The sequence below is a fragment of the Pituophis catenifer genome, unplaced genomic scaffold (genome assembly GCF_029215685.1).
Source record: "Pituophis catenifer annectens isolate HBS135680 unplaced genomic scaffold, rPitCat1.0.hap2 SCAF_7, whole genome shotgun sequence".
In the NCBI taxonomy this organism is placed as follows: Eukaryota; Metazoa; Chordata; class Lepidosauria; order Squamata; family Colubridae; genus Pituophis; species Pituophis catenifer.
The window spans coordinates 1,446,867-1,591,045 of NW_027256887.1; the positions used below are offsets into that span (position 1 = coordinate 1,446,867).

At 41.9% G+C, this 144,179-nt stretch overlaps 3 protein-coding genes and 1 long non-coding RNA gene across 4 annotated transcripts in view; 2 read left to right on the top strand and 2 right to left on the bottom strand.

Moving 5' to 3' along the window:
- The window catches only part of HSPA14 (heat shock protein family A (Hsp70) member 14), a 15,245-nt gene extending 13,348 nt beyond the window's left edge, over window positions 1–1,897 (bottom strand). Inside the window, exons 1-2 of the mRNA XM_070946956.1 lie at window positions 1,834–1,897; window positions 49–129 (exon numbers count right to left, since the gene is read on the bottom strand). Of these exons, the coding sequence (XP_070803057.1) occupies window positions 49–129; window positions 1,834–1,890 (138 nt within the window). The 5' untranslated portion in view covers window positions 1,891–1,897. The remainder of the gene's footprint in view (window positions 1–48; window positions 130–1,833) is intronic.
- Window positions 1,898–2,025: 128 nt separating this feature from the next.
- CDNF (cerebral dopamine neurotrophic factor) lies at window positions 2,026–10,075 on the top strand. Its single transcript, XM_070947037.1, has 4 exons — window positions 2,026–2,227; window positions 5,694–5,821; window positions 6,201–6,342; window positions 8,451–10,075. The coding sequence occupies exons 1-4, from the start codon at window positions 2,113–2,115 to the stop codon at window positions 8,627–8,629; spliced, it is 564 nt and encodes a 187-aa protein (XP_070803138.1). The 5' UTR covers window positions 2,026–2,112; the 3' UTR covers window positions 8,630–10,075.
- A 23,816-nt stretch (window positions 10,076–33,891) lies between these two features.
- Window positions 33,892–51,036, bottom strand: LOC139319700 (uncharacterized). Its single transcript, XR_011600643.1, has 4 exons — window positions 50,665–51,036; window positions 44,013–44,075; window positions 36,894–36,975; window positions 33,892–34,121 (listed from the first exon to the last, which is right to left on the bottom strand). It is a non-coding gene; the product is annotated as an uncharacterized lncRNA (long non-coding RNA).
- A 310-nt stretch (window positions 51,037–51,346) lies between these two features.
- Window positions 51,347–97,302, top strand: FAM107B (family with sequence similarity 107 member B). Its single transcript, XM_070947445.1, has 4 exons — window positions 51,347–51,460; window positions 90,125–90,308; window positions 94,812–94,962; window positions 96,854–97,302. The coding sequence occupies exons 2-4, from the start codon at window positions 90,181–90,183 to the stop codon at window positions 96,968–96,970; spliced, it is 396 nt and encodes a 131-aa protein (XP_070803546.1). The 5' UTR covers window positions 51,347–51,460; window positions 90,125–90,180; the 3' UTR covers window positions 96,971–97,302.
- Window positions 97,303–144,179: the final 46,877 nt, after the last annotated feature.

The following is a 144,179-nucleotide window of genomic DNA, read 5'->3' on the forward strand; positions in this document are numbered from 1 at the left end:
AAAGTTACATAACTTTGGCTCAAAATGTTTTTAAAAAAAGAAATTTACCTCTTCCTTTTCAGAGAAGGCAACAACAGCAGGAGTTACTCGGTCCCCAGCGTCATTAGCCACAACATCTGCACGGCCATCCTATAACATACAAGCACACTTACTAAGACTTATGTTTAATCAAGGTCCTTATGTTTTGTAAGGTTAAAAAGGAAAGCTCAGTGATAGAGCCAGGTTTTATTATTATTATTTTAGAAGAAGAAGGTATAAGACCACAAATTTAAATCTCTGTTCAAAAAGATACCAGTGACTGATCTTCTTTACTTTGGTAGGGAGAAAAAAATAAACAGAAATCCTTACAAACCAATGTGATTCAAACTTAATAAATCAATTTTACAATTCAATCAGTACAAGTATCTGAAATAAACTCAATGAGTTCAGATACAGCAAGGTAGCATCCAATATTCGCTCTTTGTGGATCGTAACAAACTATAGTTAGTTAACTATTAAGAGGCTGTTTTATAACAAATGGGATTATTTTTTCCCCTGGAAGGCGTATTACACACAGTTCTCAAGAAACCCCCTTCAGAAATCAATATTATTTTTTTCCTAATTTTACTTTATTTTTTAATTATTTTTTCCTAATATTGGCCTAATTTTAACTTCATCAGATAAGCCGCCTTCGAGGTACTGAAGGATGAAAGGAAAGCAGCTCCCACATCAAAAGCTTGGAAAACTTTCCAGGCTCATTAAAACCCCATTAAAAATAAGCAGCCCTTCCCTAAAAAAAGCTGACTGGCATTACAATCCATCTATCTCCCAGGGACAGACAGCGCAGAACAGTTTATGAGTTGCCCTTTTATGGCTTTTCTGCTTTTGATTTAATATATATATATATATATTTGGTGAACTGCTCCCATTTTTGCAACTCTTCCTATATATACGCACACATACATATATACATACACACACATATACATACATACATATATATATGTAGGTCTTTGGTTATTCGGGTTTTCTCCCGCGTAAAATTGGAAGTGTCTTGGCGACGTTTCGACAAAGTCTCATTTGTCATCTTCAGGCTGGTGTTTTCGGCTTCATGCTTCTAGGAGCAATGTGTGATCGCAGCTGTTTCTTCCTTTTAACTGCCAGTTAACTGCGATCTCACATTGCTCCTAGAAGCACGAAGCCAAAAACACCAGCCTGAAGATGACAAATGAGACTTCGTCGAAACGTCGCCAAGACACTTCCAATTTTACGCAGGAGAAAACTCGAATAACCAAAAACCTACATACAAACATATATTAATTATAAGGAAGAGTTGCAAAAATGAGAGCAATTCACCAACGTGGTGCAACTTACAACCCCACCCAAAAAAACCACAATTGCAAAAAATAAAACCCCAATTTTTTTTTGCAACCTCCCCCAAACCTTTTGCATTAGACCTCCTGAGTCTAATTCAAGCCCCCAGCCCCAGCTTCAACATGCAACCTCCCCCCATTTGCAAAAAAAAAAAAAAAAAAAAAAACCTCCTTGAAAGCAGAAAGCTAGCATCTCAGCCTAAGCCTTCTCTATAACCCTGCCTTCTTTTTGCAAATGAGCCCCCCCCCACTGACTTTGATGCAGGAGAGCCATGGACCCCCCCCAGGAGAAAGACGCCCCCCAGCCCTCCCCTCTCCCTGCCCCCTCGCGTAGAAAGCTAGCATCTCAGGGTCTCTCCGCTCCCAGGACCCTCCTTTTTCTCCCAAGGCAGCTTTTACCCCCGTTTCCTCCCTTTTTAGGGACAAAACGACCCCCCCCCAGTAAAAACCGCCCCCCCACCGCCCTGAGCCCCCTCCTCGCCTTATAAACGGCCGCGCAGGCGCAGCTGCTCCCCAAGTGGATGCCGATCGCCGCCATCTTTGCCGCCCTCGCCTACCCACAATGCACCGGGAGCGCCGCCCCATTATCATCATCATCTTCTCCGCCTCTTCTGTTGGCCCAGGCGCCGCGTGGCCAATCCAAAAAAAGGGCATGCGTGACGTCACTCCACCTAGCAACCGAGGCAGATTTTTCGCTCAGCTGGCCCCGGGCAGCTGCTGGTTGGTCTCTTGCAAGGGAATTGCAATTCTTTTTGCAAGCATGGCGCGTCGCGGGCCGTTGCACGGTTGCATTTTAGCAACCCTGCTGGTGGCGGCGCTCTGTTTAAGCCCCGGGGCTAAGGGGGCGCCTTCTGCCACCGAAGCTCGGTGCGAAGGTGAGGAAGGGTGCATGTGTGTGTGTGTGTTGCAACCCGCGTGCAAAATGAACTCCTTTTCTGCTGCTATATTTAGCCTGTTGTGAATTCCAGCACGGCTTGCTTCCTTGCATACACCTCCGGAGATTCTGAGAAGGAAGACCGGCCGTTTTTGCAAACTGCCTGGAGTTGTGGACTTTTGCATATATTTTTAATTTTTTTTAAAAAAAAAATTAACTTCCCCGACGAAAATCCTCTGCCTTCGCTTCCTTGCACGGTTGCAAATACTGACTCACCTTTCCAGATGTGCTAAGCAGGGTTTTTCAACCTGGGTTCCTTTTTTAAGATGGGTGGACTTCAACTCCCAGAATTCTGGGAGTTGAAATCCAAAAGTCTTTAAAGTTGCCAAGGTTGGGACCCCTCTTCCCCCCCCCCCCCCGTTCTAGGCAGATAAAGAGAGAGAGAGAGAGAGCGACTTAAGAACATTTTTTCACACTTATGACTGCAGCAACCCCCTGGTCACGTGATCAAAATCCAGACCCTTGGCAACGGACTCATATTTATGACAGTCACAACATCCCAGAGTCATTTGATCCCCTTTTGGGAGCTTCTGACGAGCAAAGTCAATGGGGAAGCCAGGTTGACTTATAACAGTCTTAACAACGGCACTGATTCGCTTAACAACTCTGGCAAGAAAGGTCATAAAATGGGACAAAACTCATTTATCTGTATTGCTTAGCAGCAGGAATGTTGAGCCTAATGGAGTACGACTCATGAAAACATTACTTCAGCTTTAATTCGGAAAAACAGCTCACTTTAGTTACAGGAATGGATGCAGGTAAGCCCAGGTGACCCCCGAGGACATTTAACTGGGCATCCCCGACATAAATTAAGGGATATATAATTTAATTTAATTTAATTTAATATTTATATTTATATACCGCCCTTCTCCCGAAGGACTCAGGGCAGTAAACAGCCATAGGTAAAAAACATAGAATACAAAATTTAAAAACAATTTTAAAATATATGAAACAATTTGGCCCGACAGTTAAAATCCCCCATTTAAAATTCAAATTAAAATTACACCATTGGAGAGTTAGGCCAGCCCGCTTGATGAAATAAAAAAGTTTTGAGGGCCCGACGGAAAGTACATATATCTAGAATCATCCGTATCTCCGGGAGGAGCTCGTTCCAGAGGGCAGGTGCTCCCACAGAGAAAGCTCTCCCTTTGGGGGCCGCCAGTCGACATTGTTTGGCCGATGGCACCCGGAGGAGCCCCTCTCTGTGGGAGCGTACTGGCCGGTGGGAGGCTCTCGGTGGCAGAAGGCGGTCTCGTAAATATCCAGGTCCTAAGCCATGGAGCTCTCTAAAGATGGTCACCAACACCTTGAATTGCACCTGGAGGACCACTGGGAGTCAGTGCAGCTCACGCAGGAGAGATGTTACATGGGAACACCATGATGCTCCCATAATCCCCCGCGCGGCCGCATTCTGGACCAGTTGGAGTCTCTGGGTGCTCCTCAAGGGGAGTTCCATGTAGAGAGCGTTACAGTAGTCCAGGCGGGAAGTGACAAGCGCCTGAGTGACTTTGCGTAAGGAGTCCCGATCCAGAAAGCGACGCAACTGGCGAATCAGGCGAACCTGATAAAAAGCCCCCCTGGCCATGGCCGTCACATGTTCTTCTAAAGACAGCTGTGCATCCAGGAGGACACCCAAGTTGCAAGCCCTCTGCGTGGGGGCCAACGACTCGCCCCCAATAGTCAGAGATGGCATCAACTGACTGTATCGGGACGCCGGGAGCCACAGCCACTCGGTCTTGGATGGGTTGAGCTTGAGCGTGTTCCTCCCCATCCATAAGTGGTCTCCCTGTTGCATCCTGAACGTCAGTATACATTTGTGTTTCCTGTACGTGGCATAAAGCCATCGTAACGTTACCAGATTAAGGACAGTCTTGCTTCGAAAATTATTATCACGTGTAGGAAAAGTCCTGTTCTTTATCAGGAGTCACTGAGTTGCTGGTTTTGATTACAGCAAGAATACCCCAAACAGCCATGTCTCCAAATGTACAGTATATCATTTTTTTTTAATTATTTGGAATGCGGGATCAGATTTCAGCCTCTGATGGCAGGAAATTCAAATGTCTAAATATCTAAAATTATCTCGCGGCATTCGCGTAAAGCTTGATCTCACTTTGTGGGATGGGTGAATAAATAATGGCAGATATAACTATATACCCGAGCAAGATTCAAACAGCTTGATGAAAGAGAGAAGCAACCTGGAATTAAAGAGAAACTTCCTAACAGGAAGGGGACAATCAATCAGTGGAACAGCTTTCCACCAGAAATTGTGGTTGCTCCATCACTGGAGGTTTTCAAGAAGAGACCGGACAGCCACTTATCTGAAATAGTAGAGGTTCTCCTGCTTGAGCTGGACTAGAAGATCTCCGAGGTCCCTTCCAGCTCCTATTCTATTCTATTCTATTCTATTCTATTCTATTCTATTCTATTCTATTCTATTCTATTCAAGTCAACAGGACACCAATGCACCTAAAGGTGCTTTTTTCAAAAGGCAACTGGACTTTCTTCGTTTTTCCTTGAAGACGTTTCACTTCTCTTCCAAGAAGCTTCTTCAGTTCTAACTGAACTGAACTCAGAATTGAAGAAGTTTCTTAGATGAGAAGCGAAATGACTTCAAGGAAAAACTTAAGAAAGTCCAGTTGCCGTTTGAAAAAGCACCTTTGGGACAACTGTGACCTGGAGGATGGAGCATCTCCATGGACATAGGCCCCAAATGCCCCAAATTATACTAAAATTATACTAATTATACTAAAAATGCACTTTAAAAGAGCTCCTGGCTGTATAAAATTTGAATATAGGTAGTCCTTGACTTACAACAGTTAGTGACAGTTGAAACGTCATTGAAAAAAGTGACTTATGACTGTTTTTCACACTTAATGACCGTTGTAGCATCTCCATGGAAATGTGATTTACATTCAGATGCTTGACAATTGATTCACATTTATGACAGTTGCAGTGTCCCGGGGTCATGTGATCCTCTTTTGCAACCTCAGTGGAGAAGTCCGATTCACTTAACAACCATGTTACTAACTTAACAGCTGCAGTGATTCACTTAACAACTGTGGCAAGAGAGGTCGTAAAACGGGGCAGAACTCACATAACAAGTGTGGGGGAATGGCCTACGCTTACAGGAGTTTGATATAATAAAACTGCAAGCATATGATAGTGTCTTTTCTATATTTAGACACTGAAAATTCAAGGAAGGAAGGAAGGAAGGAGGCAAGGGAGAGAAGAAGGAAGAAATTTCAACCTAAAATGAGTTTTGAATTTTATTTGCATTTGTTTTCATTTTATGAAATACTAATGAATTCTACCCTTCAAGCTGGAAGGTTTTGGTGATCCATTTGTTTAACTTAACACATTCTGTGCATTATGTGTGTTTACTTTTTCACTTCTTGTTCTTTTTACAGTGTGTCAAGATTTTTTGGAAAGATTCTACAGTTCTTTGAAAGCAAAACATTCTGATTTCTCCATGGCTTCTATAGAGGAGGAATTAATTAAGGCCTGCATGAACGCAAAAGGCAAAGAACACCGCTTGGTATGACCTGCTCTCTTCTTCTTTCCACCAGCTCAGTTTAGATAAAAATGTGTGTCCTTCAAATCCGTTTTGACCTCTAGTAAATTCACCCACACGACCATGCCGTTTACTTTCACAATACTACAGAACCGATTTGCAATTTTTTCCTTCTGGAGTGCATGTGGGTTTTTTACACACTTTTGTCTGAACTTACACCCCCGGTCTGTCTGGTTTTCCTTAGTGGTCCCCTATCCAACTCCTAATGAGACCTATCATCGTGCAGCTTCTAAGTCCTTGAGATAATTTCGTTCAAAGACTTCCGGCTATGAAAACTCAGGGAAGAGAACAAGGGTGCCCTGGTCCCTAACCATTCATTTCGCCTTTGTGTTATTTTTCGTAGTGCTATTACCTTGGGGCCACCGAAGACGCAGCTACCAAGATCCTCACTGAAGTCAGTCGTCCAATGAGTGGTCACATCCCTGTGACCAAAATCTGCGAGAAACTGAAAAAAGCCGATATTCAGATTTGTGAACTCAAACATGGTATGGATGAAATCAACAAATGTAGGACGGTTAAGCCTGTGATTAAGAACCTTCCAGCTCTTGGCACAGTATTTACAACTCGTTTACTCCTCGTGGAAAGGCACTGAGTCTGTGTGTGTGAGAGCAATGGAAAGAGAGAGGGGGGAGAGAAAGAGAGGAAGAGAGAGAGACAAAAGAGAGACAGGGAGAGAGCGATGGAAAGAGAGAGAGGGAGGGAGAAAGAGAAGAAGAGAGAGATGGAAAGAGAGAGAGGAAGAGAGATAGCAATGAGAAAAGAGAGATGGAAAGAGGGCAAGAGAGAAAAAGAGATGGAAAGAGAGAAAGAAAGAAGGAGAGGGAGAGAAGAGAGAAAGAGATGGAAAGAGGGAGAGAGAGAGAAAGGGGAAAAGAGAGATGGAAAGGGAGAGAAGAGAGAGGGAGAGAAAGAGAGATGGAAAGAGAGGGAGAGAGAGAAAAGAGAGATGGAAAGAGGGAGAGAGAAAGAGAGGGAAGGAGAGAAAAGAGAAAGAAAGAGGGAGAGAAAGAGAGAGAGAAAGAGGGAGGGAGGAGGGAGAGAGAGAAGGTAGTGGTTCTACTTATTGTATTAGCAAAATTCTAAACATCTGTACACAGGCCTGTGTCCAAATAGTATCCGTGCCCACATGTTCAGTCCAGAAATATAAACCTAAAGGAACTTTAAGAAGGGAATGCAAGACTGCTTGAGTTGATCTAAAGTTTTCCAGAGGGTTTGGCATTTCCCATTAAGAAGGGTAACCCAACTGCATTCAGAAAAGAAAAACGAGAATGAGAACAATTGGTGAGGCTGTGTGTGTATAGAGTTGTGTTATTAATTATTTCCATATTAGGAGGCACCACATCACTTGAGGTTTTCTGCATTCAAAACCTAGGAATGGAATGAGCCAAGGAGAAACATTTGGGAAGTTGTAAGCTAGTGCAGGGGTCTCCAACCTTGGCAGCTTTAATTTTGGGAATTTTGGGAGTTGAAGTCCGCCAGGCTTAAAGCTGCCAAGGTTGGAGACCCCTGAGCTAGTCAAAGCACAGTGACCAAAAAGCTTTCTTCCCCATTATGCTAAAAGATACAGGTACAAAAAGAATGAGGATGCCAATGAATTCATAAAACAGGATCTCTGCAGCATCTTCTAGCTGACCATAAGGAGGTCGTCAGCATCTTCCAATTCCTTTTGTTTCTCCTCCAACCATTCCATCAGGTTTGCAGTTAGGTGACCTCTGGGAGGGAGGGATGGGTGGGTCACGTCAGGCTCATGATCCCCACCCCTTCCGTCCAGTTCCTGGGTGTGGTCGTGTGGGGCCATCCCTGCAATGGGGGAGAAGGTCTGAATTCCTCAAATTTTGAGAAATCACCATGGAAGGTGGCTCTGTTGCTATGAGGCCTTGTGATCTTCTCTGAACATTTCACTGTTTCTCTCTGCAGCATTCAGAATAAGAAAGTTAGAAGGGACCTTGCAGGTCTTCTAGTCCAACCCCCTCCTCGAGCAGGAGACCCTATATCATTTCAGGCAAATGGTTGTCCAATCTTTTCTTAAAAGCTTCCCGTGATGGAGCACCCACAACTTCTGGAGGCAAATTGTTCCACTGATCAATTGTCCTCACTGTCAGGAAATTCCTTAGTTCTAGGTTGCTTCTCTCCTTGATTAGTTTCCACCCATTGCTTCTTCTCCTGCCTTCAGGTGCTTTGGAGAATAGCTTGACTCCCTCTTCTTTGGGGCAGCCCCTGAGATATTGCAACACTGCTATCATGTCACCCCTAGTCCTTCTTTTCATCAAACTAGACATACCCAGTTCCTGCAACCGTTCTTCCTATGTTTTAGCCTCCAGTCCCCTAATCATCCTTGTTGCTCTTCTCTGCACTCTTTCCAGAGTCTCCACATCTTTTTTGTCTGGCCTTCTGGTTCTCTAGGTTGACCCTCTCTTCTTTGTGACAGACCCTCAAATATTGGAAGACTGCTATCATGTTGCCCCTTTTCATTACACTAGACATATCCAATTCCTGCAACCCTTCTTCATACTTTTTTTGGGTCATCGTAGCAAGTTGGTTTGGTGTATATATGTATTTGTAGATATCTGACTTGGCTTATCTGCTTTTACAGAAAGACAACTTGATTTAACTTCGGTAGATCTATCCAAGATGAGAGTGGCTGAGCTGAAGAAGATCCTGGATAGCTGGGGAGAAGTTTGCAGAGCTTGTGCTGAGAAAACAGATTTTGTGAACCTGATTAAGGAGGTTGCTCCCAAGCATTCTGCTCCTCCTGCTAAAACTGACCTTTGATGGATGCTACTTCCCCTGAATGCTTTCCACACAGCCTTGAGCCTGACTTCACGGTTGGCCTTCATTCACTGAAGAAACTTAGGAAATTGCTCCTAGAACTCCATGGATCTCAGGGACTTCTGCAGCAAAGCAGAAGGAGAAAGAATCCAGTCAATGGACATAATCCGTGACTGGGCGAAAAAAGATTTCTCAGTCATAAAAGCACAGAAAAATAGTAGAATCTTTTTGCAATTGGATTAACGGAACCAGGCTTGAAGGACAGTAGAAGACTGCTGGGGACGGGGATTATTCTCAAAATAAGAAATGCTTTCTCGAGATTTCAATCCCTGCCTCCACTTTGACCGGGTGATCTCTTTGGATCTCAGTCAAGGTGTTCCTCGATTGGTCGAGTCCCCTATTTATTTTCTCCACCCATCCCTGCCAGGAAATATTGATCTTGGTATGTGTGTGTGTGTGTGTATGAGATCAAAATCAGCTAGAAGTCAGAGGGCACGTTACAACACAAATCCTCCTGGCTTTTGGGCAGGTGTTGACCTCACATGCGTGTTTGAAGAGGGCGGAGCTTGCATGGTGTCCCTCCATCTACCACACTGGTGGGATTCACCGGTTATAACAACTGGTTCGCTGCGTGTCCATTTCTGCACATGCTCAATACGATCAAAAATTACTTTCTACTGAATCCAGAGTGAGTAAAACAGCTGAGTCACGGCAATCCGCTCTGCTGCACCTATCAGCTGGGCTTAAAACAAAATAAATATAGGCAGGTTATAGTGCAAGGGTGGGCAGGCAGGCCCAGCTAATTGTCAGAACTACCGGTACGCCTGAACCGGCTGAATCCCACGCCTGATTTACCACCTGGTCAAGGTTGTCCCTTCCCCTCCAGGTGCCCCTGCCAGGAAAACAAAGGCCACCTGCTTTGCCTTCCATGGGAATGTCGTTTGTGTACCGGAAAAAATGCAGCCATCACCACCATGTAAGAGTCCCTTGGACTGGAAGGGGAAACTTGACAGAATCTTTATCAATTTCTCCCTTCTTCAAAGAGAGAGAGAAGAAGGGAGAGAGAAAGATGGTAGAGATGACAGATAGACAGACAAACAGATGGACGGATGGATGATAGGCAGATGATCAGCAGATAGATGATAGAGAAAGAGAGAGAGGATAGGTATATGATAGATAGATAGATAGATAGATAGATAGATAGATAGATAGATAGATAGATAGATAGATAGAGATAGATAAATAGATAGAGATAGATTAGAGATAGAGATAGAAATAGAAATAGAGATACCAGTAGATAGATGATAGGCAGAAAGAAGGAAGGAAGGAAAAAAAGGAAAGAAGGAAGGAAAGAAAGATATGAGGATAGGCACATAGACAGATGGACGGACAGACAGACAGATGATAGAGAAATAGAGATGATAGATACTGTAGATGTGTGTGAGAAAGAGAGAGAGAGGGAGGAGGGGGAGGGAGGGAGATGGCCAACATTTCACCTTTCAACTGCTGACTCTGTCAAAAGAGGAAAAAAGCCTGGATCAGCCTTCTGGGCTGGCAGCCAAGCTGCTCCCTGTGAAACAGCCATTGAAGGCAAAAGGCAGGGAGGGGATTGTGAATTTCTTCAGATCTTTGTCACTGAACATCATCCAAGTTTCCCAACTCTATGAAATCAGGTTCAAAGGGGGAATTTCTTTATTTTCACCCAGTGCTGTGGATTTACCAGCCAATGAAAGAAAAAGCAGACTTGACATTTGCAAATACATTGCAAGAAGAAACTTGGGTCAAAATGGGTTGGTTGATGTATTTGAATTTACTAATGCTGCTTTAAAGGCTTGAATAAATTTTCTGGGTGCTTTTTGTATTCTTCAGTTCAAATGGAAATGGAAATATTAAAATGTCAGTGTTCTCGAGAAAAATTACCTCTGTGGAGAGTCATTTTTCAACCCTCTGACAATCCAGGGGGGAAGTAACAATGGCTAAGTTTATTTGCTGTAGCCCAAAGTCAGAGATAATTAACCTGTGCTTCATGAAAAGTTCATCGTTCTCCGAGAGACGGAGAGCGGTTTCAAAATCATTCAAAGAAGTTGTGGAAGAAATAGGACAGCTGCTAAAATCCATCTTGGAAAACCTCAATCTAAGAAGCTCAGTTTGTGATGTGCCAACGGGGAGAAAACCCGTGTGCACCTGCAGTTTTGTCATAGTTGAGTAGATCAACTATGTTGAGTAGATCTACTATGGTCGTTTTGTTGTGAAAACAAAACGAACGTCCATCAAAAGAAGGTGACGTCCATCCAGATTGCAATAAACTTGCCATGGGGTGCGTTGTGGGCCTTCAGAAGAAACGGGGCAATGAGAAGGCCAGTGATGCTATTGTCGTGTTGTCCAAGATAGACACACTGAAGTTCTCACAGCTCAAGCTATCTTTGTTTGTTTGTTTGTTTCTGCCACTCCAGCCACGTAATTTGACACTCCAGTGCCACTGAGTAAGCCATACCTGCTCAGGTAGCATCTGTTCGGCTGCGGATTGTAACCTGAGCTTGCTGGCGAGATGATGGCCCTTTTCTGAAAGCTCCTCATTTGGAGGCCGATAACAATGCCGTGAAGAGTTTGCATCTACCTTCTGAACCTTTTTCCTGGTCCTGACGCGTCTTCTACCCAAGGAAACCATGCCACATGTGCCGTTGAATTCTGTGGCTCTCCATCCCCCATTTCCAACGCAATGAAATACACTGAATCTCACGTCATGGAAGAGTTATGGTGGACACCTCCTCAACTGCCTTGGATTCTTCCTTCTAGAGCCATTTTAGGATTGTTGAGCCCATGAGTAGAATGCCAGTCTTGCTATGGGATAAACTGTGCAATCTCCCGGCATTCGTGATGCATCCGTTTCCTTGTTCGACATTGCTCAGCTGCTTCGGCAGTGTGACAGAAAGCACACCTGTCGATCAAAGTCAGCCCACCTGCCTAACCCCTGAAGAGCAACAAAAGCTGGAGCCAGAGGTCACCGTCTGTGGGCAGCCACTACCTTTAAGGTGCACCCTGAGGCACCACAAAGATGCAGCTAGAGAAGAAGTCTTCAGACCCAACAACTGTGCAGAGGGACACAACACTGCAAATTGCAATTCCAGCAGACATGTTGGGGTCCCTTCCGTGGCTATTATGCCTCTGGATTCAGCTCTGTTTCCTGATGAAACTTTGGGACGTGACACAACTACGGTTCTTACACAAATCCCAAGACCGTCCATCATCAAAGTGCCAAAGGTAAGTCCATCTTATCTTTAACCAGCCAAGGTGTACAGTTCCCGTCAGGTAGCTCACACGGAGGGTTGCCAGGCAAATTCTGACCTTTGATACACCTCATACGACCTGCCTTGTTTTCTTAGGGACTGAACAAAAACGGAACAGGATGGGTAGAAATGAAATTCTGTCTCTTCAACTAAATAGCTCGAGGGGCTGATTATTTAAAATTGAAACGCCACCATCCCCTCCAGAAAAAAGAAAACATAATTTAACATTTAAAAAATGTAGGTCGTTCCTCAATCATGGAGGATAAACATTGATGTGACGGGTTTTGTTTTTTTTTTTAATTTGATTTATATGCCGCTCTTCTCCGGAGACTCAGGGAGGCTTACAATGCATTAAGCAATAGCCTTCACCCTTTTGTATATTTTATACAAAGTCAGCTTATTGCCCCCACAATCTGTGTCCTCATTTAACCTACCTTTGAAAGGATGGAAGCTGAGTCAACCTTGAGCCTGGTGAGATTTGAACTTGCAGTAATTGCAAGCAGCAGATGTTAATAACAGTGCATTAGTCCACTGTACTACAGGCTCTTACGTTCCAATGAATATCAACATGGACCACCTATCTAAACAAAGAATGATACTATAAATGCTTCTGTATCAAAGCCATAGTTTATTAATATGATTTTTGATGACATCATTCTATAAATATAGACAAAAGATAATTACTAGGAATAAATGCATCCCATGTTCCCTCACTAGGTTGTAGCAGAAGCCGAGTCTTCTAACACCAAGAAAAGCTTTTGATATAGGGTGGCTGTATGATGCATTACTTCAGATCCTTGGCCAAACAAATTTAAAGCAGATTTTGCCAAGAAAGAATTACAAAGCTGTAGCACCCTAAATAAAAGGAATGGTTGCTACTTGATTATACTCAGCTTAGGTGGAAAAAGCAAGCAAGATATTACATTAAAAATGCCTGAATTGTGTATGGAGATTCTCAGTCATCCAGGCCATGATTGTCCCAAAGGTGCTTTTTCAAAAGGCAATTAGCCTATTTCTTTGTTTTTCCTTGAAGACGTTTTGCTTCTCATCCAAGAAGCTTCTTCAGTTCCTCAGTTCAGAACTGAAGAAGCTTCTTGGATGAAAAGTGAAACATCTTAAAGGAAAAACAAAGAAAGGCTAATTGCCTTTTGAAAAAGCACCTTTGCGACAAGTGTATGAATTGTTTATCATGGAGTAAATTAATTCTCATGAGTTTAGATTTCATTCCTTTTGTATTGTTCAACTTGGCTTCTACTTTTCCTGCTAAACAGCTGTCCTTGGCTTTTTAAAAAAGCAAAACAAAAAAATATGGATATTTCAGATAATCACCTTCAATGAAATTAAGCTCATGGAGATATCCACAGGGTATGCTTATAAAAGTCAATGTAGGAATCCCATCAAGGCCATCAAAGCTCTACATCACTAATGGAAAAACATAATTTGACCCAGTCATGCATTAGTTTTAAAGTTCTCTGGAAAAGAAATGGACAAAACAGATATTTATAGAAAAAAGTATAGTTTTGCCCCCTTCCTGATTCAGTTAGCAGTATGAATGGAGAAAAAATTATTTAGTTCATATCCCAAAATGGTTTATCTATTTTCCATTTTTCAATCCAAGTCATTTAATCGTCATTTGAAATTCACTAGTTCTTTGAATTTTGCAATTAAAAAATTCCCAATAAGAAGAAAGTCCCCTAATTTCTATCGCTATAAACATTTGCATGTCTATGTATATTCTAAAAATTTATAAAATATATATAGATATTTTAAAATATATTTTAAAAAAATAATCTGGAAATGCCTGCAAAAACTATGCGAGCAGGTAAAATTGCAAATAATAAAAATAAATAAATAGATAAAATGAAAATAAAAAAACCACCAATGAGGCAAATTTGTTCTAAACCCTGACCTTTTTCAAAATTCTCAAACTGAACTTTGACATATTTGCAAAAATTGGAAACTCCTTATTTTTAGGTTTTAAATTACAGCCTGGGTACCAGCTAAACCAGTTAATCTGCATTCATGATGTTTAATATTGCAAACGAAGTCTGAATGAGATTTTTATCAATCTAGAACAAGAAGAATAATCCTCATAGCTGCCTCTTGAATTATCTAATAAGCAAGAACATTAAGCGGTGTTTTAATAATGTCGGCAAATTAATAGTCTTTTTCCCTTCAGCATTTCCATTCTGCATGCTCACCCTCATGAATATATTCCGCTGTATTTCCATTAATGTAACAGGCATTTCATTCTCAGTTTTTCAGTGATCTTAACACTCAAATGTGCAAACTAACTTCACTCCGGGGAAGAATGTGGTGTGAACAGATGCTCTGAAAATCTTGTCCGGATATTTGATCTGTGGTGCATGCAATCATATTCGTGTGCATGCAGTAATGTCTGAATGATACAACTGCCCAGAGAAAAACACCAAAATATTATTGAACTCTGATTTTTCTTCATTCAATGCAGACTTCCCACTCGGTTCCGTGTCCGTGTTATGCTCAGAATTCTTATTATTTGCATGCATTAAATATTCCCTTTGCCAATTAGACACTAATGTGGTACTGATTTTATGTGCATATTAAACGAACCGCAGGAAACGCTTGAAGTCCCACACAAATGAAATCCCAAAGGAGAAGCTGTTTCCTCTTTAAAGAGGGAGGAAAAAAAGGGAAAAAACATGTAATCCTAACCTTGCAAAATCTTATTTGTTTGGACTTTAAGCATCGTATCATTTCAGGAAGCTGGCCAACTGTGTTTGCAGAGAAGGGATTCTAAAAATTGAAGATACTACAGACACAACCACACACTCCTTCTTTTTAACCTGTGTTGTAATGACATCAAAACCTCATCTTCTTGATTCTTTGGGGTTTTTTATTAAATCCTCTCCCTACTAAACTGGAGGGTAGATCCCGCAACAAATAGAAAGGAGATTGGCGAACAGGGAACGAATTCGAAAGATCCAAGCATTTGCTTTCTATCCTAAGCTGACAAAATCGTTTTTCCTCTTTTTCTGTTAATGCACAATTGAATCGATGTTTAACACTAACAGAGTTGGAAGGGGCCTTGGAGGACATCTAGTCCAACCCCCTGCTCACGCAGGAGGCCTGTACTAGAGATTCGAACTGCCGAACTGCCGACCTTTCTGATCAACAAGCTCCGTGTCTTAGCCACTGAGCCACCTAATTTTATTTGTTTCAGTTTTATTTGTTTCACTGCAGAAATGGGCGTTAACGCTTGGCTACCGTGCCTGGCAACAGATCAATTACAGGCAGTCCTCGACTTACGACTGCAACCGAGAGCCCAAAATTTCTGTTGCTAAGCGAGACATTTGTTAAGTGAGTTTTGCCCCATTTTGCAACCTTTCTTGCCACGGTTGTTAAGTGAATCACTCCAGTTCTTAAGTTAGTAACCTGGTTGTTAAGTGAATCTGGCTTCCCCATCGACTTTACTTGTCAGAAGGTCGCAAAAGGAAATCACGTGACCCACAGGGACCCTGCAAACCATCATAAATATGAATCAGTGCCAAAAAATCCAACATTTAATCACATGACCACGGGGATGCTGTACGTTGTACGTACGAAAAACTATCTCTTTTTCCAGTGCCGTTGTAACTTCAAACGGTCCTTAAATGAACCGTGAAATGGAACATAACAGAAACATTTTAATTCCGATGGACCAAGATGATGCTACAATAATAATAATAATAATAATAATAATAATAATAATAATAATAATAATAACAACAACAACAACAACAACAACAACAACAACAACAACTTTCTATTATTGTGGCACGTGAAAAGTGCCTTCCTCTTTTAGACTGTCCTAATTTTCCGGGCCGCCTGTGCTTATTCCACAACATCTTTTTCCAGCAACCAAATATATATAAAAGGCAAAACCTTAGAAAGCATTTTGGGAGCAGGAATGGAAACCATTCCGCTCTCTTCTTTCCAGGCCTGTGTCTGCTGTAGGTCGAATTCTGCTGCTGGACGGAATATTTAAACTGGACGAGGTTGGTTGAAATTTGGGAAAAGACCAAGACTCCCAGCGTTTGCTACCCTGGAAATACTTAATTGGGAGGACGGGGAGAAGCACAAAACACAATTAAAAATTGACGTGTTGGGAGGCAGATTACATTTAACTCATTCTGGGGGGAATTTAAGGGCTAGTGCTAACCAGAGATCACATTTTCTTCTCAATTTTCATTGCCAAGAAATAACAGAATTGTCCTAATACATTACTATTAAGAAGTAACAATAATTTAAAGCCTGAAACTCTTGGGAGCTTTGTCGACATAAGCTCCTTTCCCATCATTTTTTCCCCAGTTCATGCATCTTTCATTAGTCTGTTTTCAAAGCGGCTCACTGTACCACTCATTTCAAAGGGGCCTAAAATCTACCTTTAAAGGGGTAACAAGGCAATTAACCACATCTTCCAGCTGACTTATTCCACGGGGGACACATTCTCAAAAGATTTAGGACTGCAAAGAAATCCATTTTTATACCAGTCGTGATGGAAGTCCTTGGAGCGATACCTAAAGGACTTCTTCAATATCTGGAAATATTGAATTTATCCAGCAAGAACACTCCAATTCTACGGGGGAAAAAAAACCAGTCCACTTGGAACTGCCTATATTCTTAGATGCTACCTTAATCAGGTAGGACTTGAATTATTAAATTCCCACCAGTCTTAGACTTCTGATCCAGTAGTGGGATTAAAATCCCGTCACTATCACTTCGCTTGCAGGCGTGCCTGCATGCACATGCCAGTGGTGGTTTTTACTACCAGTTCTGTGGATGTGGCTTGGTGGGCGTGGTATGGCTTGGTGGACGTGGCAGGGGAAGGATACTGTAAAATCTCCATTCCCTCCCCCCCAATCCAAGGGAAGGATACTGCAAAATCCCCACTTCCTCCCGATCAGCTGGGACTTGGGAGGCAGAGAATAGATGGGGGCGGAGCCAGTCAGAATTTTTACTACCAGTTCTCCGAACTACTCAAAATTTCCACTACCGGTTCTCCAGAACCTGCTGAAACCCACCTCTGGTGCACACGTGTGACACTTCTGCGCATGTGCAGAGACATCCGGGTGGGTGGGCGGAGCCTCCAACGCTGCCGCTACCTGTTCACCAAAACTGGGGCAAACTGGTAGCAACCCGCCACTGGTCTGACCAAGCTGTGTGTGTGTGAAGACTGAGGGTGACTTTTAGAAAACGGCCACGGGATTTTCTTGGCTGTGAGATTCAAGTGGTTTCTCATTGCCACATTGTGAAGTTTTGTCCCTTGATTTTGTTGTTGTTGTTTACTTCCCAGTCTACCCTCCAGCCATACAATCTTCAGGCTGTCTCCTATCAAAATACTAACCAAGTCTGGTCCACATTACTGGTTCTCTCCCAGATCAATTGTTGCTGGGAATAAAGATGACGATTTACCCAATGATTGTTTACTTAGGAGATAGGCAACTTGTTCAAGGTGGTGTCGTATTGTCTCTGTAGGAAGATAGGGGTCGGTTGGCGATAACCTCTGATCCTCTGTTATCCACTTTCCTTGAATACCGAGCTTGGTGGAATGCAAAAGTGTCTTTCCTAATGTTTGTTAGTTCGATAGTGGCAACCCTTATGGGAGCAGACCTAGCCAGGATCCATTTCCTAGTCACTTCCAAGCTAGTTCTGTGCAAATTTACAGGCTGTCTCTTTACAAATTAGGGTCTCTCCAGTCGGTCTCTGTGTCATATAATATATGTGGGCATATGCACAATTTATTTATTTATTTAGTCATGGTTATACATGACAAAATATTGGGTATATTGGAGGTGGTGACTCTTTGAGAGCTGTATGCAATGAAATTTCATTTTAATGTATTCCAATCAGTATACATTCAAAGTGACAATAAAATTATTCTATCATCTATCTATCTATCTATCTATCTATCTATCTATCTATCTATCTATCTTGCATTATCCATCTATTTATCTTCTATCTTCCATCCATCCATCCATCCATCCATCCATCCATCCATCTAACCATCTATCCATCTAACATCTAAAATCAACCTATCTATCTTGCATTATCCAACTATCTATCTTCTATCATCCATCCATCTATCTATCATCTATCTATCATCTATCTATCTATCTATCTATCTATCTATCTATCTATCTATCATCTATCTATCTATCTATCTATCATCTATCTATCTATCTATCTATCTATCTATCTATCTATTCTATCATCTCTGTCATGTATTTCTATCATATTTGCCTATCTACTTATCCATCCATCCATCCATCTAACCATCTATCCATCTAACATCTAAAATCAATCTATCTATCTATCTATCTATCTATCTATCTATCTATCTATCTATCTATCACTGGTTTTTAAACTGTATTTTTGTGCTGTCAATTGGTACTCTTCTCCTATTGAATTTGTTTTTACATCTGATGGGGTATTTTCCCATCCCTAAGCCAGACTGGTTGTTTTAAAGAAAAAATTGAGATACACATCACCCTAATGGATTTCCTCTTTAAAAAAAATTGCTCTTTACTTTTGTTACTTGAACATAGCCGTTAAACCAGGCATGATTTAATGCTTTATAAAGAAGCTGGAGGCATCTACCTATTGTTCCTTGAGTAAAATCATAGAGGATGCTTGGATTAATGTAAGAATAGAATTATTCTTTCCTGATTCTAATTGTTCTGGCTCAACCACAGGATTTCCTTCCTTACAAGCAATTACAGAATATCTGCTTCCTTTCCATCTCTTTTTAACATTTCAAGAACTATTGGAATCGTTGCATTTTCATAGCATTCTGCAGAAGTGTCAGTTTTTTTTCTTTCTTGTTCCAGATTTAACCCATTAGTTCTGCAAGTTGTTAGGATTGCTCAGTTTGAACCAGACAAAATTCATTCAGGTACACCCAACAAAATTTCACTTTCATGTGTGCTGATTGGTGTACATTCAAAGTGACAATAAAGTTATTATTCCTATTCCAAAACTTGAAGTAGGATGATGCTAAACAGAGTAACAGAATAACAGAGTTGGAAGAGACCTTGGAGGTCTTCTAGTCCAACCCCCTGCTTAGGCAGGAAACCCATTTCAGACAAAGGTTATCTAATCTCTTCTTTAAAACTTCCAGTATTAGAGCATGTGCAACTTCTGGAGGCAAGTTGTTCCACTGATTAATTGTTCTAACTGTCAAAATTTCTCCTTAGTTTAAGTTGCTTCTCTCCTTGATTAGTTTCCATCCGTTGCTTCATGAACTATTCTCCCCAATATAATTTTCCAATTCATTTACAGGAGTTTTAAATTAAATTTAAATTTGTGGTAGCCTTTTTTGAAAAATACTTTTAAAAATTAAAAAAATGCCTTTAAAAAAAGATTATGAGGCATCTCCTTTTATCTCTTAATCAGTCATAATAGAGGAAGCTGCATATCCACCAACTGTACCAGAAGAAAGTACAGATAATACTATTTCCCCCACCCCCCATTTTACTTTCCTATTTCTCCTGCTTTCTGAGTTCAACATCCTGGCTCCTTTTCACAAAAAAACGAATAGTTTGATGATTGAACGTTCTTCTTTCAGTGTACTGGATAATGTGATCCAGAGTCCAGTTACAGAAGAAGGCCACAATCAGTAAGTTTGAAACTGTACAGGTAAATTGGAGCCCATTTCGTCCGTGCATGGAAGTAGATGGTATCATTGAACTTCACCCATATTTGCATCTTTATCCCAGAGTCCTTCCCTTTCTCCTTGTGGAGTAGGAAATATCAACAAGCTATTGAGGCTTTTAGATTAGATTAGATTAGATTAACAGAGTTGAAAGGGACTTGGTAGGTCATCTAGTCCAACCCCCCACTCAAGCAGGAGACCCTACACCATCTCTGACAGAGGGCAGTCCGGTCTCTTCTTGAAAGCCTCCAGTGATGAAGCTCCCAGAACTTCCGAAGGCAACTTCTGCTCCATGGGTTGACTGTTCTCACTGTCAGGAAATGTCTCCTTATTTCCAGGTTGAATCTCTCCTTGATCAGTTTCCATCCATTATTCCTTGTCTGGCCTTCAGGTGCCTTGGAAAATAGCTTGACCCCCTTCCTCCTCTCTGTGGCAGCCCCTCAAATATTGGAAGGCTGCCATCATGTCTGCCCGGTCCTTCTCTTCACTAGACTAACCATGAGGTTCTCCTCATGAATCCCTCAATTGGAAGATTCCCTAACAAATAGTTCTCCGTGTCGATGATTAACCAGGATATGGTGAAGTTTATTTATTTATTTATTTATTTATTAATCAAATTTCTATACCGCCCTACTCCCGAAGGACTCAGGGCGGTGAACAGCCAAGATAAAATACAGATAATCCAAATATTAAAAAAGTTTGGCTCCAACCTCTTTCCCTGTGTGATAACCACAGATTGTTTCAGTGCTGAAGAAGATTCAAAACATGGTGAATAGCTAGTGTGACAGTTGTGCTATGGCTATGTATTAAGCAAGATCCTACGGCCTTATCTTTACGAGTGAGGGACTGGCCCAAGTCACCCAGCTGGCTCTCTTGCCTAAAAGTAGGCTAGAACTTACCGTCTCCTGGTTTCTAGCCAGGTGCCTTCACCACTAGTCCAAACTGGTTCTTCTCCATGTGAAACTGAGCTGGGTTTTTTTTCCCCCCAAACATTTCATCCATCCTGTTTCAGAGGGAGGAAAGGAAAGAGAGGTAGCTGCTTGTATCTTTTGATCTGTAGAATGAGGAGATGTTGTGTTGAGGGCGCAACATGCCACTTAATCCTGTAACAGTGTGTGGTCCAAAAGAGGAAGCCCACCCTGCCTTCCACATCCCGTCATTACGGGCATTTTGCTAGCATGTAATAAGCCGCAATCAGGACCTCCATGTGTAGAAATTACATTAAAGACGATCAGCTGTAATCTTCCTGCACGCTACAGTCGGTCCTTTAATTAAAGAGAAGCCATTGATAGAATAAAAGGATTAATTCCACCGTGGCCAAATGGCCAATACAACAGAGACCTCATCAAAGGCTGGCCTCATTTGGAAAAATTAGAGAGAAAAGGTTTATTTTTGAAGTTCTGCGCAGTGCATGAAGGTGGAATCAATGCAGGGAAATTATCGGAAAGATGCTCCATCGGGGGTCTCTTTCCTGACTTGAGATTCACTCCAAGGGTATTTTTAAAAATGGTCATCAAAACATCAGTTTGAGCATTTCGGCCACTTTCCAACTTTGAAAAGACCTATGGAACCTATAGTTTCTTCTGGTTGACACATCATCTCGACATAGAAGTCACAGAAATAATGCTCTCTTTATAAAGATGGTGTTTCCTTAGTAGTCCTCTACTTAAGACTGGTTGCTTAGTGGTCGTTTAAACTTACGACCGGTCTCCCCGGGGCTGTTTGCAACCCACTTCTGAAGTTTCAAAGGCTGGATCCCTCCAAGGTCACACGACATGACATTGGATGTCAGTAACCAGCCTGCCTTTTCATACCTGTTTGCAGCATCTGTTGGTCCTGTGTCCATAATTTATGATTTTTTTTTGCTGAAAACCAACATTTATTTCTGGTTTTGGGTAAAAAAAAATGGCCCATTGCAAACAATAGATTTGTTTAATGACCATGGCATTCTCTTAACAATCACAGCATTCACTTTAGGATGACTGCGTTTACTTAAACCACCACTGCAAAAAAAAGTTCATAAAATTAGATCGGTCAGGTGGACAATCTGTTTTAAGACCATCACAGACCATGACTATAAATGGGCAGGCTCAGAGGTGAAATTCAGCAGGTTCTGACAGGATCTGGAGAAACGGTAGTGGAAATTTTGAGTAGTTTGGAGAATCAGCAAATACCACCTCTAGTTGGTCCCAGAGTGGGGTGGGAAGGGAGATTTTGCAATATCCTTCCCCCAGGAGTGGGGAGGGAATGGGGATTTTGCCAATTCCTTCCCCTAGAGTGGGGAGGGAATGGGGATTTTGCAGTATCCTTCCCCTGCCACGCCCACCAAGCCACACCACGCCCACCAAGCCATGCCCACAGAACCGGTAGTAAAAAAATTTGAATTCCACCACTGGGCGGGCTCCATTACAATCGTAAGTTGAGGAATACTTTTATCAGCCAAATTCTGAATATACCTATTTACACAGAGAGAGACATGCATGAATGAACATAAATCCATCCAGAGGCTGGGAGGAAAAACAGAATTTCTTGTTTTATAACATTGATACCACAAGGAGGATAATCTCCCACCAGAGGATGAAAGAGTTGATAGACAGCATTATTTGCCTGATATGATTACTTTCACTAATGAAAACGTTACGGCAAAGCTCCCAAGGTTCACATAAGTTCACAACGAAAGTCCTTTCAACCTCCCTCCCCCCAATTGACTTTGGCCAAATATATTGTCAGGATAATCCATACAGAGTCCTATTAGACTGAACAGCCAGCTAAAAGCAATGCAAAGTATTATCTGGAAGAAAAGCAAGAAGAGAGGTGAACAAAAATGTGATTCTTGAGAAAAAAAATATATTGAAGAACGATAAAATCAGAGTTCTGGGCTTAACACCAGAATTCTAATCTAATATTTAATCATTATTAGCTGTTTTCCTCGCTGGTTGGTGCTGAATGTCTGGAAACACATTGTAAAATGATTTATGAAAACGGCACACATTTCCTTATCACTTCACACCTCACGTTGCCTTCCCAAACAAATGAACATTATCATTACTTGAACAATTACTTTCCTTCGGCTGCTTTCCTTATTTTTAGTATCGTTCTGATTCATGACCCAGGATGATTTAAAGAACATTGCATAATCTCTGGCTCGATCATGAAATAACATCATGATATACTTGGATTCGTTTCAAGAGGATTTCAACAGAATTAACCTTCTCTCAGGAACAGGATTTCAATTACAGATTTTTGGGAGCATTTCCTCGCTATTTAGCTTTCTAGCAGGCTTGTAACAAAATCGGCCCTTGGCGTAGAAGAATTATACTTCTACGTAGGACCTCACTAAACTCTAGGTTGGACAAGGACATCATGGGATAGAGTTGAACGATCCTTTATCACATATTCCTTTCAGCCTCATACGAGATGGAGCCACACAAGTCTCGTGCTTAGACTGTTGGGTAGATCCTTCAAGTTCAACCCTTCAAAGCAACTCTGGAACAAGGAACAGTAAGGAAGGATTTGGAGAGGGCTGAACAAGAAGCAGAAGAAGCAGGAAGAGGCAAGAGAAGACATAGACAGTTGTTGGGTGATGATGATTGTTTCTTGAGTACTGCTGATTGGGCCTGATTAGAACAAGGCTCTAGTTCAGGGATGTCCTCCAACCTTGGCAGTTTTAAGACCTGTGGACTTCCCCAGCCAATTCTCCAGATGAATTCTGAGAGCTGTGAAGTCCACAAGGCTCAAAATTGCCGAGGATGGATATCCCCTTCTACTTGAGGGGCTGCCACAGACAGGAGGGGATTAAGCTATTTTCCAAAGCACCCGAAGGCCAGACAAGGAACAATGGATGGAAAGTGAACAAGGAGAGATTCAACCTAGAAATAAGGAGAATTTTTCTGACAGTGAGAACAATCAACCCGTGGAATAGAAGTTGCCTTCGGAACTTGTGGGAGCTTCATCACTGGAGGCTTTCAAGAAGAGACTGGGCTGCCATCTGTCAGAAATGGTGTAGGGTCTCCTGCTTGAGTGGGTGGGTGAGGGGTTGGACTAAGGTCCTCCCTTATTCTATCCTATTCTATTCCCTGCTCTACTTGAAGCAGCTCAAGAGATCATATAAGGAACCTTACATCCATACTGGACATTGTTGTATATTCAGAACTTGATAAAAACAACATCTCATATGGAAAATCCAATGCATTTTTTGGGGGGTTGGGTTTAACCAGCCTTCGCTCCAATATATCGAGCTGTAACATTGATAAATGAATAAATGTTTTTCTGCCATTTTTGCTTTAAATCTTCATGCCTTCAAAATGTACTGAGCACATACTTCAGTTTCCTTCCTGCTAGCCTTTCCCAGGCTGAATATGTATAAGCCAATCTGGCTTTATCTTTTTCTTCCTTTTTTGCAAAGATTTCTCCTGCCAGAGGAACTGTGACTTTTTCCTGGACCGATGTGGAGATAATGTCTCAGTTTATTTGACCCATATGCAGTTAGTGTACAAAAAAAATGAATTGTGCTTTCTTTAGCTTCAGCTTGTCTCTTGGTGTGTTTTGTGTGTGTGTGTGGATACAATCAATGAAGAAATAGTTTACTATTGACTTATTTGGGGATTTTTTTTTAAAAAAAATATATTTTCCAACGTACAATCTTGAGGTTGTCTATTGATGGACTCCCGTACAAGGATCAACAGCTACAAGCCTGCTTCATTTTTTAAAGTCCAGCCAAGTATAGCCAAGTGCTACCACCTCTTTTGATTTTAATCCAAATCAAATACCGTTAGAAGGTTGTTTGGAAATTCAGTGCCTTCCTTATTGTCCTGTCATTTCAGCAGAAAAATCTAATAAGCACCTTTAAAAAAAAAAAATTGCATGCTCAAACACTTGCAATCACAACATTAGCTGGCATCACGGAAGATTTTTAATTATTCCTGTGAATTTATCATCATAATCACCTTCCCGTGATTTCTTTTTCTAAGCAGCAAATAAAAATGTTATTTATTGGAAAAGAGCTGAGTTAGCTAGCTTTTGATAATAAAGACCACCAGAGCTAAAGACAATTAAGGATTGAACAATAATTTATTTGCTTTTTGTTGTTGTTCAGCCTTTAAAAGGTCTTCTGTGGGTATAGACCACAGGTGGCACATGGAGCCATATCTGTGGGCACGTGAGCATTGCCCTAGCTCAGCTGAAGAGCACCAACTAATTTTCAGGCCTTCCGGACCCACCGGAAGTCGGGAAACGGGCCATTTCTGGACTCCGGAGGGCCTCCAAGGGTGTGGGGAAGGCTGTTGTTGCCCTCCCCAGGCGCCAAGAAAGCCTCTGGAGGGTGAAAAACAAGCCTACAAGGCCCACTGTGCCATCGTGTGCCAAAAGCGGGAAAAAGCACGGGGGGGTCGCGCACGCATGTGTGGGGCGCATTGAATTATGGGTATTTTTATGGATGCCACGCTTTTGGCATGCGACGAAAAAAGGTTAGCCATCACTGGTGTAGACTGTTGGGTGATCCCAAGCCAGTAGCTTCAAATTGGTTAGGAAAAGAAAAATAATTTTCGGCTGGGAGGAATTGGTCTACCTGCTCTATCCAAAGGATCTATAAAAGAACAGACAAGGCCCTATAACATCAAATGGACAAGGGTGCTCTTCACTTGTGTATCTATTTTCTTTTAATAGAGGAAGTAGGAAGGACTGCCAGGGATTCTCAACTTACAACCATTCATTTAGTGACAGTTTGAAGTTACAACAGCACCAAAAAAAAGTGACTTAGGATCATTTTTCACACTGCCCACCGTTGCACCGTCCCTACGATCACGAGATCAAAATCCAGATGCTTGGCAGCTGACTCCTATTTATGACGTGTGTCCCAGGGACACATGATCCCTTTTGCGTCCTTCTGACAAGCAAAGTCAATGGGGAAGCTAGATTCACTTAACAAAACCATGAGTGTTTTTTTATCAGGGCAACCTGGTCTACCCAATTATGGGACGGAGCATAACTGCTTCCACTTTCGACTTTCAGCCCTAATCCAGGGGGCTTCCCAGGCAGATGCTTCCGCAACAAACTATTTTTGTGTTAAATTTATATTTAGCGACAAAGAGATAAAGGGAGACTAGTACAGATCTATTTCAAGCTATTTTTAGTCTCGTCAGCTAGCCGGGTTCGAATCCCAGAAGGGTATGGTTAGCTGACGAGACTAAAAATAGCTTGAAACAGATCTATACTAGTCTCCCTTTATCTCTTTGTCATTAAACATAAATTTAACACTTAACAAAACCATGTTATTAACTTAACAACTGCAGGGATTTACTTACCGGTAACCACTGTGGCGAAGCTCGCTTAACAAACATCTCACTTAGCAACAGAAATTTGGGGTTCGATTGTGGTCATAATCTGAGGACTGCCTGTACTTGTTATTTCCTCTCAAAGTAAAACTTCGAAGAAAGAGATCTCAGGAACTGGGATCCATTTCAAGCGGAGGAGAGAAACTCTGGTTTGCATTTTCCCAAGTCGCTCTTTGCTGCGTCTGGTTCTCTTCGTGAATTCCAGGCCTCCCTGCCTATAACCAGCTCCAGGCTGGAGGCATCTTCCCTTTGTGGAGGTTCCAAAATCAGAAAAACGTGGCTTGGGTTTCAATTGTGTTGGGAATCCTTTGCAGATGGGACAGGAGGAGAAGGCTGGCTTGTCCCGTCCAGACAGGAGTTGAACAAAAGAACCGGCTGCCTGCAGAAAAGAAATAAAGGGAAAGACAAGCTTGGGATATTTTTAGTGGGGGAAACTATAATGCAAAACACAGAGGAAATATTTTCTGAAAAAGGGAAAAAAAAGTCTTCAAAAACCACTCGTAGATGGTAACCATAAAGAATATGGTGATGTCAATGCGTTAAACAAACATGATGAGCTCGTGTCACGTCCGTGTTGACGCAGCCACGATATTTACCACTGCATCTTTTAAAAGGCATTTTTATGGGCAAATAGGTAGCAACGAATTCTTAAATCTCATCTTTCTTTTTCTTTTTCCTTCTTATGCAATGTGATTGGCTAAAACATCGATGTTTTGGGGTAGAAGACAAGTTAATTCAATGTACCTGTTGAATTAACTTGCTTGACTAGTTAATTCAACATGCCTGTAACTTCCAGCTGGTTAGAATAGAATAGAATAGCAGAGTTGGAAGGGACCTTGGAGGTCTTCTAGTCCAACCCCTTGCTTAGGCAGGAAACCCTACACCACTTCAGACAAATGGTTATCCAACATCTTCTTAAAAATTTCCAGTGTTGGAGCATTCACAACTTCTGGAGGCAAGTTGTTCCACTGATTAATTGTTCTAACATTCAGGAAATTTCTCCTTAGTTCTAAGTTGCTTCTCTCCTTGATTAGTTTCCACCCATTGCTTCTTGTTCTACCCTCAGATGCTTTGGAGAATAGCTTGACTCCCTCTTCTTTGGGGCAGCCCCCTGAGCTATTGGAAGGCTGCTATCATGTCTCCCCTGGTCCTTCTTTTCATTAAACTAGACACACCCAGTTCCTGCAACCATTTTTCATATGTTAGTTTAGTTTGTACTTTGTTTTCCATGTAAATGTATTATCTGGGGAGTTTGGAAGTGTAGATATCCCGGAAAAGCATTGTGTGAACTGATGAAGGAGTAAACTTACGAACTCATTTCTGGGCAGATTTATTTGTGCTTGACAAGGATATAAAAGATGTTCACTGTATTGTAAAACTCTTGGTCAGAACTCAGTAAATATATTTCTCGTTACTGACAAGTTGAGAGATGAATTACAGCTGCATCCATCTTGAAAAATACTCCACTGATGAAGAATGTAGGCAGATGTGCTGCATATAAAAATGCCGTAATATATTTTTTAGAGCAGTTTTCTGAGTTTGTGTTTGCTTTTTTTGGACTAAGAACCACAAAAAGACAACAGTCTCTGGGTAGAGTATCAAAATATCAGTAGAAAATAAGCTCTTTCTATATCGCATGCGGCCTGAAGCCATATTCCAAGGAGCAGGAATTTCCATGCCACAATCTGTTCTAATCTAATCCACCCCAAGTTTATTTCCATTCCAGGAAGAGACATCATTTATAAAATTCAGATTAAATGTCACAATTATCTAAGGTTTTTTTCCCCGGGAATCCGATCTGCCAGGATTCCTTCTGAATAGTCGGAAAAGGAAAGTACTTTAAATCTGTCAAGGGTGGTATGACTTCAAATGATGTTTGGGAGGAAATGCCTCAGTGGTGGGTTTCAAATTTTTTTACTACCAGTTCTGTGGGCGTGGCTTGGTGGGCGTGGCTTGGTGGGCGTGGAAGGTTACTGCAAAGTCCCCATTTCCTCCTGATCAGCTGGGACTCAGAAGGCAGAGAATAGATGGGGGTCAGAATTTTTACTACCGATTCTCCGAACTATTCAAAATTTCTGCTACCGGTTCTCCAGAACTGGTCAGAACCTGCTGAAACCCACCTATGAAATGGCTGTTAAGTGGACATCCAGTTGTGTTGTGACAGTGTGCTCCTTTGACTACAGGTAGTTCTCGACTAACAACCACAATTGACCCCAAAATTTGTGTTGAAGGAATTTTGTTGCATTTTGCAACCTTTCTCTCCACATTTGTTAAGTGAATCACTGCTGTTTAAGCTAATAACAATGGTTGTTAAGTGAACCTGACTTCTCCATCGACTTTGCGTATCAGAAGGTCACAAAACCCTGGGACACTGTATGAGTCAGTTGCCAAGTGTTTAAATTTTGATCAAGTGGGGATGCTGCAACGGTCGTAAGTGTGAAAAGCGGTCATAAATCACTTTTTTCAGTGTTGTTGTAACTTTGAGCGGTCACTGAATGAATGTTGTAAGTCGAGGACTACCTGTAGTAGTGTCTACTACATTTAAACTCCTGAGGCGCTAAACCAGAGTGCCAATTTTGTCTCATCTCATCCTGTATTTTCTTTCCAGCTAGTGAGATGCCAGTGGGGAGACTATAATTGGCTGAGAATAATACAGTCCCATTTTATTCCTAAAAAAAAGATAGCACACACGTCTATGGAGATTCTCATGACACAGGACGGAAACTTCCTGCAGAAAGCACAGCTCCACACCGCCAGTCCTTTCAGCAGCCCCAAGAAGACTCCACCCCCATTTGCACCACTCAGGTGACCCTGAGGACACAGTCGGACCTCTAAGGGGCCTCAACGACTCTCTAAAAGGATGCAAATGACCAGTTCTGTTTGCAAGGAGCACCAATCCTTCCATCTTCCATCACCCAGTCATAAACTTCCAAGTAGCCTCAATGACTCTTGGAAGGATGCAAATGACCAGTTCTGTTTGCAAGATAAATCCTTCCCTTCTCCGCCATCCTGTCAGAGCTGAAGAAGCTTCTTGGATGAGAAGCGAAACGTCTTCAAAGAAAAACCAGAAAGTCCAGTTGCTGCTTGCAAAAAAGCACCCTTGGGTTACAGATAGCACCTTTTCAGATTAATACATGTTCTTAAAAGAAATACACTAGGAGTGGTGCGGTGGCCTACAGGTGGCGCTCTCACCTCACAAACAGGAGGCTGTGAGTTCGATCCTAGGTAGAGGCAGATATTTTTTCTCTCTGGGCACAATGAGAATATATGTGCTGAACAAAACTCCGCATTGGCGACAGGAAGGGCATCCGGACATTAAAACACTCTGTTGCTCCATTCGGTTGCCCAGACTCCACCCCACAAGGGATTATGGGGTCATTAAAAGAAGAAGAAGATGATGATGATGATTAAAAGACCTACACTCCTGTGCACTGGTGTCTCACTTTATCTAATGCACAGAGCATGGCTACCATGAAGTAACTCAACTGTTTTCCTTCCAAGGAATCCATCCTGACTCAGATCCAGTGCGGGCCCATCGACTGGCTGCAATCCATCTTCAAGCACTGCTTTGATGCAGATCAAAGCAATTGTTGGGAAGATCACATTCTGCCTCTTCCATTTAGCCAGCTGTTTTGTACATTTGTGCTTTCTTTTTTTTTTTTTTTTTTTTACTCATCAAGCGTGGATGAGCTCTTTGCATTTCCGGAACTGAATGCAACGCTTCAATCCCCAGGTTCCGACTGATTCAGCTGTTTCTTTTCAACCTGAACTCTGAGCAAAGCTTTGTCAGACGAAATGCCTCTCTGAAACACTGCACAACCCTCAGAGTGAGATGCGTAGGTTGGTTTGGCCGGACGTAATGCCCTGATAACGCTGAACGAACTGGGTTTTAAAAGTTGCTTTGTTCAGGAAATCATTTTGCAAGCAAGTGTAGATACAGAATTATACATATACAATCTTGCTCGCTCTTTATTTGCCTAGAAACTCTGGCGACTTGAAGACTTGAGGACTTCGACTCCTAGAATTCCCCAGCCAGCATTCCCCAGACACCCCTGGCCTAGAACAGGTTAAAAAAAAAAGGAAAAAAGAAATGGGAATCCAGCAATCTTTTAAAACTTCTATCCGACTTCAGTTCGATTCTTCTTTTCTTCAGCCGTACCAAGATTTCCACTGACGTCACATTTCCCGTGAAGGCAGGAAACGAATGACATGGGAAAAAGACTTGAAAAATGCTAAATATACAAAGATGTTGTCTTGTGGTGGAAGATGGAGTTTTTTTCTTTCTTTTCCCTTTCTGGTGACTTGAACTAAAAACAGCAGTGCTAGCTCCATTTTTTTATTTTATTTTTTGGTCAATCTCTGATATTAATTTTGCTTCACTACCGAACCGTCATAAGGGAATTTAAACTGTTAGGGATATATGATAACCCAATGCTATTTGGTTACTCTTCGAGCTCTACAATAATTTTTTTTCACCCCTTTTGGACCAATTTTCTGCAGTTATCTGCAACTCCCAGCTAGCTTGGGATGCTAAGAATACTTATACAGATATGTAGAGGCTAGTAGGCTAAAAAATGGCTCCAGGCACTAAATTTTAGGCATCAGGCTGGATTCAGACATAAGGAGGGTTTGCACATCTCAACATTTCATGATATGTTTGTCCCTAGTTAACAAGGAACAACTGTAGAACAGAATGTACTACGAATAAAATGCAATGTGTAGGAGAAGAGCAGGGAAGTTGGGGTGGGCAGAGTTAAACATGCCATCAGTTTGAAATCCTTACGTTGCCACAAACAACCCAATCCCTCTGGAATTCCGTTCACCCTTATCTGGCACCAATTTAATATTGAATTTTACTTGACTGGATTCTTGTGCGTAGGCTTGATCAATAATTCTTTTGAATTGCAACTTAATATGCGGTCCTGATCCTTGGGCTCCTGACAGAAGGGATGGTTTTTCACAGAACACTAAAATTAAAACAAATAAACCCTAGTACGTGACTTGTTGCAGGTCAAAACGGAATGGAGATTTGATCATGTAGTCCCAGCCGCCATCTTGGCCATCCTGTGGATATCCATCCTTGGGGCCCTGATCAAACTTGAAATAATTTTTATCTCCTAGTAGGTTATGGTCTACTTTATCAAATGCTTTACTGAAGTCCAAGTAAATTATACTATACAGTATTCCTCTGGTCCACTAATTTTGTCACTTTGTCAAAGAATGCAATAAGATGAGTCTGGCATGATCTGTTTTTGACAAACCCATGTTGGCTTTTGGTTATTCCTTGGTTTGCTTCCAGGTGTTTGCCGATTCGTTGCTTGATTATCTTTTCCAGAATGTTCCCTGGTATTGAGGTCAGGCTGATAGGTCTGTAGTTTCTTGGATCTATTTTTTTCCCCCTTTTTGAAGATGGGAACTACATCAGCTCTTTTCCAATCCTCTGGCAGTTCCTCTGTGCTCCAGGATCTTTCAAAGATCTAGTTCAGTGGTTCTGAGATCTCCTCTGCCAGTTCCTTCAGAACCTTGGGCTGTAATCCATCCGGTCCTGGTGATTTGAACTCGTCTAGGATAGACAGGTGCTCACTTACCATTTTCTTCCCTATTTTAACTTCTGTTCCTTCCTTTAGAAATGGTTAGGATTTTCCCAGCAGTACCGCTCGGAATAGCCCTATGTAATTGTGATGAAGCAGCATTCCAATATCAGGAGTAGATTAGGAGAATATCCCACCTCCATCCTATTTTCGTATCAATCCCTTTTGGTCTAGTTCTTGGTTAATTTTAATGCTGAAGGTTTTTCAGGTTTTTTAATGCTTCTTATCATTTTATATTGTGCCTCCATATTGTTGTAAGCCACTCGGAGTCTCACTTGAGGGTGAGACGGGCGCCATATAAATTTTGTGAAAATAAATAAATTGGCAATCTCAATACCAATTAGGTATTGATTACCCAATACGGGGAAGAAGGATTCGTATTGTGGGTGCCAGGCTGTTGTGTGAAAAAAATACACATTTCTCCTTTTTTTTCATAGACTAAAGGAAAGAGAGGGGAATTGTGTTATGGTAAAATACAACCTATCTAAGATACCTTAGAATCCTACACCAAGAGGTGGGATTCAGCCAGTTTGGACTTGTTTGGCCTAACCGGATGCTAATTTTACATCTAGTTTGCCGCTGTTCCCTTCCCACCAAAGGTGGTCCCTATTTTTCTATTGGCATTTTTTACCTGCTTTCGAACTGCTAGGTTGGCAGAAGCTGGGACAAGTAACAGGAGCTCACCCCGTTATGCGGCACTAGGGATTCGAACCGCTGAACTGCCGACCTTTCGATCAACAAGCTCAGTGTCTTAGCCACTGAGCCACCACGTCCCTCTATCGTATCAGTAGTAGTAGGTGCTTATCAATTACATAACAGTTAGAAAACTGAAAGTGTGCTTATATGGGGGGAAAAAACACAAAACAGGAGGATTGATTTTATATTTGGGGATTGTATTATTGTTTTTAGTAGGTTCAGGAAAAGAGAAATCAGAAGCTAAATGATAATAAATGTAGGTCTGAAAGACTGAATGAAGTCAAGTCAGAGTTCATGGGATTTTGCTTTATTTTATTATTGTTATTTTATTTGCGGTTCAAGAACCAGTCGGTGTTCGCATTAAATTTGCCATCAATAAAGTGACTCCCCAAGGGAAGGGGTGAACTGATCAAGATTGTAGAGGGGGGCAGATCAAACTTCCATGCCACAGTATCCACATTATAATCTTACTCATAATATAAATGAGATGATAAAGTAGATCATTTTGGACAGCAAATCCATGCTTAATCACCACCTAAAACCTCTTATTGATTCCAAGAGCTCCTGCCTGCGGTACTTCGTACAGAATTTATTCCTTTTATTGGCTCACGTGATTTTTATACACTTGTGCAAAACAACAGTCTGGCATATAAGCAGATATTCTGGTACTGGGCAGGTGGCAAAACTAAACAAATCCTTTGTACAGGAGCAAGACGCATCACAACTCTTTTAAGAATGAGGAACAATTAAATGATGTTCTCTATTTTTACTCATCTTCTTTTAATGACCCCGTAATCCCTTGCGAGGTGGAGTCTTGGGCAACTGAATGGAGCTGAGTGTTTACTGGCCGGATGCCCTTCCTGTCACCAATGCGGAGTTTTTTTTCAGCAGATGTATTCTCACTGTGCCCAGAGAGAGAACAGACAAAACAAAATAAACTGTTTTGTCCGTTTCCCCCTGTTACATTCACAGAACATTACAGGTAGTTTTTGACTTACGACTCTTTGTTTATAGCAACCCCTTGTTGCAATGGCATGGGGAAAAACCAACTTACAATCAGTCCTCACACTTAAGACCGTCACAGATGGGGGGGGGGTCACATGATCAAAATTTGGATGTTTGGCATCTAACGTGTGTTTAAAACACGTTGCAGTATCCTGAGATCAAAATGATTGACGTTTGCAATTTTCCCACCGCAAAATTTTCCCATAAGCGAAGTCAATCGGGGTAGCCAGATTCGCTTAACGACCTCATGACTCACTTAAGAACGACAGTGGTTCGCTTGAGCAGCGTGGCAAAAAAGAAAATGTCATAAAATCAGGTGTGTTTCACTGAACAACCTGCCTTGCTTAGCAGCGGAAATCCTGATTCCATTCGTAGGTGTGAGTTGAAGGCTGCCTGTATTATTTGTCTTCTAAATTGGAATTATAAAATTATAAAAGTGATTTTCCCCAGTGATTTTCTTCACTTTGAACTCAGAACATTCCTGCCCTCAATAGATTGTGGCTGAAGAAATGCCACAATCTATTGAGTCAGCTGAATCAGCTCAGATATAGAAGAGGGGAAAAAAAAATACACCCCTTTGGTTCTAAAACTTTAAAAAGTTCAAGCTACCGCAAGAGAAGGATGCAGAGTTTCACTTCTTATCACTTACCGATAAGAGCATTTCATCAGATTTATTGCAGAAATTGTTTAATGAATTTGATAAAAAAAAATATGACTCAAATATGACTTAAAAAGGAAATGGAAGAAGGATTTGCACGGATGATGATGAAAAATCTGAAGGGAGCTTGTCAATCAGAAAGGTTGGCAGTTCGAATCCCTAGTATAGGTCTCCTGAATGAGCAGGGGGTTGGACTAGATGACCTCCAAGGTCCCTTCCAACTCTGTTACTGTTACTGTTATATCTTCTTCAAGCTTAAAAGGAGAAAAGATGTTAAAAGGTTATTTCGAAAGTTAATTCCTGAAGGCAAGAATAATGTTGATTCTTAATTGATCAACAATTTTATTAATATGTTGCTTCTCTCTCCCTCCCTCCCTCTCTCTCTCTCTCTCTCTCTCTCTCTTCCTTGTTACCATTGGTAACCATTGAGAGGAAAAGCAAGACAGAAAACAACTGGAATTATTCAAGCTTTCAGGTTTGCCATCCTCTGACGATGATCTGTTTGCAGGTATGATCCATTAAATATTTATTGCTCGGCAATTATATCATGCACAGAAACGGATCTCTGGCAAGGAAGAAGGCCTGTTCTCAGCCCTGGAAAGATGCTGATGGGGGTGAACAATTGCCAAGGCGGTTGGCTTAGATCAGCCAGGGAATTTCACTGCATTAAGAGCAGGTTGGATGCGAAGGGAGAAAGCCATATATCGCCCCACTTAAGTTTCCTTTACAATCACACAGCATATTGTTTTCTATACGAGAAGCTTCAGGGGAAGGAATGACTCTTAGGGAGCGTTTTCATTAAAGGAATCAGCGGCATCAGGGACCTTTTGCAAACCCCCAAATAATCAAATTGCAAACATCCAGCATGTGTGTATGTGTGTGAAAGAGAGAGAGACAGAGACAGAGACAGAAAGAAAGAGACACAAACACAAAGACAGAGAGACACAGAGAGAGAAAGAGAAAGAGAGAGAGAGACACACACACAGATAGACAATGAGAAATACAGAGACAGAGAAAGAGAGAGAGAAAGAGACACACAGAGAGAGACAGAGACAGAAAGAAAGAGACAGAGACAGACACACAGAGACGCACAAAGAGAAAGAGAGAGAGACACAGACACAAAGATAGAAAGACAGAGAGACACACACACACAGAGAAAGAGAGACACACACATACAGAGAGAGACAATGAGAGATACAGAGACAGAGAGAGAGAGAGAAAGAGAAAGAGACAGAGACAAAGAGACAGAAAGAAAGAGAGACAGACAGACAGACACACAGAGAGAGAGACACACAAAGAGAAAGAGAGAGAGAGAGAGAGAGACAGTGAAAGACACAGAGACAGAGAGAGAGACAGAGACAGAGACAGAGACACACACACACACAGAGAGACAGAGAGACAGAGAGACAGACAGACAGCAGGTGTGCATTTAAGTTCACCATCAACCCAGGGCCTCTTCACTTGAAAGCTAAGGGACACTTTGATGGTCCACATTAGTGTTTTTACAAACTTGGCAACTTTAAGATGGTGAACTTCAACTCCCACGAATCCCCTAGCCAAGGGAATTCTGGGAGTTGAAGTCCACACATCTTAAAGCCTGGATTGGCTGTCAACGCTGTGTTAGGGAATTCTATCTATTAACTAGGAGTTTTCCATTTGGCTATGGATGTAACTTTCTCGGTCCAGGTTGTTTTCTCTGTAAAAAAACAACAACTCCTCCTCTGTTTCTCTGTAAAAACAAAGTTTTTTTAAAAAAAAAAGTTTAGACCATTAGGTAGAATCTTCCTGGCACAAATCATTCTGGGCAGAGTTCACTCCTCCTCAAATCCTACAATTCTGATCAGTTGTTCTTCTGCTGAGTTGCTGCTGTTGTTTTTCCAGAAGTGAAATAGAGCTCTGACAAATTGTCTATTCGGGTTCCCTTGTTCTACAAAACACAAAGTGGCTGAACATATACAGTAGTTTTCCAGGGCAAAGATGAGGCTGCCATTTACCTGCTCCCAGTCAAAGGTCCACTCTGTTATTTTAAGAGAAGGGAAATGATTTATGGAGGCGCTCAGTGAAGGAGAATGGCGCTTGGTTTCCTTTATCAAAAAATTCCATAGCAGGTCAAAGTCAAGGGCACCGTAAAGCTCTGCATTTGGAATTTAATTTAAGATCCTCGAGTTTGCTTTTCACAACATTCTGCTGTAACCTCCAAACCATAATCAAATCAAATGAGTATTTTCTCTAAGATAATGAAGAGTCCCTGAATTTTTGCATAAGTCTGCTCATGTCCAAATCTTGCCTCAATGCCCAGCCTTCTCCCTCAAAAAGAGGAGATTTTTCTCTGGCACCAATCCTGCTGTGGTTGGTCTTTCTCTAGAACATTCTCTCTAGGATTCTTCAGTGTTATCTTTTAGGCATCTGGCTACAATAGCTTACTTATTACAAGCTTTGCTGGGGTAGTTTTTAAAAAACTACTTCCTGTAGATAGCTAAGTTTCCTTCCTTCCTTCCTTCCTTCCTTCCTTCCTTCCTTCCTTCCTTCCTTCCTTCCTTCCTTCCTTCCTTCCTTCCCTTCCTCTCTTCCTTATTTCCTTCCTTCCTTCCTACCTTCCCATCTCGTTTCCCCTTCCTCCCACCTCTTCCTCCTGCCCCTTCCTTCCTTCCTCCACTTCCCTCCCTCTCTTCCTTATTTCCTTCCTCCCTTTCCACCCTCCCATCTCCTCCTTTCCCCTTCCTCCCACCTCTTCCTTCCTTCCCTCCCTCCTTCCTTCTCACCTTCTATCCCTTCCATTCCCCTCCCTCCCTCCCTTCCCCACCTCCTCCCACCTCCGCCTCTCCCTTCCTTTGATGTCTTTGGAATTAGCACTTGTAAGAAATGTGGACTTGGGCGTTTATATAAATAAAAAGAGGGATTTAAATATTTTTCATAAAATAATCCCCATAATACTCGGTAGAAACTGGAAAGGTTTATCTTCCAGATGTTGCTAAACTACAGTTCTTAGCAGCTTGCACAACAGTGGACAGCATTTGTGCACCAACCTGTAACGGGTGGTGTGTTCCCCACTTTTCTTGTGAAGAAGGACACACTGATTGTGTGTATCTGATGGAAGATGCATCAAAGCTGAAAGACACAAAGGTTGGAGTCAATCAATCAATCAATCAATCAATCAATCAGAATAGAGCTGGAAGGGACCTTGGAGGTCTTCTAGTCTAACCCCCTGCTCAAACAGGAGATCCTATACCAGGGTCAGCAATCTGCAGCTCTGGAGCCGCATGTGGCTCTTTCACCCCTCTGCTGCGGCTCCCTCTCACTCAAAATATCACTCACAGCTGCCAATGTGTGACACTTGTCGGCACGCGATTTATTGAGCTTTTCAACCCCCGGTAGGCCAACCATGGATAAATCCAAGAAAAGAAAAGTTTCAGAAGAAAACAGAACTACATATGCTAGTTTTGTGACTGCTCAAGAAATAGTCAGGCACGGGAAGGGTTTTGTGGCTCCCGGTGTTTTCTTTTCTGTGGGAAACGGGTCCAAATGGCTCTTTGAGTGTTTAAGGTTGCAGACCCCTGCCCTAGACCATTTCAGACAAGTGACTGTCCAGTCTCTTCTTTAAAACCTCCAGTGATGAAGCACCCACAACTTCTGATGGCAAGCTTACATCATTTCAAACTGTTACCGATTGGAACCAAAATTGTCAATTTTTGTGTGTGTGTGGTTGTTGAGCACATCTGGACGTTTGAGATCATGTTATGGGTACACTCTCACAAGCGATTGCCAGGCTCACTCAACACTGATTCACCCACCCAAACATCCTGCAGATCCCCCATTTGTATTCCATGTTGTGTTTTCTGGGCAAGTAGAAAACTTTCCCAAGGGAAACACTGCCCTGCCCTGCAGCCCTCTTGTCTTAACACGTCCAGGGGAAAGAGAGCGCCCGAAGCAGTTCTGGAAATACATTTCAATTCATTTCGTTTTAATTTAAAGAAATTAAAAGGTGATGGGTGCCAAGGAAAACGTTTGAGGAAGAATCCATGCCCAGAAGCACCCGTCACTCGCCAGTAGCTCTCCTACTCATCTCTCACCTGCTCTCCTGCCTGCCTGCCTGGGAGTCCTGCCTCTTCCTGTACAATGACGCACACGGTCCCTGGTTAGAACAGAACAGAACAGAACAGAACAGAACAGAACAGAACAGAACAGAACACTTTATTTGGCCACAGGTGATTAGACACACAAGGAATTTGTCTGAGTGTTGACAGGAATTGCCAGAAGTGCCATGATGTGGTTACATGGTGTTCAATTCAAGTCAGAATAGAGTTGGAAGAGACCTTGGAGGTCTGCTAGTCCAACCCCCTGCTCAGGTAGGAAACTCTACCATTTCAGACAAATGGTTGTCCAACCTCTTCTTAAAAGCTTCCAGTGTTGGAGCATCCACAACTTCTGGAGGCAGGCTGTTCCACTGGTGAATTGTCCTCACTGTCAGGAAGTTTCTCCTTAATTCCAGGTTGCTTCTCTCCTTGATAAGTTTTCATCTGTTGCTTCTCGTCCTGCCCTCAGGTGCTTTGGAGAATAGCTTGACTCCCTCTTCTTTGGGGCAGCCCCACAATATTTTAAGACTCTTATCAAGTCACAGTAGTCCTTCTTCTCACTAAAGTAGATACACCCAGCTCCTGCAAACCGTTCTTCATACGTTTTAGCCTCCAGGCCTTTAACCATCTCAGTTGCTCTTCTCAGCACTTTTTCCAAAATCTTAACATCTTTTTTGTAATGTGGTGATGGCCAAAACTGGATGCAATATTCCAGGTGTGGCCTTACTAAAGTTTTATATCATACTTTATAACTGCATCGCTTGGCGCCAGAAATCCCAGTAACTTGGCAACTACTTATAATGGATGCTAATGACAGGCTGAGCAACATATAACAGATTTTCAAAACAATGCAATTATTTTTCTATCATTGGTTCTATTTAAAGCGTATCTCCATGTTGTAAGAATTCAATTCATGTCTCTTTCCATCTTCTTGCTTTTCTTTTTCATTTGAATCCAAATGGCTTGTTTTCTGCGGTGGGTGAAATTTTGCTGAAACCAGGTCTTCAAAATAGACATAAAGCCACTTTGGGTATTTTAACCACATCCCTCCCCCCCAACAGCCCCCAATAAACACAAAACCTGGTTGCGCAACAGACTAAAGCGCTGTTAAGTAGCACCAGCTGCCTGCAATTACTGCAAGTTCAAATCTCCCCAGGCTCAAGGTTGACTCAGCCTTCCATCCTTCTGAGGTAGGTAAAATGAGGTCCTGGATTGTGGGGGCAATAAACTGACTTGGTATAAAAAAGAACACCGCTGGGGGGGGGGGGCGAAAGCCCTACTAACCAGGTATATACAAAACTATGAAGGCTATTACTTAACGCATTGTAAGCCGCCCTGAGTTTCCGGAGAAGGGCGGCGTATAAATCGAACCAATAAATAAATAAATAAATAAATAAATAAATAAATAAATAAATAAATAAATAAAACGTGCAAGGGAAGAGGAAAATAGACAGAGAGGGTCTCCAGGATCCAAAGCTGTCATCCAAATGGCAAAAGCAGCGTTGTGACACTCAGTGCAAACTCTGCCCCCCTTTTGTAGGTGGGTGCAACGTTAGGATGAACAAGGTGTCATATGGCACCTCTCTGCTTTGGACATTTGACCTCAGGAGGGATCACTCTTTAAATATTATTTTTTTTTAAAAAAAGTTTTATTTTCTTTTAATACAAACATTCCATCATTCATTAAACAGTGTGTCATCTAGGTACACATTTTTTGTGTCATAGCAGTTTTCGCTTACCACCATATTCATTATTTATATCTATTCTTATTTTAATACTAATACTTAATACTTAACATATCTATTATTGTGACATTTCTCTTCTTAGCTTATTTAACTTTATAATGCATTGCTTTCATATTTATTCTCTAACCATTGAGAAAATAAATCCCATATATTATAATAATCAGATTTTTCCTTTCCTTTAATAGCAAGTGTTAAATCTATTCATTTCTGCACATTCTAATATCTTCTTAATCACAATTTCATCTGGAGGAATCTCTTCGCCCTTCCAATTTTGTGCAAATACAATTCTAGCTGCAGTTATTACCTGAATAATCAAATATACATTTTCTTTACTATAAGTTTCTGGTAAAATCCCCAACAAGAATATCTCAGGTTTTAGATCAATATGCTGCTATGTCATCTTCTCCAACCACATATGAATTCTTGCCCAATATTTTTGTGCTTCTACACATGTCCACCTCATATGAAAATATGACCCCTGTACCTGATGACATTTCCAACATTTAGTTGATTTGTCTTTAAACATTTTTGTCAATCTTTCGGGTGACAAATGCCGGATTACTCTTTAAATTGATATGCCTCATACTTGTGGGATCCAGAGATCCTGAAACTGGCAGGCACAGCCAGTTTTTAATCCCTTGCAGCAACCAGCTCTGAAAAATCTGAATCTGTTCTATTCCTCCCACCTTCATGTGTGGGAGGTTTTTTACACATAATGAACAGCTCTGGCCAGATGTGGCAGGATGTTTTTAAAATCTTGATTGCTCTCTGAATCTGGGAAAGCAAAGTCTACAAGCTTCCCTGTGAGGTCCTTTCCAGTAGGAGGTATTGGAAAATGAGAGGGACTGGATGGTTCCTCTTAAACGATTTAAATAGTTTTGAGTTTATAAGAGGCATTTAGCTCCCTTTCCAGTAATTGCAAAGTATTCTGTGCAATCAGACCCTTTTTAATTATTTGGCACATGCCTGTGGGAGACCACTTCGAATTTTATTGCAAGGGTTTTTCCCCCCCCCAAAATGTTTTTTATTTCAGTTTCCAGCAATATTTATCTCTCTTTTCCCCCTACCTCCCACATGCTGGAAGGATTTTTTTCTTACACAGTTGGTCACCTTGTCTATGGAGATTCTCAGTCATCTGGATCACAGTTGTCCCAAAGGTGCTTTTTCAAGAGGCAACTGGACTTTCTGATTTTTCTTTCTTTCTCTCTCTCTCTTTTTTTTGGAAGACCTTTCGCTTCTCATGCAAGAAGCTTCTTCAGCTCTAACTGGATGGTGGGGAATGGAAGGATGTATATTCCTTGAAGTATCTGGTCCTTTGCATCCTTTTAGAGGGTCATTGAGGCCACTTGGAGATTTGTCTGTGTCCTCAGGGCCACCTGAGTGGTGCAAATGGGTGTGGAGCCTCCTTGGAACTGTCGAAAGGAGTGTGTGTTGTGGAGCTGTGCTTTGTGCAGGATGTTTTTCTGCCTTCTGTCCTTTTATTGTTGAACACAGGCAGTTGAGGATTATTGTCTGCATCTCAAAATGAAGTGCAAATGGTTCCTATAGTCTGCCATTTTTTTTCTGGAAATCTGGTCATATTCCTGTACCTTTCAAACGGGGTTCATCCCAAAGTACATCGCTAAAAGTCTATGGAGATTCTCACGTCATCCATGGTTGCCCCAAAGGTGCTTTTCCAAGAGGCACTTCCTTGTTTTTCAAGAAACAGACACAGATAAACCTCCAAGTGGCCTCAACGACCCTCTAAAAAGGATGCAAATGACCAGCTGTCTGCAAGGAGTATAAATCCTTCTATTCCCCACTATCCTGTCAGAGCTGGAGAAGCTTCTTGGATGAGAAGCGAAATATCTTCAAAGAAAAACCAGAAAGTCCACTTGCCTCTTGAAAAAGCATCTTTGGGACAGTTGGTCATCTTCCTCTTGCTTTAATTCAGCAGATTCTCACAATCTGAGGGATGCTTACAAATTCTCAAACCTTAACTTTGTTAAGAGGGGCATCCAAAATGTGAAGCCACCATGCTATGGTGGTAGCTTTGCCCTTTTTATGCGTGTGACACATAAACAAAAAACAAAAAACCAGACAGAGTTTCGATTGCAAAACTGTGGTGACCATCTTGACTTCTTTTGAACATTCTCTGGAGATACCCTTTCTTGTTATCCTGCTTCCTGCCAATGAACACCGAAGAGTGTTTATCTTTCAGTTGGTCCATGGTGTAAATGGTGTCTGAAAAAAGGACTGTGTATATATGCATATTGATACTCAGCAACTGGGTTGTTATTGTTGTTTGGCAGTGATTTGTAAGTTCTGCATTTGAGGCCAGAACTTTTTCTTGGTATTTTAGCTCTTACCTCTCTTACTCCAAGAGAGCCAAGCCATGTGATTCCTTCATCACATTTCTCACAGTTGAAAGTGTTTGCCGAAAGCATTCAGGTATTATGTTTGGTCTTTCAGAGTCTCTGTCTTGGTCAGAGAGAATGATCCTAGTTTTCGGACACTTGGACAGAGGTCCCTTTGCTTGTTGAATATAATAGTCATAGCAACAACCACAGAGATGAGAGATGGGAAGGTTGGCACAGAGTATTCATTGACCCTTTGGAAATGCCTTCACCTGGCTTATTTTTCAGGAGGCCTAAATAATCCATCAGCTTTATTAATAAGTGTATTGTACATAAAATTAAAGAAACATTAAATCAGTTGGACGGTGTGCAAATCTCGTGTGCTCTTTTCTTACACAGCATTTGCAAGAACCTGCACAAAAACAGAAACCATAGGTGCACATGCTGTGATGCTCTGATTAAGGAAAGAAAAAAAAAATAAGTATATTTCCTCTAACTGTATCTGGGAATTGCTGAGTTCAAGAGGCATTCCTCCCCCCCCCGCCCCGTTTGCAGGGATTTGTATAATCATTGATCTATGATGAACTTATGGTGTAAATATTTTAAAGAATGAGTATCGCTCTTATTCTAGGCCATGGTCCAAGTTTATTTTGGAAGTCCAGAAATGGGAAGAAGCTCAAGTGATTCCCCCCGCAAAAAAAAAACATAAATCTAGCTTTATATATGTTTATACAGTTGATACTTCAACAAACTTGTGTTTAATTATGTCTGATGACTGAGAAACAAATCAGTGGCCTTTCCCCAAATCTTTATAATTTCCTTGCCCAATATTTATTTATTTGTTGGAGTTTCTCTGAGTGACGTTATGCCAATTGAACAAAGGAGGACAATATTTTCAGAATGGTGAATAAGGTTTGGGGACCACTGGACTAAAACATAGAATAACAGGGCTTAAAAGGGACCCTGGAGATCTTCTAGTCCAACCACCTGATCCAGCAGGAGATTATACTTCATTAGTTCTTTAGGAGATACGGACTTCATTAGGGCAGAACTGGAAAGTTTTATGGCATGAAATATTGTGGAAGGCTGTGGAACTGTCTTTCCTTGAACTGGATTCAAAACTTTTTTTGAAGTCCATCAAAAAACCTTGAGTAAGACCTTGTCTTTCAAGCCAAACCACTTTGTGGGAAAGCTTAAATGCCATGCTAATACTCCAGAGAACAGCAGCTAAAAGTTTTCACCAAACCCAACCTCATTTCAATGATTTATAAGTGATGGTGATAATATTGACCTCTGTGTATAGTCCGGGCGATGGTTTCCCCAGTTGCAATGTCTGGCTATGAAAGTTGGACCATAAGGAAGGCTGAGCACCAAAGAATGGAGGCCTTTGAACTCTGGTGCTGGAGAAGACTCCTGCGAATCCCTTGGACTGCAAGGCCATCCAACCGGTCAGTCCTAGAGGAGATCAACCCTGACTGCTCTTGAGAAGGCCAGATCCTGAAGAGGAAACTCAAATCCTTCGGCCACCTAATGAGAAGGAAGGACTCCCTGGAGAAGAGCCTCATGCTGGGAAAGATTGAGGGCCAAAGAAGAAGGGGACGACAGAGAACGAAGTGGCTGGATGGAGTCACTGAAGCCGTCAGCATGAACTTCAATGGACTCCAGAGGATGGTAGAGGACAGGAAGGCCTGGAGGAACGTGGTCCATGGGGTTGCAACTAACAACGTTATCAATATGCATTCCCATGCAAACATTTGTGTTGCAATATCTCAAGAACATCAGACTTCCCATAAAGCATTCCTTGTGGCTGTTTTCCTTGCTAGCAATGACTGGGAAATATGAGATCTCCCTGCAGAGTGTTGTTTCTAATGTAATGAATATGAAGCCATGCCTCATAAAACAGGGGTAGCATTTGGAACAGATGATTGAATCATCACTTGCTTCAATTTAGCTGTCTGAATAATTTTACTGATGAAACGTGATTAATTTACCTTTTCATTGTGCTCCTGGTTTATTTTTCTCTGTTTCGTCTCTTATCGGTTTTCGATGGCCTCCTTTGAAAGGGAAAAACAGGGCATCAACTCAGAAAGGAATTTTTAATTAAATAGGTAAAGCCTTTTTTTTTTTTTATTGACAGAGGTTGCTGCTTATTGGTGGATGCAAAGCTGCTTTGAAATTGTTTTGATTTATAGAGTGATATCTAGCCCTATAAAATGGCAGCTTTTTCCTTCTTTTTAACGATCAAGAGTGATAGATGCATCTAATGGTTCTTCCTCTTAAGCTAATACAGGTAGTCCTTGACTTATGACTACAGTTGAGCCCAAAATTTCTGTTGCTAAGTGAGACATTTGTTAAGTGAGTTTTGCTCCATTTTACGACCTCTCCTGCCCCAATTGTTAAGCGAATCTCTGCACTTCTTAACTTAGTACCATGGTTGTGAAGTGATTCTGGCTTCCCCATTGACTTGGCATCTCAGAAGGTTGCAAAGGGGGAAATCACATGACCCCAGGACACTGCAACCGTCATAAATATGAGTCAGCTGTCTGAATTTTGATCACGTGACCAGGAGGATGCTGCAACCGTTTTAAGGGTGAATAATGGCCATAAGTCACTGTTTCAGTGATGTTGAATGGTCAGTAAATGTTATAAGTCAAATATAGAATTACTTCCTAACACCAACATTATCCATAAATTCCAAAGCTTGAAGTAGGATGATGCTAAAGAGAATAACAGCCGAGGTGGCGCAGTGATTAGAGTGCAGTACTGCAGCTACTTCAGCTGACTGCTAGTTCAGCAGGTCAGCGGATCAAATCTCACCGGCTCAAGGTTGACTCAGCCTTCCCTCCTTCCGAGGTGGGTAAAACGAGGACCCAGATTGTTGGCCGCAATATGCTATTTAGTATACTGTCTTTGGTGTAAGCTGCCCAGAGTCCTTGGAGAGTGGGTGGCATAGAAATATGAATAATAAAAATAAAATAAAATGAATAACGGAGTTGGAAGGGACTTTGGAGGTCTTCTAGTCCAACCCTCTGCTCAGACAAACCATTGTCCAATCTCTTCTTTAAAAATTCCAGCATTGGAGCTTCCATAACTTCCGGAGGCAAGTGGCTGAGAGGTGATTCGGCCACCTGCAAATTTTCCTTCTATGCAAACAACACACGTGGCCATTTTCACTGCATCCGGCAGCCCTTTAAGCTTGATTGATTGACTTTGATGGTCTCACTCTGAGTCGCGAGTGAGGGAAACATTTTTAATGGACTTCCCTTGGCTTAAATCCACCTATTGATCTATTTTGGGAACGCTTGTTCCTTGGCACTGAGAATTATTCGTGATGTCCTGAACTTGTGGTAGATTTGTGCTACCACAAAAAAAGAAAGTTAGGTAATAATAGTTGCAGAGATGAATCATATCAGTGAGCAGCGCATGTGTGGCCTCCTGGGCTTGGAGAGATTTTTGCCAGACTCCCGAGGGTTTCTCTTTCTTACACTGATAGGAGTCTTACTCAGGCACGCTCAGGAGCAGTAGTGGATAATTGCACGAGGCATGAAAGGTTAGATCAGGTTTTAAATGAGGCTACGGCAGCAGAGGCTTTTCAGTGGAGTCTTTCATGCAGATTGCCAGCTATCTCCACCAAGGAAGGTGAGAACATTTGGTGGGATGCTAAGCTTTGAAGGGCTGTCAAAAGAGACATTGAAAGCTCCAGGGAGGCCTTTGTCCTCTATCAGCTAAGAACATGAACAAAGATAGATACAGAGATGAATAGATAAATAGACAGACGGACAGACATGAGACAGAGAGAGAGAGAGAGAATGGATGGATGGATGATAGAGATGATATAGAGATGATAGATTCAAGGGGCTACCCTTGAAAAGTGTTCGGAGATTAAAGTTGGTCCAGAACGCAGCCGTGCGAGCTGTCGTGGGTGCACCTAGATACACCCACATTACACCAATTCTCCGCGAGCTGCACTGGCTCCCTATTGGTCTCCGGTCACAATTCAAGGTGTTGGTTACGGTAACGGAGCCACAATAATTACCTTTATTGTGAGCCGCCCTGAGTCTTCGGAGAGGGGCGGCATATAAATTGAATTAATTAAATTAAATTAGATAGACAGACAGACAGACATTAGATAGAGAGAGAGAGATACACAGATAGATAGATAGATAGATAGATAGATAGATAGATAGATAGATAGATAGAGATAGATAGATAGATAGATAGATAGATAGATAGATAGATAGATAGATAGATGATAGATAGATACGTACGTACGTACATGATGGATGGACGGACGGACAGATAGATTATTTATATTACATCTTAGCTGACAGATCTTATATTCCTGGGTGCCATCTGAGCTTGGCCATTTGCTTGCAGAAATTCCTTTACATTGTGAAAACATAAAGAAGAAAATGAAGGACTGGCCTTTAAAAATAAGGAAGATCAAAATGGTGCCTTCCATGAACTTAATTCCAAACATTTATGAAATTAAATCTGGGAGATAAGTTTGAATTCCATTCCATTTTATTGGCTTTCAATGTTTGTAAGCTGCCCAAGGCTGCCAACCACCCAACCAACAGCCCAGAGACAGTGATTTTGGGTAGGTTGCCCCATCATGGGGGTCTGGACAACCGTCTGGCCCTTAAGCCTTTGTTTGTTGGTCTGGTAAGACATTTGTATGCATATCTATTTATAGCTGTCCTTCTCCCCTTCATTGATTTCAGTTGTGCTAATCAAATATTTTAGAGTTTAATAGAAACATCTCTTGATTAGAAATTAGGTTATGAAGCACATTATGATATTCTATTAATGGAGTAGAATATATTCAAGATTTGTTGGTTATCCACTTACATTTTATTGGTTTTATATTTTCTCCTTTCTTACTATATTTTCTAGTGTTTAAAATCGGGATCTAAACATCCGTATTGTTTCTTCTCCCTTTTTAAATATCATTATAACGAATGTAAAAAAAAAAAAAAATTAGAAAGCTAGTGTAATTTTTTTTTTATATTTCCCTCCTAATTTTTCACTGTTCTAATTAGAGGCTTTTGAGTTGTTAAATTAAGTTTAAGGGCTTAATTTGTGGATTTTGTCTAAATACTATGGATGGTGAATAGCCTGAAGTCACAGGGGAGGATATAAATTTGGGAAAAAAATAAATAGTCAGATATTTACCCATAAAATGCTATTGTGCAATCAGGAAGTAAAAAAAACAACTCACTAATTGCACAATAGCATTTTATGGGTAAATTCTTCTCCAAAAGAAAATTCAACATCTGCTATAGTTGTACTAATAATTTATCTAACAGGATCTCCCAGTTCTCTTTTTTGTTTTTGTTTTATTTACAATGCACTCAAGAAATTAATCCATCACATGACTGTGACCAGAATAAAGTCTAAAACAAGACAATAAAAGCAGAAAAAATAGCCATTAGACTTATATACAGCTTCACAGTGCTTTACAGCCCTCTCTAAATGATTTACAGAGTCAGCCTCTTGCCCCCAACAATCTGGGTCCTCATTTTACCCACCTCAGAAGGACAGAAGGCTGAGCCAACCTTGAGCCTGGTGAGATTCGAACTGGCAAACTGCAGGCAGCCGGTAGTCAGCAGAAATAGCCTGCAGTACTGCGCTCTAACCACTGCACCACCAAGGCTCTAATTAGGCCTGGAAGAAACTTTTATTGGGCTGTCTCTGCAACAGAAGAAACTGGCTTAACAGAACTCACTCCATAGACATCCAATGCAAGCTGTCATTATAATTGTGTGTGTGCATTGTGATATCACAGCACCCATCCAATAATCTGATACGATATGAGAGGGTGACTGGGTGTTGTTGGTTAAGACACCAAGCTAGAAGCCAGGAGGCTGTGAGTTCTAGTCCAGGTTTAGGAATGAAGCCAGCTGGATGACCTTAGGCCAGCCAGCCTCTCACAGCCCTAAGAAGGAGGCAATGACCCAAGCCACCCAGTGGGGTTTATGCCTAAAGTGGGACTAGAATTCACCATCTCCTGGTGATTGGCCCAAAGTCACCCAGCTGGTTTTCATGGCTAAGGAGAGACTAGAACTCACTATTTCCAGCTGGTACCTTAACTGCTAGACCAAGCTGGCTTTTTCCCTTCCAATGCCACCCTTCAAACTGAACCACTAAGTCTGGGTGCCATTACAGAAAACGCCCTTCCTTCCTCCTTCCTATCAGCCAACTAATCTTAATTAAAAAGCCAGCCTATTTTTTTTTCTTTGCTCACATAGATCTGCTAGCGTAAAAGAACCCCGCCCCCTTCCAGCCTCCATCTCACCATCTCAAAGGAAATGTTACTCATTAGAGAAATCAATATTCTCTCGTCGCCCAAGACCAAACACCAGTTATAAAGAAGGATTCTCTACTAAAGAGAACGATGGAAGCCAGCAAGGTTCTTGCATCTCCAAATAGGGGCAAAATAGAAAAAAAAAACACCTTGAAAGCTACCAAGTATCTATGGAGATTCTCAATCGTGGTTGTCCCAAAGGTGCGTTTTTGAAAAGACAACTGGGACTTCCTTCGTTTTTCCGCGAAGACCTTTCGCTTCTCATCCAAGAAGCTTCTTCAAGTTCTGTAGGGAAGAACTGAAGAAGCTCCTTGAGAGATGAGAAGTGAAACGTCTTTTAGGAAAAGCAAAGGAAGCCCAGTTGCCTTTTCAAAACTCACCTTTGAAAGCTAAGTAGGGAAATAGGGATAGCTTTGCGTTTAGATGGGCAACCACCAGGATTTGCTAGGGAGGTAGGCTTTACTATTTAACTTGTGTTTCTCAACCTTGTCACTTTAAGATGAGTGAACTTCAACTCCCAGAATCCCCCAGCCAGCTGGCTGGCTGGGGGATTCTGGGAGTTGAAGTCCACTCATCTTAAAGTGTCCAAAGTTGAGAAACACAGAGATGTTACTATTCTTTTAGTCAATGGGTGTAAATTGAACCAAAATTGAAACTTATAAGTTACACACTTTCCATATACCAAGGAAATAAAATATTTGATGCTACACATATTAACAGCAGCACGAATAGTATATGCAAAAAATTGGAAACAGGAAAGAACTCCAACTGAGGAAGAATTGATAGATAAGATTTTAGAATGTGCTGAGATGGATAGATTAACAAAAGAAATGAAAGAAAAAGAAGGGACAGATTATTATAGAATATGGAATAAATGGTATAAATGGTTTAAGGTGAGAAATAAAGAATAATAACTATCAGGGGAGAAAATTAGAAGTATAAAATATATACATGACAAATGTAGGGAGCGGAATAAAAATGTATTGAAACGGACAAAAACAAGCAGTATAAATAAAAAAGAAAATTTTTATATAACAAGAATATAGAAATGTATAATATTAAAGATATAATTAAAATATGTATATAATAATTGTAGAGGAATGTATAAAGTTAAGCTTGTTAAAGCTGAAAAACATATTGTAAAAAGGACAATGGGGAAAAAGAAAAAAGAAAGAAATGAAGACATAGGGGGGGAAAGATAAAATAATAGAAAGAAGACCACGAAGAAACAATGTTTAAAAGAGATAAGATATGTATATGTTGTATGTTATGTGAATGTCATATATATATATGTTATAATAAAATTACAAATTTTGAAAAAAAAAAAGAAAAGTTACACACTGCTAGGCAACCGATCACAGGTAGTACTTGACTTAGTATAGTTCATTTAATGACCATTTAAAGTTACAACAGCACTGAAAAAAGCAATTTATGACCATTTCTCACACTTATGCCCTATCATGGTCATGTGATTTATATTTGGATGACAAACTGACTCACATTTATGACGGTCGCAGAGTCCCTGAGGTCACGTGATCCCCATTTGGCGGCCTTCTGACCAGCAAACTCAACAGGGAAAGCCAGATTCACTTAACAACCGTGTGACTAATTCAATAACTGCATGATTCGCTTAACAACCATGGAGAGAGAAGTCGTAAAATAACTCATTTAACGAATTTCTCACTTAGCAACATAAATGTTGGGCTCAATTACGGTCGTAAGTTGAGGTCTGCCTGTATTTCAAACTAGTCACCATTTTTCTTCTCATAACCCCCTTATCTGATGAAAAATAACCCGGATTAGATCATCAGGATGACTTTGTTCCATGTCCCTTGTTTGGAAATAAAATAATCCTGTAATGAGATCATGCAGAGCCCTATCCAAACCCTTTCTCTTAACAACGGAATAACTGAATAGCTCCTCTCTGGACTCCTCAACAAAAGATCTTCCATCCAACCTGACTCACCTTTGGGGGTGGGGGGGTGCAAAGCCAACTTGGTGACGCTAGGCTCGCCCACCCTAAACCAGGACTAAACCATGGCTTGTTGGAGCAAGCCCCATTGACCCACCAAGCACAATAGAACAGAATAGCTTTATGGTCACTTTAAACAGATACTAATTGGCATACATTAAAATGAAATTATGTTGCATGCAGCTCTCAAAGGGCCTCCATCTCTAATATAAACATAAAATGGTAAGATAGATAAATAGATAGATAGTTAGATAGGTGGGTGGATGGGTAGGTAGGTAGATGATAGATAGATAGATAGATAGATAGATAGATAGATAGATAGATAGATAGATAGATAGATGATAGATAGATAGAATGTACCCACATATATGCAGCCATGTTGCATTAAGGGAAAAAAAAACTCTTTCCAGATGCTTGCAAACGCACGAATCCAGCTGCGTCCAATGACATTCAAAGGGGGGGAAGAGAGATATAAAATTGGCTCTTCTCCAGGGGCGCGTGGTTGCCCAAGAAACCCGGGGGGGGGAGAGGGGGGAGAGAAAGCTGGCTTCCTCGGGAGTAGGACGGGCTCCAGCAGAGGCTGGGGAGGGTCGCTGCAGGGAGTTGGGGGGCGCCTGCCAAGCCTGCTCCCCACCGATTTAAGACGGCCTTTGTTTTCCGCGCGTTGGACTCAACGGGGACCCCCGTCGCAGCCCCCCCTCGCTCTGAGCCTCCGCGTGGGCTTCCCCCGCGGGGGTCTCAGCTGGCCGACCCCTCCCCCCCCGGGAGCCCCTCTTCCTCCCCAGCGCCCGCGGAAACAAAGGCTTAAGCCCGGCTTGAAGCCACAAAAGCTCCGGAGCCGCCAAGCGAGCGGCGGCGGGGCATGAGTGGGGGGCTGCCCGCTTGGCGGTGGGTGGGTGGGTGGGCGGGAGAGCGAGGGGGAGGTCCCTGTCCCGTGACTCAGCAGGCGGGCGGGGCCGATCCGCCCCGCAGCCCTTACAAGGCGCGTCTCGGCCGGCCAGGAGGAGGAAGGCTTGGCTGGCTGGCGGCGCCCGGGAGGAGAGAAGCCCACCTACCCAGCCACCCAGCCGCTCAGGCAGGCAGTGGCGAGGGAGACCCCAGGCGGAGCAGCGGCTGGCTTCGGGGAGGGAAGCGTTGCCCTCCCTGCCTTCTGGTTGCCGGTAGGGCTGAGCTGTTGACTGAGGAGGGGGCTGGCGGGAGGGAAGGGGGGTCTTTCTCCCTCCCTCCCTTGGCGCACAAAGGCTGGAAGCGGGCGGAGGCGCGGTGCGCGGGAGGGACTCCAGGCTGGCCAGAGATGGGGACGGCCAAGACCTGGACTTGGGGTGGGGGGCTTGGGGGACCCCCTTCCCCTCCCTCGGTCTCCCCAACCAGGCGGGCGGGGGCCAAGCGCACGAGCTCTCCGGGCCAGGGCAGCCGCTTCCCTGCCCGGCTTTGTGGGCTGCGTGGCTCTCTGGGCGCGGCGGGCAGGAGGTTGGGGCGCCTCTCAGGGGAGCCCCCGACCCGTCTAGGGCCGCTGGAGACAAAGGGTCCCGCCAAACGTGGCTGGCTTCGGGGCGCCTTGGCCAAGCGGCCGGGCTTCCTCAATCTGCCTTGCCAGCCCTCCGGGGGCCAAGTCCTCTGCCCTCCCCGCCTGGGCTGGCTCCGGCTCCGGCTCCCCCCGGCCAGTTGAAAGAGGCTTTAGGGGCGCTCGGATATTCTACATCTTCCCCCCCCCGGCTGCCCCCTTCCTCCTCCCCCCCCTTTTAACAAACTTTTAAGACAGTAGCTGCGCCTCTCCGCTTTTGCGCATTGGAAAGAGCCCAGGACCCTCGGGGAGAGCCAGAGATGAGGAGCAGCGGGTCCTTGGAGGGTCTTGGGCTGGGGTGAGAGGCTGCTCTTCCCCTCCCCCCAATGCACAATTCTCCCCCCAACCCCTTTTGTCCTTCAGAAGGTAGCATTTGTCCAAGACCACCTGTGAGCTCTTCCCTTCCCCTCCAGATCATCTTTTCTTACTTCTGAAGCTGACATCTTTTCCTGGGTTTGGGGTCCTTTTAAGTGACTGTCTTGGAAATGGGTTTTTTTGTATGTGTGTATGTGTGTGTGTTTTGTTTTTAAAGTATTCATTGAAAATAGGGTTGGTGGTCCTGTGCTGTATCCAAACGTCAATCTTAAACGAAACTGTGTTCAAGAGGTAAATCGTAAACTGGAGTGTATTCCCTGACACCCCCCCCCTTTTTAATCAAAGACATTTGAACTTAATTTGGACTTTGGATGTGATGAGTTGTGGGTGTGTATCGATGGACTTCTAATATGAAGGGATTTAATGGCTACATGTGTTGAGCATATGGACAGCAGGAGCCGGTCCCTTTAATCCAGTGGCTTCCCATCCTGTAGTAAAATGCTGTGTCTGGATTTTCCTCCTTTGTCTCTGGATCTGTAGGTGGTGGGATTGTTGTAATATTCTCATGATGGCAGGATTTTACGTCCGGTTGGTTCCTCTTTGTAGGAGATCCGCACCAGATGATGGTTGTGCTTTTGAAGGGTTTCCAACTACAGGTAGTCCTCAATTTACAACAGTTTGCTTAGTGACCATTCAAAGTTACTACAGCACTGAAAAAAGTGACTTATGACCGTTTTTCACACTTATGACGATTGCAGTATCTCTAGGGTCACATGATTAAAATTCAGACACTTGGCAAATGACTCACATTTATGACGGTTGCAGTGTCCGGTGGGGGGGGGTGTTTCATGTGATCCCCTTTTGCGACCCTCTAACCAGGCAGATTCACTTAACAACCGGGTTCCTAACTTATCAACTGTAGTAGGGATTCGCTTAACAGCCGTGGCAAGAAAAGTCGTAAAATGGGGCAAAACTCACTTAACAAATGTCTCGCTTAGCAACATAAACGTTGGGCTCAGTTGTGGCCGTAAATCGAGAACTGCCTGCATTTTTGCAATCCTTGTTTGAAATAGTGTGGATCCAAAATTTTCAATCTCATGTCATCGATGCCGAAACTATTGCGGGCTCATTTCTGTTCCAGCCGTTCCCTCGTCTCGGTTTGTCCTGCGATGGGTCTCCTGGATTAAATGGTCCCTGAACTTTGCATCACAGTTTCCTGGCTGTGGCTCATGGTTACTGGGGTTGCCCTCCAGGAGTAATTGCAATCTAGCACTAATCTGGGTTTGTTTTCCGCCTGTGGAAAATGTTCATTGTTGCATTTGGTGGCTCTGATCTGCCTTGACTGAAATGTCCTTGTGCTTTCCGATATTGGCTGGTGTCAGAAAGCAGGGACTGACCTAACTTGCGTTTGGAAAGGAGACCACCAGGAAATGCTAGACTGTCAGTAAGCGCCAGACTTAAGTACAGGTAGTCCTCACCTTATGACTTCCATTGATTGCTAAGCAAAATGTTGGTGAAAGGAGTCACGCCCAGTTTTGTGACCCCTTTTCCCACGGTTGTTAAATGAATCAGTGCAGCCATTAAGCAAAATTGGCTTCCTCCATTGACTTCATCGCAGCTGGGAAGGTTGCAATTGTCATACATATATCAGGGGTCTTCAACCTTGGCAACTTTTAAGACTTTAACAAAGCTGGCTGAGGAATTCTGGGAGTTGAAGTCCACAGGTCTTAAAGTTGCCAAGGTTGGAGATCCCTGATATATACATGCCGGTTGCTAAGCAACCCAAATTTTGATCACATGACCACGGGGATGCTGCCACCGTTGGAATTTGCAAGAATGGGCTTGTGAGTCATTTTTTTCCAGTGCTGTTGCAACTGTGGCCACTAAACAAACGGTCATAAGTTGAGGTCTACCTGCAGTTATAGTAAACACCTTTGAGGAAAGGAATAGGCTATTTGTAAATCACCTAATAGGCCCCAGTTGGTCACGACGTGAAATAGCATTTTGCCATTTTATCAGGAGCTGGTATAGATTAGTCATAGAAAAATGAGGATCTTTTCTGCTTTTAAACAAGCTCCTTTTGTGGTTTTTATCCCTACCCTTGTTCCCTTTTTCCTCTCCCCAAAGTAAAACACGCTTAAATTAGCCAAAAGCCCAAAATGACAGTCAGTTTGTCCTTTGGGGAAAAAAATGCAAGCGCTATAAATTATTCCTCCTCCTTCAGGACAACTTTTTTATTAATAGTTACAATCGTTTTGTTCCAGGCTGTGCTGTTCCAAGTTTAAAAACAAAGTGATGGAGGAGTATATATTTTTAGTCGACGAGAGGAAAGTTTCTGTATTCGTCTGGTTGCAAAGAGGCTTCTTCAAAGTTGAGACCTTTGATCCCATCCAGCCACAACCCTCGGTTGGTCTTGATGGGAGAGGACCTGAAGGGCAGTTGCGTAGACCAGGGGTGTGTCAGACTCGATTTCATTGAGGGCCGCTTCATGGTTGTGTTTGACCTGGGGGCATGGGTGGGGTGGGCGTGGCCAGCCCAAAGTCACTCGTGTTGGGGGGGGGGGACCTGTGGTGGCCAAGTGCTAAGGCAGGACTTCCCTCAGACCCTCCCTCCCTCTCATTATAATCCCTTCCTTCCTTCCTTCCTTCCTTCCTTCCTTCCTTCCTTCCTTCCTTCTCTTCTTTTTCCTTCCCTCTTCCTTCTCCTTTCTTCCTTCCTTCCTTGCTCTCTTCTCACCTTCTTTTCTTTTTCTTTGTCGTTCCTCTTTCCCCTGTCCCTTCTTGGATGCTCAAATGCAAAAGGGAAAACATAGCTCCCTTGGCTTAGTTTCTTTTGCAGAGCCCTCCCCCTCGCCCCCCCAAGCTCCGTTTTCACTGGCAGAGGCACTGCGGGCTGGTCCTTCGCTGTTTCCAGGGCAGCTCCATGGGCCAGATCTAAGCCCCCCATGGGCCAGACTTGGCCTGCGGGCCGTGAGTTTGAGACCCCTTGTGTAGACACACAAGAGCTCCAGGGAAGGAAAGTATTTGTATTAATACACAGAATACTCCCTCATGTATTGAAGCCGCACTTGGTTACCTGTGGTAGAATCAGGACTGCTAGGCGTTCAGTGGCTGGTCACCAGTGTGGCTTCTTCTAAGTTGCAAAGGATATTTTAAAACTGCAAGCATGATCGCTTAGTAGAGGAAGCAGATGTACAGACAGGAAGTGAATTAATATATATGTGTGTGTGTGTGTCTGTGCAAGCAGAGAACCAGCTAGAACTTCTGAAGCTATAGAGGCAAAACCATCGGATTGTACCGTCGGCTCTTTTGACTATCTACTTCTTCAATTTGCTGGCAAACTTTCTTTCATAACAGCTTAAACGTGTTTGGCTAAATTGGGAGTCCTGCCTTTTGACTGGAGTTCACTCTGGCCCGTTTCGTATCTTGGCAGCTTCAAGAACTGCTCATTTTTTTTTAGACAGCTGAACCTGCAGAAAAGATACAGATGCTTTCCCCCCACAAAAAAATATATACCCTGTTTCCCCCAAAATAAGACATCCTCTGATAATAAACCCAATTGGGCTTTTGAGCACATGGCTTATTTCAGGGTTCAAAAAAATATAAGACAGGGTCTTATTTTCGGGGAAACACGGTACCAGTATATAGAGTTCTCAGCATGACCAAAACAGTCCACCCTGCACCTGTCAACAGATGGGATAGAAGGATAGATGGATGATGGATGATAGATGGATGATAAATGGATGATAGATGATAGTTAGATAGATGAAAGAAAGAAAGAGAAAAAGAAAAGAAAGAAAAAGAAAGAAAGAAAGAAAGAAAGAGAGAAAGAGAGAAAGAAAGAAAGAAAGAAAGAAAAGCAGCCATCCATCCATCCATCCATCCATACCAGTGGTGAGTTCCTCCCAATTCGGTCTGGTTCCGCTGAGCCGGTAGCGGTGACGATATGATGTCACCGAACCGGTTCTTCCCCCTCCCCCTGCCCCCCCCGTGTTATTCTTACCTTTTATTTGGCCCCACCCCCAATCTATTGCTGCCTCCTGAGTCCCAGCTGATGGCTAGAGGGAAAAAAGCTGTTTAAACTCTTGTCACGGGGCTTCAAAGGGCCGCCCTACAGCTGATCAGTGTTAAAAGCAAACAAATGAGTAGACCGGTGCCTCCAAAAACAAATGAGTAGATCAGTGCCTCCAAAAATAAATGGGTAGACCGGAACAGCTCTGCAAGCAGTTAAAAGCCTGGTAGACCAGTACCTCTGCTAAATCCTAAATAATTGCCACATGACCATCAAGCCACGCCCACAAAATAAGCCACACCCACAGAACCAGTAGTAAAAAAAATTTAGAACCCACCCCTGATCCATCCATCCATACCAGTGGTGGGTTGCTCCCGGTTCTGTCCGGTTCTTGCGAACCGGTAGTAAAAGTGGTGGGAGGCTCCACCCACCCACCCGGATGTCAGAATGGACGATCTGTGCATGTGCAGTAGCTTCTGTGCATGTGCAGAAGTGCGCACGCTCCCATTGCGAACCAGTAGTAAAGGTAAGTACAACCCACCCCTGATACAAACATACATCTCAACCCCACCTGTTGACAGGTGCAGGGTGGACTGTGGACTGTTTTAGTCATGCTGAGAACTCTACATTATAATGAAATTTGGTCTGATTGCCTAATGCTGTATACACGGATTGGGTTTTTATCTAATTCAGTTGCCCCAGCGAAGCATGGTGGTTTGACGTAAACTTCGGCCATGTTTTTCTTTTTAGTGTCATGCAAATAAGGTGTCCCTTGCCTGTTTGTGAGAGGTGGCATTGTCTTACAGAGCTGAATGCTGTTCAGGCTTATATCGAGAGGATGTTCAAAGGTAGAGTGGAGGAAGCATCTTAAGGGTGCAATAAAAATATGTTGGCTTGCCAACTGACTGGCTGAAACAGGCTTGAAATGCAAAACAGGCTGAATGATGATTTATGCAATTATTGATGAAAGCTGAGAGCTTTATTAAAGTGCATCCTAGTTTGGGCTTCCAACCGTGGATTTTGAACCCAATATTCCCTTTTCAGTCCTCCTCCTCCTCCTCCTCCTTTGATCTTCAACAGGACAATAAATAATTTGATCTAAAAGCAGACTTTCTTTGAATCTTCTCGAAAAGCAGATTGTCAGGAAGGGCTGCCAGTGTGATCACAGTTGGAAAATTATCACTTTCTTGGTATTTTTTTTTTTAATTAGATTTATATGCCGCCCTTCTCCGAAGACTCAGGGCGGCTTACAATGCGCTAAGCAATAGCCTTCATCCTTTTGTATATTTATACAAAGTCAGCTTATTGCCCCCACAAACTGGGTCCTCATTTCACCTACCTTAGAAAGGATGGAAGGCTGAGTCAACCTTGAGCCTTGGCGAGATTCGAACCCTGCAGTAATTGCAGGCAGCTGGTCTTAAGAGTTGTGGTATAAAAATCTGTACCAGTGGAAAAAAGACTTGCCATGCTCTCCTGTGTGACCTTGCAATTAAAACCCGTAGGTACTTTATAGAAAAAAATCAACAAATGTTTGAATTTGAATTCAATAGGAGCAGCTTCGGACCTGACGATGAATGGATCTACTAGGCCAGTGGCCTCCAACCTTTTGGGCACCAGGGACTGGTTCTGTATAGAATAGAATAGAATGGAATGGAATGGAATGGAATGGAATGGAATGGAATGGAATGGAATGGAATGGAATAGAATAGAATAGAATAGAATAGAATAGAATAGAATAGAATAGAATAGAATAGAATAGAATAGAATAGAATAGAATAGAATAGAATTCTTTATTGGCCAAGTGTGATTGGACACACAAGGAATTTGTCTTTGGTGCATATGCTCTCAGTGTACATAAAAGAAAAGATACGTTCATCAAGAATCATCAGGTACAACACTTAATGATAGTCGTAGGGTACAAATAAGCAATCAGGAAACAATATCAATATAAATCGTAAGGATACAAGCAACAAGGTTACAGTCATACAGTCATAAGTGGGAGGAGATGGGTGGTGGAAACGATGAGAAGATTAATAGTAGTGCAGACTTAGTAACTAGTTTGACAGTGTTGAGGGAATTATTTTTTTTAGCAGAGTGATGGCGTTGGGGAAAAAACTGTCCTTGTGTCTAACTGTTCTGATGTGCAGTGCTCTATGGCATCGTTTTGAGGGTAGGAGTTGAAACAGTTTATGTCCAGGATGTGAGGGCTCTGTAAATATTTTCCCAGCCCCCTTTTTCACTGGTGCAGTATACAGGCCCTCAACGGAAGGCAGGTTGGTAGCCATTGTTTTTTCTGCAGTTCTAATGATCCTCTGAAGTCTCGGTCTGTCTTGTTGGGTTGCATAGCCGAACCAGACAGTTATGGAGGTGCAGATGACAGACTCAATAGAGGGGGTGAGGTTTCACATGCTGCCTGCATCCTATGAATGGAGCTTCCCTTGTTTACGTGGCCCAGTTTCTGGCCTGCCATGGACCAGGGGCATTGGGGAACCCTGACCTAGACAGAAGGAATGTGCTTCAAAGTTCAGGCTAGCTCTATTGAGCAGCAGAAAGTCTGCATGAATGGATAACTTGCGCGCAGTCTTGCATAAAGTTATGTTCTCCAGATGTTCTGGAATTCCAGTTGGGATGGTGGAAACAATTATCCTGGTGAGCAGAGAATTCTGGAATCTCAGTTGTGGTAACTGTGCTGGAGGGTATGGAGCAGACAGGGGCTAAGGTCTTAAGTGAGAGTCTTGATGGAAAAAAATGGAGATAAACATACCATCCATCCCTAAATGACAACATGCTACACGTGTGTGTGTGTGGGGGTTCATGTTTGATTCCTTTGCTGCCATCTCCTTGATAATGGTTATGTTGTAGACGTGGCACCTATAATACAGGAGCAATTATTCAAGTACTGTGGCATTATCCTTGTTGAAATAATGCAGATTAGGAGTGAGGTTATTAATTATGGTGGCACATACTTGGCACAAAAATGCTTTAGAAGAAGGACTTCAGAACTGGGGTGAGCCCAGCTTTAGTCTGCTGTTCTGCAAAGCAGTTGTGATTTTTGTTCAGGATTCTGTGTGAGCCTGTCAAGGCAGCTCCTTGTAACAGTTGCATTAGTGGACTCACTAAAGCAGACACATTTTTCCCCATGCTCCCGGGGAAAGGAGGACTCAGCTGCTTTAATGAGTAATGAGTAAGAGAGGGAGAGGGAGAGGGAGAGAGAGAGAGAGAGATCGTCAGGGATGACTCTCACCCTGCTCATCACTTCTTTACCCTCCTACCATCGGGAAGGAGATATGGAAGCATAGCCAGCCGCACAAACAGGCTGAAGAACAGTTTTTATCCATGGGCTGTCAGACTCCTGAATGAGAAATAACATCATAACTACGTAGTATGATGGACTGCAGGGCCGGCGCAACGTGTAACATGTTCACACTGGTGCAATAGGACTGGGTGTTTCGTTAATATGATTTATTGGGTTAGGGATTTTCTGTCTTCACTGTGAGTTGTGTGGTGGGGGTACATTGAGGGAGCTCCACCAATCTCATTGTACAGATGTTGTGCACTGACAAGAGTTGAAGTCCCACAAGTCTTAAAGTTGCCAAGGTTGGAGACCCCTGCATTAAAGCATTCCCAGCAGACAGTTTTCTACCTTCTGGCAGGGGTGAATTCCAGCAGGTTCTGACAGGTTCTGGAGAACCGGTAGCAGAAATTTTGAGCAGTTTGGAAAACTGGCAAATACCACCTCCGGCTGGTCCCAGAGTGGGGTGGGAATGGGGATTTTGCAGTATCCTTCCCCTGCCATGCTCACCAAGCCACGCCCACCAAGCCAAACCATGCCCACCAAGCCACGCCCACAGAACCGGTCGTAAAAAAAATTGGATTTCACCACTGCCTTCTGGGGTGCGCTTTAAATAAGAGCGGAACTCATAATTTCTTTCGGGTTTCGACGGAAGGTATATATTATTTTCCCATACAAAATGTGTGCAGCAGCTTCTGCCAATGTTCGCTGCAAAGGCTGTATATAATAATAATAATTTTATTGTCATTGTACGTGTATACACAGTATACCCATACAACAAAATTCACTTAAAAGCACAAAAGCAGTTTCACTTCGGATCACGCCAGGAAGGGAAAACCTGACTTCACACGTTGCAAACAAATTTCACGCCATTGTGAACTGCCGTCCCAACGTATCTAAAAGAAGATAAATTATAGAAGGACGGATGTCCACCACAGAAGCGGGTGGAAGGAAGGGGGGAAAAATTTCAAGATTTCTTGTCTTTGTTTCTGATGTCTCTTCAGAGGTTTCGGCTAGACCCTCCTAGAAAGAAACCTCACCGGGTCAAAAGGAGTTAATTTCCTTAAATCTTTCTTGTAAGGATGTAAACAAGAACAAAGCTAGTTTGTAACAGAAGTTTTTTTTTAAAAAGAGAGACTTTTCAGAAATAATCTGTACCAGAAGTTACAAATGTAACGCAAATGTTACTTAGTTCCTAGAGTTCTTGAACTGAAAATCATTTATTTACAAATTTAAAAACTGGTATTTATTTTTAAAAAAGTTACCATTCCAGGATGCTGCAAACTTTTTTCCCCCATTAAGTGCTTTGTATTTTCACTTTCTGGTTTTTCAAATCAAATAATCTTGGAACCGAATTCTACCACGTGGACCTGAAGTATTGAAGTCCAGAAATGAATTACTGTTGGCTTCTAATCTGTTTTATGGTATTAGGTGTATTTATTGCACGTAGGCCTTTACTTACAATCGCTCATTTAATGACTGTTGAAAAAAAGTTATTTATGACCGTTGCAGCATCCCCTGATCGAAATTCAAATGTTTGGCAACTTCCATGTAATTGCAGTTGATTGCAATGTTCCTGGTTATGTAATCACATTTGCAACCTTCCCCAAGGAAAGTCCGACAAGCAGAGTCCATGGCGGAAACTGGATTTGCTTAACAACCACAGGATTTACTTAATAACGCAGTGGTTCGCTTAACAACAATGGGGCAAAAGGGTCATAACATTGGGCGAGGGACTTGCTTCCTTGCTTAGCAATGGAAATTCTGCTCCCAACTATAGTTATAAGTCAAGGACTACTTGTATTGCAGTTGTAAGTCAAGGAGTAGCCAAGAAAAGTTGAGAGTAGATCCTCTTAGTAGATATTCTGGAAAGCCATTCTTGAAAGCAGCCATTGACTGGCCCAGCTCAATGTGGTATAAAACTATATGATCGGGAAAAAAGATGATGTTTTTACAATGCCTTTTGTATAATATAATAGTACTATAGTGTTTGCTTACAGTATTGTTTTTGTCCTGAAAATAGGAGAAGTCTTCATTGTATATGCTGAACAATATCCATCTGCAGCCCCAAGCTGGCACGATACTTAAACATTTAGAGAAGACTTTGGGATAAATACACTGATTAAAGCAAGTTGTGAATAGAAAATACATTTTTTAAAATCAACACTCAGAATTTCTATGGAAATTCTCAGTCCTCCAGGTCACGGTTTATCCTAAAGGTGTTTTTCGAAAGGCAACTGGACTTTCTTGCTTTTTTTTTCCCTGAAGAGGTTTCGCTTTTCCTCCAAGAAGCTTCTTCAGTTCTTGAAGAAGAACATGAAGAACCGAAGAAGCTTCTTGAATGAGAAGCGAAACCTCTTCAAGGAAAAACCCAAGAAAGTCCAGTTGCCTTTTGAAAAGCACTTTTGGGACACGCAGAATTTCAAAGGCAGATTGCCTTTGCCATGGCAGTTCAAGTCCGCTTCACTTCTTTGCCGCAGACAAGCTTGTTTTGGTGCCTACATTACAGTTTTTCGATGGCATTGCACTTTTCCAAACATCGTGGTAGGCTAAAACAATCAGATTCTGGCCCAAAGAATGGGATTACTCTATGTGCTTGCTAAGTGGCATCTTGGCTATTAATGGGCCTGTTAATTTTGCAAAAGTGGTTTTTTAAATTTGCTTGCCACAAATGCATAGAGCATTTAATAAGCAGTCTCGTACATAAACAGACTTGCACAAAGTAAAGTACTGTTGTGCTTTAATAGACGCTGAAGCTAATAATGGCAGTTTGACCAGAAATCACTGAGATTACAAAGACGGTTGATTTGGGGAAGGAAATGATGAGATACAGGATGGGGGGGAAAAAACCCCATCTCTGCTGTGAAAATGGGTCCTGAGCAAGAACAGAGAGTTGGTGAGGCCTGAGGAGTTACTCAGAGGCAAGGCAATGTAAATATACTTGGACTATTTTTTTTTAGCGTAAAGTAAGATGGAACTTGGCCATTATTTGTTTTATTATAATGAAGCTTAGAGATATCTTTTAGAACTTAAAAAGTTTTCCAGAGAGGAGGCGTAGTTCTCAAGCCTGGCAAGATGGCTCAGTGGCTAAGACAAGTGAGCTTGCCGATCAGAAAGGTTGGCGGTTCGAATCCCTAGTAGAGGTCTCCTGCGTGAGCAGGGGGTTGGACTAGATGACCTCCAGGGTCCCTTCCCACTCTGTTACTGTTAAAGATGGACTTGGTTCCATCTAACCAACTTTGCTTGATCTTGAAAGACTAAGCAGGAATAAACCCGGCTTAAAAAGGAGAACATCAACAATCGAAAAAGAAAATTTGAAAAAAAAAAATCCTGAAAGAGGCCAACCAATTCTGTATTTCTGCCCAGACTATTCTGAACATATCCCCCGCAGTCATCGTAAAACCATCTCAAATCAAAAGAGACTTAGCGTTATCTTTTTAAATCTTCTCCATCTCACTTTCCTTAGAATTCATTCAGCATTCAGAGAAGCAGAGTTATTGTCGGGAGATGAAAAGTGGAGATCTTTTTAGTAGACACGTGGAGTAGTTGGTGCTTTCCTGATGGATACTGTTGTTTTAAGTTATGGCATCCTGACGGAGGCACCGGGAAAGAAGCAGGGTGCAAAGAATCCCAGATCCCAGCCTAATAAGCCCTGGGAAGTTGATAACCTCAGCTTAGACCTCAGTTGCTCCCTTTGGGATGGTGTCTGCCCGTCAAGAAATCTCATGCCAGCTTCTATTTGGCCAACAGTCTGGGAAAAATGCTTCAGAATGTGATTTTACATGGGAATCCTGTTCAAGAATGATCTTCTGTGTGTGTGAGTGAGAGAGAGAGAAAGAGAGAGAGAGAGAATATATATAAATATGGTCCCTGGCGTGTGTGTGTAAAGCGAGAGGGAGGGAGGGAGAGAGAGAGAGAGAGCGCAATAAAGGAGAATATTTGTAGCTTAGGGTTGAAATGTGAGGTCCTTGGTGCTTTCTGAGTTTGACTGTTTTCTTCAGACGTTTCATGACCCAACTAGGGAACAGCATCAGTGGTAGAAGGGAGTGGGGTTTGCAGCAGGAGGAGGAGGATTGTGGGGGTCCTTGGTGCTCTCTGAGCTTGATGGTTTTCTTGCAGATATTTCATAACCCAAACTAATCTAGCACTGATGATGTTACCTACTTGGGTCCTGAAACGTCTGCAAGAAATCCACCAAGCTCAGAGAGCACCAAGGAGCCCTCAGGGAGAAAAAGGACTAAAATGAAACTTTGCCCTGATCTTCCTCATTGCTGATAAATTTGATAGATCTTGGCCTGTCTTTCTCCGGTCCCTTTCATCTCTTTTCCGATTCATTGATATTCCTGCCTTCCACCCCCTCAATCTTTTTTCGCCCTGATAAGAGGAGAACATGAAGACGCCAAGTCACCTTCTCATCTCAGACTTACTTACCGGTTGCCTTTATTGTCTTTTGCTACCAGTAGAAGGGCCACTTGGTCTGAGTAAGACTGAGATTGCTCAAAATCTCTTCTTTCTTTCACTCTGAGCAATAGCTGAAAGTGGAGGGGCTTTTCGGAGGAGGGAAAAAATCCTCTAGTATTTGGGGAAAATTCTTTAAAAAGCCCAAAATAGTTAAATAGATTTAGTTCTTTGACATAGAACAAAATCAATAAATCTTAAAATTAAATTGAAATTGGGAATCGTGCAGCTTTCCCATCTTGCTGGACGTAGGAGTACGTTGTGGTGCAGTTTTCCCTTTTTGAGCTATCCAAATGAGAAATCAACATCTGCCAGAAAGTGGGTCTGGTTTTATTACAGATTTTATTACACTTCCTATTACATTTCATTACACTTTCCAATAGATGCCCCCCCTCGTTGTATACAGGTAGTCCTTGTTTTATGACCGTAATGAACTCTGCTCATTATGCTCATTAAGCAAGTCACCTATGCAGCCAACCTGATTTTGGGGTGCTGAGTGCCCAAAATACATTCACATAACAGCAGGAGAGGGACACAACCATTGGAACTTAGAACCTGGGTCATAAGTACCTTTATATCTGTCACAAGTGGTCATAAGTCAAGGACTACCTGTATCTGGCCAGGCAGTTATGGCCTTGCATCTACCGCCTAACACTCTTTGTGGGCACCCTCTCCATGCCCAAATATTTGATCATCTGAACTTACTTTTTCACTAATTTTTTTTTAATTTGAGAGTTTCATCCACTTCTGCCATTCCCTCTTAATTGATGAGTTAATTTTTAGATTGTGTCAATTACAGAAATAGCACCACCCAAGCATCCTCAAGCAGAGGAGAAGGTTTCCATAGTGATGCCCTGCGGTATATTGAAGATACAGTAGAGAAGTTGCTTTTCCGAGGTGCAGGAAAGAGTCTTTTAATCCAAAATAATTTTCAAAATGCTTGTCTTTCCTCCCATATCCACGGCTCTGTGATTCTAGATCTCAGCCAAACTATTCCATGTTTGTACTAATATTGAGTCATCAAGAAATTCCAGATGAAATAGACTTTTTTTCCCCGTCTGTCTGTCTGTCTGTCTGTCTGTCTCTCTCTCTCTTAGGATGCTTTAGAAAGTTTTCAAAAGCTCTTCCAAAGTTTTTGAGTTGGGTTTTTTTTACCATCTTTGCTGGTGTATCTTTTGTGCCATAAAGCCGCCTCCTGAAGCAAGGATATTGCTGATAGCAAGGAAAAGCAAGGCACAGAGCTCCCAACCAAGGAACCTGTTGCTAAAATTCACCTCTGGGAACAGCTGATTGGGGGTATTCCAGGAGGCTGATCCACCTGCCAATCAGCTTTTTTTTTTTTATTTTCCTCCCCAGAAACTAAGGTATGTCTTATACTCTGAAAAATACGGTACGTTTCCTAGTTTGGTCATGAACCATCTGCACAAAAGCTCACCAAACTCAGAAAGTGCCAAAGACCCCACTGAATGATTGTTTTTTTTAAATATACACTTCCTTCTTTCTTAATTATTTCAGCAGAATGGTTCTTCTTGCTCATTTTTAAGAGCAGTGAAGGTGACTTTCATTTCATGGGGGAGCCTGTCCCATAGGCTCCTCCATTCTGCTGGAGGATATTCTCACAACAGGTTAGCTTTGTCCTTAACCCCAATAATAGGTAATCTAGAAAATCATGATTAGGTGAGCTGGCTTGAAGTCGCTTACCTGTTAATTTTCTGCTATCAGTAATATTGTTTAAACAGAAATGTTCCTTCGGGCCATGTCACCAGACATTCACTGAAATACACCCACGTATATTTATTTTTAAGATTATTTGTTCCATTTTCTTGCTGGACTGCGAAACAGAGGTGAACCAGCAGTCCAGAAAAGGAAGGAGATTGGACCAAGTACCGGTAGAGAAAATGCAACAGATGGGACATGCTTTAGACTTCTAGGCTGAGCCCTGAGCTGGAAAAGGCTTATAAAAAAATATGATTTGTCGTTAAATATTTAGTGCCGTATAGTGGGCGTCCAAAATTGATCTAAACCTGTGTTGTCTCAAGAGCCCCATAGTTTTGTGATTTCTTTACAGTGTCTTTCTCCAGTATTGTAGCTAGCAGCTGCTCTGGACAGCTAGAATTGTGGATATATGTGTGTGTTTATTGGCAAACTGTTGCACTGAGGTTTTTCTCAGTATGGAAATGTTAGAAGTCAGCCAGAGAGGCAGATAAGTGAGAATTGCCACACCTTTGAGAAATATGTACAGAGGCCTGATATTTCCTCACATTTCCGTATTGTAACGTAATTGCTAAGTTCAGAGAAACAGCTAAGTTTTTACTGAGCTCCAGTAAGTAGATTGGAAGGAGGGCGGAGTAAGATGACTTCAGAGGAGGCCGGCTACATTTTCCCCCCCCACTTCTTGGATTAGCGACAGCTAGGAAGGTGTGTGCAAAATAACAACAGGTCATTGCAGAGAGAGTGGCTTGCTGTTCAAAAGCCGCCACGTCGCTTTGTTTAAGGTACTTGGGGAAAGCAAGTTTCGCCTCTCTGCGCATTGAGTCAGTCCAGGTATGTGGTTCATTTATGGGTGTGTTTTATTTTTATAATAATACATGTGTTAACATAACCCAATTCTGTGTTTCTTATGCAGGTAGTCCTCGAATTACGACCCCAGTTGAGCCCCAAATTCCTGTGGCTAAGCAAGGCAGTTGTTTGGGGAATTTTGCTCCATTTTACGACTTTCCTTCCCATGGTTGTTAAGTGAATCACTGCAGTTGTTGAGTTAGTAATCCGGTTGTGAACTGAATCTGGCTTTCCCCATTGACTTGGCTTGTCACAAAATATGATCACATGAGCCTGGGATACTGCAACCGTCATAAATATGAGTCAGTTGTGATGCCTCTGAATGTAAATCACGTGACCTGGGGGATGTGGCAATGGTTGTAAGTGTGAAACACGGTCATGAGTCACTTTTTTCCCAGTGCCTTTGTAACTTCGAATGGCCACGAAATGGGCTGTTGTAAGTCGAGGACTACCTGGAGTCAGGGAGGCCAGGAATTTGTGTTGCTGTTGGGTTCGGCAACTGGTGTTTTTTTCAGCTTGTTGCCGTGCTCGGCAATCTTCCGTCCACATTTGAAGGGTTTGCTGTGATAGGAACAAAATCCTTTTGGAAAGAATTCATTGAGTTTGCTCACCAGACTTGAAGCTCTTGCTCATCCAGACGGATGTGTCATCCTTTGGTGCTTCAGGACATGTCACTCACAGCTACTTCTGTTCAGCCATTTCCAAGTTCATGTACAATTCAGGCTTTTTTGAACCGCTTTCTTTGTCCTTTCTGCAGCCCGATTAGTGCAAATTTATATTTTCCCGACAATGACTTCCTTGCTAAGTATCTGTGATCCAAGGGGCAGTTGATAGGATCCTAGACAGGAGCTGTAACTTCAAGGCGATAAATGCATCTTATTTTTCAGGGCCCTGCATGCATGCCTTAAATCCTAGGCTATCATTAAGAGAAGAACAGAGTTGGAAGGGACCTTGGAGGTCTTCTAGTCCAGCCCCCTGCACAAACAGGAGGCCCTGTACCAGGGGGTCTGCACCCTTAAACACTCAAAGGACCATTTGGACCCCTTTCCCACAGAAAAGAAAATTTCCCTTTACACGTTTAGCATTTTTGGAGCCCCTTCTCCACTTAAAATCTCCTTTTTTTGTAGCTAAAAAAGTTACAAACACACAGATGAAGAAGACTACCAACAGTATTGAAGTTACCTTCAAGATATTTTTGAGACCATCTGACCTATAATCCGGGGTAACTCCATTCCAGAAAACAGTTATCAAACATAACTGCACAAAACGTGGGACTTTTGACCGGTTAGATGCAGATCCAACAGCCGGAACATTGCAAAAACTCAGCTTTGCAAAGCAGTTATGATTTAGCTACCCCAGGCAGCTATTTCAAGCCCATTACATATTTGGTAGAGAATCCCTGCCCTATCATTAGCGGCCCAGAAGGTCCAAAATTATGACCATAAGTGGGAAATATTTCCATATCTATCAACTCAGTATAGAACAAAAACGGCTCTAAATAGAAGGCACGGACCATGTGCGAGGTGCCAGACCTTCAGGAAAAATGTCAAAAAATAGGAGTAGTTTTCAAAAGCAGAGATGAAATAAACGAAGCTGACTTTTGCAGTGGGGTGGAAGGCCTGGTATTCATTTTAGGGCAAAGTTTCAAACTTAACTACGGAGGTTAGAAACGGTGGAAAATATATAGAAATATATAGAAATGGTGAGATGACCCCTCACACGGTGTGATTTCATAAATGCAACACTCTGTAGTTTTTTTTATACATAGCATAAAGGTAAAAAAAAACCAATATATGCAGTGTTATCTTCATTTTAGAGGTCAGAAGAGTTTTGTGGCTCCCGCCATTCTATTGTTGCATTTGCATTAGTTTGCTCTGGATGTTATAATTCCCTGTCAGCAGAAAACCAACAGTTAGAAAGAATTTCTTTTTTCCTAGTAGCCTTGCAGAGGCTCATGTCTATCTTTCAGGTTTATTTTTTCTCTGTTTTGAGTAAAGAATAAAGATTCACTGATAAATCCCCAGGTCTAAAGGTTGTTCCGGACTTGTCTTGTTTTGAAGAAATATGATTTTGTTGTTTCCTTGCTCACAACCTTCTGCTGTGTGTGGGATTAACCTCTCAATCACAGTTTGGGTGGAACTGGGAAAACTTCATTCTGATTATTTTCTTTACTGGGCCTTGCATTTTTTTTAAAGGTTTAACTAATTACAAGCACATATACAGCATGAAGGAAAAAGGCACGATGTGTGAGATAGTAGGACATAGCCTGCCAATGAAATAATAATGCACTCAACCGTTACACAAATTGAGCAATAAAACCTTCTGTCCGATTGAATTTAAACTACAATATGGTTTTTGCAGCTGATTTTTGTAGCGATATCCTCACACCAGGTTTGCTGATAATACTCCAACCGGCTTAATAGGACAAGGGTTAAGATGAGAAATGTCTTTTTCCTGCCATTCCAAGCTCATGAAGATGTACAGATCCGCAGCTGTTTAATGACTTGGGGACAGTCCTTGCTCAATTAATGTGATCCTTAATCTATTAATCAAATTCAATCATAGATTAACTGTGGGGGATCTTAATGGTATCTACGCTTTCCACATATTAAACAGTGTCTCCAGTTTAACTTTCAGAATTTAAGAAAGGCTGATTTATTGCAGTGTCCTATTTTTTAGAATTTAGAATCACGGAGTTGGAAGGGACCTTGGAGGTCTTCTAGTCCAACCCCTGCTTAGGCAGGAAACCCTACACCACTTCAGATGAATGATTGTCCAATCTCTTCTTAAAAACTTCCAGTGTTGGAGCATTCACAACTTCTGGAGGCAAGTTGTCCCACTGATTAATTGTTCTAACTATCTGAAAGATACACCTCCATCTAACTAAGAAAGGTGGCTTGATCTGCTTTTGAAGTCAGCTAAATGCAGGAAAGAAGGAAGGAATATATTCTGCAGCCTTCACCAACTCGGTTCCTCATTCAAGTACCTTCCTATGTATAGCGTTGCACACTGGTCAAAAGTCTCCTAGCATTTCAGATTTGCTTTTTCCCTTCTTGGGAGAAATAACATTCCCTCTTAATTCTTCTTAAATTCACTCTCTCCTTTTTCTTATTCAGCTATTGGTATGCTGTTGGTTAAATAACTTAGTTTAATAACTTAGTTACTGAAATAAATAAGTCCCAAGTAGATGCCTGGAGTTGCAGAGGTTATGAACCAGCAGCTTCCATGCAAAGATTTCATTGAACAGGATGTAGGTGTGAACCAGTTCTAAAGTCTCGCACGACTGCAAAGCCTTCTCATTTCATACAATTAGCAGGCAGCTGAAACTTGAGTTTCTGGAATGTGTGTGACCTTGCTTTTGGCAGTTTGTACAGTTGGCATAGAAGTAGTGCTTCATACTAGCGTCTTAGCTATAAATGACTTTTTTTCCCGTTTTAATTGTAATGTAACGTGTGCAGACAGCTGCTTGGAACTTAGTGTAACCTGCTTTAAACTTGATTGTAAGAAGTTTTATTTTTGTAACGGAGTTGTCAAAAGTCTGGGACAACGTGCTTATTGTTAGTTTTCTCATTTTGTTCATTAGAATTCTGAAATTTTTGTTTGACGGAATGAATGAATGAATGAATGAATGAATGAATGAATGGCACTGGGGCAGAAGAACCTGGTCAGTTGCATCATTGCCAGTCATGCTGTGCCATGCTTCTTTACTTACTTTCTTCTAAAACGTTGCTTTCTATTTAACAAAGCCACATGTGGGTGATTCATTGGCACGAAAAATGTTAGCTGGGTTTGTAATTCTTTTGTGTGTTTTCTTTCTTCCCGATTGGTTTCCCGGATAACAGCACACCCATAAATGCTGACCACATATTTTCCTGTATGTATGATTGAGGAGATTGTCTGCCTCACTCGCCAGACCGACCTGGGCGATATTCATTGCGCATTGCAATATTGTACATCATCCAAACCGTATGAAATCTGTAGGGAGAGAGAATGTCTGGCTCTGCATTGGATCCTACCTTGAAGTAATGCTCGTGCATAATTCAGATTTCTCCGACCAGATACTTGGCTCAACAGCAGGAACTGCGAGAGGGATCTTGGAGTCGTCGTCGTAGACAATCGCTTAAATACGAGCCAGCCGTGTGTGGCAGCTGCCAAAAAAGCCAACACAGTCCTAGGCTGCATTAATAGAGGGATAGCGTTAAAATCATGAGAAGTATTAGTACCGCTTTATAAAGCCTTAGTAAGGCCACACCTGGAATACTGCATCCATTTTTGGTCACCACATTAGAAAAAAGGATGTTGAGACTTTGGAAAAAGTGCAGAGAAGAGCAACTGAGATGATTAAAGGCTGGAGACTAAAACATACAAAGAACGGTTGCAGGATCTGAGTTTGGCCAGTCTAGGGCAAGCCAGATTCACTTAACAACCATATTACTAAGTTAACAACTTCAGAGATTCAGTTAACAACTGTCTTGCTCAGCGATGGAAATTTTAGGCTCAATTGGGGTTGTAACTCAAGGAATACCTGAAGGTTCCTTCCACGCAGTTGTTCACACAGATGTTTCCGCCTTGCTTCTCTTTTACTTCGAGGCATCTTACATTTTCCTAGCCATGTCAGGAGGGATCTGGCATAAGAAGGAATGGGGACTTATTTGAGTACTAGCTGGACGCCCGTGCTTCGCTACGAAACTATGTGCTGGAGCTTGATAAATTGCACTTACAGCCTGAAACTGAATGTAGAATGTGTAACTCCATAGCATCTGAGTGTGTTAATATAATGCAACTGGCAGTTGGAACAGAGTGGGAGGGGGAATATAATGTCCCAGCTCACAGCATCCATCGTATTCATCTGGCTAACATCCTGTCTGTGTGAGAGAGTTGAGGGGTGTTTGGAAACTCAAACAATATTTGCTGTATGAGCAAGGAGGAGACAGGAAGGAGGCTGGGCGTGGCTTAGCTCAAGTGTTCTGTATTAAAACTGCTTCCTGCTGTGAAAGTAAAACTGAAAGTGAAACTCCTCTCCTCTGCCAAATGTGTTTTGCATTTGGAACAGATTTCTTTTCAGGTGGGGAGAGGGGTAGAACTCCTTAGCATCAGAGCGTGTTATAATAATATAGGAAATACTAGTGCTCTGATGGTCATTTCAAAAAATCCTTTCTTAGTGAGCACCTAGAAGCCAAGAGGAACATTCGTGACAAATTTCCAGTTTGTACGCATTACGGTTCTCGAGATTTCGTGATTATGGCGTGAGTGCTTTTCGCTTTTATATATGTAGATAACTATTTAAACTTGAAATGTCGGTCTTGAAGTTCATTCCAAGCCTTTATGCTGGCAAAAAGCCAATGTGGTACAACTAACTTTATGTAATGAAGGGAACTACGTAGCTCGTGAAGGTTTCTTCCTTTGGATAAAATGCGTTACCTGGGAAAAGGTGCTGCTGGATTCTTGAGGATTTTTTGCCACGATAGAGTCACCTGGCTCTCCTCCTAGGAGAGCCTAAAGAGTGTGAGCCTTGCTTGGGGGAATCTCTCAAAGCTGGCTACTTTGGGTGTTGGGACAAGCCACAAAGATATCTCTGTTCTTTTAAATAAGCTTTTAATCATCCTGGGTTATAGTGAGATGGATTGCCCTGATCTGTTATGCATGAGTATGATTTATTTATAATCCATCTTGCCTTTTGGGTAAAATGGGTTCATAAACCAGACTGGAAAATTGAAAACAAAACAAAACAAAAAAAGGACACCCAAGAAGGCAGCAGCAAGCAAGTTACGGTACTTCAGTTCTGGGTCCAAACGATAAAATGAAGACCCCTGTGTACTCAGCAACTGCCTATAAAAGTCATTCTGAATTAAGCAGTCAAATATAGATGGTTCCCGTTGAATTTGAAAGCACAGTAAGTCCTCAACTTACAACAGTTTGCTTAGTGACCATTCAAAGTTACGACTCTGAAAAGGAAATGATTTATGACGATTTTCACACTTAACGACGGCTGCAGCATCCTTATGGTCACCTGACCAAAATTCAGGCACTTGGCAACTGACTCGTATTTATGACGGGTGCAGTGTCCCGGGGGGGGGGGTCACGTGATCCCCTTTTGTGACCTCCTGACAAGCAAAGTCAAACTGGGAAGCCAGATTCACTTAACAACTGCCTTACTAACCTAACAACTGCAGTGCTTCACTTAACAACCGTGGCAAGAAAGGTCGTACAATGGGACAAAGCTCAGTTAACAAATGTCTCGCTTAGCAACAGAAATCTTGAGCTTGAAAAGTTAAGGTCTACCTGTATCTTAGTTTACCATTTTCTATCACAAATGTATATGCCGTGTTTCCCCGAAAATAAGACCTTGTCTTATATTTTTTTTTGAACCCTGAAATAAGCGCTTGGCCTTATTTTCAGGGAGGTCTTATTATTTTGGGGCGCATGGAGCAAGACGGGGCTCCTCTTGCCATCTTATCTAAATTCCAGCTCTGTCTCCCTTACTCTAACCAGAGGAAATGGCGGGGACCGGCTGCACATGTGGTTAAATATTTTCGGGGAGGGCTTATTATCCGGGTAGGTCTTATTTTCAGGGAAACACGGTATTCATGCAAAAGAATTCTGCACCAAATGTGAGTCCAATTTCCTCCTGGCTGATGTTTGATTGAAGGTTTAATCAGCGATATGAACATTTGTTATTCTTGGGGTGTAATTCCTGAATGCACCTCTTGCATAATAATGCCGAGTTTGGAAAATTGGCTTCTTGATTGTTGTTCTTTTTTTTTTTTTTAAATAATTTCTTTGAGGAGAAAGCTGGCTTTTGCAAATCTCTCTTGATGGATTTCTAAATGAAATCCATGCCTCCAAGTGATTCTGCTCTTTGCAGAGGTTTACTTTCAGGGTATTCCAGATGTTGAAAGAGTTGCCTTTCAAACCTCTGGAATCCCTTTGGCCAAGAAATTCTGGCCAAACTTTTTTTATAGTCCCGTCTGAGTTTAATGCTTTAATCTCTGCAGCCATTTCTTTTTTTGAGTTTATAACAAACCCCCGAAACTTATTATTAATGTGGCTGCATCCATTTTCCAGAATTAATAATGAAATGCTTCAAATGTGGCTCTCAGAGATAGTTTTTCAAGATGTCACACTAGTGGGTTCAAACGCTTTGTTTCTGAAGTCTCTCCAATTCCTCTGTTAAATATATATATATATTTATATCCTGGAATCTGTAAAGACAGAATGAAAAAGCTGATTTTGATCCACAAGGATATTAGAAAATAAAGAGCGCTCAAAAGTTTATAGGATTTCTGGTAAATGTTTTGCTGGCTGCTAGCTTTAAGGATCTGAAAAATACCATTGGCAGTAATTTTACTGACGATAAAACCCAAAACTGTGTTTTTCTCAGTCAAAAGCAAATCTTTCTACAGTTTTTACCTAACCACCAGGAATGTGCGGAGCAGGAAATCTTGGGGAACAGTTGACTATTCCGTCTTTATTCCAAACTAGTTTCCGAAAGCCCACAAACCATTTCCCATTACAGAAAATTTGCATCTATAAAGCCATAAGGAAAAAAAAAAAGAGGGAAAGCTATGAAAATGAAGAAAAAGGCTAGAATAATTTCACGTTCTTCCTTGAAAGCTATCCAAACTACAAGTAGTAGCATTTGTGTATATATATATATATATATAAATGCTACTACTACCCTGGAGGCCCCCCCGGAGGCCGGAAATGGCCCGTTTGCCTCCAGGGGGGTGTGGAAGGCTGTTTTTGCCCTCCCCAGGATCCTAGAAAGGCTCTGGAGCCTGAGGTGATTGAAAATCAGGCCTTCCGGTCCCACCGGAAGTCAGCAAATGGGTTGTTTCCCGCCTCCAGAGGCCCTCTGGGCGTGGTGGGGAAGGCCGTTTTCACCCTCCCTAGGCTCCTAGAAAGGTTCTGGAGCCTGGGGAGAGCAGAAAACAGGCCTTCCCCACCCCCCCTGGAGGCCCTCTGGAGGCTGGAAACGGCCTGTTTCCCTGCTTCCGGTGGGCCCAGAAGGCCCAAAAAACAGCTGGCTGGCGTGTACATGCACATCAGAGCTGAGCTCACTTGCCCACTGATATGGCTCCGCGTGTCACCTGTGGCACGCGTGCCATAGGTTCGCCATCACAGGTATATAGTCTACAGACAGTAGCAAAGCAACATGATGAATAAAATAGCATGTTGAGTTGCAACTGCCTGAGCATCCAGGATGGGAGGATTATCAACCCCAAACAGCTGGACCTGTTTCCTGCTGAGCTGTATCAGCGTATCTCATGCTCTACAAACCCTTGCAGAGGAAGCATAATGTTACCAATAAAGGAGGATATTTGTAGCTCTTGAAATGAGGGGTCCTTGGTGCTCTCTGAGCTTGGTGGTTTTCTTGCAGATATTTCATGACCAAACTAGGTAACATCATCAGTGGGCCTTGAGAGCAGCCCCATTCCCTCCTAGCTCTCATGTTGTTACTTAGTTTGTGTAATGAGATGTCTTCAAGGAAACAAACTCAGAAAGCACCAGATTTACAGATTAACAGAGTTGGAAGGGACCTTGTAGGTCATCTAGTCCAACCCCCTGCCCAAGCAGAAGACTCTACACCATTTCTGACAGATGGCAGTCCAGTCTCTTCTTGAAAGCCTCCAGTGATGAAGCTCCCACAACTTCCGAAGGCAACTTCTCTGTTCCATTGGTTGATTGCTCTCACTATCAGAAAATGTCTCCTTATTTCCAGGTTGAATCTCTCCTTGATCAGTTTCCATCCATTCTTCCTTGTCTGGCCTTCAAAGGTGCTTTGGAAAATAGCTTGACCCCCTTCTTCCTTTCTGTGGCAGCCCCTCAAATATTGGAAGACTGCTCTCCTGTCTCCCCTGGTCCTTCTCTTCACTAGACTAGCCATGCCCAGTTCCTGTAACCGTTCATTCAGGGGTGAAATCCAGCAGGTTCTGACAGGTTCTGGAGAACCGGTAGCAGAAATTTTGAGCAGTTCTGAGAACCGGTAGTGGAAATTTGGAGTAGTTTGGAGAACCGGCAAATACCACCTCTGGCTGGGCCCAGAGTGGAGAGGGAATGGGGATTTTGTAGTATCCTTCCTCTGCCACACCCACCAAGTCATACCACACCCACTAAGCCACGTCCACAGAACCGATAGTAAAAAAAATTGGATTTCACCACTGTGTTCATTGTATGTTTTAGCCTCCAGTCCCCTCATCATCCTGGTTGCTCTTCTCTGCACTTTTTTCTGCACCAAGAAGTATGGTGTCTGCAGTTTTCTTTCTCACAAGGATTTGTCCATCTTTGGGGGAACATTTGGCCCTTGTGGCACCAGCTTCATAAATGATCATCATCCAATACCAGCAAATTAGGGGCTTCATAAATCACTGAAAACGTAATAAGAGTGTTCAGGCGTTTCTAATTGCACAAATGGCCAGGGTTTTTTTTTAAACACTCCAGAGATGGGTCGGTTGGATGGTTTACTTTTGGGTCTACCTCTGCTGAGCATCACACAAGCACACTGAAAATCAGTGTCTGTGTTTTGTGATGATGTGTGAACAGGGTCATCAGTGTTGATGAACAATCAAGAACAACTAGACACAAGAACAGTTTTTCCCCGAACGCCATTACTCTGCTAAACAAATAATTCCCTCAAAACTGTCAAACTAGTTACTAAGTCTGCACTACTATTAATCTTCTCATTGTTCCCATCACCCATCTCCTCCCACTTATGACTGTTTGTTGCCTTTATCCTTACAATTTATATTGACTGTTTCCTAGTATGATTTGATTGCTTATTTGTTCCCTATAACTATCATTAAGTGTTGTACCTTATGATTATTGATGAATGTATCTTTTCTTTTATGTACACTGAGAGTGTATGCACCAAAGACAAATTCCTTGTGTGTCCAATCACAATTGGCCAATAAAGAATTCTATTCTATTCTATTCTATTCTATTCTATTCTATTCTATTCTATTCTATTCTATTCTATTCTATTCTATTCTATTCTATTCTATTCTACTCTACTCTACTCTACTCTACTCTACTCTACTCTACTCTACTCTACCCTACCCTACCCTACCCTACCCTACCCTACCCTACCCTACCCTACCCGGATTCTTTGGACCACAATTCTCAGGTTTATGGTTGCCAGTCTTGTAACATCAGCCTTATTCTGATATTTCTAGATGATTTTCACTATCTTGTGCCAGGTGTTAGGCAAGCATCTGATTCCAGTCCCATTAAGGGACAGCAATTATTCATGTACCTCTTGTGTAATGTTCATCCATGGTATTAGGGTGCTTGCTTAAAAAAAAAAAATCGGTCAATTTTAAGCCTTTCTCATTCTTTTTCTTCTTCTGTGTTTCTCCCTTCATTCTTGTGGTTTGAATATTCTTGCTCTTGAAGATGCCCGGAATATGTCACTCAGTTCACTCAGATCAGGTTACAAACTGATCAAGTAATTTCCTGACGATAAATCTTTGCGGACTGGTTTTCATTATTTTGCACACTCTGCCATCGGGTTCAAAATTGATTCAAGGCTCATGATTTCTCTTCAACTGTTGGTTCCCCTCTTCACCACCTTAATCTGCATGCCAGAACAGTGTTTGTGGTTCAAGCTGAGTTGTGACAGAGTTTTCTTCCCAAGACGAAGCTCAGACTGGACGAAGAACGCAAAGCAAACTCTTCTGTAGACATCAAAAGAACTCCATTCTCTGGGAATCAGCCTCACCTTCTGTTTCCAGGTTTGGTTTCAAAAACCTCTTGTTCTTATCTCAACCCCATAACTTCCTGGAAAATACAGCAAATGGGTATGACGAAGGTGTGGCAAAGAACACTTGTCTAGAAAAACAAGGCGTACAAATTTTCTAAAAACAACAAAGATAGCTGAAGCTTTCTTTCATCAAGGCATTCAGGGCAAACTTGGTTAGCGTTTAAGACAAACTTGGTTAGCGCTTAAGATAGATCTTTCTGTCTGTCTATATCTCTGTCTGTCTGCCTGTCTGTCTGTCTATCTATCTATCTATCTATCTATCTATCTATCTATCTATCTATCTATCTATCTATCTCCATCCATCCATCCATCCATCTATCATCCATCTATCATCTATCAATCAATCAATCATCTACCTACCTACTATCTATCATCTACCTACTTACCAATCATTTATCATCCATCCATCCATCTATCTATCTACCTATCTATCTCTCATCTATCTATCTCCATCCATCCATCTATCATCCATCTATTATCTATCAATCAATCAATCAATCAATCAATCAATCAATCAATCAAACATCTACCTACCTACTATCTATCATCTACCTACTTACCAATCATTTATCATCCATCCATCCATCTATCTATCTATCTATCTATCTATCTATCTATCTATCTCCATTCATCTATTATCCATCTATCATCCATCCATCAATCAATCATTTACCTACCTATTATCTATCATCTACATACCTACCTACAGTATCTACCACCCATCTATCCATCTATCATCCATCTATCATCAATCAATCAATCATCTACCTACCTACTATCTATCATCTACTTACCATCATCTATCATCTCTCTCTCTCTCTCTCTCTCTCTCTCTCTCTCTCTCTCTCTCTCTCTCTCTCTCTCTCTCTCCTATCTATCTAGCTACGGTATCTATCTAGCATCCATCCATCCATCCATCCATCTACCCTGTTTCCCCCAAAATAAGACCTCCCCTGATAATAAGCCCAATCGGGCTTTTGAGCGCATGGCAATAAGGCCAAGCGCTTATTTCAGGGTTCAAAATAATATAAGACAAGGGTCTTATTTTCAGGGAAACATGGTATCTATCTATCCATCCCAGACTTTTTACTGTTACCTTATTGATTGATTGACAATGTGAAGATGAGAATAGAGATATCACTTCTTTGAAGAAATTGCAAATAATAGAGAATAAGACTAGGTATGATTTGCTTATCAGTACCAGTACAGTGGACTCTACTATATTCTATCAGTATCTTTTGTTATGTAAAAGGTGTTAAAGATTCAAAGTATGAAATCGGATTTTAAAAATGTTTTAACGCTCTTTATCATTTCAGAGTTAACTGATGTTTGGGGATATTTGTTTTAATCTTAGCCTTATCTCTTCAGTCCACATTCCAGGTTCAAGTTCTACATTGCTAGATTCTGTAAAAGTTGGTAATATGACTCTGTGCTTTACGTGGTCACAACGGAAGTAAATTAAGAGGTCTGAAAACTTTGGCTACCTTTTTTTTAAAAAAAAAAACTATTAAGGTTTGTTTTGCAGGTGAAATACAATCCTGGTGCATGAAATATAGTACTTTTAGAGTAGTTTTGTACTCCTACATAAAGATAACTATCCACTAGTAAAAGTAATCCACTAATATGTGATAAAAATAATTTTTTATGAGTTTATCTCTTACCTTAATAGAGACTGCATGAGTTCTTTATTGAGAGTTCTTACAATAATTTCTACAGTGTAGTTATCCTGGTTTTTAACAGAATAACAGAGTTGGAAGGGACCTTGGAGGTCTTCTAGTCCAACCTCCTGCTCAAGTAGGAAATCATATACATTCCAGACAAGTGACTGTCCAGTTTCTTCTTAAAAGCCTCCAATGGAGCACCCACAACTTCTGGTGGGAAGCTGTTCCACTGGTTAATTGTTCTCACTCTCAGGAAATTTCTCCTTAGTTCTAGGTTGCTTCTCTCCTTGGTGAGTTTCCATCCATTGCTGCTTGTCCTGCCTTCTTTGGTGCTTTGGAGAATAGCTTGACTCCCTCTTCTTTGGGGCAGCCCTTCAAGTATTGCAAGACTGATAGCTATACTTAGATTATACTTCCCATACTTCTAATTTGGGCCGTTGTATTTATTCACCTCGACATCTCCAGATTTTAAAGAATATTAGAAGGAGAATGAATATGCTGCTAGAAATATAACTAACTTGCCAGCGTGAAGTTGAATTCCCTAATTTATAGCAGACTATTTATACCTTCAAGTACCAGCTGGGAAGATACTCATGGAAAATATTCAGGGTTTTTCTGGAAAGTTAATCTGTAAACAGATTGCTGGGTCAGTATTTTAGCAGGATTTTATCGGAGGTTGTTTTTCCCCCCCCACCCTTTCTCCTCGCCTGCTGGGGGTTTTGTGTAAGCCTGCCCATTTATGTAACTGCCATTGTAAGCTGCTTCTTCAAAAGCTCTGTTGACAGGGACAGAGAAAAATGGCCAGCGTACGGGAGGAGACGGGCATAGGCTGGCAGTGGCGATGTTGCACGTAAAATAAAAGAACGGGCTGAAAAGGAGAAATATTAAGTTCTTTATGCACTGGGTCCCGTGTCTCTCATTGTACTTGGCTCAGCGTAGGCAGCCACGGTGGAACAAGTGAGCGATGAAGAGGCCAGATTATGCAGATGGAAGGGCTCATTATTTTCTCATCGTGCTTTGGACTGCATAGTGGTGATACAGAAGACCTTCTGAAGAGGTCTCCTTTGTATGAATCCAGAACTTGACATTTTTCCAGAATGTGCAATGTTTTCATGGACTGTCTCAGCCTGCCTGCCTCCATCCATCCATCCATCCATCCATCCATCCATCCATCCATCCATCCACCTACCTACCTACCTACCTACCTACCTACCTACCTACCTACCTATCATCTACCTATCATCTATTTATATTAACTATATCTATCTATCGTCTATCTATATTAACTGTATATCCATCTGTCTGTCTGTCTGTCTGTCTGTCTGTCTGTCTGTCTGTCTGTCTATCTATCTATCTATCTATCTATCTATCTATCTATCTATCTATCTATCTATCTATCTATCTCTATATCTCCAGTTCTCTCTCTTTCTCTCGCTCTCTCGTTAATCTCTGTCTCTCCATTTCTATCTATTTTTCTCCCTATCCCCTCTGTCTCTCCATCTCCATCTCTCTCTCTCTTGACTATCTTTCTCTATCTATCTATCTATCTATCTATCTATCTATCTATCTATCTATCTATGGTATCTATCTATCCCACCTCTTTGTGCACATGCATAAACTCACTCGGTGCTATGAAACTGTTATGAATTTCAGTCCGAAAGTTTTGGCCAAAGCCAAATGGATCTCTTGGTCCCCAACAAGTCCTCTCGGTGGCTGTCACCATGGGACCGAAGCCTCCTCACACATTTTTGGAACCTTGTGCCATGTCCCAAATGAGGAAGATGAAATGTGGAAATCTTTGGGGCATTTTTCACAGGTGGGTAGGGTAACAACTCCAACTGATGTGCGTCTCAGCCTGAAGAAAATGCGGGGCTGTAACTAAAACCTAAACATGAATGCTTCTAAATTGGAAGAGATTCCAAAGCCTTGTTGGCTTCGTCTCCTCCTTGCTTTGGACCTCTGTGTGCATTAAGCAGGATTACGCTGGTGATTTATTCCCTGGAGTAGGATGAGAATGACGGGGACACCCACTGGGCCATTCAGAGGGCAGCAATAAGCATTGGCACCATTGCCTGGGAAGGGAGAAGCCTGGACTCTGAGACACACAGAACTCAGTGGTGGGAACTCTTTTGCAGTGCGCTTAAGTCGTGGATGTTGGAAAGCTGCCAGCCTAAAAAGACTCTTCCCATAATCAGTTGAGTATCCTCCAATTATGGTCCAGGAAAAAGAAATCTTCCTAATAAGCTGACTAAAGATATTTTACAAGCAAGAGGTTCATAAAAGGCTGCGGGAATTAGAAATGCTCCCTCTTGTCCCCCTTCCAGTGACAAGGCCGTTAAGGATTGTAACCCCCCAAAAGCAAGTATGTTCCCATATGAATCAGATTTTGGTCCATCAGTATCTATTACAGAGCGTCTGGATTATTTGAACCTCTTGTTTAGAATGACCAAGTTCCAGGGAGGTTGCTAAAATGCAATTTAGTGCCATTGGGATTCACTCAAAACACAACCGTAATGGGCTCTTGCCATCCTTAAAACGTCGTAAGGAGACAACGGGGTTTCTGATCAAGAATTTATTTGTGGGAAATGGATGCCTTTTTCAACATGAAACGGAAAACCCCAGAACGAGAGTATGCAAAATGATTTGTAATACAATTTGTAATGCAACGTATTAGCCAAGAAGTGAAGAAACCCAGAACTTACAAACCGTTCTGTGTGTACAAACCACAAGGTTTAAGAAAACCCTCAAAGGAGCTATTTTTCCCCCTGTACTTACCAACAAAAGGGGAAATTGGTTCTTTGCCAAGAAACTTATCTAGCTAGTAAGGTCAACTCCACCCTGTCCTTGGACTTCTGTATCCAGAACAGGATACCCTTGTCTGAGTCTTCATCTCTTGTCTGGTCAGGCTTTTTTTTCACTACTAGTCTTTGGAGGACGGCATTTTGATTCCCAGACTCTTATTTCATACTTCCAAGTGCTAGGAAGAGCTGCAAAATTTTACGTCGGGATTCAGCACCGTTTTATCTCAAGAGAGAGAAACCAGCCACTTCAAACTCTGAAGACGGCTTCCTCAGAACCAGGTTTGTAGCATCCAAGTTTGCAAGATCAAACCCAAGTTTTAAGAGCTAGGCAGCAATCCCTGAATTCTCTTGTATTTTTAATAATCAAAATGCAGGTGATTTAGGCTGTTTGGTCCTATATTGCATAAAGGTTGACAGATGTATTTACTTACGTTTTGGAAACAGGATGGTGCTAGGAAAAAAAAATCAAGATGATAAATGTTTGATGTGGTTATTACACTTAAAGGAAATAACGTCAATGTTTTTCTTTTTGAAAATATGTTCGAGAAAACAATTTTTAGTGGGGAAATGCGGGTGCTCTTCTGAATGTTTGAGTTTCAGGATTATAAGCAAACTTAGGCCATGGTGTTTCATATTTATTTCCACCTTCCCTGTACTACTACTAGCTACTACATCCCGTCAATAATAATGTAAATTATTGGACACAATAATTTAATCTGAAATGCTCACCAGAAATTTACTCTTCTCTTGCTAGTTCCTCTTGGCTGATTTTACTTAGACAAACAAGCAAAACCCTTCCGCTTTTTCTGCCAGCCAGTTTTTTGTGTTCATAATACATATTTTGAACCCCGCTGTTAATGAGCTCAATGTGGCTGCCAGCCTCGGGGGCAAAACGTATCTTGTTTCCTTTAATTTGGAGTTTGGGGAAGGAAACTGCAGGCAGGTTTTTAAAGAGCAGCCTGCTAAGCTGCGTGTTTTCCAAATGATGGGAGCAAATTCAGTTAGAAAAGTTATAATGGTACATTTAGAATAACAGAATAGAATAGAATAACAGAGTTGGGAGGGACCTTGGAGGTCTTCTAGTCCAACCCCCTGCTTAGGCAGGAAACCCTACACCACTTCAGACAAATGGTTATCCAACATCTTCTTAAAAACTTCCAGTGTTGGAGGATTCACAACTTCTGGAGGCAAGTTGTTCCATTAATTAATTGTTCTAAATGTCAGGAAATTTCTCCTTAGTTCTAGGTTGCTTCTCTCCTTGATGAGTTTCCACCCATTGCTTCTTCTCCTGCCCTCATGTGCTTTGGAGAACAGTTTGACTCCCTCTTCTTTGTGGCAGCCCCTGAGATATTGGAACATTGCTATCATGTCTCCCCTGGTCCTTCTTTTCATTAAACTAGACATACCGAGTTCCTGCCACCTTTCTTCATATGTTTTAGCCTCCAATCATCCTCTAATCCTCTTTGCTGCTCTTCTCTGCACTCTTTCTAGAATCTCCCCATCTTTTTTACATCGTGGTGACCAAAACTGGATGCAGGATTCCAAGTGTGGCCTTACCAAGGTATTATAAAGTGGTATTAACACTTCATGTGATCTTGATTCTATCCCTTTGTTAATGCAGCCTAGAACTGTGTTGGCTTTTTTGGCAGCTGCAGCACACGGCTGGCCCATGCTTAAGTGATTGTGGTTGATGTTGTGTTGCAGAGATTCAGTATCCAACTCATTAAATCCATAAAAAATTATAATCCTCTTTTGCTTCCCCCCCCCCTTCCCGGTGACAGCAGTTTTCCCGAGTCCTCCTCCACTGAATGACAGCGTGTGACTAAAATATCCTTATGACTGGCAGAAGGGGAGCTATGAACATAGCTGCTTTATTATCATAATTGTTGTCATAATTGGATTTGGTGTTAATGTGTTGGGGGCTACTTGGTACAGTTTTACAACTTTCTGGAACTGTCCCCTAGCTAAATTTCTGCAATTTTCAGCCTTTGAAATGTTGGAGTCACAGATAATTTGGACTCTGTTTGTCACAGATTAAATTTTCAATGGTATATTAATGAAGCTCTATTTTTTTGAGCAGCATTCATGTAAATTAACTTGTCAAGTTTATTTCCCAAATTATAGTAATTTGAGGTTGTGTGTTTCTCATTTTCCATGCCGAAACCTTCTGTCCTTCATATATGCTGTAGGCTATTTGGTTTGGGGTCTGTTTTAGAATTTATCTATTGTCCAACCTGGTGACTTTAAAAGATACTGAAATTCCAATAGATACTGGCTTCCAATAGGAGATCAGCAAATTATTCTTCTAACACTCTTGGAAGGAATTCTGGTTTTGACTTTCAGTGCAACTGGTATGATAGGTTGGTTTAATTCTGATTCTTGGGAGCCAAAACATTTTCAAGCTTTTATAAGCTTTAAATCTCATTAAAAGAGCAGAACTGTTTATTTGGAGATGATTATTATCTTAATTTTAAGCTGCTGCTGGGACCAGTCGAAACCATCAAAGCGTAGGATTGCTTCTCGCTACGATAGATGATTAGGCAAACGTTATAACACAAACATGTTCATAAAAGCATTTTATGACATACTGAAAAATGTCATAAAACATTTCCTGTGCAGGTATTCGGCTGTGCAATAGAGTTCAGAAATCTCACCCTGAAAACATTTCGCAAGCTCTCCATGCAACAGATGAAATTTTTGATGTGATGATGCAGTTGTTGTGAGGTAGGCCTCCCGAGTCAGTAAAACACACGAGTAGTCCCAAAAACCTCTTTTATTTCAATAGCTGTGAATTCTGTTCATTCACAGATGAGTCCCAAATAGTTGTAAAGAGTCCTTTGGGATAAGGCTGATAATCGCCCACCTTCATCTCCCTTGACACGCTGCCAAAGACCTCATTGGCAAAGCCGCACGGAGTCCAGAATCAAACAGAGCTTCAGGCTTTAAACTGCACAGAATTAACAACGTTGCTTCCTGCAAAGGCCTACATGCCTTTGCTCCTCTTTTAAGTCTTATGGGAGGGGCCAATCATCTCCCAGCCTTACTTCCGAGTCGTCCTTTTGTTTTAACTGTTCTTGCCTTCTGGCAGCTCTGCGCATGCATGCACTGGGAACAGGCTCCTCCTGTTCCTCTGCCTCTCTGATGTCCGACTCTGGAGGTTCTGGAGGCAGCACATACCTCCCAGATGGCCCCATCTCTGCCTCCGATGTAGAGCCCTCGTCTGAGCCTTCCCCAGACTCCTCACTGTCCGACTCTGCTGCCAGCTTTGCAGACTGCCGATGGACCACAACAGCAGTTACATAAACGATGCCATTCCTTTCACTGTATGTGATCTAAATAAATGCAAATGAAACAGCCTCGTTTGCATTCAGTGTGCTGGTTGAGTGATGGGATCACCATGCGAGTGATGTCAATTGGCCCAAGGATATCATATTTCACAAACAGCTGCGAATTACAAATGCCTCCTTTCCTGATTCATCTCCTTTTAATGTCTTTTAATCATCATCATTATCTTCTTCTTTTAATGACCCCATCATCCCTTGCAGGGTGGAGTCTGAGCAACTGAATGAAGCTAGCAGAGTGTTTACTGACTGGGTGCCCTTCCTGTTGCCAAAGCGGAGTTTTGTTCAGCAGATATAGTCTCTGTGTGCCCAGAGAGAGAAATAGCTGCCTCTACCTAGGCTCGAACTCACAGCCTCCTGATTGTGAGGCGAGAGCTCCACCTCTAGGCCACCGCACCACTCAACCTCCTTTCCTGATTAGCCTGTTAAAATAGGGTTTTTATTGGGAACAGCTCCGTTTTTTTGCGAAAGTGAAGGACCTGTTTCTTAAAAGTCTGTAGAGATTCTCAGCCATCCAGGTGATGGTTGTCCCAAACGTGCTTTTTTTGGGAGGCAACTGGACTTCCTTGTTTTTTTTCTTTTGAAGACATTTCGCTTCTCATCCAAGAAGCTTCTTCAGCTCTGACTGGAGGGGAGGAATGGAAGGATTGATACTCCTTGCAGACAGCTGGTCATTTGCATCCTTTTAGAGGGTCGTTGAGGCCACCTGGAGGTTTATCTGTGTCCTCAGGGTCACCTGAGTGGTGCAAATGGTTCCTGTAGTCTGTAAGTTTTTCCCTCTGGAGATCCATTCCTACTCCCACACCACTCAAAGTTGTGGGAGTATAAATCCTTCCATTCCCCACTATCCAGTCAGAGCTGGAGAAGCTTCTTGGATGAGAAGCGAAACGTCTTCAAAAGGAAACAAAAGAAAGAAAGCCCAGTTGCCTCCTGAAGAAAGCATCTTTGGGAGAACCTTAATTCTAAGAGTAATGTCTACCTTATGGGCTTTGCCACAGTTTGGTTAAGAAAGCCTTCTGAGATATTCCTTGGATGTTATGACTTTAGTGTAGCTTCCCAGGCTTGTGATGTTTGCCTTGCTCTTCCTTAACCATGTGGAAAGGATTTTTTTTAAAAAGCTTTTGCACTGATGTTACACCAGGGGGCAGCATCCAACTTAACTTTGGCTCTTTCAAAGGTTTTTGTTTGACAAAAATAAATAAGATGGATGTAATTTTCTAATTTTTTTTAATTTTTTTTTTATTTTTTAATTTGATTTATATGCCGCCCTTCTCCGGAGACTCGGGGCAGCTTACAATGCGTTAAGCAATAGCCTTCATACTTCTGTATATTTATACAAAGTCATCTTATTGCCCCCACAATCTGGGTCCTCATTTCATCTACCTTAGAAAGGATGGAAGGCTGAGTCAACCTTGAGCCTGGTGAGATTCGAACTAGCAGTAATTGCAGACAACTGCTGTTAATCACAATGCTTTTAGTCTGCTGAGCCACATAATGGGCAACAACCATAAAATCCTGCCTAACTGCAAACCTTTTAAAAAAAATATAAATCCCCAAAACACAGTGACAAAATATCGTGTCCCTGAAGTCATCACAAACCAAGTAAAGAATTTACTTTATTTGCACTGAGACTTTTAAACGTTTTTAATTTTAGGCTTTTTTCCCCCGAGTTTAGGATGAATAGGATGAACCAATTTCATGTTTTCAGTGAGTAGACAACCTCTATCATGTCTTGACTAACCTTTTACAGGTAGTCCTCGACTTATGACCACAATTGAGCCCCAAATTTATGTTGCTAAGTGAGAAATTTGTCAAGTGAGTTTTGTCGCATTTTACGACCTTTCTTGCCAAAGTTGTTAAATGAACCATTGCAGTTGTTAAGCAAGACACACGGTTGTTAAGTGAATCTGGCTTCCCCCTTGTCTTTGCTTGTCAGAAGGTCGTAAAAGGGGATCACGTGACCCCAGGGACACTGCGACCGTCATAAATATGAAGCAATTGCCAAGCATCTGAATTTTGATCATATGACCACAGGGATATCGCAACGGTCGTAAGTGTGAAAAAACAGTCAGAAGTCAATTTTTTCAGTGCCGTTCTAACTTTGAACTGGTCACTAAATGAACTGTTGTAAGTCAAGAACTAGCTATATTTATCTTAATGGGTCCAAGTATCTGGTGGTCAAGCTTAAGACACCATATTTCTCCTGGTTCCTAAATTAACCCATGTTCTGGGTTCAAAATTCATTGGCTCATAAACAAACTGAGATACCCCAATATCCTAGCCCCGTGATGGCGAACCTATGGCACATGTGCCACAGGTGGCACGTGGAGCCATGTCGGTGGGCACGCAAGCTCAGCTCCAGCGTGCATGTGCGCGCTGGCCAACTTATTTTCAGGCCTTCTGGGCCCACTGGAAGTCAGGAAACATGCTATTTCCGGCCTCCGGAGGACCTCTGGGGAGGGGGAGGAGGCCCGTTTTTTCGCTCTCCCCCAGCTCCAGAGCCTTTCTAGGAGCCTGGGGAGAGCAAAAAATGGGCCTTCCAGTCCCACCGGAAGTCAGCAAATGGGCCATTTCCGGCCTCTGTGGGGGTGGGGAAGGCAGTTTTCACTCTCCCCAGGCTCCTAGAAAGGCTCTGGAGCCTAGGGAGAGTGAAAAACAGGCCCACCGGGCCATTGCATGCCAAAACCGGGGGGGGGACACATGGGGGGGTTGCGCACGCATGCGTGGGGGGGCACATAGAATAATGGGTGTGGGCACACATGTGTGCGACCCCCCCACGCTTTCCATGCTATTGGCACGTGATGGCAAAAAGGTTAGGCATCCCTGTCCTAGCCTATTGTAGTCCCATCAAAGCTGACTTGGGACAACATATGGATGCGTATCTGGCATGCTTTGATTTCTCAGTGAGGTCAAAAACCTCACTTTGTTTTCCTCAAAGCTGGAGGAGGCACCTATTCCTAATTTCACGAAGGCCAAAGACAGATCCTTTTATCCGGAGCTCATTCCCAGCGTCACTGAATTAACTCAGATTAACAGAGTTGGAAGGGACCTCGTAGGTCATCCAGTCCAACCCCCTGCCCAAGCAGGAGACCCTACACCATCTCTGACAGATGGCCGTCCAGTCTCTTCTTGAAAGCCTCCATTGATGGAGCTCCCACAACTTCCAAAGGCAACTTCTGTTCCATCAATTGATTGTTCTCACTCTCAGAAAATGTCTCATTTCCAGGTTGAATCTCCTTAATCAGTTTCCATCCATTATGTCTTGTCTGGCCTTCAGGTGCCTTGGAAAATAGCTTGACCCCCTTCCTCCTCTCTGTGGCAGCCCCTCACACTCCGACTGAATTGTTTAGCTCAATCTTGATTGTTTGGAGACACCACAGAGTTCCTGTTCATTCACTCATTGATTCTTTGTTCTAATGAATGAATGAATAAAGTTGTCGGAAAGTTCCCGGAAGGGGAATCTGTGAAACAAAGGCTATTAACTTCAACCGATGGTGCTGAGTTAAAAAAAAAAAATATTGAAGGGAAATAAGGAACATGATTTATCACCCATTCGAAAAGAATTAGCCATTTGTTGCGTGATAATGGCACGGGGAGGGAGTCACAACTTGGGGTTGTTATAGAGAAGGTTCGGTTCCCTGTTCCCACATTTTCTTTGATGTGTGTGTCTAGAGAGAGAGAGAGGGAGGGAGATAGAGAGGGGGGGGGCAATCAGCAATTTTTCAGCATAGTAGCACCTGCAGATTCAGTGGATAAAATTCAGTTTAAAATTGTTGCCTTCGCACCACGTTTCAATGAGGAAAACTCTTTAAAATATTTGTAATCGAGGTTCTTGCTGCTACACTGCTTTACTTGGGATATTCTCCTTTATGTTTTAATAAACCAAGATCTGCAAGCTACTTTTGTTAGGGAAAAAATGTATTTCCAAGGTAACGATTGCACTGGAGTGACACTTGTCTTCGTGTTCCCTAAATAGCTGTAAATGAGATCCCATCTTCATTTAAATGTCCGTAGAATCCCTTTGCTTAGAAGAGTAAATTGTTGATACCATGTATATTAATCCTAGGGTTATATAAGTTTGATTAGTATAATAATTATGATGATTATCATTATTGATTTGTATCAAAATGAATTATACCCAGGGGCCACACAGCTCATGTATTGATATTGATGCATATTTAAAAATAAAAAACCTAATAAAACATTAAAAAAAGAAGAAGAGTAAATTGTTCTGAATGCTGGCTTTACAACTCTGAATTATCTCCAAAACGGAATGTTCCTGCATGGGAAGTAGAAACAAATTTTAAGCAAATTTGACATCCGCACACCTCCGAATGCTTCGTTACTCTGTTTAGGCTGCCTCTCTACCTGTGTTGGACAGGTAACGTTCGCTCTCTGTGACGTTTTGATTGGGGGGGGAAGAAATTGAGAGGCAGGAAAAGGGGGGATTATGGGACCAACTCTGCATCCCTCTGCCATGGGTGGAAAAAGTTGTGTGTCTGTGAGTGTGCTGTCTTCGGAGCGCCCGTAGCAACACGACACAAAAGCAGCCTACGAAAAAGATTAAAAGCTCTGTATTTCCTATGGCTATTGATTGAAAATGGCAGCTTGACGGAATGTTTCCCTTCAGAGAAGCTGCTCTTAGTGCTTTGCAAACCAGGCCCCTGGGAGGATTTAGTAACTTGCGTTTCCCTCTGGGTTGATTCTGTGCAGAAAATTTTGAGAGGCGGATTCCGAACGAGTTGGTGCGATGGCTGTTGATTCGCTCACGGCTCCCCTTCTGTGAGCCTCTCCCCCACCCCTCCCAAAGTTGTTGGTGCTTCACTTGTAGTGGTGAACAAAGTATGAAAAAAATAATCTATAAAAGAGAATATTTGTAGCTCAGGGTTGAATTGTGGGGTCCTTGGTGCTCTCTCAGCTTGCAGCCGTTTCATGACCCAACTAGAGAACGTCATCAGTGCTAGAAGGTAGTTGGGTTTGCCCCCCGCATGCGCCCTGCCCCATGGATGCATGTATGGCCACCCCACATTTATTAAGCAAGAACCCCTTTCTGTGTCTTCCAGATCACGTAAGTGAGAACTGGGAATCCAGAGAGTCCCCTCAGATCCCAAGAGCTATCATGGCTGAACCAGATTACATAGACGAAGACAATCCTGAACTCATTAAGCCTCAGAAACTAATTAATCCTGTAAAAACCTCCCGGAACCATCAAGATCTTCATCGAGAACTCCGTATGAATCAGAAAAGGTAAGAGATGGAGGGAGAAATCTTTCTGTATTTAATTAATACCATTATTGTTTTCAATATTGAAAAATAATAAAATAATAAGGAACAAACAAAGACTGTTCTCTGCTTATTAGACTTGCTCCCATAATCCAGCTGTCCAATGGCTGGGCTGCAATCCTGAGTTAAATAATGTTTCGCTTACAGGTAGTCCTTGACTTATGACCATTCATTCAGTGTACATGGGAAGTTATGACACACTGAAAAAAGTGATTTACAACAAGTCAGTGCACTTATGATCAAAATTCAGATGCTTGGCATGTATTTACGATGGTTGCACCCTCGTAGAATCATGCAATCATCATTTGAAACCTTCTCAGCCACTTCCGACAAGCAAAATCCACGGGGGAAACTGGATTTGCTTACTTAATGACTGATTTAAATCATTCACTTAATAGAAAAAAGGTATCGTGCTCAATGCCTCATTCAGCAGTAAAAGTTCCAGTCCCAATTTTGATCATAAGTCAAGGACTAACTGTATTATTTTCCACATAGAAATGTCACTTGACTATCTAAACTGTTAAAACTCTTAATACAATCCCAGAATCGAGCAAAATCTTAAACCCATAATATTAATCATCTTCACCAAAATCTAATTGTAACCTTCGGTTATGTGATAATTGCATCCCAAACTCTGTAAGAAGCTCATTAGTTTTTAAGGTTCAGTGAATCTTTCTTTTCTTAAAAACCTGCCACAGAAGACTTCTTCTGAAGTTGGAATGATAGCGATCTGTCCTGCTTAATGTGAGGATTTTATTAATTTTTACGTTAAGAAAGGCAATTTTGGAATAAAAATAGAATGTAGGTTTTCCGAGGGGAGGAAGAATGGGAGGCCTACAGCAGAAAAAAATAGAATTTGTATCGTTTCCCTCTTGCCTTTTTATAAATTAGTCCCATGAGGCGATAGCGTGGCCTTGGATCAGGTGAAGCTCATCTTAAATAAAATTTTATCTGTGGAAACATCCAAAATATCTGACCGTCCTCTTCCATGGGGAGAGTAACCCTGTAAATAAGTCCATCATGATAAGGAAAACTGTGACCATCATGGTGAGAAAAATCAATAATATGACATTTTGGAGAACGCTCCCTGGTTTATACAATATCTAATTGCGGAGATTGCAACATTTTGTCTTTGGATTAGAGACGGAATATTATTTCTCTCTTTTTCTTGTGAAGGAAGCAAATCAAAGACAAATCTTTCTGTACTCAGATCGGGACGAAAAATTTCATTTTTCTTCAAAGCAACTCAATGTACTTATTTACTTAGTTTAGAAAATGTATAGCTTTTAGCTGGTTCTCATTGCTGGAAACGGCAAGACTTTAAAAAAAAAACTCCATCTGCTTGCTTGAAAGCAGTTAGGAATTAAGCTTCCAATATCAAGCTGTGAATATTTAATTTCGGTGCAATCAAGTCCCGCTTTATATACCGCATTTGAATTCTGCCCTCTAGGGCGACAGCTTCCGCTAGCGCCTGCCAAAAATATCTTATCATAGCTGCGTATCAACCCCGGCATTCATCTTTAAAAATAAACGATAGTGTGATGAGCTAAACGCTAACTTAAACCAGTGTTTCTCAGCATCAGTGACTTTAAATCCCAGAAATGTCCTTCTTGTCACCACTGCCACCGATTGAGTCATCTTCTGAGTTGTCCTTCAGCCTTTTCTGCCCTTGAAAATGGATGAACATTGTCTCACATTGTCTCACATTGAACGAGCTTCCAACTAGGAGAGCTGGCAACTTATGGTTCTTAACTAGAAGTGGGATGTTGTGGCCTGTTGGCCCCCGGCCCCTCCAGCAGCTGAATCAGAGGAGGAGGCGTGGAAGTTGGGGTCAGCATCAAGGAAATCTGGGATCTCCAAGCAGGAAGAGGGAATGGAGCTGTCAGAAAGAGAGACAGAGGCGGAGCCTGGGCCATCCGTCAGCCCTCAGATGGAGAGTCAGCAGCCCCCAGATCTGGAGGTGGCTGATGAGGAAGAGGAGGAACAGCTGGGTCCAGTGCCTGATGCTCAGAAGGCAGAGGAGAGGAGAGCAGTGGAAATCTATGGGCTGGTCCTTGGGATGGAAGAGCCATCGCTGCTAGCGAAGCCCCACCTTAACTCTGGGGATAAAAGGCAGGAGGTGGAGATAAATAGATGTGACAGGCAACTATTCATCAGAGATACAGGGGGGAGAGAGAGAGAGAGAGGGAGGGAAAGAGAGAGAGAAGGAAAGAGAGAAAGAGAGAGAGAGAGATGGTCCTGTTGCTGTTTCTAACATCTAGAGCACCCTAACCCTAAACTAACCAAAGAGAGAAGCAACCTGGAATTAAGGAGAAACGTCCTAAGAGTGAGGACAATTAAACAGTGGAACAGACGTTGCCTTCAGAAGTTGTGGCTGCTCCATCACTGGAGACTTTGAAGAAGAACCTGGACAATCACTTGTCTAAAATGGTATAGGTTCTCCTGCTTGAGCAGGGGGCTGGACTAGAGGACCTCAAAGGTCCCTTCCAGCTTATTCTATTCTATTCTAGATTGTTCAACCTGGACTGCATAAGCATCTATTCATTTTTGGGGAGGTGGGGGAATGACAATTCATTAGTATGGATCAAAATAATCAGTGATACATGTAAATTTGAGGTAGGTCTGACTGAAACTATTAAAAATTGTATTGCTTTTTTAAAAAAAAAAAATCACAAGAAATGTGGAATGGCCCTCCATGCATGAAAAGCATTTGCTGATTTTCCATCATTATATGTTGCACTCCAGCGCCATCTAGTGAACTAATCCTGTAGTTACTCCAATAAGATACCTATTCATCACATAAGGGGGCTTTTAAACCTTTGGGGTCTTGTGAAAGATGCTTTCCGGCTTGCATTTTTTGCATCTCTCTCTCTGTGCTCATGTCTGTGCTCAGCCTCATTTGAGACTAGGAATCACTTGTCATTTGCTAGCCAGGTTATGCCTGGGCAATATTGGCTTTCCAGCAACGGCATTTACTTGAACCTCTCAGCCTCTGACATTGCAAAAAAAAAAATGCAATGTAATGAAATGCATAAGCTGCCCACAGAGGCGACTTTGCAAGTCCTTGTATTTCTTCCAGCTGGAGCCAAAAGATGATCTAACCCCAAACCAGGAAGTGAGCTGGCTCTCACAGTGCTTTCCCTTCGGTTCTTCTCTATGGTTTCATCTTTTTTGTTTTTTAATCTTACTTGTCTAACTCCTATTGCATTTGTCTAAATGGGTCTGAAAAGTGGAAGATCAATTCCTTGTCCTTGTAGCAATGGTATTTCCCCCCCCCCCCCCAATTTCTTGTCACCCAAAGTCTCGCTGGTGATCCTTTTCATTATGCCTTAAATCCTAATTTAGATGTCGATTTTTAGGACCAGGGGGAGAAATTCAGCCTTGGGGGAAGGTTTTTCTAAATAAGAATTCTTAAGAAGACCGTGAGATAGTCTTGGGACTAGTTTTTTTAGATGCCATAAAACCACACTTAGTTGAAAACTTTGTATTTATATCTTAAATTACGAAAGCCATATACACTGGAGTAGGAGGAAAAATATGAAAGAGATGTTTAGGAAAAATACATATTGGAAATAAATTTTAATACAATATTGATTTAAAACCCCCTCCATTTTTCCTATGGCCATCATCTTTGAAGAACTGCCCTTCCAATATGAAACGTGGAGAAAAACTTCCAAGATATAGTAATGTCCAAAATTGTGGAAACCTTTTGGGAAAAGTGTATTTTCTAAAACTAGTTAAGAACACCACTTTTTTTTGGAGCAGTACCATAAAATTATATATCAATGGAAAGATAATTGAATCAAGAATGTAATGTAATAACGTTTAGGAAGGATTTGCTACTAGAATACCCCATTAACGGTATAAAGATGAAAAGTGAAACACGTAGATATACAAAAATGATCACCATAGGAAAAATGAGATATACAAAAATTATCTGCATGTCAGTTAATACTTAGTTGGGTAACCTTTAGCATGAGTCCTTACGATGTCTTCCCATGGAGTGAACCAAGTCTTTGAGTTCTGCAGCTGTTCTAATGTGAAACCAAGATTGAATGATGGCTTCTATTAACTGGGTTTTATTGCTGGGTCGCTCCTGACTAACAAGTTTCTTTAGTCGGCTCCATAGATTTTCAATTGGGTGAAGGTCTGGGCTATTCCCAGCAGTGGAATAGGATTCTCTTGAAACTCTCCCCAAAAAAGTGGTGTTATTAACCATCAAACCTCAAAAATACACTTTTCCCAAAAGGTTTCAACAATTTTGGCCACGACTGTAGGTGCATGAACTAAAAAACTAGAAACCATTTTTTTCCCTCAGAAAATTGTGCTTTCTTTGTTTTTTTTTTAAATGAAACGTAGAAGCAATTGCATTTATGCAACTGACTTTTCTTCGGATGAATTCTGCTTTCCGGCAACATGTGACGTAAATGTTAGCTCACCCTCTCATCTTTCTCTCCTCTTGCGAAGGGGCCTGGCTCCTCAGAACAAGCCAGAACTTCAGAAGGTGATGGAGAGACGAAAAAGAGACCAGGTTTTCAAGCAGAAGGAAGAGGAAGCCCAGAAGAAGAAGTCAGACTTGGAAATAGAACTTCTCAAGCGACAACAGAAATTGGAACAAGTAAGAGGGAAGAAAGAAGGTTTATTGGTCCATAGATAGTTCTCGACTTACGGCCACAGTTGAGCCCATGGCTGTTGTTAAGGGAGCTTTGCCCTGTGTTATGACCTTCCTTGCCCCAGCTGTGAAGTGTTTCATTGATTGATTGATTGATTGATTGATTTAGGGAATTTATATCGCCGCCTATTCGCACATGGCAACTCAAGGTGGCTTACAGAATATAAAACCTCACTTTGAACAATAAAACTAATAGAAAAGAATCAAATAAATTAATAAAATATAATAAAATAAAATCACCCCCATCCCTGGCGACAGTACATCAGATGAGCCATTTCAGGGCTCCCTCCTGCTCTGGGTTCCCCAGGCCTGCTGGCAGAACCAGGACTTCCGGAAGAGTGTCAGAGTGGGGGCCATTTTAATCTCTGGGGAGGATGATGTTCCAGAGAGAGGGAGCCACCACGGAGAAGGCCCTTCTTCTGCGTCCCACCAGGTGTATCTCCCATGGGGATGGGACCCACAACATTCCCTGCCTCCCCGCTCTGGTGGGTCGGGTAGATGTCACCAGCAAGAGACGGTCCCTCAGATCACCTGGTCCCAAGCCATGAAGGGCTTTAAAAATGACAACCAGCCCCTTGAATTGCACCCGGAAGCAAATCGGCAGCCAATGCAGCTCCCGCAGAAGAGGTGACGCATCTGCACACGGGGGGTATGCACAAAACTGTGCGGGCTGCTGCATTTTGCACCAACTGGAGCTTCCAGATGCTTTTCAAGGGCAGCCCCATGTAGAGCGTGTTGCAGTAGTCAAGACGGGAAGAGACTAGGGCCTGAGTGACTGTGAGTAGGGATTGTCGGTTGAGGAAAGGGCGTAACTGGCACACAACCCGCAGTTGCGCAAAGGCCCTCCTGGCCACGACCGCCACCTGCTCTTCAAGCAGGAGTTGCGAGTCCAGGAGAACCCCCAGATTATACACAGGGTCTGTTTGGTGAATCATTGCAGTTGTTAAGTTAGTAACACGATTGCTAAGCAAATTTGACTTTGTGGGTCAGAACAAAGGGGATCATGTGACGGTCATAAATGTGAGTCAGCGTCTGAATTTTGATCACGTGACCATAGGGATGCTGCAACGGCCGTCAGTGTGGAAAACAATGATAAGTCACTTATGTTTCATTGCTGTAGTAACTTTGAATGGTCATTAAAGAACGTAAGTCAAGGACTACTCGTATTGATCTTGATTCCCGAAGGGACCTCCTGAATCAGGGACCTCAAAATAGTTCAGAATTCTTTCAGAACCCAAAGGGAAGACACAATGGAGGACAGGCTCGGTTACTTCTGGCAGGTTCGGAGAACAGGTTGACCCCATCTTCTTTGTGGCAGCCCCTGAGATATTGGAAGACAGCTATCATGTCCCCCTAAGTCCTTCTTTTCTCTAGACTGGCCAGTCCCCAATTCCTGCAACCGTTCTTCATATGTTTTAGCCTCCAGTCCCCTAATCCTCTTGGTTGCTCTTCTCTGCACTCTTTCTAGAGTTTCAACAACTTTTTTACATCGTGGTGACCAAAACTGGATGCAGGATTCCAAGTGTGGCCTTACCAAGGCCTTATAAAGTGGTATTAACACTCCATGTGATCTTGATTCTATTCCTCCATTTATGCAGCCTAGAATTGTGTTGGCTTTTTTGGCTGCTGCTACATACGGCTGGCTCATATTTAAATGGTTGTCCACTAGGACTCCAAGATCCCTCTCATAGTTACTACTATGTCTTCCCTTTGGATTTTGAAAGAATGTTCAGCTATTTTGAGGTCTCCTAGTTCATACCTTCCTTCTGGAATTGACTCTTGTAGAGACAAAATCTCTTCTCTTCTTAAAATATATCTATCTATCTTTCCTTTCTAGCTTGAACTCGAGAAGCAGAAGATCCAGGAGGAGCAAGAAAACGCGCCCGAATTTGTCAAGGTGAAAGGCAACTTGAGAAGAACGGCCCAGGAATCCTCAGAAGCTCCAAACTCCTAGAGAAGGAAAACTTCTTTTAAGACTTGAAGCTTTCAGCTCCAGTGGGCAGTAGGGAAGGGACTTCTGGAAGACGTCTGGCACCCATTTGCCCCGGAGCGGATGCAAAAAAACGTGGTCAATACAAGGTCAATTTCTGGATCCTGTTTTGAAAGGGTGACTGCTTAGAAGTCAAAACTTGCCAGTAATAATACGGAGATCAGAGGATAAACAAGCAACCTGCTTTTTCCTATCCCAGATAAGATGGAGAACCTGTTTTGAGGAGCTGGGTTGCTTATTTACTCCTGATCGTGCTTAAGTGAGCATTCTCAGGCTAATATGTCTGCATTTTTTCCCCCTCTCCTTGTTCCTACTTTGTGGAATTCTGCTATGCAGGAAAAAAAACAAAGTGTGTTTTTTTTTTTGAGACCACTTTTTGAGTTACGTTCTGTGTGGAAACTTAGCTTCAGGAATGGAGCTGGCCACTCAGATATTTTGTGTAAATAGAAAAGTCCTTTAGACTTGAAGCTGGATTTTTCCCATTTATCTCTAATAGGTAGGATGGACCACCACAGCTGCGAGGAAGGAAGGAAGCAAAGAAAGAGAGGCAAATGCAATATTCCCGGTCGTTAGATGGCTAAAATATATTCTTGACCACTTCTGGGGTTGTAAGGAAACGGATAGTTTTTGCAATGCAACTCTCTTTTTTTCCCCCTCTCTCCAACCCAACCTTGCTAAAGCAGCATTGTACTTTATCATTAATTCCTCTGGCCATGGTTGCTAAGCCTACATCGCAGCTGATGTTTACTTCGATCAGGGTTTCCAAAACCTTACATCTGAGTTTCTGATTCTCAATTTTTTTGCTTCTGACCCTGAGTTTGCAAACATTTTATGGGACAGCCTGAGAACTTCTGGGTCAAAGAAGAAGCCACAAACCCTAAAAATACATTCTGGTGCATCGTTTTTCATCACCTGTGTAGATTTATTATTTTCTTTTAAGGTTAACAAAACCAGGCAAGTTTGGAATAATACTGTCAGGGCTTGGCCAGGGAGTGGGAGTTTAAAAAACAACAACATGAAATTCTCTTTATTTTCTTTGTTCTCCATGAAATCCAGTTACATTTCCACCTGGAGGTAAAAGCCCATTAATGCCAGAGGAACTTACTTCTCGACAAATGGAAATCAGATTGTAGATTAATTTATCTCGGTATATATTTTTTTCTTAAATTGTCCACCATCCGATTCTTATCTCATTCCTGTTTTCAACTAGTGAGAATGCCAGTGAGAGGCCAGGATTATGGAAAAACTATAGATTTCCAGGAAAAATCTTAGGGTAGGACTTTCCTCCAACAGTCCTAAGCTCCAATTTGTCCAGTGGCATCTCCAATACAGAAGTCAACAAATTCAAGATGGCAGCTGTGACCATGTGACCAAAGCCCCTCCCTCCTTTTTTGCATGGGACCAAAGGAGCAGAGCTTTGATCCCGTCGTTTTAGCTGCCATCTTGAATTTCTAAAAATCCCCCCTCCCCGCAAACAATCCTGAAATGGCTTCAAGGTTTTGTCCAGTGTTCCTGACTGGATTCAACCATCTTTTAAAATGACCTCTTGATCATTGGTCCTTTATAAGAATTCAGAGAGCAAGCCATAGTTTCCTACAGATTTATTTTTTTTAAAAAAAAATAACTTCAGGAAATCCATCTACTTACACTTCTGGCTGAGTTTTGTGGGGCATTGATGGGATTTTAGTACAGTCCCTCAGGAAAACGTAATTCGGGAATGCTTAGCCTGTGACGTCCTCCGTGGCACATGATACCAAGGGGGTGTTTTATTTCATTTTATTTTTTTAGAGTCTTAGTGTCAGAAAACCACTGAACCTTGAACCCCTGCATTGCGGAAACAAACCTAACCTGGATAATGAGAACTTTTAGCAAGGATGACCAGGGTAGCCTAACCTTGATTTTAGTTCATTTTTGTGAGTGCTTGTCACATATGTGTGTTGTTTCTTGCACTTGTTCATTGGGGCATACGGATGGCTGGAAACCCTCCGAGCTAGCTTTCATTAGTGATCACAATAGGTAGGTAGAACATTAGCAGTACAAAAATCACATTCAGTAACTCCTTAAATAGGACCAGCTCCATTTCACCTTCCTGTTACATCCAAGCAAAATCCTTGACAGAGTTTACATCGGTTGATACAAGCAAGGGACCTATTTAGTTCTTTTGGGGCCATATCTTGCGACCGACAGCAAGCAATCTAAATAAAATCACATTATCCATCCCAGCCAATAAGAAAAAGGTTTCTGGGAGATACCATTTACTTCTCATTTAAATCTTGACACAAGTTATTTTTATCACTGACTTGGATTTATAGGGTTGTGTCTTTTTAGGACGACACATTTAAAGGGCTTGATAAAATATGTGTGTGTGTGTGTGAGTGCTGGTGGATGGTTTTGTCACATGAAGGGGAAATAGGAGAGCTTGATTTTTATTTTTATTTTATTTTTTGGGAAAAGGTGACTTTCTCTTGCCACGCCGACAGGTGACAATTCCAGCTTTAATTTCTTCTTTTGGGACCAGAGGTGACGAGATTGTACACCACTAACCACTAACCTTCCCTTTCTCTACATCAGTGTTTCTCAACCTTGGTAGCTTGAAGATGGGTGGACTTCTGGGAGTTGAAGTCCACCCATCTTCAAGCTACCAAGGTTGAGAAACACTGCTTGGTCACTGCAGCACGAGTTTGGAGGTGGTGGGAATGCTCCTAACACTGTGGATTTTCTTCTGGGGAAAGGACTTGCCTTAATGGACCCACCTACTCCTGTGTCTTTCTCCAGCTGTGCCATTGAATTCATCCCTTCTAGAGGTTCCACTTCCATAATCACCAGCTGGCTCAGTAGACATCAAAAATTCACAACACTCGGTATCATAATCCCCAATGAATGTTTGACCCCGCCTAGTCCTTTGCGTATCGTAGTCTCCTCCAACTTCATTGAAACCGGACCGTCTGCCAAATAAATTTACTCCTGGTTTAGCGACGAATAAAATCAACTGGATTTTTAAAAAGATGTTTCCTAAAACAACGGAAAAAAAAACCAATTTTGCAGACCACGCTGCATGGCAGTCGTAGGGAAAAAGTAGGAAACGGTGTTCCTCTGGCAGAATGTAATATTTTTGGGTCATCGAAGAACGCTGCGAGAATTTGTATTTCTGCTTTGCTTCGGGAGCCAGAATTTGGTTTCAAGTCAGCGTGACAACACCCAAACCATCAGTGTAACATTAAGTCAGCTTTTGACTAATATTTTGGCATTGTTCGGCCCTCTTTTATTAGCAGAAAGCCGTCAAGATTGTGATAATAACTTTCCCATTTTTTTTTCCAGAAGCGTACCTGGATATCTTCTGTTGAGCTATTTTAATTTAAAAGTGATATTGTCTCCTTTTAGAAATGTTGTCTTTTTAAATGCTTTTAAAAGAATTTTTAGTTGGTTAAGGTGGAAAATTAGTGCCGCCTCCCAATCCTCTAGGTTAGGCTATTTTTTCATGTCTTTACTTGTTTCCCGGTGTACATATATAAATATTAAAAAGGGAGCCTTAAGGGGATTTGTTTTCATAATTTAATATTTTTTGTATTTTTTGCTCTTGCCTACTTGTTTTTAACAAAGTGTTACGAAAATGAGGGTGGAATTCTTAGAACCAAAGTTACTACTTAATAAAAATGTATTACCTGCTTGGAATATGCAATGGTGTGGATGTGTGGCCTCCATCTCTGTGGTGTCCAATCTTTTGTCACTTTAAAACTGTCTTTTTATTTTTTGCCCTTCTAACAGGAAATGATTTCAGAATCTCGTGCACAAGCAAGGGGCCCCCGTTAAGCAATTAAAAAAAAAGTTATTTAATTACTTCTAAAAAGGTTAAATCATGGGAACTGGACCAAAAGTTTGTTAATCTGAGATTAACGAACAAGTAATTTCATGAGTCAAAATCAAAATTGAGAAAAAGCTCTTTGACTGATGAAACTTGTCTGGAATGGTATGAGCCACGCGGATCAAACTCACCATGTCACATTGCTGTCGTGACGTTTTGCGACGGTTTTCCCATTCACAGAGCTGGGCTGGGCGTGGCCTGTACATGACACATCCAGCCCACGGGCCGCCGGTTTGACACCCCGGTATAGAGTCTCCTGCTTGAGCAGGGGGTTGGACTAGATGACCTCTGAGGCTGCTTCCGACTCTGTTGTTCTGTATTCTGTATCTCCTCTCTGAGCCGCGAGGGGTTGAATTCATGTATTATGCTAGCCAGCCACGTGGTGGTTTAGGAGAACACACGGTTATGTTCACGTAATCGACTTAGCAAGAGTTTGCTGTGTCAGCCCACAAAATGTCCTACACTTCAAAGGTTTGCTGTTGTTGGGAAAGACGGCAAACTCTGTTGTGCTGTTGCCTTTGGACCTAAGGCTTCCTTCTCCCAATCTCGCATCCCTCCATCATCTCAATGTTTTTGCAGGATCCCCTTTCCAAATAACTTAATCTGGGAGAAGAAAGAGGTTAAGCTAACCAAGAGAGGAGATGAGCTGAATACATTTACCCTGTTTCCCCGAAAATAAGGCCTCCCCTGATAATAAGCCCAATCGGGCTTTTGAGCACATGTGCTAAAATAAGCCCCCCCCCCCGAATATAAGCCCTCCCTGAAAATATTTAACTGCACGCGCAGCTGGTCCCCGTCATTTCCCAAAGTAATAAGACCTCCCTGAAAATAAAGCCAAGTGCTTATTTCGGGGTTCAAAAAAATATAAGACAGGGTCTTATTTTCGGGGAAACACGGGTATGTAGCTACCCTATTGTCATCTTCAAGGGCCAACGGCCGCCAAAGGGCACAGCCTAAGAGCAAGACCACCAGTTGGAGGTTGCTGCTGATTTCACTATTTTTTTTATTCCTAGAGAAGGAGGTTCAGGAGGGCAAATCAAAGGAAGATCCTGGCTTGCTCAGCAGAGAAAATTTAACAACCCCCCCCCAAAAAAAGTGAAAAACTCTGCAAAAAAATTACATTGAAATAATACAGATAAGGTGGTTTGGATCCGACATCATCAACATGTATGTTCTAAGCCCGTGATGGTGAACCTATGGCACGCATGTCAGAGGTGGCACGCAGCGCCCTCTGATGGCACGTGAGCCATTGCCCCAATTCAGCTCTGCTGCGCATGTGTGCATGCCTCCCGCCAGCCAGCTGGCCTTTGGGTCTCTGCCGCGCATGAGCGTGGGATGGGGCATGTGCCTCCCACTGGCTGCACTTGGGGGTGGGAGGCATATGGGGGGCGGGGTGCATTCAGGGGCGCATGCATGCATGGGGACTGCACATGCACGAGGGGCGCATGCGCATTGCATTTTGGGAGGTCAGTCCAGAAAAGGTTAGCCATCACCTCCTAAACTGTTAGGGTTCAGTCTAATCCCATAGCAATACACCTATTGTTTTTTCTTCCAATTAAAACATCCTGCCTAGGGTGGAAGAGAAACGGCCTAGACTTCTCTACTGGATCCTCCTAGACCTAGAGGGGGCTGTATGAGGGTCTCACATTTTGGGTTTGTGTTTTTGTTTTACAACTTTGCAATTGGGTCTTTCACAAAGACTCCCTTATGAATGCTTTGCAAAGCCTTGTTCGTCTGTAATCTTTGAATGCAGGCTGCTCTCTGAACTTGGGTTTTTTTTTTCCTGTAGAGTTTCATGATCCAACTAGGGAACATTACCAGTGATAGAAGGGAGTGGGGTTGGTGGATAGGAGGAGGAGGAGGACTGTGGGTCCTTGGTGCTCTCTGAGCTTGGTGGTTTTCTTGCAAACATTTCATGACCCAACTAGGTAACATCATCAGTGCTAGAAGGGAGTGAGGTTTACATCTAATTCTGGTCATAAATCAAGGACTAGCTATACTTGCAACCACCAGGACTAGAAGCATAACTATTAAAATGCCCCATCCAAGTGTATCTCATCTGCAGCCACAAAGCATGAAATGTTTGTCATTAAATAAAATCCGGAGCAGCTGAATATTAGCAAGATTTTAAAGGCCTTCGTGAAAATCGTTTTGAGGCTACAAGTTGTATCTCCCGCTGTTTATCTGGCTACAAGAGGATGATGATTAGAGCATCTTCAAGAATCTGGTTTTGCCAGCCGATCTTGTAAAAACACGATTTGTGTTTAAGAAGCCGGGCTTCCTAGCTGGAGATTTTTTTTCTTGTACAGGATGTTGCATTTAATGCTGAGCTAAACATTCTTTCAGGTGCTGAATTAAAATTGAACAAGAGGGTTTTGGAGGGAGAGGCCAATCTAAAAAAGGTTGCATCGAGCTTTTTTTTAAGTGTGTGTGTTGTGTGTAAAATGTGCAAGACAGTCAGAAATTGAAATACAGGATTTGTGATCTCAAGATTGTCTTCTTAACACTCCCAAGGCTGTTTTCTATTTCCGTTTTCAAATGACAAGACAAAATGGTGTTTTCAAAGGGGACAATATTTTGCTTCTGGCAATCCTTCTGTTAATATGGACAAGTTTTGCACCATGTTTTAAAAATTAGAACAGTTAGGTTCAGTGTTTCCTCAAATATAGGTCAACTCATGCCAGTATGTTGTCTCGTTTTACAGATACAAAATAAAATTAATTCTTCTTCCAAAAACCTGGTTACCTCTCTGTTTCTGTTCTTTCTCTCTCTTAAAAAAAATGATTTGATACTAAATGGTTTTGCTTGTGATGTTACTTGTACAAAGTCTTCAGAGGGCACCCACCAATTTCTATCTTTTTAGTACGAACAACTGAAAACACAATCTAAGACAGAGAGAATTTTGGGAAATGGTGCAATTTTCTCAAGTTTTCTGCGTTCTTGAAGAATGATATGCAGTGTGACAAATTGTAATTTTTAAAAAATGTGCAGCTGTAATACTGGGATTTGTTGAGATGCTGTCTGATTTTAGAGGAGATGAGTTCAAATCCCGCCTTAGTCATGAAAGCCAGCTGGGTGACTTTGGGCCAATCACCAGAGATGATGAGTTCTAATCCTGCCTTAGGCATGAAAGCTGGCTGGGTGATTTAGGGCCAATCACCAGGAGTCTGTGAGTTCTAGTTCCACCTTGGACATAAAAGCCAGCTGGGTGACTTTGGTCACCTTCCTTTGGGCTCAATTGTGGTCATAACTCAAGGACTACCCTGTACAAGCCAAATAAGCAGAAGAAATAGATGAACTTTTAGCTAATCAGTTAACCAATATACGCAGGAAACACACCACAATAGTAATGGGAGACTTTTAATTACCCTGATATCAACTGGGAGACAAATTCTGGATCAACTGGGAGATCAGACAGATTACTGACCAACCTAGCTGACAACTTCATCACTCAAAAGCTGAAGCTCTGTTTGTGGGCTTCTTTTCTGAAGCTTTTCTGATGCTTTTTTCAGCCTCTGAAACCTCCCTTTGAGAAGCCGGGTGGGGCTACATTCGGAGTATAATATGCACCCAGATTTTCACCCTCTTTTTTTGGGGGAAAAGGTATGTCTTATACTCTGAAAAATACTGTAATCAAACTAGGGTTTTAGTCTTTAAAAGAGCTGATTTTAACAAACTCAGAGAGAACTTGGAAAGGATCCCATGTATGAAACTCTTACAGGGGAAATCAATTCAAGAAGTTTGGGAAACTCTGAAAAATATGATTATAAAAGCCCAGTCTAGTTCAGTACCACTTCTGGAGAAGAGGGATCATTAACATAAGTGTGAAGGCTACGCCTGAAAATTGTAAGATGGCCTTTATGGTTCTCCCGTACCAAGAGAAAGGTAGGAAGAAGGAATGAAAAACGAAAATTGTGGCATTAGTTTATTAACCATGCCTAGCAGGGCTGTGCAAACCAAATTTTATTTCTAGAGCCCAAGGCTTAGATGGCATACAAATCTTGGTAATAAAATGTTTCATAAAGTGAATTGGTTTGAATTATGAATGATTCTCATAAGTGTGGAGTTGAAGGTTGATTGCTGAAGGTGATAAGAGCAGAACATGATGAAATTAAAGCAGGCAGCCAAATTAATGGAATGCTTAATAAATGGTTCTACACCTACCAGGGAGTATGTGAAGTATGTCCTCATGTTGTCTTGATTGAAGATGTTTCTTTCTTCAAAAATAAATGTGAGAAGTTAGAAAAAAGCAAAACAAATATATGAATTGGGGGAAAAAAGCCAACACAGTTCTGGGCTGCATCAACAGAGGGATAGAATCAAGATCACGTGAAGTGTTAATACCACTTTATAAGGCCTTGGTAAGGCCACACTTGGAATCCTGCATCCAGTTTTGATCTAAAATATAAAAAAAGATGTTGAGACTCTGGAAAGACTGCAGAGAAGAGCAACAAAGATGATTAGGGGACTGGGAGCTAAAACATCTAAAGAACGGTTGCAGGAATTGGGTATGTCTAGTCTGGTGAAAAGAAGGACTAGGGGTGACATGACAGCAGTCTTCCAATATCTCAGGGATTGCCCAAAGAAGAGGGGGTCAATTTATTATTCAAAGGGCCTGAAGGGCAGGAGAAGAAGCAATGGATGGAAACTAATCATGGAAAGAATCAACCTAGAACTAAGGAGAACTTTCCTAACAGTGAGAATAATTAATCAGTAGAATGGAAATTGCCTCCAGAAAGTGTGGGTGATCATTAACAGAAAGTGTTAATGATCCCTCTTCTCCAGAAGTGGTACTGAACTAGACTGGGCTTTTATAATCTGGAGGCTTTTAAGAAGAGACTGTCCAGCTGCTTGTCTAGAATGATATAGGGTCTCCTGCTTGAGTGGGGGTGGTCCTTTCCATCTCTGTTATTCTGATATTTAGCGCAATTGTAGTTTGCAAGAATCAAGAACATAGGGAGATATAGTGAGGTCTATACATGTGAAGTCGATTTGGCTATATTTCCTTTATCTCACATCTTTAATTTTGTTTTCTGGTTGCCTCTGATTTAATTTCAGTGCTGTGTATAACATCGTTTGGCCCAAGGGTGAACTGGGTCTTATATGGAAAACCACAAAGAGCCGTTGCAAGGGAAATGCTGGTAGCCTTCAGCCCATTTCTCTCAACTGTTTTAATTGCATCCAGTGTCCCAATTCGGCCTTCGCAGCTCCAAGTAAGAACAGCTACAAATCCAAAAGCTAGCAAACGAGGAGAAGGGTGGCACCTGGCTTCTGGCAAAGCATAACCTTGGTGCAGTTATGGTGCATGAAGTCTTCGCCTGGTTCCTGCCAGAGGAACGGAATAAAATCCCAGAATATTGCTTTGTAATCCTATTACTTTCCCTGCGGTAAATTCTTTTGCTGACCGTTTTCTTTGGAGTGATTCCTCTTAGCTGTTGTTTATTTGCTGAACTTTCTAAGAATGAAAATCAGGGGTGGCTTCTACTTACTTTTATTACCGGTTTGCAACGGGGCCACGTGGTGGGAAAAAAACAAAACTTTGATTTTGGGTTTTATCGATGAGATAGATCTGTTGTTATAGAAATGGCTAGTTTATAGTATAATGTAAAAGTAAAAAGCTGAGGTTTGATGTTAAGCCCTTATTTTACTGCACCCAAAGGAATCAAAAGTCAATGCCTTTTCTTTCTTTCTTTTTCCCCCTTTTCTTTCCTCCACATTTCTCTTCCCTTTTTCTTTCCCTGTTTTTCCTATCATTTACTTTTGTATTTTCTTGGTGCACTACGTTATAAGCTAATAAAATTGTTACAAAAATAAAAAACAAAAATGTTGGAAATGTAATCAAAAGATGGGCACGTTTTATCATATGTGGTGGACCTGTGCTAAAGCAAAAAAAAATTTTGGGCAAAGACACACAGGTGGCTAGAAAAGATGACGGGGAAACCTGTAGATTTTAAACCTGAACTGTTTTTATTAGATATAATATCAGAAAAATTAGAGAAGAAAAGTATGTATTTAATATTACATGTTGTAACAACAGTGAGGATTCTATTTGCACAATATTGGAAAAAAATGAAGAAAAACCACGAGATGAAGAGATAATTAAGAAGATACTAGATTGTGCAGAAATGGATAGATTGACATTGAAAATTAAGCAGAAAGAAGACACAGAATATCATCAAATCACTCTATCTATCTATCTATCTATCTATCTTTCTATCATCATCCATCCATCCATCATTCATCAATATCAATATCATCAATATCAATATCTATCTCTATCCATCCATCCATTCATATCAATATCTATCTATCTATCTATCTATCTATCTATCTATCTATCTATCTATCTATCTATCTGTCTATCATCCATCCATCCATCCATCATCCATCAATATCTATCTATCTATCTATCTATCTATCTATCTATCTATCTATCTCTATCCATTCATCCATCCATCCATCCATATCAATATCTATCTATATCTATCTATCTATCTATCTATCTATCTATCTATCTATCTATCTATCTATCATCTATCCGTCCATCCGTCTATCCATCCATCATCCATCAATATCTATCTATCTATCTATCTATCTATCTATCTATCTATCTATCTTTCTATCATCTATCTATCCATCCATCCATCCATCATCCATCAATATCTATATCTATATCTATATCTATCTATCTATGTATCTATCTATCTATCTCCATCCATCCATCCATCCATCCATCCATCCATCCATCCATCCATATCAATATCTATCTATCTATCTATATCTATCTATCTATCTAGCTATCTTTCTATCATCTATCATCTATCTATCCATCATCCATCAATATCAATATCAATATCTATCTATCTATCTATCTATCATAGATAGATAGATAGATAGATAGATAGATAGATAGATAGATAGATAGATAGATAGATACTATCTATCATGGAATCTATTTTACCAGTGGTTGGAAAAAAGAGGTGGAGATTAAGAATATAATCAATATTGTTAAGCAAATTAAATACCCAGACAACATGATGTTTATTAAGTACTTAAAAATGTAATTAATAAAAAATCAATATTTTTTTTTTTAAAAAGAGAGAGATGGCAGAATCCAGAATGCTCTTTGCAGAAACATCACCCAGTCCTTTTCCCTCTGGATAAATCCATTAGCAGCTACAGAGAAATGATGACTTCTCGAGTGATGGATGATGAGGGACAGTTCTGAATCTCCATAATCAGAAACATAATTCTGCTTAAATTACCTGACAAGGCCGATTCTCCCGGTCCAACCCGCTGTGATAATCTGAAAAGATACGTGGGAGATGAGATGAAGAGTCTTAATTGAAAGGAATGGGGGGGGGAGGGGACCTAATTACAGAGATAAGAATTTGAAGACACCGGATTCCTCGGGTTTCATATCATCGGCCCTGCCAAGACGCATTAAGTTTGAGCAGTTTGTCCCTTGGTCAAAAGACATTCATTTAACCCTTATTTGGGATATTAATCTGATTGTCGGGATCGTCCTTGCTGAGCGTAAGGTTTGCGTGGGATCAGGGAGGGAGAATTGGCGCGTAGTCCTGGAGTTACACCAGGGGTGGGGCTGCTGGGGGTTCGCAGGGGTTCGGGAGAACCTCTAGCTAAGATTCTGTGCAGTTCGGAGAACCCCCCCAAATCCCACTCCTGGCTGGCCCCACCCACCCCACCCCACCCCTCCCAGGAGTCCCCATGCGGCCCGTTTTGGATGCAGGTAAGTGCAGGGCACACGCGGAGGCTCAGGGAGGGTGAAAAAGAGGCCTACCGGGAGTTCGGGAAGGCCAGAAACAGGCCCGTTTCCGGCCTCCAGAGCCTGGGGATGCCATTTTCGCCCTCCTGGAGGCTCGAGAAGAGCCTCTGGAGCTTGGGGAGGGCAAAAACGCCCTCCACATGGTGCAGGGGGCCAACTGGGCCACACCCACCATGGCCACACCCACCCAGCAACCGGACAGAGAATCCTTTGCTAAAATTTTTGAAACCCACCCCTGGTTATAACAGTTTGTTTAGTGACCATTCAAAGTTGCAACGACACTGAAAAAAATGGACTTAAGATTGTTTTTCACACTTATGACCACTGCAGCATCCCCAGAATCACGTGATCAAAATTCAGATGCTTGGCGGCTGACTCATATTTATGACAGTTGCAGTGTTGATCCCCTTTTATGATCTTCTGACCAACATGGGGAAGCCAGTTTCACTTAACAACCGAGCGACTAACTTAACAACTGTAGCAAGAAAAAACGGTCATAAGTCACTTTTTTTCCAGTGCTGTTGTAACTTCAAACTGTCATTAAGCAAACTTGTCAAGTTGAGGAGTACCTGTATTTTAAATAATTTCCTTCTACTTTGCATACTTCTTGCAAATATTTGTTTGTGTGTGTTTTAAGTGTTTACTCTGGTTTGAGAGTTCGTTGGTTTTATAAGCCTCAAGGACTTCCGTTAGTGCAAACCCTTGTTCTTCTAGGTCAGAGGTTGGCAACCTTAAACACTCAGAGAGCCACTTGGACCCGTTTCCCACAGAAAAGAAAACACCGGGAGCCACAAAACCCTTCCCGTGCCTGACTATTTCTTGAGCGGTCACAAAACTAGCATATGTAGTCGAATTAAACATTCTGTTTTCTTCCGAAACTTTTCTTTTCTTGGATTTATCCATGGTTGGCCTACCGGGGATCAAAAAGCTTAATAAATTGTGCGTCGGTGGGTGTCGCACAATTGGCAGTTGTGACGCATATTTTCAGCGACAGGGAGCCGCAGCAGAGGGATGAAAGAGCCACATGCGGCTCCAGAGCCGCAAGTTGCTGACCCCTCTTCTAGGTAATACATTTATTTAAGTATCTGGTTATTCTTTCAAAGAATGAACTATTTCCTCTATTTTCTCGAAATTAAATGCCCTTATGGCTTCCTTGAAAAACGAAGGGCCAGTTGAGAAAATCCACTGCTTCAAATAGGATCCGAGTTCTTGAATCTGAGTTGGGGGACCACGCTGGGCTGTTGATCCCCCAGGCAAAATCGGACCCCTGGATGGATTTTTATTGAGATTTCCTTGCTATAAATCACCATGGCAACCCAAACAGGTGCCACGGTGGCAATCGGCAACAGTTGTCCGCCTTCCATGTGACGCCAATACGGAATGGAAGGCAGGCGGCTTCAGAGAAATGCAGGCTTAATTGCGGCTTATTTCAGCAGGGTGGATGTAGAGGGGGAAAAAATCATTGGGTTTTTTTGTTCTTCTTGTAGTTGTTCAGGAAGATAATTGCTTCTTTCTTTGAGCGAGCAACTCAAGGGGAAAATGTTCTTTGTGTGTATACAAGAATGGCCGTTATCTTGAAGGAGGAATGTGTTGATTTTAATCAAGGTTTCTCGCTTGGTTAAGAAGTCAGCCCTGGGAGACCTTCAAAGATTTGCTTGTCACGCATTCAGGATTTTCGAAGCGAAATTAATTTTAAAACTACAAGCAGTCCTGGACTTACAGCCACAATGGAGTCCCAAATCTCAGTAGCTAAGCAAGACAGTTGCTAAGTGAATTTTGCTCCATTTTACGACCTTTCTTGCCACAGTTGTTAAGTGAATCACTGCAGGAGTTAACTTAGTAACGTGGTTATTAAGCAGATCTGGCTTCCCCATTTACTTTGCTTGTCAGAAGGTCGCAAAAGGGAATCACATGACCCCGGGACACTGTGACCGTCATAAGTATGAACCAGTTACCAAGCGTTTGAGTTTTGATCACGTGATCCTGAGGATGCAGGGTTGTAAAAGTGAAAAATTGTCATGTCACTTTTTTTTTAATGCTGTTGTAACTTCAAACGGTCACTAAATGAACACACATTTTTTTTTCACCTGTATGTGAAAAAAATTTGAGGATGATCACACTGGAGGCTGAAGTCCCTTCTGAATTATGAGGTCGGCAGGAAAGATGGACGAAGAAGTGATCCATCTTTTGTTCTTCCTCCCGTATTTCACTTTTCTCTTCTTTCTTGGCTGCCAATAAACTTAATAGCTTTGCTGGCCAAGTGCCAGAGATTCAGCGATGTCCATCCAGATGTTTCTTGACAAGTACACAAGTCAGGCCAGATGGAAATGTCTCTGCTTACCTGTGTGCGCGCCAGCTGCCTGCCTTTTGTTATTTGTTTAGCAAATGTTCTGTCTGCAAAATTTGATTTTGATTGAAGTAGCATGTTTATCTTTCAATCCCATTTCTTGCTTTATTATTTCAAGGTAGGTGCTGCCTGACTCCAATCAACTCTGGGCAACAGGAAGCAAAAATTATTAAACTAAATCTACATCCAGTAGTAAACAGATGGAAGAGTTGGTCAACACACACAAAAAAACCCAAAAGCTTTGCTTTGCTGGCTGAGGAACTCTGGGAGTTGAAGTCTGGTACTACAGACTATAAGAGCCTTGGTACTACAGTGGTTTAAAGCACCCTGTTATTAACACAGCTGCCTGCAATTTACTGCTGGTTCGAATCTCTCCAAGGCTCAAGGTTGACTCAGCCTTCCATCCTTTCTAAGGTAGGTTAAATGAGGACCCAGTTTGTGGGGGCAATAAGCTGACTTTGTATAAAATATACAAAAGTATGAAGGCTATTGCTTAATGCACTGTAAGCCGCCCTGAGTCTCCGGAGAAGGGCGGCATATAAATCAAATTAAAAAAAAAAAAAAAGTCCACAAGTCTTAAAGCTGCCAAGGTTGGAGACCTCTGATTTAAGAGTTGTTTACTGAGTAAGCCACAGTGGCTTGGTATATACATGACACTAAAGTATAAACTGGGTTTACAAATAATTGTGACTAGATCTCTCCCCACAGTAAGCAAATACCAAAGTTACTTCCTTGAACTCTAGTTCAATGGGTGAACTTGGCACCTGAAATGCAACTGAGTTTTTCCTAATTGGCAATGACTTATTTTTATTTCTTTTTTTTCTTCCTCCCATTGGACCTTATATATCAATTGTTGAGTGGAAAAATGCAGGAATTACAATTCTACACCGGAGCGAAAGTCCGTGACGCATCCACTAATTAAAACGACTGCAGGGACAGTTGGAAATTGTATTATTCTGCGCCCGTCCCCATATGTAGGTCAAATGTAACCGTTGGACCATGAGATTTAACAGCTTGAAAGCATATTTCAATTAATAATGAAAACACGGCAGGGCTGACTGATAATCAGTCATAGACAAACACATGTTAGGCAGGCCGCACTCGTGATAAACTCAGATTATTGGTTAGATGCTGCCTTTTGATGCTGTTAATACGTTCGCGTGAATCTATATTAAAATGAAACTCAGGTTTGTTCGGAACATTTTCTGGTTTTTACTAGGGAATTTCTGTTCTGGACACAAGTAATATGAACTGAGTTAGCTAAATAGCTTGGGAAATATGGAGGTGGCACAAAATACGAGAGAGTGAGAGACAGACCGACAGACCGACAGACACTAATAGAGTGGGAAGGGACCTTGGAGGTCAACTAGTCCAGTGATGGCTAACCTTTTTGCCGTCGCATACTAAAAGTGGGGGGACAGTGGGGTGGATCACACGTGTGAGTGCTCACACCCATAATTCAATGTGCCCCGCCCCACTGCGCACAACCCCACCGCACTCCCTCGCTTTTGACACGCAATGGCACGATGGGCCCAGTAGGCCCATTTTTCGCCCTTCCCAGGCTCCAGAGGGTTTTCTTGGAGCCTGGGGAGGGTGAAAACAGCCTTCCTCACCCCACCTGGAGGCCCTCTGGAGGCCAGAAATGGTCCGTTTGCCGACTTCCGGTGGGACCAGAAGTGTTCCTTGCTCTCCCCAGGCTTAAGAGCCTTTCTAGGAAGCCTGGGGAAGGGGAAAAAATGGCCTCCCCCCCCGGAAGTCCTACAGAGACCAGAAACGGCCCATTTGCTGACTTCCGGTGGGCCTGGAAGGCCCGAAAATCAGAGCTGGAGCTGAGCTAGGGCAATGCTTGCGTGCCCGATATGGCTCCGCGTGCTACCTGTGGCACGCATGCCATAGATTCGCCATCACGGTTCTAGTCCAACGCCTCTGCTCAAGTGGGAGAACCTACACCATTCCAGACAAGTGGCTGTCCAGTCTCTTCTTAAAAACCTCCATTGATGGAGGACCCACAACTTCTGGTGGCCAGCTGTTCCACTGGTTGATTGTCCTCACTGTCAGGAAGTTTCTCCTTAATTCCAGGTTGCTTCTCCCCTTGGTTGGTTTCCATCTGTTGCTTCTTCTCCTGCCTTTTGGATAAGAGGTTGACCCCCTCTTTTTTGTGGCAGCCCCTCAAATATTACTACCATGTCATTTTCTCTTCGTCAAGACTAGACATACCCAATTCCAGCAACCGTTCTTCATATGTTTTAGCCTCCAGTCCCCTAATCCTCTTTGTTGCTCTTCTCTGCACTCTTTCCAGAGTCTCCACATCTTTTGTTATAGCGTGGTGACTAAAATTCAAGTGCAGATCTGAGACTATTGAAAAGAGCTTTTAATTTTATAGCTTTGGAGATGCTTAGAAATGACCTCACAAGACTTTTTTATTCCTTCAATCCTAGCTCATAAGATTTTGTTGGGCTGGTCAGTGAGGTCCAAGGTAACCCCTCTTAAGAAGCAACAAAGCAGTAATAGTTTATAGCTACGGTTGGGTTTCGTTCTTTATGAATATTTTTTTTATTAAAAGAAGATTTTACAAAAGATTTTTTAAAAACTATAGAAGAGGAGGAGGAGGAAGAGGAGGAAGAAGAAGAGGAGAAGAAGAAGGAGGAGGAGGAGGAGGAGGAGGAGGAGGAGGAGGAGGAGGAGAAGAAGAAGAAGAAGAAGAAGAAGAAGAAGAAGAAGAAGAAGAAGAAGAAGAAGAAGAAGAAGAAGAAGAAGAAGAAGAAGAAGAAGAAGAAGAAGAAGAAGAAGAAGAAAATATATGAAAAAAGTAAAGGTAAAAGAAGAACCCAAAAAAGGCAAGAAAAGGGATATCTAATAAAGTGACTTTTGATCTGTGCAATATTACCAATCTAGCAATTAGCATCTCTGCCTTCCCACATCGCATCCATTTAATTCCCCCTTTCCCATAAACAGACCTTTTTAATCAATAAATCCCGAAAACAGCAGTTCACTTTTTAAAATCCATTTTCAGCAAAAAGTCTGTAAAGGGTTGCCAGTTTTATTTTATTTTAAAAGTAGCTTAGTTCCCTCCAAGTCAATTTAGCCATTTCTGCAAAGTCAGCTGTCTTCGTAAGCCAGTCCTCCATTTTTAGCCATCCCTCTGTGTGCTCATAATAACTCTGTAGCAGGTACCATATATAAAATTAATCACCGGGAGTCTTTTTTTTAGCTGAATGTCCATAAGTCCTAATAAGAAAAGTTTCGTTTTCATCTGGATGCTAATTTTTAAAACTTTCTGCCTCACGTTACATACATTTATCCCAGTGGTGGGTTTCAATTTTTTTTACTACCGGTTCTGTGGGTGTGGCTTGGTGGGCGTGGCAGGGGAAGGATGCTGTAAAATCTCCATTCCCACCCCACTCCAGGGGAAGGTCACTGCAAAATCCCCATTTCCTCCCGATCAGCTGGGACTCGGGAGGCAGAGAATAGATGAGGGCAGGGCCAGTCAGAATTTTTACTACCGGTTCTCTGAACTACTCAAAATTTCCTCTATCGGTTCTCCAGAACTGGTCAGAACCTGCTGAAACCCACCTCTGATCTGTCCCCAGGATCTTATAGTTTTGACTCAGGTCCACCATGCAGGATAAAATGTCCGTGTTTGTTTATATTTCCACCAGTGATTAGAAATACCTTTATATATCTTAGATAATTCCCCTGGCATCACATACCAACACTACATCGGTTTTAAAAAGTTTTCTTTTAAATTGTAAGACAAAGTGAGTTTCACTCTTTTTAATCACATTCTCTCCCCTTGGTCCATTTGAATATTTTAACCAAAATTCTTGGGGCATAAATTCTTTAACTTGTTCTTCCTCCGTTTCAATTAACAATAAATCAGTGGAACGCCTTGCCACCAGAAGTTGTGGGTGCTCCAACACTGGATGTTTTTAAGTAGAGATTGGACAGCCATTTGTCTGAAATGGGATAAGGTCTCCTGCTCGAGCAGGGGGTTGGACTAGATGACCTCCAAGGTCCCTTGGAACTCTGTTATTCTGTTATTCAAATCTCAACAAAAGTATATTTTAGCAATCACTTGTTCATCCCAAGCCACTTTCAAATTCCATTTTCTCACATTCTATTACAGATATTTTTTATCTAGATTAGATCTTTCTCTTAATTGTGTATATGAGAAGCACTGAAAATTAAAACCTTCTGCAGTCAATTATTCTCTTAATTTCATTTTAAGCTCCCCGGTTTCTTACACTAGCAGGTTTTCAAAATGTTCTCTCCTCATTGTTCCTTTTCTATGAAACAGTTCTTGACCTGAGACCATCAAAGTTTTTTTTTTGAGCATAGCCTGGGTTTGTATCTATTCCATATTCATATAATAAATTCATATTTAGATCCCCAAATATAACGATTTTTAAAATCTGTGTTTATTATACCATACATAACCATTTTTATTTATTTATTTATTTATTAAATAAATAATATGCCATCCACACCTCGGACCGTGAACTTCCAGATCTAAAAGTATCTTATTTCTTAAACTGTGGTTTCATCCAAACTAAACAGGAGCTAGCAAAATACAATTTAAAATCAGATACACCCAAATCCTCCTCTTTCTGTCCCATCTGGGACAATCGTATATTTAACATGTGTCCCATCCCCCCTCCCTCCTGGCCATATAAATCTGGACATGTCATTTTGCCACTGTTTAAATAGAAACATAGGAACATAGAAAACTGATGGAGGAAAAAGACTATCAAGAAGTTGCTTTTTGGTGCTTTGACTTCCTGGGTCTCTCACTGTCTTCAGTTCAAACCTTCTGATATACCATAAGTGTTGTCCCAATCTAATGAACATTGTCCTTGGGAGACAGTTGAGATAACAGACAAGAGCCGTGGTGGATCAGTGGTTAGAATGCAGTATATTGCAGTCTGACTCTGCCCATTGTCAGCAGTTTGATCCTGACTGGCTCAAGTTTGACTCAGTCTTCCATCCTTCCGAGGTCAGTAAAATGAGGACAGATTGTTTGGGGGCCATAGGCTGACTCTGTCAACCGCTTAGAGAGGGCTGTAAAGGATTGTGACATCGTATATAAGTGGTATATAAGCGGTGGCTCAGTGGCTAAGATGCTGAGCTTGTCGATCGAAAGGTTGGCAGTTCAGCGGTTCGAATCCCTGGGGCCGTGTGGAAATTGGGATCGTAGAAAACACCCAGGAGCATAGAAGAGTCCAAAGGCAGATGCATGAATAAATATGATAAATGTATTTATTCATATAACAAAACATATTAACTATATACAAAGGCTGTCTTAATATCCATTAGGATAGGGGGCACACAGCGTGTGTGACTACCCCTATCAAAGATCATGTCTCATGGAGAACAAACGTAAAAAGAGAGCTTGTTGGAAAGGTTAGAGGGGGTTTTATACTCAGTGTAAGCCCCTCCTCTCCACATAGGGGTGGGGGCACTTTCTGCCTCCACTAGTGTTCTGTATGATATATGTGCCAATGGCTTGCAAATACTTGACAGGCCGCGTAACGGGGTGAGCTCCCGTTCCTTGTCCCAGCTTCTGCCAACCTAGCAGTTCGAAAGCACGTAAAAAATGCGAGTAGAAGAATAGGGACCACCTTTGGTGGGAAGGAAACAGCGTTTCGTGCGCCTTTGGCGTTGAGTCATGCCGGCCACATGACCACGGAGACGTCTTCGGACAGCGCTGGCTCTTCGGCTTTGAAACGGAGATGAGCACCGCCCCCTAGAGTCGGGAACGACTAGCACGTATGTGTGAGGGGAACCTTTACCTTTGCTTTTATATAAGTCTAAGTGATATTGCTATTTCATATAGTCACCAGGAATCAGATCTGACTGACAGCAAACTAATAAGTTAACCAAAGTTAACAAAGGGCTTGCATCTGAGCTAAATGTCCACCACCGATAGAATTCCTCTCTCATTTAACAAAGCTTTTAAATATATAACCCAGGTTAGGTATTTATGGTATGAAAATGCTGACCAAGCTGCTAATTTTTAGATTTTCTAACAAAGCCAAGAGTCCAGGAAGAAGATAATACTAGCAAAAGATAACCAGTATCTTGGGCTTAAGTGCTGAGAAGGTTTGGCTTCCTCTGACCCTTTTCTGCAGATTCTGCAGAAAGAAACCACTAAGAAAATGCTAAAAAGAAAAACCCTGAACATTGCACTCGGCCTGAAAATTAATTTAAGATTGGTATATTTTCTCATTATTTCTCCTTTGATGTGAGACATTATTGGCATTCATAGAGTTGGCATTTTATTCATGTCTCTCTCCGTAGACCCATGTCCTCCAGGTTTAAATAATATTATTTCTCTCCTGTTGCTGCAAAAAAGCCTGTATAATAAATGATGAAACAGATGCAGCCCAAACCTCAGAATTACCCTCTGGTGCAGATTATCTTGAACTATGGAATCACCCAAGGCAAATGAAAGCGTGCTTGGTATTCTTAACAGAGCTAATTTCTCTTTATAGTGGAATAGAATAGAATAGAATAGAATAGAATAGAATAGAATAGAATAGAATAGAATAGAATAGAATAGAATAGAATAGAATGGAATGGAACGGAACGGAACGGAACGGAACGGAACGGAACGGAACGGAACGGAACGGAATAGAAATATAGAATACAGAATAGAATATAGAATATAAAATATAGGAAATAGAATAGAATAAAATGGAATGGAATGAAGTGGAATAGAAATATAGAATACAGAATAAAATATAAAATATAGGAAAGAATAGAATAGAATAGAATAGAATAGAATAGAATAGAATAGAATAGAATAGAATAGAATAGCTTTATTGTCACTTTGAAAAACAACAACTGAACATTCTGTTGTGAAGTGAATTTTGCCCCATTTTATGACGTTTTATCACATTTCAGACTTGGGTTTGAATTCTCATGTTTTTTTCTGTCCTGCCGATCCTCCCAGCCCTGGGTCTCCTGGTGAGTAACCCCCCCACTTTTTTTTTTTGTCTTTTTAGAAATAAAAGCGGAAGCTGAGAGCCACAATTAGGAAAAGAAGTGAAGTAACCCTTGAGGTTAGAATAGACAAGAAACTGGTGAAAAAAACGAAGAAGTGCTTTATATTGGACATCTGTTTGCCTCTAAAGAATAGACAAACCTGTCCAGGCACAAAACTAAGTTAGAATTTTAATTTCTCTCTCTCTCTTTCTCTCTCTATGTGTTCCTAATTAAGCTTTATTGTCTCTAGTGCTTATTTCTCTGTGCAAACTCAGTAACTTATTTGTCTGTTTCAAATGACTTGCAACCTCTTTCGTTGCCTCTAGGTAAGAAAGGATTATTTGGGGGACTTCCTAAAGCCTTATTTATTTATTTTTCGGTTAGATTTCCGAAGAGCTTCATATTTCATCTTCCTTGCTTCTAAATGCTTCGGCCCCTGTCCATTTAAAATCTAAAAAGGGATCGGATGCTGAATGCTGAACAAGAGAACCACAATCCAGTGATGATTGCAATTTTCTTGAAACAAGAAAACAATCTGGTAAAGACAAGGAAGCATCAGGGATTCTGGCAATTGTTTTGACAGACAGTCCCAAATCAAGATTGTCCCTCAGGGTAGCAAGCGAGAGTAATTCACATTTAATTTGGCCCTCTTGAGTAATTTAGCTCATGTAAGATGCCCTCGTGAGCCACGGGGCTAAACACTGACAAAGTGGGAGAGAAATAATCAAAGTACACCAAGGAAGTTCATAAACGGCAGTGTTTTTCAAACTTGTGTATCAAGTGCCATACTGGGGATTACCACAACGAACGTTAATGGAGTCAGAACGATGGGAATTGTGTTTTAATAGCATCAGCTCACGTATTTAGAGCAGATATGAAACAAACAGCAATAAACTTCTTGTGGGAATATTCATTGAGGAGAGAATCAAAAATCAAGATGGCGGCCACGACCAATGATTGAAACCCGATAGATAGATAGATAGATAGATAGATAGATAGATAGATGATAGATAGATAGATAGATAGATAGATAGATAGATAGATGATAGATAGATAGATAGATATAGTAGAAGATAGATAGATAGATATAGTAGAAGATAGATAGATAGATATAGTAGAAGATAGATAGATAAATAGATAGATAGATAGATAGATAGATAGATAGATGTAAAAGAAGATAGATAGATAGATAGATGTAATAGAAGATAGATAGATAGATAGATAGATAGATAGATGTAGTAGAAGATAGATAGATAGATAGATAGATAGATAGATAGATATAGTAGAAGATAGATAGATAGATAGATAGATAGATGTATGTAATAGAAGATAGATAGATAGATAGATAGATAAATAGATAGATAGATAGATGTAGTAGAAGATAGATAGATAGATAGATAGATAGATAGATAGATAGATATGGATGGATAGATAGATATAAATGTAAATATAGATATAGATATAGACATACAAAATGGGGGGTCAATCTGGCAGTTATAGCTGCCACTTTAATTTTTAAACTTCCTTCTATCAATGCCCTTGAGTAGCTGTCATAAGCTATTGGTCCTTAGTTCTCAAATTTCCTCGTGATTAAAATTGTGCCATTTTCTTCACTTGCGAAATGACTGCTAATGGCCCAAGACAGCTAAAGAATTTGTTGGAGACAATGACTAAATTCATACTATTGTCCTAAACCACTATTTGACAGCTAGCTGAGTAAACCATAGTTGGTTACCTTCCTATTGCACAGTATAGGTTTATGGACACTTTATCATTGCTCATTTCATATCTGCTTTAAATACATGAAAAAAAATCTGGATTTAAATTTCTGCTGCAGCTATTCATAAAAGCAATTCCTTTTTTTTCCTAAAAAAATGAATAAATAAATCTTTTCTATACATGCAATTATGGTTATTCAAACACAACCCATATTTCTGAGCTAGGCTTGTTATTCCTAAAACATGAGTTTGCTTCCATCGAGATATTTTTTAATAAGCGCCATTGGCAATGTGACACGCTTGCTAAAATTACTTTGCTAAATATATTTATAGATACTTCGAGATAGTTAGTCATAGGCACCTGTTTCCCAAAAGCACACCGGTGCATGGTGCTTAATGTTACTTTTTGTGGAAGCAATTTAGGACTATAAAAATAAATTCTGTAGCAAAGCGCCCATTTTTTAGCAATGCAGTCACAAAACTGCACCTCACTATCGTTGGCCACGTCATGCAGGGGAATTCATTGGTTTTGAAGTGGTAGAAGGAAACCAGGCCACCAAAGAACAGGGTGGCTGGACACCATCAAAGGTGCATCCAGAGCATCAAACAACTCAAAGAAGAAGTGCAAGATGGGAAGTTGGACATGATGGAATAGACATCATCATCATCATTGTGAAGAAGAGGCGGTCAACCTATTCTCCAAAGCACCTGAAGGCAGGACAAGAAGCAATGGGTGGAAACTAATCAAGGAGAGAAGCAATCTAGAACTAAGGAGAAATTTCCTGACAGTGAGGACAATTAATCAGTGGAATAACTTGCCTTCAGTTCAGAAGTTGTGGGAGCTCCATCACTGGAGGTTTTCAAGAAGAGATTCGACAACCATTTGTCTAAAGTAGTGTAGGTTTCCTGCCTGAACAGAAGGTTGGACTAGAAGACCTCCAAGGTCCCTTCCAACTCTGTTATTCTGTAAAAGTTGAGAAGGACTAAGGGTGACATGATAGCAGTATTCCAGCATTTGGAGGGCTGCCAGAAAGAAGAGGGGGTTCAACTTATTCTCCAAAGCCCCTGAAGGCAGGAAAAGAAGCAACGGATGGAAACTAACCAAGGAGAGAAGCAACCTAGAATTAAGGAGAAACTTCTTAACAGTGAGGACAATTAATCAGTGGAACAGCTTGTCTCCAGAAGTTGTGAATGTTCCATCACTGGAAATTTTTAAGAAGAGACTGGATAGCCACTTTTCTGAAATGGCATAGGGTCTCCTGCTTGAGCCAAGGGTTGGAGTAGAAGACCTCCAAGGTCCCTTCCAACTTGGTTATTCTGTCAGCATTATCATTCATCATCATCTAAAAAGGTCTTTGATTGGCAGGATAAACCTACTGTACATTTTAAAAAATCCTTTCTTCCAATCCACCATCAGAACACCTGCAAAAATATTGTGCGGAATCTTGTTTGCGTCAAGCAGCATCAAATGAGCAAAATGGGAACCTGGGGCCCAGGTGAACGAAATCCCAATTCCAGTTTAAACTCATTTAACCGACTTTGACATTTTACTGAATATCATCCTTATTTCTTTCAGAAAGAGCTATTCTAAAGCTGATCTGAACGCATGGCATCCATTTCGGTTTTCCTCTGGCAAGTTTTGAGAAAAGATCACACGGAAAAATAGTCTCCTGAATGAGAAATGTATTCAAATAATATTTTGCCTAGGATTATTAGATTCCCCTCTAGATTAGGAGAGGTAGAAAGAGGTGCTGCTAGCATTTTCCTACTGTAATCTTGCCTGTTAGTTTTTAATTCTTTCTCTGATTTTGGTACACAACAGAAAACGTTGTTAACATGAGTGGGTTGCAATTGATTCATCATTTCAAGCTGTGATTGTGCAAGGATGAACTCAGCGCAAAGATATTTTCCTGGTATGTTACCTTTTGTAAGGATGAGTAATTAGAAAGTACCCATTTTTCTAGATTGGAAGAAGCATTTTACCATCAGGTGTCCTGACTATAGAAAAAAAATGGCATACATATATTAGTTTACCTATTCATATTCCCATTTCCCCACTTCAACTGCAATTACTCAACTGTATAATATAATATGAATATGTGTATATGTGTGTGTAGGATTCCTTTTGATGACTTTATGAGCGGTTTAAAATTTTATATTTAAAAAAATATTTTACCTTTCCCTCCCTGTTTTCTTCACCGCCTATAAAATCATTCTGAATTAAGCAATCAAATTTAGATGGTTCTCGTTGAATTGGAAAGCACAGGTAGTCCTTGACTTATGACGTTAGTGAATGTTCAAAGTTACAATGGCACTGGAAAAAAGTGACTTATGACCGTTTTTCACACTTACGACCATTGCACATCCCCATGGTTGCATGATCAAAATTTAGGAGCATGGCAACTGACTCATACTTATGACAGTCGCCGTGTCCTGGGGTCATGTGATCCCCTCTTGCGACCTTTTGACAAGCAAAGTCACTGGGGAAGCCAGATTCGCTTTGCAACCTGGTTACTCACTTAACAACTGCAGTGCTTCACTTACCAACCGTGGCAAGAAAGGTAATGAAATGGAGCAAAATTCACTTCACGAGTGTCTCATGCAAATAACAGAAATTTTGGGTTCAATTGGGGTCATAATTGAAGGATTGCTTGTAACTCCTTGCTGATCTCTTTTAGTTCTCCTTTGCAAGTGCCTCCTCCCATGATTTCTGGCTAAAGTTTGCATCTTAGATGCCCCTCAAGACTAAATTTGCCCTCCCCAAACCAGAAATGTCAGCACGGTGTTAAGTCCAATCAACTTTGCTTGAGTAAAATGCAATTTCTTGACTCATTTAACACATTATGAACATGTCAGAGACGCAGACATGCTGAACTCCGATACGAAGCTGGCTAGGAAAAATATAAAGCTAACTATAGGGAGAATATGACATTCCGGCTTCAAAAATCCTCTTTTTACCATCCATCTTTTATATGGCAAAAGCTCTTATTTCTCCCCAAAGGAGGGAAACCTTCCTTTCGATCTCCCAAATTTTTGGAAGGTGGAAGAGAAGGGATTCTTGCAATCTTCAAGAGCCCCGGTGGTGCAGTAGTTAGACTGCAGTACTGCAGGCTACTTCTGCTGATCACTGGTTGCCAGCAATTTGGCAGATCGAATCTCACTAGGCTCAAGGTTGACTCCGCTTTCCGTCCTTCCGAGGTGGGTAAAATGAGGACCCAGATTGTTGAGGGCAAGAGGCTGACTCTGTAAACCACTTAGAGAGAGCCGTAAAAGCACTGTGAAGCGGTATATAAGTCTAAGTGCTATTGCTAATCTTCAGAAGTTGGGATGAAGATTACAAGACTGGTACCCAGATTTCATCCTGATGAAAAACCTTGCTTGGTCCAGCATTTCTCACCCCGTGGTCAGGTGATCCTAATTCAGACGCTTAACAACGGATTCGTATTTATGACGGTTGCTGTCTCCCAAGGCCGTGTCATCACCTTTTACGATCTTCTGACACGCAAACTCAGATTCACTTAACCACGATGGCAAGGAAGGCTGTACAATGGGGCCAAACTCACTAAACAAATGTCTCACTTAACAACAGAAAGGTTGGGCTCAATTGCGGCCATAAGTTGAGGACTACCTGTCATGAGGGCAGCTCTCAAAGAAGAGGTGTCATGAGAGAAAAAAAAAACTTTGACGCAGCCCTCATGGCTCAAACTGCTGTGTTCTGGGCCAGCTGAAGCCTCAGGATAGTCTTCAAGTACAGCCCCATAGTGAGGGCATTGCAGTAATCCAGTCAAGAGGGGACTACATTCTCAGTTTTATGTGACAGAAGAACGAGTCTATTATTAAATAGACATCCAGAAATGAATGATGCAATCTATAGATAATGTCAGCTGTGTGAAAGCAAAATAAAAAAATAAAACAATTTTTCATTTCATCAATATTACTTTCCGGACCACGTTTTTACCTATTTCCATCTCATGCGCTGTTTGTCCAGAAGTTCAGTTCTTCTGCCTTCTCAGATTCTATGAAAATGAAAGGCAGTGGGGATAATTAAAAACCCGAAATGGCTCAAATGATGATCACTGGTGCTTTTTTTTTTTTTTTTTTTGCAGCAGTTCTGGCATAAAATAAAATAAAACGAATTGTCCCAAAGTGGCTTCGATTAGGGTGATTATTGTTAAAACGCCTTGTAGCGTGATTAAAACTTATCATTGCTTTGCAAATTGTTTGTCGCGGCGAGACAATCCTGGCTAGCGTCGGTTCCTTCTTCAGTCTGCTTTTAATAAAGCAATTTGCAAGTGATTATTACCAGCTGCATTTATTTCTGAATACTAATGCATGCTTCCTGCCTTCTTGATTGGTTGCTACGAGCTTCCCCCCCTCCCTCTTTTTCTGCAGCGGATATAAATGGACGTAAACGTTGCACGTATACTCCGATGATGGTCTATGATAATTCACTCCTTCATCCTTCCGTATGCAGATGGCACGGTGCCCACAAACCACTTTTCCTGCTTTCGAACCAAATTATTACCATTTGGCTATATTTAGAAAACAAGAACAGCCTGATTGCCTGGGATGCGTTGTGAATTAGAGATGTTATGCGTGAGAGGCTTGGAGTTTGGCAAACAGTAGAAGTCCATTAAAAAATAAATAAGCCCCCACCCCCACCCCTTACAATAAAAAAAAACAGTAATTATATTCTTGGTCAACAATTAGCTTTTAGCAAAAAAAAAAAAAAAAAAAATTGGAATATAATCCATAGCCTAATACAGAAAATCCTGAAAATGGAGATAGAAATGAAACCAGATTTTTTTTTCCTTTTGGGACTACTGGAAAAAAGAACTGGAGAAAAAATTTGGAACTTTGTTACTGTACATATTGACAGCAGCAATACTATTGTACAAGGGGGTTCGCAGGGGTTCGGGAGAACCTCTAGCTAAGATTCTGTGCAGTTCGGAGAACCCCCAAATCCCACTCCTGGATGGCCCCGCCCCACCCCTCCCCTCCCCTCCCCTCCCCTCCCAGGAGTCCCCACGTGGCCCATTTTGGATGCTGGTAAGTGCAGGGCGTGTGCGGAAGCTCGGGGAGGGTAAAAAATGGGCCTATCGGAAGTTCGGGAAGGCCAGAAACGGTTTCTGGCTTCTAGAGGGCCTCCAGAGCCTGGGAAAGCCATTTTCGTCCTCCTGGAGGCTCGAGGAATGCCTCCCAAGTCCAGGGAGGGCAAAAATGCCCCCCCCCCCCCGCCATGGTACAGAAGGCCGACTAGGCCATGTCCATCATAGCCATGCCGACCCAGCAACTGGGCAGAGAACCCCTTCCTAAAATTTTTGAAGCCCATCCCTGCTATTGTATGCACAAAAATAGAAGGACTCTTTGATACCTACTGTTGAATATGCAAGTAGGAGTGAGTTTTACATCAGCCTTCACTCATTGGTTCATTTTCCCCGGTGGGAAAACAAATAAGCCTCAGTGGCTGACAGGCTGGACAGCTCCCTGTAAAAGGAACTGCCGCCTCAGACAGCCCTCAGTTCATAGTTATTTTGTTGTTGTTCCTGTTGCCTGAAATAAACAGTTGTTTTACTTCACTATGACTGTCCTGCCTCTTTTTTCGTGTCCAGACTTAACACCTACCATGGAAGAAACGTTGCAGAAGTTGACAGAGTTGGGGCTGAAATGGCAAAATGGACTACTCCGATTAAAGAAAAGAACAGAAGTGCTTTTGTTCCCACCTGGAAACCGCTTCTGAACTTTGTGCTTGAAAACTCAGACTGAAGCTCTGACTTTGGAATTTACAGATTAGACTGACAGACCTTTATAGAAATGACTTGTTCATATTAATATGGAAAAGGACTGGCATTTGATGCCAGTGTCTTATTCTACTGCAACAGAGAGAGTTGGAAGTCAATGCTTCTTTTTCTTTTCTTTTCCCTACCTTTCCCTCACTTCTCTCTCCCCCCCACTGCTCTTTTATTTACTTTTGTATTTTATAACACTTTATAACTTGATTAAAAATTTTTTCTAAAACACAATTAGCTTTAAGGAGAGCCATTATGAAGGAGAAGGTGGAATATGGTAAGGCAGCTGTTTGATAGAAAGGTCATCTGTATGCTCGGGAAGACGGTTTAGGCCAGGGGTCTCCAACCTTGGCAACTTTAAGACTTGTGGACTTCAACTCCCAGAATTCCTCAGCTGGCGACCTCCCGGTTTAGGCTACACAACCTCTGGGAAATCTTCTAGGCCAAAACATTATTGGCTGTTTGGCAATCAGTGGCACAATTAACTGGGTTAGTGAGGGACCTTGGGATCGTGTTTCTAGAAGACTCGAAGCTTGATGGGTTTAAAAGTGGTTTATTTGATTTATAGACCTGTGTAAGTGCATGGACATCAAAGTTTTGTGCAAACAATTTGTCGTGTTTATGCAGGCAGTCCTTGACTTATAATAGTTTGTTTAGTGATATTCAAAGTTGCAACAGCACTGCAAAATGGTGACTTATGGCCATTTTTCACAGTTACGACCTTTGCAGGATCCCCAGGGTCCCGTCCCGTGATCAGAATTCAGACGCTTGGTGTCAACTGGCTCATATTTATGATGGTTGTCCTGCAGTCATGTGATCCCCTTTTGCGACAAGCAAAGTCAACGAGGAAGCTGCGTTCACTTAACGACCTTACTCACTTACTAACAACTGCAGTGATTCACTTAACAATGGTGGCCAGTAAAGTTGTAAGATGGAGCACAACTCACTTAACAAATGTCTCACTTAACAACAGAAATGTTGGGCTCAATTGTTATTATGGAACTCAAGGAGTTGCGGTTAGAATTCAGTATTTCTTTAGAGAGGGCCATAAAAACACTATGAAGTGGTATATAAGTCTAAGTGATATTGCTATCTATATCAATCCTATCTCTAGCATATCTATCTATCTATCTATCCATCCATCCATCCATCCATGTCTGTCTGTCTGTCTGTCTGTCTGTCTGTCTGTCTATCTATCTATCTATCTATCTATCTATCTATCTATCTATCTATCATCCATCCATCCATCCATCCATCCCTATCTATCATTTATCTATCATCTGTCTGTCTGTCTATCCATCCATCCATCCATCTATCCATCCAATCCTATCTATCATCTATCATCTGTCTGTCTGTCTGTCTGTCTGTCTGTCTGTCCGTCCGTCCGTCCGTCCATCCATCCATCCATCCATCCATCCATCCATCCCTATCTATCATTTATCTATCATCTGTCTGTCTGTCTATCCATCCATCCATCCATCCATCCATCCATCCATTCCTGCCTGCCTGCCTGCCTATCTATCTATCTATCTATCTATCTATCTATCTATCTACCTCTCTCTCTTTTTCCATGGTGCTTCAGCAGTTAGAATGCAGTATTGCAGGCTGACTCTGCCCACTGCCAGCAGTTTGATCCTGACTGGCTCAAGGTTGACTCAGCCTTCCATCCTTCTGAGGTGGGTCAAATGAGGACCCAGATTGTTGGGGGCAAGAGGCCGACTCTGTAAACCGCTTAGAGAGGGCTGTAAAAGCACTGTGAAGCGGTATATAAGTCTAAGGGCTATTGCTATTGCACTGTGCAAACCTCCAGGGCACATACCCAGTCAGGCTGCTCAGCTTATGGCACAAGGAGTTGTACAAACTCAGGCATTGGGCTAAGTCAGCACACCAGGGCTGAGAAGCATGGATTAATAGGCTGTGTGGACACAATTACTGCCGTAAAGTAGATCAAATCTCTTGAGCTGAGCTTCCCTCCCTCTCTAGTCACGTCATGAACATTGTCAGGGGAGCCGAAGCCGTTGGCCGTGGCTTTACCATGTGGTGTTTTTTCCCCCCAGCTTTGCTATTTATTCCTTGGAGGCCTCCTGACGCCACTCCTAGCCAGGCCTGGTTCTTGTTTCACATCTGACAAGGTGGCCAGATGTTGAGACCAGCTGAGACCTGATGAATAGCAGCTTTTCCCCCCCTGTCTGGAGAATCGAGTGTTAATCTGCATACAAAGCAAATCCTGCTTCTTGATTGATTTCCCACAAGACGCAGAAACGCACAGATTCTGTCGACCCCGGGAGGAGGAGGAGGGGGGGGGAATTGGGGTGGGGGAGGATTTGCTGGTGTCTTGCTGTTCACATTCAGAAACCACGCAGCCGTGATTGATACGGGTGGGTGGGGGTGGGGAAATGAGGAATAGAATAAAATGCCTGGAAACCCCCCCACCCGCCACACAATGCTTTCTACACCCCGTGCATTACGGCGCATTAATGGGAATTTCCATACCGATGGGGAAGGGATAATCACCTGTTTTAGCAGCGGTTGGAAACAGCTCGTCTGATGGGCGAGACAGAAGGAGGTTGGCACGGAGTCAAAGAAGGACTGGAGTTGATGGACAGCATCCTGTGAGCTCTAGAGGGGTTAAAATTGGATTCTTCCCATAGCGAGGAAGTTCAAGGAACGATCCAGAGTTCGTGTACAGCCATGGTTAGAGGTTCAACGGATGGCCCAGAAAAACGCGGGACAAATCTCTCCGTTGCAAGCAATGTTAGAGATGAGTTTGAGGAATCAGGATGACTTTTTCAGGTAGTCTTCATCTTACAACAATTCCTTTAGTGACTTTTGTACTTACGACGGCGCTGAAAAAAACGACTGGTTTTGACACTCTTAGCAACGGTCTCATATTTATGACGATTGCAACATCCCGGGGTCGTCCCCTTTTTTGCCTTTCTGACCATGGGGAAGCCACATAACAACCGTGTGACTAACTTAACGGCAGGGCTTCACTTAACAACCGTGGCAAGAAAAGTTGTAAAATGGAGCAAGAATCACTTAACAACCGTGGCAAGAAAAGTTGTAAAATGGAGCAAGAATCATTTAACAAATTTCTCACTTAGCAACATAAATCTTGGGCTCGGTTGTGGTTGAAAATCAAGGACTGCCTATATTTCACTCCTAAGGATTAAAATTAATAGAATCCGTCTCATGTATCCCATTTTCTGCGTTCATATCCTGCAAAAACCTTTTATGCCATTTAAAGATCATACATCAATTCCTTAATGCTTTGAGTGATAAATAGTTACGATTTGTTTAGGCCCTGGCTATAAACCTTCCATAGTATTAATTTCTCCCTGCCGGTTCGCTGGCTTACTAATTCTCTGGTTTTATGTTGCAAATTAGCGACTTTACAGGGATTAAAATATTTTCCCCAGTATACTAATAAACCTTCAAGTTTCCTAGAGAGACGATATGATGATCTTTTGCAAGATTGCATATGTGTCAATATAAAAAAAGAAAAGAAATTATCTGTAAAGGGGGGGGGGAACCACCTCCAACCCTGTTAGTAAGATAAAAAGAATTTTTTAAAAAATTCAATGCAGATAGTTCTTGACTTACGGACACAATTCAGCCCAACATTCCAGTTGCTAAGTGAGACATTTGATAAGGGAGTTTTGACCCATCTTACAATTTTTCTTGCCACCGTTGTTAAATGAATCAGTGCAGTTCTTAAGTGAGTCACCCGGTTGTTAAGTGAACCTGACTTCCCCCTTGACTTTGCTGGTCAGAAGGATGCAAAACGGATCATGGAAGCCCAGAAAATGGCAACAGTCATAAGTACGAACCAGTTGCCAAGCATCTGAATTTCGATTATGGGGATCATGTGACCACGAGGGATGCCACAACGTCGTAAATATGAAAAACGGTCCTCTAAGTGACTTTTTTCACTACTGTTGTAACTCTGAACAGTCACTAAACAAACTGTTGTAAGTCAAGAACTGCATGTGTTTTGGGGTCTGCCTTATAAAATGCATCTCTAAAGATCCACAAAGACCTGCCCAGTGAAATCGGTTATTGCTTATTTTATCAAGTCTCACAAAGTGCAGATGATGGGTTTTGGCTCCTCAAAATCCTAACCACATGTGGGTGGATTTAATTAATTTAATGTAATTAATTAAATTTATATGCCACCCCTCTCCGAAGACTCAGGGCGGCTAGATGGAGTCTCTCCATTACACCAGAACTCAAGGTGATCCCAGGAACAGCTGAAGGTGATGCCTTCACTGCTGCAGAGACTGTTCCACAACTACCAACAACTGACATAGAATAACAGAGTTGTAAGGGACCTTGGAGGTCTTCTAGTCCAACCCCCTACACCACTTCAGACAAATAGTTATCCAACAACTTCTTAAAAACTTCCAGTGTTGGAGCATTCACAACTTCTGGAGGCAAGTTGTTCCACTGATTAATTGTTCTGACTGTCAGGAAATTTCTCCTTAGTTCTAAGTTGCTTCTCTCCTTGATTAGTTTCCACCCATTGCTTCTTGTCCTGCCTTCAGGGGCTTTGGAGAATAGCTTGACTCCCTCTTCTTTGGGGCAGCCCCTGAGATATTGGAACACTGCTATCATGTCACCCCTAGTCCTTCTTTTCAGAACACTATGTATTTTCCAGATGTGATTTAAAAAAAATTTTTTTTTAATATGTGTAACAGTCTGGCTAATGACCCATTGACTTGAGAATAGATTTTGAAGATGTGGGTTGAACATGTACTGTATGAAATGAGATAGTTCTCCAAGGAACAAATATTGCCTGAAGAAAATTGAAATACCCAGCAGACGTAATACAAGGAAAGACTCAAGGGAAACTCAACCCTGGAATATAATACAGGCAGTTCTTGATTTACAACAATTCATTTAATGACCGTTTGAAGTTATAACAGCACTGAAAAATGTGCCTTCCATGCTCACGACCGTTGCAACATCTCCATGGCCCCGTGATCAAAATTCACATCCTTAGCAACTGACTCACATTTATGACCTTCCCACAAGCAAAGTCAATGTGGAAACTTAGCAACTGCAGCGATTCACTTAACAACTGTGGCAAGGAAGGTGGTAAAATGGAGCAAAATTCATTTAACCAATGTCTTGCTTCGCCACAAAAATTGTTGGGCTCAATTGTGGTCGTAAGTCGAGGACTACCTGTATATATCTTTACTGAACAATGTACAATATGTCCTTGGTTTGGCAGAAAATACAGCGTTCTGTTTCTTCTCTTCTATTCTTTGATAGTAACATCATAAGGACATTGGTAAACTCCAACTTCCAATAGAAGATGCTGAAAGAAAAAAAGAGGACTTCGTCTCCCAGAATTCTCAGCAAAGCATTTCTCAGCAATCACCATGCTTATTCTGGAATTCTGGGAATTGGAGTCCCTCCAGATGCTCATTGATTGGCTCCTTTCTGGGAACACACCTGAGGGCCCTAAAGACCATTAACATTTATGGGCCTCACCTGCCCACCAATTAACACAGGCAAATCCTATTTTCTTCAGCGTTCCCAACATGGAGGCAGATATTTCTCATGGAAACCAGTTTGAGGCCCCCCAAAAAGGGAGCTTTGGATAAATCACTGAATTTATTTGTTTTTTTAAAAAAGAATCAATGAGGTTATTAGAGGACAGGAGGCTAAAGCATATGAAGAACAGTTGCAGGAATTGGATATGATAGCAGGTGATATGATAGCAGCCTTCCAATATCTCAGGGTCTGCCCCAAAGAAGAGGGAGTCAACCTATTCTCCAAAGCACCTGAAGGCAGGACAAGAATGGATGGAAACTAACCAAGGAGAGAAGCAACCTAGAACTAAGGAGAAATTTCCTGACAGAACAATTAATCCATGGACAATTAATTCAGGAGCTGTGGGTGCTCCATCACTGGAGGCTTTCAAGAAGGGACTGGATAACCACTTGTCTGAAATGGTAAGAGGGTCTCCAGCTCGAGTAGGGGGTTGGACTAGATGACCTACAAGGTCCCTTCCAAGTCTATTAATCTGTTGAACTCTTGTTATTCTGTCCTTTTAGGTCACTTTGTTGCTGTTGCTTCTCCTTCCCCACCTATATCTGTGTCCCAAATGAGAAACTTTGGATCTGGGCTCATAAATCTTGGTGCCTTTCATGATCTCCAGCCCTGGAAGGTGATTTTTTTTCTGTTTGGAAGCCCAAGAGGAAGACACAATGCTGCAGCCGGAGTGTGTGTGTTGCAGCCAGTTGTGATCTGAACACTAACAAGGGCAGGCTGTGTAATTACATGTTTCCCCTGAGCATGTTAGCTCCATGGGGAGCTGAATTCATTTCAGGGAAGCAAAATACTTCTCTTTCCCCCCCCTCCCTTCAATAAGGTGAAAGGGGTCAACCCCGAACCCCAGTTGTCGTCCCTGTGTTATAAAGGTAATTGTTGTTGCTCTGGGCTTTTGCTCTGTCATTGCTCATCCCAGAATTATGCAGATGCTCGCGTTCGAAATAGGGAGGCACCAGTGCTTTGAGGAAGAGAAGGAGACCCTGGTTTTGCAAGCGGTAGATTCTCATTTTTGGAAAGGGGGGGGGAAGGAGGGTGTCGTTGCACCTTTGCAAAGGAGAAGCTCAAGGGTGGTGCAAGCTTCACCTGCTATCCTTCTGACAGGGCAAAGCTCTTAATTTTGCATCCCACACCGTACGAGAACGTGAAGCTCTGTAATTTTAACCTGATCTATGAGGTAGGTGTCATCATCTCCCCTTTTGCTTGAGTGCAAATCATTTTTTAAACATCCTGCAGATGCTGGTCTGTGGCTGTTATTTTTCATCTCTTCTGTGAGCATCCTGATTTACTCCCTCCTCTGTAAAATCTGGCCTAGCTCAAGCTTCGTTTCTCTTTTGCAGGATTTGGTGGTATTTTTTTTTTTTTGGTTTCGTAGGCACCTTGGTCTCCTCCCTGACGGTTTTCCCTCCGAGCTTGATTTTGGATGTTTGTGCTTCCAGACTGCCAGAGTGTGTGCTGCTGGACACTTCGCCCTTGAGAGGAAGGCCCAGCACTGGCTGTATCTAGGAGAGGATTTATACGAAAGAAATGGCTACGCAGAAAACGTCGGAATCTGCTCTCAGCTTACTCATGGTGAGTGACTTTACAAAATGTGAAGCTCTGGAGAGCATCAGGGACTAGAGTGGGGCAGCGTTGGGGCATTGTTTTATATATATATATGTATATATCAAGTAAACAAGGAAATGGATGTGATGATTTTTTTTTTCCTATTAGAAGCCACTGGCAATAATTGGAAACATTATTATTTTTTTTTAAATGCACAGGTGTTGCATCTTTACTGTTGTTATTTTTAATCTGTTGAGATCTTGTGTGCACACAGTTGGGAGGGTTTAATTAGGTGGGGGGAAAACAGAAAATTGTAAGAATAACACCATGCGATTACAACAGTGTGGATATTCAGCTGCTTTTATTGGCTGGCTTTTAGCCTCTGAATGTTTGCAATATTCAATCAATAAACACGTAACGTTCCTGACTTTGCCTATGGAATATAGGTGCCATAGCTACATAAGGGTTACAAGAGCCGTTAACTGTGGTTGGCTTTGCTTTAGAGAACGGTTTGGAGGTTGTAGGCAGATCTTTTCCTGGAAGGACTCAGGATTGCATAGATGCTGTTTCCATCTGCACTGACAAGCATGTGAATTTGATGCCTTTCCTATAAGATGTGGACTTTGGTCTCGGATTCCGATACTGTCGTTTAGAAAGAAGTGACATTTTTGGCTTTAATTGATCGCAAAACCCTTGAATTCGTCCTGGGATTGTATCCTGAATGATCCATTTCTTTGGCTTTTCGGTCGGTCAACCAGGAACATTTTTGGGGTATTGGGTTTCCCCGGAGTGGAATCCATCTTCTTTGAAGACTAGAAAAAGACAAAATGGCATATTGTTCTGATCGCCTGTTTTCTGATCGCGTAAAAAAATGGAACAGGGCATTTTCAGACCTGATGAGACTCTATAGGTCATGTCCACGAGTGGGTAGAAAAAGGTCAGAGAAGAGCAGATTTTATATCTACTTATTAAATGCTCTATTCAATGTACTGATGTACGTTGCAATTATATTTATCATCGGCTGTCACCACAAACGACTTGCAGTAATTTGTTTTATTTCCCCCTCAGATGCTTTTAAAGGTTATTTTTCTAGTTTCCGCTTATTTTAATCTTCTGATAAAAGGTCCCTGATCTTCTGCTTGCTCCGTCAATATAGAATATTGGTATGTCCAATAAAATGAACATAAATGCATTTTTTTTTTTGAAGAGTAGGTTACTGGGCGTTGTAGATCCCTCTGCATTCTTTGCCCTCTTGCTCACCTGTGTGGAACATTTCATGATCTAGGAACAGAATGTTCTGGAGAACCTGGATCCCATGTTATCTGGAATATCATGTCTGGAACATCTTGACCTGCTTCTGGTTCAGAGGATTTACTTCCAGAAACTTCCAAGCTACTCGCAGAATATCAAGGTCCCGGGGGACATTTTGTATAGTTCAGAGGAAAATTGAGGGTTGTGGAGTCCTCCAACATATTCAACAACCACAAAAAAAACTAGCACTCTCATAGAATCATAGGACTGGAAGGGACCTTGGAGGTCTTCTAGTCCAACCCCTGGCCCAAGGCAGAAGTTCTGTTGCTAGATGGATGAATTTCGCACATCTCTGTTGATACGCTAATATCAAAACATCTGTGTTCTCCTCTGTCTGCCTTTTCTGTTCTACCTATATAAAGAATTAATTTGAGTTTGATAACAAAGCTGTTCGAATGTGTTAGAAAAAAGGTGGAAGGAAGGCTGGCTAAATTTGCAAGATAACCCAAAACTGGGTGGGATAGTTAGTCCGTCAGCACTCTAGTGCTGCCATAAAGAGAAGAAGAAGACGTTTGACTTTTCACCTACTTATTTTCTCTGTAGATAATATCCCCTAGGAGATGGGATGGGAGGGGGGACATTCCTGTGAGTTGAAGTAAGGAGATGGGGAAACTGACTTGGAAGATGGCCAATGAGACGCTGAGAATTGGGGAACGGAAAGGGAAGGGTTTGGGATCGGAGGGTCAGTGTCGGCTATGATGTAGTCGGGGACAGATTGTTGTACTCAATAAATGAAAGATTTCATCAGAGACTTTTTGTTTGGAAATGCAATTTATTTGAGATGACATCGTAACCTGACATAGTCTTGCAGAAGACAAAATTGGTATGTCCACAGAAGTTGGGCCAAAACTAATAGAAGGATTTTTGATACAAACAGATTGTTTATTTGTTCATTTAAGACAAAAAAAGGTCTTACATATGGAAAATATCTTGGAGCTGGAGCTGATGACAAATTGGGTAGGAGTCACTGTGGCAACAGGTCTTCCAAAAAGAAGCACACGCTTGTATGAAAGTAGAGGTTCCAAAATCACAAAAATAAATTTCACAATACTCCATCTGGTGATCACAACTCAAATTATTTTCAGTTTAAAAAATGTTTTCAGAAAAACTGAATTCAGGGATGCATAGAAAAAAACAACAACAATCGGGATGATCAGAGGTGGTAGTCGAAGGCTTAAGGGCACCTTTGGTGAGTTTAGCTGAAATCTAAATCTAAATGAAATTAGATTTCATTTGGGGAAAATCAGACCGGATTTCTCAAGTGTTCTTGAAAGGGAGGTCAGATAGAAAAGATTCAACAAATATTCTCTGTTGGCCCAGGGTGCAAAACTTAGAACACATTAAACTGTGGAAAAGCAGTTTCCAATGAAGATTGGCAGGTCCATCTAGTCCAGTGTTTCTCAACCTTGGAAGCTTGAAGATGGGTGGACTTCAACTCCCAGAATCCCCCAGCCATTCTGGGAGTTGAAGTCCACCCATCTTCAAGCTACCAAGGTTGAGAAACACTGATCTAGTCCAAGAAGAAGGGCCTTGTCTACGGTGGCTTCCTCCCTATGGAGATAAGGTAGATCCGAACCACCCGCCTCCATCGCTACCGGATCGGGCGATCCGGTCCAAACCAGGAGCGTATCACCCCTGGTTCTACTTACCTTTACTACCGGTTCGCATCGTGCCCATGCGCACATGTGCAGATCACTTCTGATGATGTCCAGGTCAGTGGGCGGAGCCTCCCACCAGTTTTACTACCGGTTCTTGCGAACCGGTCTGAACCGGGGGCAACCCACCACTGCTGCAGAGGGTGTTTTTTTTAAAAAAAATCGAGATGGCAGCCATACAAAGTATGATCAAAGCCCAACTTTGTGTAACACGCACAAGAGCCTCCCTCTGAGGGAGATGGACAGGCTAGAAATAGAAAATATAAATAAATATATTTTAGAAATGGACAGGGCTTTGATGCCACTTCTGTGGTTGCCTTCTTGATTTTTTGAACCAAACCTTGCAGGCACCTCTGGAATCAGGACTGAGAGTTTGCTACTATTTGAGTAAAAGCCGTTTCATACATATGTATTTCCTTCCTTTTGTGAGTATTTAGTCACAATATATACTACTGGCACCTTTTAGCTAAAGCAGCAGGGGATTTTATGTTAATACGCACAAAGAATGCATCTCTTGGGGTTGTTAAATTGCCAGTACAAGAAATATCAACTGAATCATGTCTATGAATTCAAATGCGCGTGCCTTCAATTATTTCAATTCCACTGGCTGCAAACGCATTAATGTAAATATATACATATAGCCTGATCTTATAACTCCTCTTCTTATCTGTCTGCCCAGAAAGTGAGAATAGCCTCTTCTGGAGATATACAGTTTGGGTACAGATCTGAGTCCATCTCTGTCCTTACAAGTAAAATGTCTTCAGTGACCAAGAATATTTTTGATCAGATTGTTGATAAATCTCCTACAACCTTTTCAGAGTATCAATTTAGACTGGGAAGTAGCCACAAAAAGGTGTAATTGGTTCCACACAGACAATGTTGAATATTGTTGAGAAGCTTCAGGTAGTCCATAAAGATATAAAGTAGGTTTGGCCAATAGAGTCAGAGTTTGTCAACTAATACTAATCCATTTTGAGTCACCTTCATCCAAGATCTCGTTGACATCTGAAGTCAAGTTCTAGAGCGTTCCTGAAGGAATCTCTTCTTTTGGTAACCTTCTGAATTGTTCTTTTGTGTATCACTGTCAACTAAGTGTAAGGAAGAGAATGGCACCCCACCTATGAGGCACTTTCTTGGGAACAGGTGCCTGGTGCTTACACAATTGCGCCTTTAGCTGTTGACCTATTTCTCTTCTCCTAGGTTCTTCTATATTCATTTCATGTTTAGTTCCTCCCATTCTACCAGGATAGGACTTTGTATCTCTTTTGTAGTTATTAATTTCTTTTTATTTTCATATTTTCTACTTGTCTTTTAGCCCGTAGGGTAGATTTCTGTCCTTTCCATATTATGCATAAATTGTGTTTTAATATTTTTGGGGAGAACTTCATAATTTTCTCGGAGATGCTCAGGATAACCAATCGCTGTCTTTTCACTTCAATATATGCAACAATTTTGTTGAAAAGCATTAAATTCTGCATGGTGTGAAATCTCACAATGTCGTGAACAGAGGAGCCCTCAGCCTTCATTCACACATGCAGATTACCAGCAATCAATGTACATGTGTGAACCGGTTGTCTGCCTGCCATACAACGTATTTATTTGGAGACTAAACTCATTAATCTCAGTGAGACGTCATTTTCTGCAAACGCTTTTAGGTGAAGCTGCGGCTGCTGAAATTAGTTGGTAGATTGGCTGTAATTTTTATTAGGGTAATAGGAAAAGTGAACTTTTCAGTTAAATGGAAATCCTGACTAAGCCGGCCTTGCTCCTAATGCATGAGTACTCGTACGGTCTGTCCAGCTGTCCATCAATCTGTCCATCTATCTGTATACATCTGTCCATCCATCCGTCCATCCATCCATCCATTCATCTCTCTCTCATCTCTATCTAATCTATCTGTCCATCTATCCATCTCTCTCATCTATCCAGCTACCCATTTGTCCGTCCATCTATCCATCCATCCATCCATCCATCCATCCATCCATCCATCTATCCATCCATCTATCTGTCCATCCATCTCTCTCTCTCATCTCTATCTAATCTATCTGTCCATTTGTCCATCTATTAATCTCTCTTCCTCCCTCTCATCTATCTAATCTATCCATCCATCCTTCCATCTGTCCAACTATCCATCCATCCATCTCTCTCATCTCTAATCTTTCTGTCCATCTATCCATCTCTCTCATCTATCCATCTACCCATTTGTCCATCCATCCATCCATCCATCCATTTGTCCATCTATCCATCTCTCTCCCTCCTTCTCATCTATCTATCTATCCATCTCTCCATTTGACCCTATTTCTGTTTCTCTCTCTCTCTCTCTCTCTCTCTCTCCTCTCTCTCTCTCTCTCATCTATTTATCTAATCTATCCGTATCCCAACTGACTATAAATGTTTTTTATATATCTTTCAAGATTCCATCTCATTCAAATTCATCTCTAAATAATTTCCACTTTATGGTGTTTCTATCATTCATCTCACTGTGAAATCTGCTAATAGAACCTTTTTACACTGTCACACTTTGGTAACGTGAGCGTTATCTTCTGGGCTCAAGGGAGACGTCTGGGGCGATGGTTTTTTGAATAGCTAAATGGGCTCTTTGTGTCGTGGTAGATGTTTCCTAGCAACTACCCAAATGCTCACTATCATTGTCTGTTTGTTGAGTGGGAGAGGCCTGTCTGTCTCAAAGATCCCTGAGAACATCTCTGCGATGTGGGGGTCCTAGGTGCTCTCTGAGCTTGCTGGTTTTCTTCCAGACATTTCATTACCAAACTAGGTAACACCTTCAGTGCTAGAAGGAAGGGGGAGTCGCTCTCTGTTTATATACTAGTGACTTGCCCTGTCCGTGATGGTGGAAGTGTTCTTGATTGGGTTTTTGGTTAGATTATTGTTTATTGTTGTCTTATTTGTCTGAGTTGACAATTCCTTGATTGGGGTATTATTCATTTCTTGTTTATTGGTCTTGTATTAACCTTGGTGCTAATCTCCACATATCTTGAGTGTTGATTTTTGTTGAGGAAGTGTTTTATTTTTTAATTTTCATTTTAGTTTTTTAACAGAATAACAATGTTGGAAGGGTGGAAGTCTTCTAGTCCAACTCCTTGCTCCAGCAGGAGACCCTCTACCATTTCTGACAAATAGTTGTCCAATCTCTTCTTAAAAACCTCCAGTGTTGGAGCAGCCACAACTTCTGGTGGGAAGCTGTTCCACTGGTTAATTGTTTTCACAGTCAGGAAGTTCCTCCTTAGTTCTAGGTAGCTTCTCTCCTTGATTAGTTTCCATCTGTTACATCTTGTAACAGGTGCTTTGGACATTTGCCTCTTGGGGAAAAAAAAAAGCTCCTTTGGGACAGCCATGACCTGAAGGGCTGAGAATCTCCATAGACATTTGCCAGATTTAGGAGTAAATTGGTAGAGCAATTGCAAATGCCTGCTTTTTCCTGAAATGTGTTTATTATCTAAAGTTTTATGGCTGCCCAACACACACACAGGTGACTCTGTGTGACATACAACGTTAAAAATCTACAATGTAAAAATCCATAAAACCCTGCTCTTTTCCCCGAATGACATTAGTGTATTGAGAAAAACTCAAATACAGAATAGAATAGAATAGAATAGAATAGAATAGAATAGAATAGAATAGAATAGAATAGAATAGAATAGAATAGAATAGAATAGAATAGAATAGAATAACAGAGATAACAGAGTTGGAAGGGACCTTGGAGGTCTTCTAGTCCAACCCCCTGCTTAGGCAGGAAACCCTACACCACTCCAGACAAATGGTTATCCAACATCATCTTAAAAACTTCCAGTGTTGGAGCATTTACAACTTCTGGTGGGAAGCTGTTCCACTGATTAATGGTTCTCACTGTCAGGAAATTTCTCCTTAATTACAGGTTGCTGCTCTCCTTGATTAGTTTCCATCCGTTGCTTCTTCTCCTGCCTTCAGGTGCTTTGGAGAATAGTTTGACTCCCTCTTCTTTGTGGCAGCCCCCAAGATATTGGAAGACTGCTATCATGTCACCCCTAGTCCTTCTTTTCATCAGACTAGACATACCCAGTTCCTGCAACCATTCTTCTTACCTAATTTGCTTTTGGGGTGAAGTTCCATCTGTAAGTAGTCCTACACCTTCTGACTTATTTGACTCCTGGGAAGATCTGGTGGGGGAGGTTGACAAAGCAATTCCTTTTACAGAATTAAGATCAGCTCCACCTCATTGCTAAATTTAGCAGAAGAGGGGATGGCAGTTCCTAATAGCGCATCTCACCTTCATTGTGTCTTCCGGAGCTGTGAAAATATTCTGATTTGAATATTCAGTTTGAAGGCGACGCTTTCAAATCAGCCCTCAAAGTGGAAGCCGGGTTGATTTGATGCAAGTCCTTCTGAATCGATCAACTGATGTGATGGGGTTTTGGGCAGACTCCCAAAGCCCTTTTTAACAAATCAGCTCTTCGAAAGAAAAGCACTTCCATTTGAGTGGAATCGACAAATCAAAACCAATCTTGGAACGTCTGGCATAGCCGCCTTCCCAACCGCTAAGTCAAGGATGAGGGAGGATGAAATGATCTCACGCGTTGGCGTGTGCAAAATTCCTGAAATCTTTTGGGTTGGTTGCAAGAAATGAGTTTGCCTTCCAATTTTCTAAACGCGTCCAGTCAACCCGAAGCTTTCAGGGTAAATTGTTCTGCTCACCACCCATAATTGGCGTGAAATTATGCTGGGTTTTTTTTTGTTATTGTTGTTCAGGTCATTCCCTTGGCTGAAATACACTAGTAATATTGAAGAATGTAACGCTCAACAAATAATGTTGAATTTTATCTACGTAATTTTATTCTGGCCTGCGCATAGTGAGTAAGGGAGGCAAGTGAGTTGACCTTTTTACAAATGCTTTTCAGCAGGACATTTAAATGCTGGCTGGTCCAGATGATACATATTCTAATAGCATCAACACATTAACATTTCAGCCTAAATAAAACAAAAATGAGGTATCCTAATTGGCTGATGGATTGCATGGCTCAGGTCCGTCTAATCTTTCTCCTGAGAAATAGGATCAGCGTGTAGGATACACTGCCCTAATTTTATCTTTCAGACAGTAGTCTTGAGGTGGGGTGGGATGGGGAAGAATAACTGGCCAGTATTAGTGGTGTAACAGCTCAGTGGTTAAAGATACTGGGCTTGTCAGCTGGAAAACTGATAGCTCAGGTTTGAGACCCGAGTACGGCACAATGGGGTGAGCTCCCAGCTTCTGCCCACCTAGCAATTTGAAAGCATGCAATTGCGAGTAGATAAATAGGTGCCACTTTGATGGGAAGGTAACGGTGTTTTGTGCGTTTTTGGCATATAGCCATGCTGACCACAAGATCACAGAAATTGTCTTTGGACAAGGCTGGCTCCCTTGACCAAGAAACGGAGATGAGTTGGACAAGACTGGACAGGGAAACCTTGGCATTTTTATTAGACTAAGTGAGAGTTTAAACCCAAGTGTTCGTCATCCTGGTTCAATATTTTTGAAAGCATCCCAATGTTCATAGAGATGATGATGATGATGATGATTTTTATCCATTCAGTTGCTTCCAACTCTTGACGATTCTATGAGTCTCTCCACATTTTCTGACCTTGTGTTGCTTCTTTGAGTTGTTCTATGGTGGTGATGATGATGGTGATGATGATGATGATGAGGAGGAGGAGGAGATTATCCATTCAATCATGTCCAACTCTTGTCAATTCTACGGGCCAGGTCTCTCCACATCTTCTGACCTTGCATTGCTTCTTTGAGTTGTTGTATGGTGAGGAGGAGGAGGAGGAAGAGGAGGAGGAAGAGGAGGAGGAGGAGATTATCTATTCAGCTGTGTCTGGCTCTTGGAGATTCTATGGGCCAGGTCTCTCCACATCTTCTGATCTTGCACTACTTCTTTGAGTTGTTCTATACTCTGGCTGGTGTCCAGCTTTGATGGTGTCGAACCACCATGGTCTTTGATGGCCTGGTTTCCTTTTACCTCTAACCCAACATAATTGCTTTCTCCAGCGAATTCCCAAAGTAAGTGAGACACAGTTTTGTGGTTTTGCCTTCCAGGGACACGTCTGGTGTTATGCGCTCCAGTGTTTGCTTGTCATCTTTGCTGTCCAAGCAACAGGCAGGAGCCTTCTCCAGCACAAGAGCTGAAAACGAGTTGATTTTCTTCCTGTCTTGCTTTTTTAAGGTCCCATTCTCACAACTAGCAGGGAAGACAACACAGCAGACTAACCTACTGAGGCTGATGTCCTTGTTTTTCTATATTTGGCTCATGTTTACCATCGATATCATACATCAACAATTCTATCCTAAGTGACTGCTGGAGACTTCGCTGCGTCTAACTTTAGAGCCTTTTAATTAATGAAATTGAATGAGATGGGAAGTTGGTGTGCTGTAAAGCATCAACATTATCGTTATTTGCATTAGCATAATCATTAGCATTATTGTTTTCAAAAATGTCTCAGGGCTCCATAGGAATCCCAGGGGCATTTTGATGGTATAAAAATAACGGGAAGCTTTATTAGGAACTGTATGCACCATTCTACAGGGTTGGGGGGTGAGATAGAGATGTAAAGCTCTAAGGAAACCTTTAAAAATCAGAACCTTTTTTTTTACTGGCAGTTTTTCCTAAGGCCCTTTCTCCCCCACCCACCCACAGTAAATAATAATTAAAATAAATTGGGGAAAAAGAAGGATGACATTTTCCTTTTTTTAAAAAAAAACCAGTGTATAAAACGGGATTTGTCTGTGAGCAAATGACAGGCATATATGTTGCCTATCACACATTTCACTTCAGGGAAGAGAAGTTTCAATACAGAAAAATGTAGATTTTGTGAATGCAGGAAAGGATGAAAAAGAAAAAAGGATATGAAGAAGAAGCGGAAATTGGTGGGAGTGGCGGCTGTACTTCACATGCAGGAAAATGGACCACTTCGCACCTCCTCTGTGGCAAAATAGGCATTGGGAATTAATTCCTTTAGAAAATTTATATAGAATTCCATCTTCAGCATATAGCACTGGCAAGCAAATAATTTAAAAAAAAACAGTATTTTTTGTATGAACCAATGAAAAGAATCCAGTGCAAAAGGGAAAATATAACCACAGTCTACATAACTTCATAAAAACAAACATACGTATTGAGTGCTAACAAAAAAACAGAGTCAGAAGGGACCTTGGAGGTCTTCTAGTCCAACCCCCTGTTCAAGATGGAGACCCTTTACCATCCCAGACAAATGTTCAGTCTCTTCTTAAAAACCTCTAGTGTTGGAGCATTCACAGCTTCTGGAGGCCAACTGTTCCACTGGTTCATTGTTCTCACCATCAGGAAATTTCTCCTTAGTTCTAGGTTGCTTCTCTCCTTGGTCAGTTTCCATCCATTCAGTCCTTCTCTTAACACCTGATGCCCTCAAGAAGATTGACTATGTTGGGGCCGGCTGAATCTTAGGGGTGAGCTTGCTGCATAGGGAAGAGAAGACAGACTTACTTGGACCAGCAAGTTGGTACAAGAGGACTTGAAATATGCTTTGCATGTTGGACCTGGTGGAACGGAAGAAACCCTTGGAGATAGGTAGTCCCACAAGTAACCTGGGCTTATGCCTTGGAAGCCTTCAAAGGTGATGACCAGAATCTTAAATTGTACCTGGTTGCTACCTTTAAAGACTTTCAGACGGTGTTTAGCCACCTTATGATGTGTGGACTTCAACTCCATGTCTTCAGCTTCAACTTATGATGGGAGAATCCAAGAGTTGGAATCCACACATCATAAAGTTGCTAATATCGAGAAATGGTGTTTACCCAGGTTTGGCACCTCTGTATCTAATGGTCTATCTTTCCCTGAAAAGATCTACCAGTACTTTCCCAATCCAGACAACCAACCAACAAACACCTAACCAGGTGCCCCACCTACGAGGAGGTCAACAAGAGAGGGTCTGAAGATTCCCTCCCTTCCACTTGGAAACGTGTCTCCTTCTGAGGGCAGGATAGATCCCCTTTTATAGTCTTCCAGAAAGTTTTAAAAACCTGGTTTTTCCAGCAATTTATCAACCTACAATTTATTACTATTACTATTAAAGTTGTAAGCTACCTAGAAACCACCTGAATTAATGTGGTATGTATATTTCATAAATAAATAACAAAGAAGGAAGGTCTGAGGTGGCCTAGCCATCACGAATAGGTTGGTAAGGTCAGTAGAAACCCAAACCGAAAAACAACAACGGAATGAATGCGGCTTTTGCATGTTCTAACTCTTCATTTTTTCAATAGCCTTTCCCCACTATTAATCAATTACAGGATTAATTAAATTTAATTAATTAACTACACACTGCCCATAATTGCCCATTAATCTGTGGGACCCTCAACAAGCATCCATAACACCTGATATTTAAATAAATAATAATTGTATACACTGTGTGTGTGTGTGTGTATTGCTGAAGTCTACCATATCATCACAGCTTGTGAGATCTCACATTAAATCTGAAATCTAGCGTCTCACACGGAAAGGTGTCATGAGCTGATATTTCTGGGAGCGTTTTTAGCTGGCTCCTGAAATGCATTTTTAATCAATATAACTTCCTCTTGCAATGCTTATTTGAGTGCATATTTTGATTT

Coding starts and splice junctions, on each gene's coding strand:
- CDNF (XM_070947037.1), top strand. CDS start 2,113: ATGGCGCGTCGCGGGCCGTTGCACGGTTGCATTTTAGCAACCCTGCTG. Junction 5,822..6,200: donor AAGGCAAAGAACACCGCTTG/GTATGACCTGCT, acceptor TATTTTTCGTAG/TGCTATTACCTTGGGGCCAC. Junction 6,343..8,450: donor GATTTGTGAACTCAAACATG/GTATGGATGAAA, acceptor CTGCTTTTACAG/AAAGACAACTTGATTTAACT.
- FAM107B (XM_070947445.1), top strand. CDS start 90,181: ATGGCTGAACCAGATTACATAGACGAAGACAATCCTGAACTCATTAAG. Junction 90,309..94,811: donor CTCCGTATGAATCAGAAAAG/GTAAGAGATGGA, acceptor CCTCTTGCGAAG/GGGCCTGGCTCCTCAGAACA. Junction 94,963..96,853: donor GACAACAGAAATTGGAACAA/GTAAGAGGGAAG, acceptor TTTCCTTTCTAG/CTTGAACTCGAGAAGCAGAA.